Consider the following 121,509-nt stretch of genomic DNA (forward strand, 5'->3'; position numbering starts at 1 on the left):
AGAGAGATCTGGTGAGTGTGCTGTAGAACAGGAGAATCCCGTTTAGAGAGTGAATAATAGCGCCACTGCCCCCCTCTGGTCAAGACAGGTAGTGAATAGACTGCTGTTGCAGTGGTGGTCAAAGTACTCAGATGATGTGATTTACTTAAGTACCAATACAACAATGGAAAAATAATCCAATAAGTATATATTTCATGCATTTCAACTACTAAAGAAAAAAATGCATTCATAAAAAAAAAGATGTAAGCTATCAAAAGTAAAAGAATTCACGTGACTGATTTATCAATATGTATGACATCATTAGATGATTACTACTGATACATCAAAGTAGTATTTTACTAGTATTTAGTAGTTGGTGGTCAGCCAAACGGTCACGAAGTAAATCTGAGGGTTCATAAGGTGATTAATGAGAGTTTTGAGAATTTTTGGACTTCTAATTCAGAACTATTTAATCTTTAATTACTCTATAAGATGATACGTTTACTTCCTTGAAATGCCTTTTCATTTAAACTGACATCTGAAATGTGTATTTTTTTCTTATAAGAGATCACAAGCTGAGAATTTTGGGAATGAATGTTTAAATTATTGCTAATGTATCATATCTATACAATTATTTCATGTTTTTTAAGGTAAAATCTCACAAGTAGTCACAACATTGACTGTAGCAGCAGTTCAAAGTAAACAGTGCAACATTTCCATCTAAGATGTCGTGCAGCAGAAGTTTAAAGCAGAATGAAATGGAAATACTCAAACAAGTAAATGGAATTCTGCTTTTGAAAACGACACACTCCAACAATGTTTTTCAGATATGAAAACTGTTCCAGCTCAAACAGAATATCCGTCATAAAGTCTCTGACATTTTCCTTCTCAGGTCAAAGAAATTTAGACAGGCTGCTTTCATACACTGGGTGGAAGACAATCTTTCCATTCGCTGTATTTTTCAAGAAGCTATCGGGACGGCGGGCAGCAGCAAGGTGCATCCTGGACATGTTAGTTTACACCCAGACTGCAGCTGTGTCAACAACGTGGCCCACGCCTGATACTCTTAATCTGTCAGTGTATTACAGAGGGCAGAGATAAGACAAATAACAAGGTTTTAATATGTGCAAACTCTCTCAAACTTGAAAATCTGTGTTATAACATTTGCAAAATGTAGGCACAGTAGTACTTACAAATTACATATGTACGTATAACTGACAGTTAATATATACTGTGATCATCATCATCCTCATAAGGGTTGGTATGTTCCATCCAGACGTAGGCGGAGGTATCATTAAATTACTTTAAGTGGCTCCTCTCTTTAGACCATATGGAACTGATCTGCTGGTTATATTAAAGGGCCTGGGCTCAAGACAGAGGTCAGAGGTGTGCCAAGTGTTTACCTTCTAAACTAGCTTAGTGGCTGATGTGGCAAAGGTCAGGGGTTGATCCAATGAAGCAGACTCACAGGTCACACAGAGTATCCTCGGTTCTTCAGTTCCTTATTTAAACAAAGCCAGGGAAAAACGCAGTAATGCAAACAGAAAAAGTTGACATTTGCAAAAGTAGGTTGGTCAGAGACAAGTCCGGAAATAGCTCATCAAAATGCTATAATTAGTACTTTTATACAAAGAAAGGATATTTGTGACAAACCCACAGAGAATTATCACCAATAAACAGCATTTTAGCCCCTTTCAGCTCCCTGTTTTCATTTTACAGCCCATGACTCAACTGTTTTGGCTTCAGCCTTGTTTTTAAAAGTCACAGTATGCACTATACAGCAGCCGCTGTTGCTGGTCAACATTGTGTATCTGCAGCTAAAGTGCCAGATATTTCCCTCAGGAATTGGTGGAAACCAAAGCCGAGCTAAAAGCAGAGTGAATATTGGACTTACATTCATCAGTTTGCCAGAAACTTCACTCTAAATGAAGGATAATGTTGCTCCATGTCAGCTGGATGACTGCTATCTCGTTCCCCCTATCAGCTTGAAAGGTAATATCATGTTGATGTTGTGTTTTGATTGTCCAAAAAAATTGTCAAACCAAAAATAAAGATCATTAAAGAGTTAGTGAATTATTAAACAGTGACGTAATATTCTTAACACAATAAACGCTTAAGTTACAAACGTTGATTTTTACTTTTTTTTATGTTTATGATGAACAATCCCTCATGCTCAACTTAACTATTCATGAAACACCATTCATATTTTCAGGGAAAGAGTATCTCTATAGTTAAAATAAAAATCTGCATGTGAACAAAAAAACTAAACGAACAACTTTAACGTTAATTTTTTAATACGTTAAACACTATCAGCCTTTTTTTAATGTCGGTGCTGATATCACACTGGACCTTCCACTTCATTAAAAAGTCAGCACTCAGAGTTCAGTGTTTGACCCTATACTGCTAACCAGTGCAGTGCAGGGTGTGTGTGTGTGTGTGTGTGTGTGTGTGTGTGTGTGTGTGTGTGTGTGTGTGTGTGCGGTTATAGTGTACAATACAACACAATTGTCCTGGCTTTCTCCCACTACTGCCACATCCACTCTCCATTCTCCACTTCCTGGTGTTACGAGCAGACTGGAGTCAGTGTTTGTTTCTCTCCCAAACGTTCCAACTGCAACAAACACACGGACGGAGCCAGCGAGGGAAAACACACGGAGGGAAACACGCCACGCCAGAGCTCACATTCCTCCTGCAGAGCTGACTTGTTATCAGCAAGGGCTGGAAACAGAGTGGGAGATGGTTCAGTGAGGCACAGGAAGTAGATTTGGTGTTGGGGTGCGATTGTAGAAAAAAACCTGAGATAAGTCTGAGCAGAGTCAAATTCCAGATAAAAACAAAAAACTTATCCAAACTGTTCAACAGCTATAACTGTTTTGGGAATTAGGATTTTACATAGAAAATACACTATCTGACCAGAAGTATGCAGACACCCAAATATGGCAGCACCCAGTAACAATGATGTAATATAACCGTGTACATTTACTCAAGCACTGTACTCAAGTAAAATATTTAAGATAGTTGTACCTCATTTTATTTTCATGCCACTTTATATTGTGGGCTTCTAACCGTCTACACTCCAGTATGAAATACTTTACTCTTTGCCCTGCTACTTTCTTTTGAAAGCTTTAGTTTCTAGTTTCTTACAAATTAAAGAAAATGTTGTGCGTTGTTATAAATTAAACTAACAAAGGGTATAATAAATGTATGAATAGAACTGAAGAAAACTGCCCATCCATAGATGAGTTGTTTTGAATATAAAAATGTCCAAATGGGCCATTTTCCCTTCAATTATTTATTTATTTGTTTATATTATTTTGACGTTTTTCCATAGTTGAACAAAAGCAGTGTTGTGAAAGTGTCTCTGTGACATTGATATGATATGATATGATATGATATGATGTGATATGATATTGTCATGTTGAAACAGGAAACAGCTTTCCACAAACAGTTGCCACAAGGTTGGACTATTGGGCACGGTGGTGCAGTGGTTAGCACTGTCGCCTCACAGCAAAAAGGTTCCGGGTTCGAATCCGGTCCTGGGCCTTTCTGTGTGGAGTTTGCATGTTCTCCCTGTGCTTGCATGGGTTCTCTCCGGGTTCTCCGGCTTCCTCCCATCATCCAAAAACATGCACCTCAGGTCAGGTTACCTGGCGCCACGCTAGTGGCAGCCTGCTGCAGCAGAGCCCCCCTGCTGTAGTGAAGAAATTTCCCCTCGGGGATTAATAAAGTGAAAAAAAAAAATAATAATAAATAAATAAAACATCATTGTGCGCTCTGGCAATAAGATCCCTCATAACTGGAAGAAAGAAGTTGAGATAAGATTATGAAAAGTAACCCCAGATACAAAGCTGGCAAGCTTCTATGTTGGTTTTATTATGTGCGTAATAGAGGGTTTTGTATATTTTTTATTTTTATGTTTTATATATCTTATGTTCATGTCTGTTAGTGTTGGATGACAAAGGAAGCTAACGGACAGCCATGTGAACATAACATTGTATTACTTTATAATTATTATTTGTTAAAATATAAAATGATCAGTTGTAGGATAATTTCTGAAAATATACAATGTTATAGTTGTGACCTTGGAAATAGCAGACTCTAGTAAGTGTTCCTTGGTTTAAGATTTCTTTGTCAAATCAAACTGTTAGTCAGCTATATAATGAGATTGTTGCATGCCTTTACATGTTATTCCATCATTCATAATAATATTATTTTGTATAAATAGTATAATCAGGAAACTACATAAGTTATTTATTCTGTACTTTTACTTTGAAGGTAACTTTTTAATGCGTGACTTTTTCTTATAATGTAGAGCTTTCAAACAGTGTTCGTTTTACACCAGTAAAGAATCAAACTAGTACTTCTTCAATCACTGCTAAACTCTGTGCTTGTGCACATAAAGCTGTCCAGACGTAAACGGTAATCTCCTCTTTTACAACAAACAGAGAAGACGGTTGTCTGCATGTTTATTCCCATATGTGTTCATGATCCCTCTTGCAGTAATCTGGATGTGTTCTTACATGTGTACAAGCCTCCACTCAGCCTGCTGCTGGAGTGCCTGAGGCCTGTAACATGTGCCTGCTGTCTGTTGGCTGGAGATGCTATCGTGTGATTAGTGAACAGCATGTTTGTTGGCACATGTCCACTCTGTGTCTGATAGCAGTTACAGTCGTCACAGCTGTGAGCTGCCCTGAGGAGAAAACCCCTGCACCTGCCTCTGTTTCTGCCTAATGTAAACAGGTTGTGTGAGCAGGAGTACATGCAGTTATTTACACAGATGAGATCAAGTTGTCAGGGCATGCTGAGGCCATTACACCAGTGGACAAAAAAATACTTTTTCCTGATCAGCCAGTCACACGGGATCACTGATGCAAATGTGTGTGAAATGAGGCAGGAGATTGGTGTGGATTACACATGGCATGCTGGATCCAAACATCGTCTCTGGGGAGGATTCAGACGCTGTGACTTATGGTTTAAATGACAATGAGGTCGACAGGAAGTTTGTAATTAATGACCAAATACCTGAAAACTAAACCTACTCTAATCAGCCTCAGCATTGTTTAGAGTCAATTGGCAAATATGATCATGTTAACCAACTCAACTAACATGGTAAACATTATACCTGCATGTCATTCGAGCAAGTTAACAATGCTGACATTAGCATTTAGCTCAAAGCTGGCACGTGTTGACTCTCATCTGGTTATGCCTCTCATTTTCATATTATAAGTTTATGCTGTTTTTATGTTACTGTATCATTTATTATTTCATATTACAGACTGCACTACTGTTTGTCTAAATAAAAGCTTTAATGTCAAATTTAAACTTTACCTTGTAGGAAATGCTCCAGGTCTTTATATTTGAAACAGATACCGGAAGTCGTTCAGCATTCAGCCGACCAACGGTGTAATTTAATCACTCAGTTACACAAACTGTATCTGATTTCAGATACATGCACATGTAAACTGCATTTGTATAGTGCAGCGTTTGCAGCAACAGCAGCAGCTGCCATTTTTTATGATTTTTGAAATAGGTTGGTGGTCCCTCCCCTTTAGATATGGCAAATATGGCAACCGTTGAGGGTGGGAAGTGTCCAGTGATTCACACTAAAATTAGTTTTACCATAATGAGTACAGCATCCAGGTGCTCATACACTACATACATGCAATATTTAATAATTACGTGTGAAAAAGTACACACTCAAAATAGGAAGTGCAAGTATGGAAGTACACAAATTGAGACACAAAGGGCCTGAATTTACTAAGACCTCAAATAAAGGGTACTAAATTGGTGCTTGTTCAAAAAGTTTGCACATTTATTTTGTTCCTGTTTTGCGGGTGATTTACTATAAGAGTAATTGCGTCTTTGATATCAGGTGCAAATCGCTGTATTTAAATGAGAGGTTTGCTGTGTTAAAGTGATTCCACCCGTTCTAAGAGAACAACCAGGAAGAAAATCTGATCCATTTAAATTAATAAACATAAATAGGGCCTATAACAAGCACAAAACGCTATATCGGAGATTATCAGTGAGGAAGTCAATGGGAATAACAAAAAGATCCATAGATGAATTTATGAGAAGATGGCAAGATATTAGGAGGGAAAAAACGGCTTATGATAAAACGTCAGCAAATAAAAGAGGAGGATGAGCTCAAACTTCGATCAGCAGGTCCAGATCTTTCTGTGATGAGCACGTGACTTTTCATTCAGGGCCTCGCGAGTGCTCGTGAACCTCATGAAGACCTGTAAATTCTGCGGGACACATTCAGGACCTGTGACAGCACACTTTAATAACGGGACTGGGTGGGATATCCAAGCAGCGACACGCTGGAAGGACCCAGAGGAAAGTAAATGCAGCGTCGTAAGGAGTTTTTTTTTAATTGCTGGTATTGTGTGGCTCCTCCTCTTGTTGGCTGTCAGTCATGATTCAGTTAATCCAATCACTCAAAAATGTCATCTGTGGCCAGACGAAAAGTCTAAATAATTTTTCCGTCTTTTAATTTTTTTTTTCCACGAGTGTAAAACACGTTCTCCACGTATTCTTTAGTTTCTCTACGTCTCCTTCTCACCACAATAAGAGCAGCCGTGTCTCCTGATGTGGCCACCTGATTAATACGTTCCTTTCAGTCGTACTAAAATACATTCAATCACTTCTCCTGCTTCTACTTTCAGGTTTAGTAAATATCATTGCGGGTGCTAAATGTATATATTTGCATTTCCCCTCCCAGTATTTTACACCTTCAAGTAAAAACGCCCAATATTACATATGCATTCAGGCAAACATGCAAAATGGACAACGTGTGTTAAATTGCACATTTGAATGACGCTGTCCTCACTGCACGTGGTTAGTAAATCAGCTGGGAATTTTTTTTGCGGGTGGTGTGAAGTTTGCACGTGCTTTTACACACGCAAAGCTTTAGTAAATCAGGCCCTTTTACTCATTCAGTGACAGACATTTGCATTTCTAAGACCAAAGTGGTCACAGACAGACAGAACAAAATGACCCTGCTATGGTGGTTTAAAACAAGGGAAACATCAGGCCTCTTATTGCCTGAGTTTCTTTTACAAGTTTCTTTTACAAAACTACAAAGAGCCCTCATTTATTTTGCATCATCAAACATAAACTCCATTCCTCAGAACAAGAAAATGCCATCGGTGCATCATTGGAGAAAACATTTAGATTTTTTCATCTCAAGATTTGCGCTTGCTGTGTCAAGCGATTTTCTGAATCTCCGCAGGCCAGAATCAGGCAGGAAAAATGGAAACCTGCCAAACAGAGGCTCTGATTTTCTGAATTCTGCCTCAGGTTAAAAGACAATGAACTATAGCAGGCTTTGATCTGAGTTCATATCCAGGCAGAATAACGATGACTCCTTTGACCGCAGCTAATGATGTCTGTGGTGCGTTAGCCCACTGCAAAGGGGGATTTGTAACCACACGGGCACCTTTAATGAGTTTTATTTGTTTTGTTTTATCCCCCTCCACCTCCTACTCACCTCAATACACAGCGTAATGATGAGGGAGGGGTAGTGCTGGTTAAGAATCAGCCGTCTCCACACCTTCATGGGGCTAATTATACAACCCTCTGGAGGATCATCTCACAGTTTCACCTAAAGGAAAAGAGATTCCTCCTCTTCTCTAGGCTCATAATTCTGTATTAACCACCTTTGTTAGTCTAAATTGGAGTTTGTCTGTCTGCATGCATGTTGTTCATGTGGATGGGGCTAATTTTGCTTGGCATTTGGATGCTAACTATTCCCATCCACATGACTCACACCAGTGTGCTGCTTTATTGATGCACTGGTATGAACACAAGGTAGAAGCTCAAGACATGCAGCAGCCATGAATGTTGCACTCTGATGACACATTTGTTTAACATCAATAATGTTAAGTCCAGTTTTCATTGTTCATTTGGTTCTTCTGAATAACTTGTTGTCATCAGGCAGTCTCATTGAGATCAAGATCAAACCAACCAAAACACAAGATCAACACAGATGGAGCAGATGTGGCTTTATAGGGCAGTTTTGTTAACAAATTCTTTGGCTTCTCATCTACTTTGGCTTTTCTCAGCTTTGTTTTGGACAGGAAGTGGATGATCAACCTGTCTGAGCTCATGAGCTGGAAGAGGCTGCACATTGTTTTTTATTGGGTCTAGATGAGAGCTGGAGAGATGCAGGTTAACCACCACAGTTACCTGGACGCTGCTGACTGAGCTGTTGATTCTCAGTGGGATCAGCAGGATGAGCTACAGTTGACCCTCTGTACGAGGCTCATTTGATTCACATGGGATTCTGTTTAAACTGTAGTTTTTGTTGTGAGAACAAGTTTTAAAACATATTACATCCCTACAGTCCACCTGTACTGATATTTTCGACCTCTTCCCAAGGCTGCATGGCCATGTTTTTTTAAATTCTCATTAGCCTTGTTGCCCCAATTGAGACCTTTTATCTGTTCTTACAGTTTAGTGATATCCCGCACATCACTTTCAAAGCACTAAATGGACTCGCTGCAAATTACATTCAGGATTAATTGACCCGGTCGTGTATGTGGCACTTGCTAGGTCTCATTTGGCATCAATGGGATGAAGGCCGAGTCTATGCAGTGAGATGTCCTCCAAAGTCATTCTTAAGTTATTCTTTTATAGAAATGCGATTTACTAATCTTTCTTTTGAATGTTTCTTTGTATCCAGCCAATTTCATATTTGATCAAATTTCTAACTCTGTAGTGACCTTCAGATCATGTTCACATCATTTGCCCTTTTAATGTCTTATTTTAATTTGCCTTTTATTTATTTTTTTGTAAAATACTTTGGTACCTTGTTTAAAAAAATGCAATACAGATCGAGTTTATGATAGATATTAGATATAATGAGCCAATTTAATTAAAAACACCTTTGTAGTTGATGATTGTCATGGCCGATATTCTGGCGGTGGCTCAAAAGGTAGAGAAATGGGTTTATGACAAGGAGGTTTGATAGATTAATCCTTGGACAATTGAGGATATAAAATACAGCGTGCACTAAAGTACTTTTACAAAATATCCTTCGCAGTATGAGTATACTTTTTGAAACTTGAGTAAAACTTTTACAACTTTTGTGTTAATGCTGCACGAAACTAAAACACAGCTTCAGAAAGTCTCCAGGGCTCAGCATTAAACTTTAATCCATCTGTCCCACTTCAGAGTAATTTTCAAACACTCTCAGAAGTCATAATTACTGACACAGACGTTGCCTGGAAAGTGTGTCCTTAAATAGTATCGGTCAAAGCACTTTCTTCACACAATACTCTCCTTATCTCGCTGTCGGACGGCAGGTCCCAGTCCATCCCCTCCTCATTAAGCATATGTCTCATTTTCCATTTCAGACATGAGATAGCATAGAAGTGCACACAAAAGCACTATTTTCAGGCCCTTCTGCTCATCTCGTCTGAAAGTCTAATGAGAGCGGATCAAATATAACTGACACCGAGGGGAGACAAAGGGAGACGTAGCCCTGGGTGAGAGATGAGGCGAGGCAGAACAATGGACCTGAATGTGCCGCCACTGCGGCGGTACGGAGCAGGACTGGAGAATGCAGATGATTCTGTAATGAGGGATTAAGTGGTGGATTATGGGTCTTTATTAAGATGTTTCTGATCCTCATTAGGCTGAATCTTGTATCAGAGCATCGATTCCCTGCTCGCTCGCTGGATTGGCTGTTCTCTGGAGGAAGAGGAGAGAGGAAAGAGAAAACGAGTGAGAAAGAAGGATAGAGAGACATGTGCTTCCAATATGCTCCTCTGAGCCATGGAAACTATATATAAGAGATAGGCACTGATTTACAATTACATCTTCCGAATGTATGCGTAAACTGTCTGTATTGTGAAAAAATGTTTTGGGCTATTTTAAACCAGGACCCACACAGGTAAAGAAATGCAAAAAGAATGAACCAAAGTCTCCTGAATATATGAGTACGTCATTATACAACCTACAGCCAGGATTTATGCTCATAACTTCAACTACATTCATAGTCTACAGGCATACTGACATTTCGTTGACCCTGTATTCAAGCACAGTGGTGGTTGGAAGTCAGTGTTGAAAGATAATACTGTATTTGTACGAGGTTTCAGGTTAGACTGCAGGTCAGGATGAGTGATGTATGCAAATTATATGCAAATCATTTAGAATTTTTATTAAAAAAATATTAAAAAAATAACTTCTCCCCTTTAAGCCAAATTAGTATCATAGTTCAAACTGAAAACCACTGTCACTAAGTAGAAACAGCAGAAAAGCAGAATTGTAATATAATGAAATAATAAAATTGCAAGTTCACAGTCAACCAAAGATAAGTAAATAAAAAGTCAGAGGATCAATGTTGAGACATTGTGACTAGTTTTGAGCCAACTGTTCAAATTAAGGTTGGAATTTTTCACTGAATAAGTGAAATATATTTGCCTACTGATATCATTTATGAAATTTAATGGGAAACAAATACATGCACGAAATTTCATAGCGATACGCCACAGAGAACCATAAATGTTGAAATAATGACAGTGGAGGGAAACAAAGACATCAAAGTTAATAGGATTCATCGTCAAAGCAACATGAATGCCTGCACAAAGTTTGATTGTAACCCATCCGATCCCATTCAGCTACTGTGTTGGAACAGGCCAACTACGCTGCCAGGCCGCTTCCTGGTTGTTTTACTGCACCAACCGGTCAAGTTGCAGTTTACATCCACACCTGTCCATAATCATGTAGTGAAGACTTTGAAGAAATATTTTATACAGTATGAGTTCACATGCTTGATCAATATTGCTAATTGACAGAAGACAATACTTCATTCACCCAAGATTAATGTCGCTGCTTTAGTATCCAACCAGATGTGAAATATGGTCAAAATCTCCCCTTCTGTTCCTCAGTTATATTCAGTAATGGCTTTTGATGTCACAGTGAAGTTTACCTTTGACTTTTTGGAAATAAAATGTCATTACTCCATTATCTTATCCTGTTAGAAATTTGTGTAAATTATGTCATTATTAGCAAATTAATTCTTGAGGAAACAGGTTTTGTGTGGTCATGGTGACCTTTGGCCACCAAAATGGTATCAGTTCATTCTCGAGTTCATTTGCATTTTGGGAAGAAAAAAAAAACTTGTTTTGGGGGTGTGTCTGTTTGATTGACAGGCCTGTGGTGCAGTCAGGGATGTAATTTTGTCGGGCTTCCATTCAGATTGAGTCAGATTCACTGTTCACGCTGTCTCAATTATTCCAATATTTATGTGACAAGACTGGAGACACAACAGTTTGAATTCCACTCACATTTAGACTAAACTTCCTCCAGCTTAGAGCAACAACTATTACGTCTTATTATAACAAGAAGGCAGCAGTTGGAGCAGCATGTCGTTCCCAGCTACAAAACAAAAGGCTTCACACAACCAATGACCGACTTCTGATCACTGCGGCCAAGGAAAGCCAGGCTTCTCTAAATGTTATGTCAAGTGAATGTGTGGTGAATGTGTGGCGTTTGCTTTCCTTGGTAAATTTTTTTTTAAATGGTTAACCAATCGGAGTAACAACTTAAAATTAAATCTGACATTAGCTAACACCAAAACTAAGGCTTCACATAGTGAGGAAAAGAGAGATTTGGATTTTCAGCGTGGAAAATGATGTCCACGCGGCAGCAGAAGCAGGTTCATATTGTGGCAGCTGGGTGTGACATTTCTGGTAGCAACTCCAGCTGCCACATACCTAAAACCTTGTGCTCTCTGGGGCAACGCATCATCTTCTTACCTGCATCCATGTTTAACTGGGAAGGCCAGAAGGTTCAAGAAAGCTCGGTCCAGCAACATGAGCTGATCATTGATCCTTCGGACCTTCAGCAGCCTGACAAAGAAGAGGCACAGAGACAGAAATTAGGCTGGCATTAATTTCTAGCTGGACGGTAAAAACCACAACAAAATGTCTGTACATGAATGTGCGTACGTTTGTGGATCAGCCGCTCCAAATCATCAGCTGCTCGGCAGAAGCTGGCCAGTGCATGTTTGAGTGGTTCTGAAACAAGACACAGATCATTTCATCCTGTCTAGTTCACCACAAGGATCAGAAACAGATCCTGCTTCTGCTACATAAAGCATGTTGGTTAATATTCTAGACCAAGACAGTGTAACTATAAGTATAAGAGTATGTATTACTTGGCCCAAGATGGCACAATGCCTGGCACTAATACTGACAGTTTGACTTTGTTCTCGACATTTCTACTTTTATTCATAAAATGCAAGATGCCTCTAATTTATTTTCCACCATGTGGCCTTGATACGCAGTTATAGCCTCCAGCTATTCACCCTGTGATTTACAAAGGAAGTTGACACTGACCATCTTTGATTTGTGTAAACTGTGAATTGGAACAGAGCAAACAATGACTTCAACACAGCAGCAGTTCAGTTTATGACAGCTTTATTTAGTGCAGAGAGAGTCTAGTAGCAGGAGTCGGTGATGCGCCTCATGCTCATGAACCTCATGCCGCTCATGCCCATGTTCATGAAGTTCCTGTACTCGCCGGGCCTCATGTACATCATCCTGCCTCTGTAGTGGGCCTGCTCGTACATCAGCCAGTGACCGTCCATCACGTTGCAGGACATGCAGTTGGACATGCGGTAACGGTCCATGATGTTGTCGCAATCGTCCATCAGCTCATTCATCATGCCTCCGAAGTTCTCCCTCTCGTAGATCCTCATCCTGTAGGATCCCCTGTGCTGTGGAGCAGAAGACAGAGCGGGTTCAACACAGAACATTTCAGTGTCAGGTGTCATCTACAGTAAATCTAACCAGGCAGGAGATCTCACCATGGGGATCATACGGCAGGACCTGATGCAGTCGCTCATGCCCATCATGCTCATGTAGTCAGCGTACTCGCCCCTCCTCATGAAGTACTGGTTGCCCATGTAGTTGTTGCGGTCGTACACCATGAAGCAGCCTCTCTCCACCCTGCAGGAGTGGCACCTGCTCATGTAGGAGGACATGTCGGGGCAGTCGCTCATGCACTCATAGGAACGACCCTGGAAGTTCCTTTCCTCATAGAAGATGATCTGTGGGAGAGAGACTTTGGTTAGCAAATGGATTTGGTGTCAGTTACAGCACCAGGAGCCACAGCGCGCCGAGGTTTAGAAATGGAAAACGTACCTTGTTCATGCTGTTCATTCCAGTGGAAGTCATTTTGCTGGTAAATTGACTGTCGCTGCTGCGGCTGCTGCTGCTTGTGATGCTGCTTGTGATGCTGCTGTCCTTGCTCTTGCACCTCTCTGTACCTCTACCTGGTTTAACCCTTTGCTTTTATACCTGACCCACGGACAGGCCCTTTGTCCAAATTCCCGAAGCCAGCAACAATGACATCGAAATTCACAGAATATGGAGGGATTGTCCACATTTCCAGGGGCCAGTGAGGTCAGGGAAACTTTCAGTGGCTATTTCTCATACAATGAGGGGTCAGAGGGAGGGTGAAAGGGTTAACAATCAGAGGGCACACCTTGATAGGGTTCACTCAGTGCGACACACACTGGTGTGTCAGCAACAAAATTTGTTCCTGTTGTTTCTTTGTTCCTGACACAGTGTGTAGCATGATGGAGTGCCTGTGGAAAACGTCTATGGTTTAATTAAAACACGCAAGGAAACTTTTAAAATGAATGAGGTATTTATAGTGCAGGAGGGCAGGGTTGGTGAATTGATTGATTGAAGTGATGTTTGGATCCATTAAACAGATGTCATGCGAAAAATGTAAAAATATTTAAATTATGGCACATAAGTGTGTGTGTGTGTGTGTGTGTGTGTGTGTGTGTGTGTGTGTGTGTGTGTGTGTGTGTGTGTGTGTGTGTGTGTGTGTGTGTGTGTATTGCTATCATACGTAAAAAAAAAACATATTTATGAGGACAAACAGACTTTGTGAGGACATTTAGGCTTGTCCTCACTACTTCAAAGTGCAATTAGAGGGTTGTAACTTGGTTTTAGGGTTAGTGTTAAATTAGGTTAGGGTACGGGTTGAGGTTAGGCATTTAGTTGTGATGATTAAGGTTGGGGTAAGGGGCTAGGGAATGCATTATGTCAATGAGTGTCCTCACCAGTATAAAGAGACAAGCATGTGTGTGTGTGTGTGTGTGTGTGTGTGTGTGTGTGTGTGTGTGTGTGTGTGTGTGTGTGTGTGTGTGTGTGTGTGTTTGTAAGTGTCTGAAATTCATCATTTATTCTCTAACTTTTATCCTCAGACTTCTTTTTTTTCCTGTACATTAAAAGTAAATAATGTCATGGACGGTGAGGTTTCTTCTCATCCTGACAAATGTATGACTCCAAACACTGGAATTGAATTAAGAGAAGAAAAGACATAAAACAGTCACATTAGGAAGGTAAAGTGGTAACATATTTTATTGGGACGAAGGGGTAACCTATTAAAATGCAGCCTGTGATTTATTCCCTTATTTTGTTGTATGAATCCTATCAAATACTAGTTTAACTTTCATAATACAATTATGTACCAACAGGCGCCTTTAAGCGTTTTATTGCCATGAATCCATTTAGTCCATGACGGACGAAGTGTTCAACCTGTACGTATTCCGTTTTATTCCAGAGGTGGGCAATAAACGCGTTGGTGTAATTCCTCCTCTCGGCCGCGGGGGGCGCTGTGAAACCTCGCGGACTCTCATTCTGACTCTCTTGGTTACAAACTCTGTGTTGTCAAACGTTGCTAAGGAAATCAAAGAGCTACTGATTAATTAGCCACTCCGAAACCAACAGTTCACAGAAGGTAACGTGTCTTCAGGCTGATAAAGGTGTAAGACGTCGTTCGTACAGAGGAACAGGAACCACCGACATCACCTGTTTATTAATACGATTATTAAAACGCTCGCTTTACACGTTAGTTAGCGCGGCTAGCTTCTTTGGGTCTATTGCTACTGTTTTGATAGCATTTTAGCACCGCTAAGTTAAATCAGCGTGTTATAATGAAAACGTATTGTTTAAAGCAGATGATGAGTTAGTTAAGAACATGATTCAACTTGTGTTTTTGGTTTTTTTTTAGTTCTGCGTCTAAATGTATACGTCTAAAGTTCACAAGAATCCAGACAGCTCACCTTCAATGATGTTTGTTCGCGTCAGTATTCAGCTTCAATTAAGTTGTGATCTCATCACTCGTGTTTCATGTTTCATGTTTCATGATTCATGATTCATCGTCGCGGTGTTTGTCGTGTCTGATGATGAAAGAGGAAACACGAAGGCCTCCACGTTTCACTGAAACATATTCAACTCTGCAGGTGTTCAAGCCGCCGAGCGATGACAGCTTGGTCTGAGACATGAGGACATGAGGACAGGATGACGGAGAATGGAGAGGACTGCGCCCTCCTCCGCGTGTCCCGCGGGGCTCCTGGAGAAGGAGACTCCGTCGCCAATGACGTCAGGCCACCCGCGACCTCCCTGCTAGATGTCAAATCCCACAAGGAGCACGGCGATGACCTGACGCTCACTGCTCGAAACGCGGGGGGGGAGGTCAGTCCGTACCAGCCTCGGCCCCCCTCCGTACCCAGGCTGTCCAAGTCCGGCAGAAGTGTCTCCGTGGAGGAGACCGTGAGAGCCAGGAGGCTGAGGAGCAGCCAGGAGAGTCTCAGTGACCCAGCTGAGACCGGATCCTCCACAGACTCGCTGAGAGAGGACCAAGCGGTTCCGGCTCCAAGCGGGTTTGTTGTCAGCGGCGCCGCCGGCGTCAGGAAGGACTCCAACGCGAGACCCCGGTCTGCTGCTACCAGAGGATCCCCGGTCTTCAGAGACAGAGGGAGCAGTCTCTCGGAGTATGAAAGGAGGCCGCGCAGCCAGCAGAGTGACCCCACAGACCGTCGGGGGATATCCGGCCTGTCTCCCGTGCAGCCCTCGGGGCCGCTGCCTGCTTTGGAGAGGAGCTTTGCGTCAACCACTTTGAGGGCAGCTAATAGGATTGACAGGGATTGTTTGGATTATGGCGTGTCGGCCAGAGAGAAGCTCGGAAAAAGACTCCACAGGAACCTGAGCGACAGCCGGCTTCTGGAGAACATGGGTTCGGACAGTGTCTCTGTCAACTCCATGAGGTCCACCTACAGCGTGCTGAGCCCCATCAGTCCCCAGGATGTGAGGAAAAGGTACAGTAAGCATAGGAGACCCTGTAGATGATGTAATCCAGTTGGGTATGATGGCTTTTTTTTTTGTTAGGCTTACTCCCTCTGGTGTCTGAGGGCTATAAGATGCTGGTCTCTTTTAAAGGGTATCGACCGTAGGCCAGTGACGCCGTGAAACTAAATTTAGAAGTCAATCTCCATATTTGTATCCTTTGAAACTATAATACAGTCATGCAGTAGCACATATGTCTTAATTTGTGTGTCGGGATGAGGTCCGCCAGGCTTCTATTCTCTGCACATGTACGACATGAGAATCAGATATGATGTCTCATATCCACTACACTCCACTATATTACTGTTTTTTTTCCCTCTGGGTGGGGCCGAGTCACATCGCACATTTGGGTCAAAAGCAGTAGTTTGTGTTTGAGCTACGCCGACCGTTCATTTTTCCAGAATCATATCCTCCAGACAGTTTTCACTTTGAGCCTGTAGGTTGCTCACATCTTCAAGAGAAACAGGAACATAGCAGCGTGGAGGATGGTTTACGAGGAGATGCTCGATCAGCACAGGTTTTGACCAGACGGAGGACATAACTGGTTCTCTGTCTGTAGTTTTAGTACGATACATCTCTGGTCAGCCCCGAGTCACTAAGTCATATTTTTACTTTTAAGCAGCCTTGATGTCTTTCCTGCTGTTAATATTTGATACACACGTTCATGCTCCCCGCTGATATGAGGTTTTTTTTATGCATTGAGTTCATGCCTCAGATTATGGATGGAGGTTATGCAGTAGTTTATGCACAGAGTATACTTTGGTCTGCTTTACATTTATGAATTGAGTTCATGCACTGCGTTCATGCAGAGTTTATGTGCTGAATTTATACACTGAGCGTATTCACTGTGTTTATGTGCTGGTTTAATGCATCAGCTTGTTTTACTGTATTAGATGTATTCAGGTTCTTTCAGTTTGCCAAGGGTTATAAAATTACAACTATTTGAATACTCCAAATCTAATTAATGCTTCTCTCATATTCTGAGAGTCAAGAAACAGAGAGCGCTGAGTCCAGTTTGTGTCCTGTGTCATTTAAATTGCACCAGGCTACACATTTATTCATTTCATTCCTGCAGGAGCTTCCTGGAGGGCAGCGTGCTGGGAAGCGGTGCCTTGCTCGGGGCTGAGGAGCTGGACCGCTACTTCCCCAACAGGAGAGTGGGGATCTACATCGCCACTTGGAACATGCAGGGAGAAAAGGTGGGAGGAGATCGGGACTCTGCAGCGTCTCACAGACCAAGAACCATTTAAAGTCTAATCACTGTAAACACAAGCTCAGACTACAAGTTGTAACCAAGTTTCTGTGGTTTTCAGGGCCTTCCATCCAACTTAGATGATCTCCTCCTTCCAACAGACTCTGAATTTGTGCAAGACTTTTATATTATTGGGGTCCAGGAGGGCTGTCCTGACAGGTATGTTAGAATTAAAAGCTGGGTTGTTGTGATTGATTACTCTATCAGGGCTGTTAACTGGTATGCATGTGCCTGTGTGTGTGCAGGAGGGAGTGGGAGATCCGTCTTCAGGAGACTCTGGGACCTTACTACGTCATGCTATATGCAGCATCACATGGTGTTTTGTATCTCACTGTATTTGTCAGAAGAGACCTCATCTGGTTCTGCTCAGGTAAGTCGGGAATCAGTTTGGGATGAAATAAAGTCAGATGATATCACTCCATTGTTTATATTTGCTTGGGGTAGTGATTGTGATGTATCTAATCCTAATTAATGGAAAGGCAAGTTGTCATTTAGATTCCATAAAAAATACCTTAAAAACATTTTTACTGTAAAGATCTTTAATTTTTACGTGGATGATTATTTTCTCCGTTAATGAATTACTCATGGGCTCTGACAAATGTCAAAAAGAGTGAAAAGTGTTATCAAAACTATGAATGCTTTGTTTTTTCTGACCAAAAATCCATTTGAGAAGCTGAAACCTGAGAATGCATTAAATTTGCCACCATGTGAGACAAAAGCAACACATTCTCCCATTTGAAAGCTGCAATCATCAGATGTTCTCCTGAACTCCAAATAACTGCATATTAAAGTAGTTCAGATATTTAATTGTGGATTCATTGACTAATCATTGAAGCTCAGACTATAATATATAACTGGGAAGTACTCAAAAATACAAATTGCATAAATGTTAATAAATCCTTACATTTAGTAACTAACTCTTCTCTTACCAACTGCTGTTCATTGATTTATTTAATACTTTGGATGGAAACGGGTTAAATTGGATTTTTGTCGTATTAGTCTTAAATGTAATATGGTGAACCTGCAGAAACCCTGTTATTACGTACAAGGTGCGATCAAAAAGACGGTCCTGCTGTGCACGAATGGATGGAAGCCCAGCGATGTGAACAGAGCAGGTGGAAGCAATAACCTTCGTGAGCGAGTGTTTCAAGTTTTCCCTCCGACGCCTCATAAGGTCGCAGCAGAACTCGGTGTTGACAGACGAACCTGGGCGTTAAATTCACGGTGCCCAACCCTGCTGATGTCAAGGAAAACCCACCCAGTTTCATTCCTGACCTGATGCACTGTTCCGGTCTCGGGCAGGAACGTCCCGCCCCTCTTGAACTGCACATCACATCACACAGAAGAGCTCACCAGGCTCCTTTCTTTTATCGCCGCAGGTTATCTGAAGCATTTCAAGGATCTCTGATGCTGATTTCCGGAGTTGGACACACAACATTTGATGTGAGCTCTCTGCTCACGTTTTAAGCCCACGGTGAAATGTGCACGTACCACAGGTGTTCATGTCCATCAAGCGATTTCATTTGGAAGACTTTCTCCGTTCGCTCTCCTCGTTCACAACAAGATTGATTTCTGATCGCACCTTGTATGTTAGTAATCAGATGCTGGATCATCATCATCGGCTAAAGGAGTCCGACTCATCCTGTTGCTCTTCGTACTCTGCACATGTACATTTGTTCTGTCAATCACCCACCGCAACACACGTTTTGTTGACCCCCCCCACAGAGGTGGAGCACGCCACAGTCACAACCAGGATCATCTCTCAGATCAAGACTAAAGGGGCTGTGGGCATCGCCTTCACCTTTTTCGGCACCTCCTTCCTCTTCATCACATCCCATTTTACCTGTGAGTAGGAGGTTTCAACGGTCAGGGAGGCGTCACACTGAGGGAGTGATTTTTCAGGAAGGTTGTAGCGGTGGGGTCAAAACCTTTTCACACTGGTTTTGCAAAGACGCAACACAAACAGTCTCTCATGTTTCTGATGGGCTTTTCTCTTCTTCTCTCAGCTGGAGATGCCAAAGTTTACGAGAGAATACTGGACTACAACAAGATCGTCGAGGCTCTAGCTCTCCCGAAAGGACTCCCAGACACCAACCCGTACCGCTCCACACCAAGTAAGACTCCCTGGAGTTACGTTGTGGGAAAGAGGTGGAAAATGAAAACAATCAGGACGGTTGCTGCACCGAACATGCAGCATTCTGCCAGTGGGATGTATATTTTTAGCTTTATGTCAATGACCATCTTTGTCCCAGCAGTGATCCATGATTCACCGAGCTGTGATTAAAGCTTTGATGCCTGAAAGACTAATCTTTGATAATAAATGAACGATGGCTCTTTGAATCGTAGCTGACGTCACCACGAGATTCGACCAGGTCTTCTGGTTTGGAGATTTTAACTTCCGGCTGAGTAAAGACCGGGTTGATGTGGAGACCATCATGAACCGCACGGTCGGTAGCGACATGGACCCTCTGTTGGAGCACGACCAGCTCTCCAAGGAAATGAAAGACGGTACGCACGTAGGAGGCTACAGCTTTGACATGTAGAAACGTTTTTATAGAAGTAGGTCGTTGTGTGTGATTGATTCTCACCCTGCGGATTGTTTTCTTCCCTCCAGGTTCAATCTTCAAAGGCTTCCAAGAGGCACCGATCCACTTCTTCCCCACGTACAAGTTTGACATCGGCTGCGATATCTACGACACGACATCCAAACAGAGAACTCCTTCATACACAGTAAGAAGAAGCAGAACATCAAGCTGCACATGACTCAAGATAATCAGATGCTCTGTTATTCTAGCCACCAAAATAAGACATCCAGGTTTTTTTTTAATCATTTTTAGAGACGTTTCAGTTTCTCTTATTTAAGTGTAAACTTGACTGGTGACTCTGAGCAGGGTTGAACCTCTCTGTTTGTGTTCCCAGGACAGGATCCTGTTCAGGAACAGGCAGGCTGATGACATAAAAGTCTTCAAATACACCAGCTGCTCGAACATCAAGACTTCAGACCACCGGCCCGTCGTCGGTGTCTTTCAGGTCAAACTCAGGCCGGGAAGAGACAAGTGAGTCCCGCTGACACTCTAAAACATGCCTTAAAATATGTTGACGGATCGGAGGTCACACAGGCCCTGTTCATACCTGCTATTGTCATATACGTCCTGGGTGATCCGATCACAAGGGCTCTAAGTACGTCTGATCACAGCTGGTGTTAGAATGTGTCTCCATGTGTTCATCGAGTGACCGCTTGCGATCATGTTCCACTTCCTTGCTCTATATGCAAATGAACACCAACATCACGTAAATAAACAGGTGAACCTGTACAGAAATGCAAAGAGAGAAGAGTCAACGCAACAGGCAGTTAACACAGTGAGACATCTTTGCTCACTTGAGCCTCATCTTAATGCTCCGTCTGTTAGAAATGTGTGGCTTATTTTATGTTTGTACATGTCTGAACACTCAAGTTTGTAATTTACAACCTGAACCGTCAGGCTCGGCCGGATCATGTCGTTTAAGGCTCTGTGCTGCGATGGATAGATGAACTGTGCGAGTGTGCGGGGCTTTTCCACAGCAGTAGAAACAGAAATGAAAAATACTAAACCCAGAGGAGGCGTTGGTAAAACAAGCGTCAGGTGGACAGCCTCTGTTTTTATTCAGTAAACAGCTGTTTTATAGCCACCAGTTCAGTTTTGAAGGTAAATCTTTGACTTTTTGTCCAGTTCAGCTGCTCTTGGCAGAATCACTCAGGATATTTCTTCTGTTGGATATTATTTCTATTGCTGAGAGAATGACATTTGAGTAGGTGGTCCTTAGATGTGGCCCAGGACACACATTCGCGTTCACACTGCTAAAAGGTTGTGGTCACACGTTTCCCCGTCCACCTGCGGAGGTGGTCTGAACAGATCGGATCTCAATACGTTCTCAATGCATCCTGGGTACCTGGGTATGGTATCGCCAGCTGGGAACAGTGCCTGTAATGATAAACAATGCACAGTGGTATCACTTTCCTTTAGGTTGAGGTTGAGAAAGAGTAGAGACTTTCTACAAATTCCAGTGAACACGGCCGCTTTGCAGCTACAAATTACATTGTGTTTTAAACTCCTGCAAATGTGGTTTTTTGTTGTTGCTTTTCGTAATGGTCGTAATTTTTATGCATTTTCTTAAAATCCTAAAATCACAAATGACACTTTCTGCATTGTTGTGTACTATATTTCCCTCTGTGTGTGTGTGTGTGTGTGTGTGTGTGTGTGTGTGTGTGTGTGTGTGTGTGTGTGTGTGTGTGTGTGTGTGTGTGTGTGTGTGTGTGTGTGTGTGTGTCAGTATTCCTCTGGGAGCGGGACAGTTTGACCGAGGCTTGTACCTGGAGGGCATCAAGAGGAGGATCAGCAGGGAGCTGAAGAGGAGGGAGGCCATGAAGAACGAAAGCAGCAGCACCATCTGCACCATCTCCTAACACATTCAGACGAGCACTCCAGGCTAGACCACACCAGGCTGGGCCGGATCGAACTGTGCCAGAAACGGGGGAAAAGGACCAAAAGGAAACCAGAGTTGTCTTAACCACACTGAGCCCGGTGGTGGGCGTGGTCACTGAGCAGCACGGTGTCCTGGCCAAGCTGGCTGTACTTGAGGGCAGGGACCTTGAGGTCAGGCAGACAAGAGAGGTTTGCAGACACAGCAGTAGTCTGGCCTTTTATTTATTCAGCCCCCTTTACTCAAACATGACAGGGACAGGTTGGGAGGGGGGCCGCCGTTGTGGCTTACCGTTCAGTCACATGCTCAAGTGTGGACTGATTTAACCTTACAGACTCTGTAACTGCATCCATTTCCTCTTTATTTTGTAAAAGCATCATGTCTTGTAATGTCATGTTTTTATCAGTGTTCGAATGCCTTGTGGTTTTATCATCAGATAGCGCACTAAACATAAGTTCAGTAAACATTTAGGTGTCTGCAATTGACTTGAATTTTGCTGGGGTTTTTTAGAGTCTGAGCGGGTGTCACATTATTTCCATCATGAGTTCAAATATATTGTGTAGTTTCAAGAGCAAGACACTAATGAATGTGGTTACATCTTGTTAGGAGTTACTGTTAAAATTCAGGGAGATTCAATTTATTTAACGCTTTCATTACGTTTCTTTAAGGAAATCACACATTTTATTTATACTGTAAACACCTGTCACAAATATTTCTCCTCTTAGGCCAAGTGATCCTTCGCAACAGACTAACTCGATGCCTTACCGTCCAGCTCACTGTTGTCTAAGCTCATAAATCATCCATGTACTGTATGTAACACATTACTGAACTTGCATTCCCAGCATGAGGAGCGGTCTGCTCCAAAAAAAAAAAAAAGTGCCTGTAGGTCTTGTTTTCATCTCATCAGGACCTCTCATCTTTTATGTCACTTAAGAAGTAACAGCCCATAATAAACGTTTTAAAACATACCTGTCTGTTTTCTGAATTCTGCTCATGATGGTACAAAACAAGACCTTTAAAATATACTATTTTATTCATGTAATTACATTTATTTACCAGGTGGTATACAGATGCTGAGAGTTCACGTGTACATTTACTGCAGTCAGAAGCCGGAGACAAACCCTTCAGTGTGTATTACACGTTTTGAAATGTCCAGTATCAAACGACATCCTCCAAAGTCTTGTTTGTGTTGATGCTGCGTTCAGGTAACATTGTGAAAACCGTCATTGAAAGCGGAACAACCTGTTCTCAAATGCAACACAAAGCAGTTCCTCAAAAATAAACTCAAAACAAGTCGATTTAAACAATTGTACAGGACTTATTCACTGTTTATTTGTACAAACAAAACAAGCTCATTTAGGCTGTTTAACTGGGGGTGACTACCCGGTTAGCTATTTCGCGACCCACCCAGGACTAATGTACAAACACTCATCCAAGTGTGGGTGATTCCCCCCCCTCCTATTTCAACGAGGTTACGTGAATGCAGCACAACAACGCGCCGGCAGCTGCTAGTTAGTTTAGCACAAACAACCCCACGGAGACAGCTGGCCTGCTGGCGCCCTCTTATTAACACGTGATATCCTTTTGGATAAAAAACAACAAAACAAAAAAAACGACAACTTTACGCTTGATGAGGGTGATGAACCCTTATACTTAGAATTTTGCACAGAATAAACAAAAAGCTGTTTATTTGTGAGCTGTCCGGATGCGGGTGGACGGACAGGATCAGGCTGAAGTCTTCACTCCTTTTCCAGTCTTTACGCTAAGCTCATTGGGCTCGTGGCGGAAACGCCATATTAGTGCAGCGGTGGCTCCTCCCACTCCGGGGCTGTATAATTCAGGTCGCTTGCAAGAGCATCAACACGACCATAAAACACCGACACACCGACTTTCTCTTCAAACTTTACATTGAACAGGAAACTTTGTCACTGATCCAGAATTTTCTAAAGTCATTGCGATTCATCCGATATTTGGCTGCGCATCCCTGAGACGACATTATTAAACACCGTCATATAATTGTGACTACTTTTTTTTTTTTTTTGGCGTGGGTAAAAGAGAGGAATTTTTTCAGAGCTGACAAGTCTTTAAACTGAGGAAAGTAATGCAGCAGTGAAAAGTCTCTTACCTACTACAAAACATGTTTTACTTTGAGGATTTGCGGTGTAACACCATTCATTTATGCAGGAGAGGTTGGTATTGGGGTTTTGCAATGAGTGACTCGCATGACAATTGTGGCTTCGGGGTGAACTGTCCCTTTAAAAATCGACCTCTGCACACCAGCCTAGAAAATAATAATGTATGGCTTCCCGCTCATAAACAACAAATACAGATTGTCCATCTGTATGCAGACTAAGATTACCGTAGAGCACAATGTATAGTTTCTTTAAAATCCCCTCTGGCGGAGGTCCGGGTCAGAGCCCAGGTGTTAGTGCCCCCCCCCCCGAGTGAGCTGTGCCGAGTCCTGTGTTGGGAGGGAACACTAGTGTAATCTTCAAGTCCAGTTAATTTACAGTGATGTTAGCCGGTGGCGGCTGAATGGCGACGGGGTGTCTATCGGAAGAGGCGGTACATGCGGGGAAGACGTCCGTCCTTGCTAGACAGGGCGGCCTGGATGTGTTCGTACGACGGCAGCTCCGTCAGGTCTCCGAGAGCCGCGACCGCCGGCTTACTGCGCAGCATCTTGGTGGTCACTCTCTTGATGTCGCTGGCTGTCACTTTGCCTGGAAACGATTCGATGATTAATTAGTATCCCAACGACTTACGATAAATCACGAAGAAACACCACGAGCGTTCTGCGAGTTCTTACTTATTAGATCACACAGCTCGTGGGGCAGCTTCCTCTTTCCCGTGGAGAGAACCTGCCGACCAACATCTTCAAATATAACCGGCCGCGACTCCAGGTTCATCATCAGCATGGACTTGAGCTGAGTCTTGGCCCTCTCCAGCTCCATCTGGGGAAACAATATGTCATACACTGTACAAGTTGTTTCAGGTTGATTGTGCAGCAGCATTAAGAGCAGAGCTGTGGTGATCGTTACCTCTCCTGCGTTGACAGCCATCTGAATGAACTCTCTGGTTATAATTTCCACCATGTCCCGCACCTGGAGAGGAATGTATGAAAAATGTATGGACCAACCATTCAAAAATAACTGCTGACATCACTTCCTCTGCTTGTCTTTTTTGTTGTTGTTGTTGTTGTTGTCGTTAGTGAAAACCAGTCCGCTCCACCGTTTCAATCAGAGCTCAGTGAGTAAAGAACATAGAGCCCTCGTTTCTTTTTGCTGAATCAGCAATCGTTTTGAATTTGTGGTTCGCTGCTGTCCCGAGTCTACACCGACCTGTCTCGGGTCGGCGCTGGCGTGGATGCACAGCAGGCCGCTGTCCTCGTAGCTGTGGTGGTAGGAGGTGGCGTTGTACATCCAGTGATGCCTGCGACAAAAATGCAACAGTCAGTGAGCACTAAACAAACCGCTGTCCTGAATTACAGCGACGGAGGATTGAGGCTGAGACTCTCACCTGTTGAGCACGTTCAGGTAGAGGCGGGTGAACATGCCTTTCCCCGGCCCTCCGGCAGAGAACGAGCCGCCTCCACCCATCATCATGTTGAGAACTGCGAATGGGATGAAGTCGTCCTCCTGTGAACGGAAAACATGTTTTTTTCGTTTACTTAGCATGCGTCGGGCACCCGACCGGAGACTCTCCGAGACTCTCCAAACACCCACCAGGAAGGAGCAGCTCTCCAGGCCGATCATGATGTGGGTCAGCTCTGGGATCGGGGTGGGGCCGAGGCTCACGTCGGACATGTCCTTCTCCATCTAACGGATTAAAAACATCATCATTATTATCATTCGACCTTCAGGATGAGCTGCCGCAATGCTCGTATAGCTCCAAATACTTCCAATCGAAACGTTCGGACGAGGGATGCCCTGATGTCCCGAGGCGATGTCAAGGACCGGTATCGAGGTCGATCAAAACATTTTCAACTGATCGTTAGCAGCTGTACGGAGATATATTTAGACCCTTCTTTGGTTGTACATCAACTGTTGCAGGGTGTCATAAAGAAGAGCAGGATTTGTGGGAGGATGCAGAGCGTACGCTGGCGTGTGGCGTACATGCGGACCAAGATGTGTGCAGCGTGGAAATGTTTTAAAATCAAAAGTAGCACAACAGCCTGTAAAGTCAAAGCAATGTAGCATTTCGGAAGACGGTAGTAACAAAGCTGCATTCAATACTACAAATCGGATACAACGCCTAAAAAATAAACTGAAATTAAATACAGCGAGTTCACTCGGGGAACTGTGATGAAGTACAATTGTGATTTTTGTTTGTTGTGACTGTAAACATTAAAGCTAAAACACCAAATTGAAGTAGAATTGATTATAAGACAATCTTATGACAATCCTGCACTAAATGAAATTAATAAGAACTATTTATAAAGACATCTTTTAGTTTGTTTACATGGTTATTTAGTTAAAATAACATGAAAAATTGTACTGCACTAAGTGGAGGTCTGATAAAAATGTTGATGTTTGTTATTTTGAGTAAAAATATGAATAAAAATAATTGAAAAAAAAACATTAAGGAGCAGCTTGGATAGATATAATTTTTCTACATGCAATACAGACCTATTCAATTGTCAAGCATATACATTGGATTGATTTGTAATAATTTATCCTGACTTTGTTTCCCTAAAAAAAAAATTAAAAAAAAACCTTGTGTCACTCTTTCACGGATGTTAATTCAAGTATTTTTTGCCAACCGTGACTTCAGGTTAAATGCATTGAAATCACTTCTATAGTTCTTCTGCTGCTTCAGTGAAACCATAATTCTGTAATTATGAAAATGCAACATGGACTCTTTCACCATCTTCAATCCTGAAGAAACATTTCGGACCAAATCAGCAACGGAGACCAAACAGTTGTAAACATGAAGTGACCTTGATGATGCCGCCGGTGTACTGAGCCACAGAGAGGTCCACGTTGGGCTCCGTGCTCGTCCCCCACACTGGCTTCACATCCAGCAGGTATTTCCTGGCGCAGTCGACCAACTGCTCGTGCTCGATGCCCACTCCGGCCAGCACCATGCGCTCAGGACAGTAGTAGTTCCTCAGGTAGCCGTGAAGCACCTTCTGGTCGATCGTGTCTACGTTGTCTGCGGGACAAAAGCGAGGGAGTCCGACTGTGTTGCCTCGATATGCAGCCTAGAAACAAACACCGAACAGTCACGTACTGCATTCATTCATTCAGTCAGTGATAGAGAGGGACTCAAACACACATTTATTTGTAGGAAAACCTTGAAGATTATTAGTTTAAAGATTTAACTTGATATATTTCTTAGGATCACTTCAATTTGGTCAATTATCAAGCATTAATGTTAACATTAAGATGAAACCGAGTCCTGTCCAAATTTCTGACATTTTATTAGTCATCAAACTACCAAAGTTTTGTGTCCATTACCAATGTCTTGACTCTGATACTGATTCCCGAACAACACTTTTCTCGATAACAATTTAATGTGAAACATTTTTTTTCAATAAAAGAAAATTACATCACGCATTACGCTACACATCTTTAGTTTTCATGCAGTTTGGAGAGGGCAGTGTCTTCCGTGTCTTCTGTAGCTACAATTAACATATGTCCCCTAAACGCCTCACGTGCTATCAGTAGACACTGACTGGAGACAAACTTGAAATTACTGCAGCGCAAAACAACTCAGACAGGCATGTGATGAATAATGAGTTTGAAATAAGATGTTTTAACGTGAGATTTACTCCAGTTGAAACCGAAGGATTTTCTCTATGAAGGCGGGCCGACCAAGCAGAAGCTCCGTATGCTGGATGCTGTGGATGCTGTGGATGTTGTGGACGCTGTGGACGTTGTGGATGCTGTGGATGCTGTGGATGTTGTGGAAGTTGTGGACGCTGTGGACGTTGTGGATGCTGTGGATGCTGTGGATGTTGTGGAAGTTGTGGATGCTGTGGATGTTGTGGACGTTGTGGACGCTGTGGATGCTGTGGATATTGTGGATGCTGTGGATGCTGTGGATATTGTGGACGCTGTGGACGTTGTGGCTGACACGCTTGAGGTTAACTCCTGAGTAAACACAGCAAAAGCTATGCATTTTAAAACAAAAGCATGTTAATGGAGACAAAGGTTTCAAAATGTGGTACCGAATGACAAGGCACTTTCTGAAAGTAGATAGTAGAGAAGCAATTTAGTCGCTGCAATAAAAGTATTGCAGATTGGTACCCAGCTTTACAACAAACTAATCCCAAAAAGAAATGAGCACGGACATTTTTTTTGCTGCAGCAACCCGACATATCAATGCTCACCTGAGGCTAAAACACTTTGACACGGGTCACGGATTGTTTAATGTGAACTTAAGCTGATATCCGGCGTTTGCGGTGTTAAAACCAACGAGGTGTGACTCACAGCGTGGATCATCTCGGTGAGTAACGGCTCGGGGTCCGGCCTCATGTTTAGATCCTCTAACTCAAAGCGCAAGGCCATTCTGGTCATCTCGATCTCGTCATCTGCGTGTAAACGAACACAGTTCAGCTCACTGCTGGAGACGCCTCGCACCCACCTGAAGAGAGACGGACTTACCGAGCAGGCGAGGCTGTAGAACAGCGTCGGAGAGAAGACTGACCACCGTGTCCAGACCCTTCACTTCAGCAGACACGGCATACATGGTGGTGTCTCTGCACAGCAAAACCAAACAACGCGCCGCAAAAACAATCAACATACTGTTCCACAAACAATCCTTAACATTTTCTGAGACTGAGACAGGAGATGTGTTAAATACCTCGATGTTTGGCAGTCACATATCCCCCCGTGTTTTTCCAATGTGAGAAGTATTTCATCTTTACTACCGTACTGCGCTGTGGACTACAGATAGAAATGTTGTCAGCGTTACTTCACACACCGAAACCTTCCTGACGTTTCATTTTACAGCGTTTACCGTGTTGTACTTACAGAAAAGGCAAGTTTCTCTAAGAAGTGTGCGATTCCACTCGGGTACTTCGCTTCATGTCTTGATCCAGAATTTACTAAAACTAAAAAAGAAAGAAAGACACATTTCATCCAATTCAGACAGACAATAAAGGGAAGTCTAGATGATTATCATTTCCATATCAAAGCCACAACTTACCGCCAACAGTGCAGAATTGACCAAACTTGTTTTGGGAGGCAACTTTCAGGCCATTTTCTAGAGTAGTGATCCTGGTCTCGTATTTTTCTTGACCATCCACAGACGCAAACACCGGTTTGGGGATCCCAGGCAGCGGTGTGGAGAGCGAGATGTTTGGGTATCTGCCGCCGCTGCTGCTGTACTTTCTGTAAGCTGCGATCCCGAACCTTTGAGAACAGTGAAGCAACGTTGGTGGTGGCGGAGAATAATCTAAACAAACGTAATACTTCGTATGGCACCTGCTGAGCGAAATAGGGCTTTGCTCTGAGTCTGAGGTGCACAAGGGGGGGAAGAAACAAGTTTCCACAATGTCATAGTAGCTTACACGTGGACATTTTCAGTGTGTAGAAATATGACAGCACGTGAAGTCACCGTTCACAGGGACAACTGCTTTTTAAACCGCATGTCACTTTCCGTAGACATAAATACTGTAAAAACACACAGACAGAAATAAAACCTGTGAGTCTAAAAACATCAACTGACAGCACAAGGTCACACACACACACACACACACACACACACACACACACACACACACACACTCAGAGCTCATCCTGGTGGAAACGTCTGAATATATCAGACACTCAGTTTATACCCGACTCACGCAGAGCATCAGTCAAACCAGAGTTAATCCGTATTATTGATCAAGCAGAGACCTGATGGTTTTTTGTTTTTGTTTGTTTTTGGCTTGAAAGTGATCAAAATAACGTGATGGATGTTCAACCCTGAACTCTTTCTGCCGCCACCAATCCGGACTCACATTTAAAACACCAGTTATCTCAGCCACACCGCGATGATGAAATACATGTATTAATCTGTACCAAAAACATCCTCCGGTTTGAGCCCATACTTACTGAACTAAAGCAGAAACATTCACACCTTTTAATCCGAGTAATTATCAAACGATCTAAACTACAATCAAACATGCTTAGCTTGTAGCTGACGTCTACCACACGAGTTCACCAGCATTTCAAACTGTACCGTGTTGGTGTGTAACACTGAGCTGTCTGAGTAACACTGAAGCGTGAACCTCCATGACGGATCCCTGATGTAACATCTGCCGAGTCTCCCTCGCGGCTAACTCCTTAGCACCGTGCTAACTGACTTGAGGAAGACACACGTGACGACGCCACGTGGCGCGAAAGATCCCGGATGCGCTGCTCGCACTGTTCCTCCGTATCAAAGTCCGGCCCGCTGTCAATTTGTGAGCATTTATTTTAAACGCGTTACCTTTGAACGCGACTCCAGGTTCTGCACCTCGACATGTGAGTCGCCATCTTGACTTGCTCTGTGACTGGAAATCAACCCGGATGAAGAAGAAGGTTTCCTGAAGCAACTTCCGGCGCGGACACGCACACCTGCAACAGGGGGAGGTTTCCCACTCATTTTTTACTCCTGCTCGCAAACCTGAAAGCAAAAACTGTTGCACTGCTACTAATAACAGACATGACACCTTCACAAGCAATATTACACTTTGGAGAAAAAAAAAAAAAGGAGATCAAGATAAAAACCTATCATACAGCAATACTACATTTTATGTTCTTCTAACGAGCATAAGAGATCTTATTATACCTGAAGGGAACACATTAATATCTATAGTGATCATCTCTGTCATTCCCAAGTTGGGATATGACGTGAACTATAACTGACTCTGGATAAGCTGCTTGCAAGAAGCTCTCCTGAACTCATCTCTCTATCTTCTGAAACCGACTTTCTCTTTTGACTTCATAATGTCGCGCTTCCTGTTATGAAGCTATAGTTTCACCTAATAACTCACTTGTGAGGACGGGTTGGTATAGATACCCAATATGCCTGTATGCATTTTGTATGGCCTCTTTTAACAATTAACGACTTAATCAAAACTAAAACCACACATCCCTGTTTCTTCATTGCATCTCCAACAGCTATCATCATCAGCTATCATGAATTTACTGCTCTCTGATTTTCCAAGAGCTTTTTCCATATCTTTGCAATAACTGCTGAATAGGGCAAGATTCTTCTTTATACCACTATTTTGAATACATTTCAAAAATATCCTTTGTGGGTATGTTATTTTTAGACATCAGCTGTTAAAAGGAGAGTCAATGTCAATGTTGTATTAATATTCCTGCTTTAACCCAATTTTCCCCACATAGTTTTTTTGTTTTAATTTTTAATTCAGACTAAAATCACATGAAACCAAGTCTCAGGAAAACTACTTTTACTAACTATTTACTTACTAACTAATTGTTAACAACATTTCCTCTAACATTTCACTCAGGTTCGCAGGTGGTTTTTTTTTGTCTTAATTCTGTTTTGTGTCTTGTAAATGAGGACGTAAATGTATTAACTCTAAAGCAGCTCTATGTGTTTCTCTGAGATCCAAAACAGAACAATTGATCCTTTAAAGAGGGCCAGCAGGCCAAGAGCATTCATGCAGCCATCACTGAATCAATTCGGACACAGAAAGAGGCGGCTCTTGAATAAAGTTCACACTTTCACCTGACTTTGACGCAGTGTGGAGCTGCAGAGGGATTCAACAGGACTGCAGCAGCAGCAGACTCGACCACTTGACCAACATCGAGTCTCCAGTTGCTACTATACAATGTTCTCCATCTTGCGAGTCACAGCAGTGTTTTGGTTGATTTCACACTGCAGCTCAGCCTACGAGCTCCAGGAGACCATCCACACTCTGAAAGAAGAAAACCTCCACCTGCAGCAGCGGCTGGAGAACCTCGCTCGAGCTCTAAGAGATCTGAAGCACCTTCTGATTGAGCACTCCAAAGGTTCGAGCAAAGTTTCCTCATTAGAAATGAGTACATTTTCATAAAGGTGAACTTCTGAATAGCCATTTGTTTCACATTTAATGCAGCTTCTGGGGGGAAACATGACTCTGAATATCTGCACGCCTGGAGGGAGTGGTCCCAACAAGGTAAGATGTTAAAAGGAGGTTTTATGGCACAGATCCTCATGTAGCTCATAGACGTCTCTGTCTCAACAACAGCCTGTCTTATGTCTTCCAGGCATCAGCGCTGAGACTCACCAAATGTTGGAGCAGGCCTTCTGTTTAACCGAGCTCCATGGTGCTGCACACCCCATCTTCATCAGCCCGGGCTTCCTCCTCCTCCTCTCATCTCTCATGATTCCTGCACTGCTGTCATGATTTCGACCAACAACCTTCAGCTTAGAAATTAAAAAAGAAGTCAGATTTATTTATTTAACGTTTCCATTAGTCTCAGTAAATGTTTTCACCCCCAAATCTAATGTAAACGTGTTTAAAAACAAATGTTGTTTTTTTTAAAATCAGAATTAGGCTTAAAAACTCATCTTATATAATATTATAATAGACTAATATGATATTTTAATGTCATGTAACCCTCGAATTACCAGAAATATTTGAAAGTGTCTTCGCCGTTGGATTACAAATCTGTATGGAATTCATATTGTATTTCTGTCTGAGTGGATATTTTTACAGATGTACTGTGTTTCCTTTGTTTTAAACTGAAGAGAAGATATTGTTAAGTGCTATCACTGTCAATAATTTTAATAATAAACGACACAATATACTCTGTTGCTTCTGCGACATCTAAAAATTATTTGTTCATTTCAGCCTCATTTTCATGCAAGATGGAGATCCACGATGTACAATGATGACTGAACGTCTCATTCTGCAGCTGCAGAATCAGCTTGAGCTTGAACTGCTGGGAGAAAAATCAAACAACGAAGCAATGATGCCGAGGTGCCAAAAATAACGTTGAAAGCACTTTGAAACGTCCAAACCATCATCAAAACTGAACTAAATATTTATCAATATTAATTTACTTTCATTAATATGTTTAAATAGGCAGCATGTCACATTTATATTGTTTGATTACAATCCAGAAATTTACTTGAATATAACATGAAAATGTGTTTGTTTGTGACATTTCAATCAGTGTCAGAGAATATTTTCTCCATCGAAATCAATAATACACAGTCTGTCGTATATTTGCATTTAATAAATAATAATAATTAGAGAAAAGAAATCAAGTGGCAAAAAAATAATAAAGGTAAAACATATGTCCAAAGTGCAAATGTACAAAGTGCAAAGAGGAAATTCATCATCTTTCTGAGGGAAAAAAACAAACATACAATACTCACCTCAAGATATCAACAGTTAATTCTACATCACACAATTTCTCCGCGTTGAGAAAAGTCAGTGGGTCTTTTAGTATCTACATTAAACTGTACTCTCACACACATCTGTCGGGAGAACTGGGACTCTACGCCTCCTTTGGTGGATTTATGTGTTTGATGTTGTCCTGAATCCAACAATGTTACATTTCGCCTGCTATGTCTGCTTTGTCCGCTTAATTAAAGTGACCCTTCCTGCATAGATTATAAATCGGTGCATTTGTACTTTAATTTCCATTTGATTATGCTGAATGGATTGCCAATTTACATTTGCAAGGACTTCATCTGGCCCCAGTAGTCTGTTAGCTGTAGCCATGTCTGTGTGAATAAGTGAGACAGAAGCCACTGCATGGACAACGCTGTTTTTATGTTCTCCTCTCCCCATTTAACACTAAACAAGGTCATTTAATGCTGAGGAGAGATTCAGAGTCTTAGCAGCTCTGTGACACTCGTGGTCTGACCTTAATTGCTAATGTCAGCATGCTAATATTGTCTGTGTACCTTCTTAGTTTAGCCTGCAATTATGTTAATCAGCACCAAACACAAAGTATGCAGGTTTCGCTGAGGCTCCTAGGAATGTCACTAGTCTTTCAGGTAATGTTTGGCAATTCATCCAATATTTGCTATATATAACCAAAAATCTCATGGTGGTGCAAAAGGGAAAGTCAGGGGATCACACAAACAAATAGGAATCATTTGAGAAACCGTGAATGTCTCTATAAAATGCTGTTTAGACTTAAAACTTCCATCAGAAACTCAAGAATAAACAAACAGACAGCTGTGGTTGGATTATCTGCAGCTGAACTTAAAGAGGGACATGATCTCTCCTACTGGCAGGAATAAAAGTTGTAACACGACTCCTAGGATAGACAGTTTTACAGTAAAATCTTTACAGTTACTTTAAAGAGCCGCCTTCCTAAATGCTTTTTGCTCTAAGCGAATTGATTGAATGTTGGTACAGCAGCCATTGTTATCCCCCATTAACCTACATTTAAGAGGAAACCGTTCAACCAGCACTTAAATGTTCACTTTGGTAGATAAGCTATGAAGAGCACATCTTTAAAAACCCTAAAACATATGCAGAAATTACCTTTTTTTGCATAGTTACAAATTTATAGGCGTGTGCAACGATGTGCACATTAAAATAATAAAGCATCTTTACATTTATAGTGTAAAGATCCAGATTCATTCTTATTCCAGCATGAGATTCAACACGTCATCTCCCATAAAATGTGACTCTGTCCACATACTTTTGTGCACTTTTGCAATGTTGTTTTTCATCATTATTTGGTTCCAGTAAAAGTAAATCATTATACTTCTGCACACACATATTTCATACAATTCAGTGGAGCACGGGGGTATTGAGAATGACTTATCCAGTTTGGTGTGGAAGAACGTGGCTGGCCTGCACCTTTGGGATGAACAGGAAGCCTCGACTGCGTCACCTAACCAGGTGACCCAGATAGACTTCGTGTTCAGGTGGTTAAATGGGAGCAAATCCCTGCAGCCAAATTCGTTCAAAGCTTATTGAGATCCTTGGAATGACATGTTAGGTTAGGTTAGGTTAGGCAGTTATTTTATTAATCCCCAAGGGGACATTTTTTTTTCCGCTACAGCAGCATACAGAAGCAATAAGATAATAATAGAACAATAGAAAAGCAATAAAATAGCAGTAAAAAAAAATATATATAAATATAAAATGCACAGTACATACAGTACAGTATATATCTATATATCATATACAATCAACAATTACATGGGTATACATTTTGCGTGTCAATATACCCTTGCCCTTAAACAGTAGAATCATTCTGTGCATCAACGACTAGACACTCAGAGTATCGTACCATTTGCTAATCATATTAGACAAACTTCAATTTGTTTTCAAGTGACATAAAGTCCTTGAAATCCATTTATTTTACAATTAGTGGACACTTGGCAGCACATTGTAATTTACTGCTTTGTAAGGAGTTGTCATGTGTAGAGCATTTTTGCTTCTGTTTACCGTCTAAATAATGGACACACAATTAAGGGTTTTGTGCTTCATTACAGCTGTTGGCTTTGAATGAGAGTGTGTGTGTGTGTGTGTGTGTGTGTGTGTGTGTGTGTGTGTGTGTGTGTGTGTGTGTGTGTGTGTGTGTGTGTGTGTGTGTGTGTGTGTGTGTGTGTGTGTGTGTGTGTGTGTGTGTGTGTGTGTGTGTTTGTGTGTATGTTAAGGAGGGTGGAGGAGGTCCACTACATGTGAGCAGCTTTTGCTCGTTGTTCTCTCCCAGCTGGAGGCTGCATCAGGAGAGGAGAGAGCAGCCGACAGAGACACAGAAACTCATGAAGGGACTGAATGGGCTGATCGCTAAGCAGAGCAGAGACAATCCTTGGGCTCGTGTAGAGTGAGTACCAATACTCTCAATGATCTTTCAATGGCACCACATAATGGATAATACACAACCATGTGATATACATCTTCTGCTTGAGGTGCATTTATTTGTACCTTTAAATTTTACTGATCATTCATTTGTTCATATTGAAGCATATGAAAATGCATTGAAGTGTGTATGCGCTGAATTTAAATGGCTGCGGTATATTTACTGAATGCATGCGAGCAGTTTACAATGCTAAATGTTGGTCTTAAGCATAGAAATATAATTACAGACAAGGTGTACAATTAATGAAATACCTAATATTTAAAATTCAGTTCCATTAACAAGTATAAGTAACGCTATAAATTACCAAATAATTCTTAGCTCCAGTTTTAAATGCAGTGCAAACTATTTTTGTTTCATCTGTGATGCACCAAAAACAAGCAAAAATAGAAAGTGAAACCTTCTATAAAATGTCACTGAAAGAAAAACAGGAATGGAGATCTGCTTTTAAAGTATTATATGTTTTTTGATTTAAACATCAAAAAATGAAATATACTTCTCAGGTGCTGGATGTGTGGTTCAGATCATGTGAAGTCAAACATAAATTACAGCTGCGGCCCATCGCAGAACCATTTAAATACTTCCGCTGTGCTTGTCCATTTGATGTGGCATGAAGTCACCATTGTTTGGATGCTACAGCAACATTTGGAGAATATAAGCATTGAATTTGTTGCATGTGCAGGACCACACCATGCAATGCCAAAAAAAGCTGCTGGATTGCGTTTCAAAATGAGGGTCACTCAGATATAATTCAGCATCCCTGCTCTCTGTTTAATTTAATCTGGACACTGAAACCAGTGAATATTACAATGAGCATGGACTAAAAGCCTTAAAACATCTTAATGACATGCTAAACTGTGTAAACGATCTGTTGTGGGCCTTGTGAGTCAAACAAATACACACCCCCGGGCTCTTAGCATTATGTGAGTATAAACAGCCATTAGCCCTGCTGAACCCGAGTAGCAATTCATGGCTGCATTTAGTTCAAAAGTGGTGACTAATGTACTAATATCTTCTTTTTTTTCATTGGTTCAAGGGTGTCATCACCGGTGATTCCTATTATCTTCTGAAAGCATTTGAGTAGGACCAGGTGACCATTAGAAAATTAATTTTGACTTCAATATCAGTAATAGGATGCCATTTCTGGTGGGATTACTGGTAATATGAGAAAATTATATGATTCAGGTGTCACTGATCATGTGTAGGAACAAAGTGTAATGTCTGATTTTATTTAACCATTTAATATCAGGAAAAGACAACATTTAAGTTGTATGTCAAACACATTTCTCAAGTGTGTTTCCATCCACCTGTTTTTGTTCGCAATTACAGTAATATGAACAAAAAAAAGACAAAATATTGCAAACACACACAAGCAAAAATAAACACAAACCATTTCCCCCCCTCGTGTTTCCACATTGTACATGTTGTCCACCATTTGGTTTGGCTGACTCTTTTATTTCATCTTGTCTTATTCTTCTGTAATCCTATAATAGTACTGTGCGGGATAATTAGCACCATCAGGTGTTTTTTATCAATGTACAGAATTTCCAAATATTTGCATAACTGTAGGCACATTAATGTGCAATTTTCTTACATTGACTTTCTGGAAATTGTAGTGAAATAATGTCCAGTCTTCTTTTGATAATACATTGTCTAAAAAAATGCAAAAGTTTAACATGTTTTGTATCAGCTAAACTGATTATTTGATACAAAACCTTTTTCTATTTCTTTCTGTTCCCTGTGCGTCGGTCACATTGTTGACCTTTCACCTTTGTTACTACACATTCAGTTTGAACACTTTATCCATTCATAATTCCACTGAGATCAAAACAACATCTTTTGCACTTTTACTTGTGCAACTTCAGCAGTGCATAAGCAGCATAATGCATCACATTCATAAAATAAAGGATGACTCCTTACATGGCCATTCTGAGGATCATGAAAGCCTATATGATCAGACGGGTAGCTGTCCTCGCAGGGACCAATAACTGATCTTCACAGTACAAAGCTCCGCAGCCTCTTTTCATGTCACTTTCATTGAGTGGAGGGCCACAGTGTGAGCTCTATAAAGTGGCTGAGCCCATTCAAGGGACTAAAGAGGACAAAGCTGAGCTCGCTGCGGTGCCACAGACTCACAACCAAAATAGGAATGAAGCAAAGGGAAAACGGGGGAGGGGGGGGGGGGGGGGAGGAGGGGGAGGGGGCGAGAGAAAGAGAGGCAGAGAGGGAGAGATGTTAAATTCATCTGCTGAATATATTTGCTGGAAAGTGATCAAAAGTGGATATATGCAGAGGGCAGGTTCAGGGTTTGTGGTGGAGAAGTGACAGCTTGTGAAGGACAAAAGATGAAGTCAGATTATTGAAGAAGAACTCGAACACATGTTCACATCTTTTTACTGCACTTAAACTCAGAGTCACTGGGTTCAAATGAGGGTAAATGTTGTGAACATTAAATGCACGTGTCACTGTTACAGATTGATACTGTTAAGTGTTGATTTTATCATATGCACACAATAAATTTGAGACAATTTCAAAATAAAACTTGTTTCATCAAAAACTGGGTCACATTAACTAGTTTTTATTTTGGGTAAATAACATTAACATATTAAAAAAAACACGCATTTTGTGGTAATGTTAACCTGTTATTAATCTAAACTGGCTCAATTTAAGCCGATGATTTTCATTGTGTGATAAATTATTCTGACCTTAACATCTTTGATTGCTTCAGTAGAGCGTGTGGCACTAAATACAGCACTATCGAGCTAATGAAGAAAGAGTGCTCCATTAAAACAACACAACCATTTATAGTCATGCTTTGCTTCTGTCCCTCCTCTGAAAATTAACCCTATGCAGCAACATCACGTACAGCACTTTATTATAGACACGGTTTGCATGTCTCAGGGTTAATTTTTAGCGTCAGATTGACAAGTGTACTACAGAGATGTCAGAAAGCTCTCTGCATCAACACAAATGATAGTTAGTGAAGAGAAATAAGAGCCTAATGTGAAACTGAGCACATTTCTAACTCAAACCCGGCCTGTCTTGTGCACACTTTCCTCCAGCTGACACCATGGATGAAGCTGCATGTCGGTTTCCTGGCGCCTCTCAGGGAGGTCTGCAGTAGGATGCAAGTCTGTGTCTCCATCTGTCTGCTCCCACAGATGACTTCTCATCTCAGCCTACTCATCCTGTCCAGCTTGGCGGCTTCATCCCAACTGGGTGAGTCCATGTACTTCTTATTGTGTCACTGAACACCGTGCAACCAGAGGGATTCATGGTTGTTGAGAATGCAGGTAAATGCACCAAACGCTACACTGCAATGACTAAATGTCCAAGTCAGAGTCTGCTAAATTCAGAGGTGCTGTGCTTAAACATAAATTTAAAGTACTTGTACTTCACTTGAGTATTTTACTTTCATGCCGCTTTATACTTCTGCCTTTTCAAAGGAACATATTGTACTCCACTACATTAAAAGCAGTAAGATGGTGCCATTTTATTGTAACAGTGAGGACAATCTCTCACTGGTCTCTAAATTCAAACCAAACCAAACCAAACAATCGATCAAGGAAATAAACAACAGATTGATCCAGTAAGAAAATAATAATTTATTTATTACGTTCTCCTCAACCAGCTACAGCAGAAAAAAAGCTGCTTAAACACAAACGAATCAGCATTAATCAAACTAATAATACTGTATATAATTATATATCAATCAGAGTTTGGATGTTTCTGCATTGTGTACTTTACTTTTAACGTTTTAAATACATTTGAGTGAAAATGTATACATACCGTTTTTCTACTGTAAGGAAAATTGTTATACATAAACAATTTGGTAATTAAGGTTTTTACAGTACTTTTACAGTATATATTTCTTGTTTAATGCCACCATACCGATACTAAAATTACATATTAATTAAGTAGTGATGACAGAATGTATTATGCAATGTGACTGTATGTACCATCCATTAGATGTTCATACTATGTGTTCCAGGTTTGGAGGATGTTTTCTTCAGTCCTCAGGACCAGACAGTCAGAGAAGGACAGGGAGTTTTCTTCCAGTGCGTATCAGGGGAAAGTTCACCTCCTGCAAGCATCACCTGGCTCAAAGATGGAGAGGTGGTCAAAGGAGGCCGACAGATTCAGGTGAGCGCTGTTATAAAAAAACAGCTTTAGATCTTAATGTTTGTGACACACAAAAGATAGTCTTTCTGTTCTCATTGGATCATTCTGTATGAATAAAGGGTGAATGAATCTAGATGAGCCACTGTCATGGTATCACTAAAACACCTGTGCTGTCCTTGCCCTGACAAGTCAAAATGTTTCCTGTAAAAAAAGTCGATTAGACGTTCCATTTCCATGGCTTGTTTTAAATATTACCCAGCATTCACTGACACGGCAGGTTTTTAGTAGCTGAAAAGCCAAAGAAAATCTCGTGTGACTGCAGAGTGTGCACACGAATGAGGCAAATGTTGGTTCAAGTATTCACAAACTTCAAGGAGCCTCTAAAAATAATCCTCCGATGGAAACAGAGTAGTCATGCTCACTATTCATGGTCGCTAACATTCACTGAGCCATCCAATCCCTTTCTTCAATCAGAGCAAAACAAAGGGAGAAAATTGTGGTGCAGGATTTGACTCAAATATATATTCTATGTTTAATATGCTTTCAACTGTGTTTTCCTGTGCAGGGTGAGTTTGGAGGTGGTCACCAGAGGAAAACTTCAGGCACTCTGCATTTTGTCAACGTAACATTCGAGGATGATGGGATGTATGTTTGTGTCACACACAATCCTTCACTGAACATCAGCAAGAAGAGCAAATCAGCTAAACTAACTGTGCAGGGTGAGTGTGCATACATTTGATTTACTTTTACATTGTTAGAATCGACTTAAAATCAACTCTAATGCCACTGAAGAAAAGTGAAAACTTGCTTGTCTTTCAATAATTCCTCTTGTTTTAGTTTGAAGTGTTACAGTTTTTGTTATTACTGACGCTGCTTTCATTAAAAATATCACTCCAGTTCTTGTAATTAGAACCACAAGAACTTATCCATTCACCAGAGCAACGTTAAACCAGTATTCAATATTTCTATATATATACTGCATGTATATACCAGTATATGAAAAGAACATGTTGTTAATACCTCACAGTGTCCGTTTTTCTTGCAGGGGTCCTGAGGAGGCTGCAGTTCATCCAGGGCCCTGACAACATCACTGTTGCTGTGGGAACCGAGGTCTCCATGCACTGTGCTGTCCGCGGTTTCCCTGTTCCCATGGTGCACTGGTTCAAAGACGGCTGCCTCCTGATGAACTGCTCGGCCTCGTTCAGCCTCCAGAACAATGGACAGCTGCTCACATTCAGGTCCAACACCGCACGGGACGACAGGAATATTAATTCTTCATTTTGCCAACTGGGGTGGAAACATTTTATTAATACAGCCCAAGATGTACAGTGTGATTTCACTGTATGAATCAGTTACCAAACTATGAACAAAAAGGACATTTCTATACATAAAGTAATGTGCAACAGGTTGTGATCCACACTGTCTGGAGATTTTTATTTTTTTTAATGGATTTCACATGAAGAAGAATTTAAAGTCTCGTCTGTTCCCCAGAAATGTGACCAAGGAGGACGAGGGATTGTATCACTGCGAGGCATCCAACCAGAGAGAGATGATCAAGTCTCAGCCAGCCCTCTTACTTCCAGCTGGTACTGTATGCCAACATCGGCAGTGAACTACCTGACTCAAATTAATCAAAATGCTTCATTAAAACCCCAACAGACACCTCTCCTTCAATTTCTCTTTCCGTTGCTTTAATGTTGTTCAAATCTTCAGAAAGGCTCATAACACCAGATTTCGGAGCAGTGATGTGACTTACACCTTGTTTTTTTCAGATATGGACTGGAGTTTTGTGCAGCAGCCCACAAACCTGACGGTGAAGAGTGGAGAAAACGTCACAGTCATCTGCCGGCCTCCGTACAGCAGACCAGCAGCTCAGGTGTCCTGGTTCAAAAACAACCAGCTCCTCGCTCTCACAGCTCATGTGACTGTGCAGCCCAGTGGAGACCTCTTCTTCCGCAGGTGAGTAGTATTAGTATGGATGCATAGTGTGTGTTTTTGGATCATTTAACATTTAAAAAGTGAATTTCTTTGTGTATATGTGAAGTTATAACAACCAAGACTTATAATACTCTCCTGTTAATGACACTAGTGTCCTGTAAAATCATTTAATCATCACTGTTTTGTTAACCAGAATTCAGGCTTTCAAGCGTTTCGATATTTTTCTCTGTAGTGTCCAGGTGAATGACAGTGGCAGCTACTTCTGCAGGGCCTCAAACATTCACCTTCAAAGATTTCTCACTTCTCGAAGAGCAACACTGATCGTGCTGGGTATGACATTAGACCAACGGACACTAACACTGTTGTTTCATATAAGTGTATAATGATGACTCAGAATCGTAACAGTCTCTTCCTGGCAGCCCCTCCGTCAGTGAAACTGCGGCCCCAGGTGTTGACGGTGCCTGTGGGTGCTCGGGTGGTGCTGGAGTGTCAGGTGTCCGGTCACCCTTTACCCTCCATCAGCTGGGTGAAGAGGAGCCACTCCAAGCAGACTGGTGGCAAGATAACACTGGGGTAAGTTACTGTGTTGTGACTTTATTCAACATTTAGAACAACAGCAGCTGTCTCGTGATTGTTAACATCTTTCTCATTCAGACTGCGAAATGCCACCCTTTACATCCAGTCAGCCAGGAGCTACGATGAGGGGGTGTACGTGTGTGAGGCCTCCAACACACTGGGTCAGAGCCGCAGCACAGCACTGCTCAGGGTCGCTGGTAATTACTGTTGTGATACTCACCAAGCACAGATGAACTGACTTCTGCTTATATCTTTTTTTATTTTAACGTCTCTTCCTGCTGTAACTGTGGTGACTAAGAGAGCAGGGCAACTATGCTGGAAAAAACTAAAAATAATAAATAGATAGACTGTGCTAATTCTTAAACAAGTTTTGAAATAAATGTAAAGTGCACTTTAGACTTATTTTCTTGTGAAGTGTAACATAATTCAAATGTGTTACATTTCCCCAAATATAATTCAATACTGGGCCTCACAAAGACAATATGGCATTTTGTGAACAAAACAATGGTTACATAAAGTACAAAATGCTTTCAACGATTAATCTCTGAAGGAGCCCCGGGGTAAAAACGTGTTGTTTGGCCCCTTTTGATCTCCATGTTTGATCATTAATTGATACTGTTGATGGTTACATCATTTTTACAGGTAAAATGACAAAAATTCACTGATCCCAGTTTCTCAGATGGATATTTACATTTTTAAAGCACTTTTCTCTGATAGTAAACAGAAAGGCAATTTGAATATGTTCAGGCTTCATAAGGAAATTATGACATTTTTTCACTTTGGTAAACAGTCAATAAAATATTCAAGAAAACAATTTTCGACCTATTAATAACGAAAAGATATTTGATGGTGGCATCTTCTCTGTATTCCTAAAGCTTGCCTTGCAATATAAACAAAAAACTTTTGACACAGATTCCCTTTGTAGGAAGCTGTAGGATAGAAGAACCGGCATAGTTGATGTTCTGTTTTTGGTGCAAATGTCTTTAAAATTTGCAATCAAATTAACCAAATAATGTGGGTGTCCAACATAAAGTGGGACATGATGGTGCTTCTTTAGCCTTTTCCATTTTCCTCCTCATAGTGAGCCCCGTCATTGTGACCTTTGTGGCTCAGGTGAGCTGCAGGATCGGGGCTTCAGCGGTCTTGCCCTGCAGAGCTGTAGGGATTCTGCCCATCACATACACCTGGACCAGAGGCAGAGCAGAGACACAGTCTGACATCAGTCCCACTAAAGACAGACACCTTGATGGTGAGTCCAAGGTGTTTATTATTTATTTTCATCAGGTTTTTCACCATGTTCTCATTTGAAGTGGTTTTCAGCAGCAGAAGCAGAAGCACACATGACAACCTTCACCTAACAATACCTAAACTGGATGTGAACATTTTAGCAATCTGTGATTTATGACTTGTTATCTTATGGCCTGTGTAGAAGATGGAGCCTTGCATATTTCCAGTGTGCAGCATTCTGATGCAGGGGAGTATTACTGCACTGCTGAGAACAGAGCTGGACAACATCAGAGACGCACCGTCCTCATCGTCACAGGTATGTCGACATCTGTTCATCGTTGTACTGTTACTTCTTCTATAAGGCAGAGTAACACAGCCTGACATTACCTGAGCCAAATTCACTGGGTGAATATATGGGTCTGGACACGGTCCATTGAGGATAGTTTCCAGTCGTTGCATCCCGGTGGGTATAGATCTGACAGCTATATGATGTATGTTGTGCGCTGAAACTCACCAAGCTGTAAACAACAGAGACCCTTCCCTAAAGTGAATGCAACACAATGTTGGTAAATCACCACTGCACACTTCTTAAAAACATTTTTCAGCATTGCTCCTGCTCCAGCTTCAGATCATTGGTATTTGCAACAACCGTTTGGAATTACATTTAGAAACAAACGCTTGACTTCAGGGCAAACCGTGAAATTGACATGCCTGTCCATTACAGCAAAATGTGAGATAGCCACCCTTAGGGCTGTCTAGGCGTGACAGTTACGTGTTTTGTAAGCGTGAAACTTACACGCCCGTAAATGTCACCTGACGAGGGATCATGTGTCCAAGGTACCACAACAGACGTATAGAGACTAAGTACAAAATACATTTTTCTGCCATCTTTGGAGGCAGGAGTTGTGACTTGGTGGCATTAATCACAGACATACAGCATGTAGAGGTTCAAATCCACGAGGTGACAATGTGGTTCTTCAGTGGGGTTTTTTCCAAACCCGAACCATGTGGTCATTTCCAAACCACCAACCATGTTTTGCCTAATAGTTGTTTTCCCTGTAAATCACATGGTTCAAGGCATGCAGTAGGTTTCATTTTCGTCCACTACAGGAAAACGTGTAACTGTCTCGCCTAGACAGCCCTAAGTGTGACTATCTCATGTTTTTCTGTAGTGGACGGCCGGGTCTATTTCACGCTTTGCCTGGTTGCAGTCTTAGGCGCCCTACTAGTTGTGGATTGGTGCACCCTTCAGAGAGGCTATGCAAACCCTAATGTGAACTGAGTTTCCAGACTTTAATTAGAGCTGAAACTGAAGCTGGGAGCAACATATTCCCTTTCTTATTACCAAAAACCTACCTGCACTTACAGTAAGGTGAAGCTTGCCACAGTTCTTCTGTGGATTTCATTCCAGACTGACCCCGTGATGTTGAGATCTAAGCTCTGTGGGGGCCAAACCCGAGCTAAAGACAGGTCTATATGACTTGGGCTGTATTTCATCCTTCAGAAAGAATTTGGGACCAATTTTTGTGAAGTGCTGTGTATTGTCTTAGTATCACCATAAATGCAGTTTGTCTGTATATGTGGTATTTTGTTATTATACAGAGTATTTTACAGGTACTTTAAGTGATGCTTTTGTTCATGGAATCCAGAGTGAACTACAATCATAGTTATACAACCAGTTATAGTTATACAACAAAATACTTCCTTAACCCAACATGCACAAGTTTCCTTTTCTTGCTGATTGTCTTTCATGCTGCCTTTTGTCCTAAAATGAAGATCATCCAGCTGATAGAGGCAAGCAGACAAGACTGGTTTTGTCTGCTGTGAGTAATGACATTGTGAAAATCTCTGCTATGGCTTGTTTGGTGAAACTCTTCCAAATGAATGTGCCGTCTCTTTATTCCATTTTCATGTGCAGCTTCGGCACAATTATTCTAAGCTGCGTGCACTCATAACAACTTTAAATGTGGTGACTTTTCTTTGGCATTGGGTAATATTGCTGTTCTGATATTTGTGGCCTGTTACCTGCTTATAACTTGTTTTGTGGCTTACATCATTTCTGACAGTGTTAAATGTGTCTGTCCTGAAATTAAAAGTCTTTGTTTGGATATTTTCTAGAACACCAGTGTTCGTAAAGAGGTGCCAATTTCCTACTTGAGTGACTCTGCAGCTCAGCAAGACCTGAAGACAACACATCATCCACGTGTGCAGGCACAGCATAAGGAGACAAAATGTATGTACTTCAAGAAAACCTCACATTTTCATAGCTCCAGTCATCAGTTCTACATGTTATGATAACTTTCAGAGTCAATGCTGAGCTCTAGTGACAACATCAGTAAAAAGAGTGACGAGTCAATCATATAGGTTGAAACGAGGATGTACGACCTGCTATGTGAGAATCGTAGGATAAAGAGAAGCCAGCTAAAGGTATATGTTGGTTGGCCAAGCAAGCATCAATCTTACCAAACTGATATGCAAACAAAACTATTTTCTGTGAGCTATTACAACATTATCTTCTGGATTTAATTTGTCTTTTCAAAAAAAAAAAAAAAAATCCTACAGCACAAAGTGACCAAACTTAGCCCTCAGTTACTGTTGCTCCAGTGAGTATGTGACCCTTCCCTTGCAGGGTGTAATCTCCAAGTTAAACCTTGTACAAATTGATCACCTAGTTCAGCATTTACCAGCTGTACTGATCTCAGATGTGAACAGTCGTGGGTTTCTGGAGCACTGAGGGATTAATAGCAACATTTTAGGCACATTCACTTTAAAGATTTACATCCAAATAAAGAGATACCTAATCTGGCGTGATTGTCAGCTTGTTTTTTTTTAGATTTGGCCAGTGTCAAATAGAAGTAAATGCTAATAGTTAATATAAACATGAAATGTACAGTATCAATCTACACTGATAAAATCCATTTTAACATAATTGATTGTAAAAAAAAAAAAGGCTTAAATTATATTTTTTACTACATCATGAATAAGATACAAGCAATATGATTTTAAAGTATGACTTAAGCAACCATATATGAGTTTATTAATATGCAACTGAGCTTGAGAAATGGCCCATAGGCTTCACTTGGGTGATGTGCTAACTAATAGAATGGATGACTGAAGCTGCATAAGCTGAATAAGTACACATGATGAAACACTAGCTGTAATACAACATGTTTTTCTTTGTATTGGATATATGAAAGGAAACAATGATTTAACTACTTCATGCTCTATATTTCCAGACTCCAGCTCCACCAGTGCGACCACACTTCCTACATTTTCAAGGAAAGCTGTAGCTGAGCTGAGGATGCCATCGGGGTCACTCAGTCATGTTTTACAGTATTTGAATCAGCCATCAACCAATCCAACCCAGCCGTTCGTCACACAGATGCAGCCTCCCATGTTACCACCTCCTCCCCATCCTAACTTCCAGTCAGTAGATCTCCACACCCAGCTGCAAGCGACCAGCGATCCTCTTTTCATTTCAAATAGTCATCCACCAGTAACACACAGCCTGACATCAGCCACCAGTAAAGTTTTGGGTGCGACTCTACAATATCTACTCACTGAACGTCAATCCCGTTTGAGACTAACATCATCACATCCACGATTTCAGCATCAAGTCAGTGAGAAGTTGTTTGCAGAGCCCCATTCTTGGGGCTCTAACATCCAGGCTGTGTCTCCATTGAGTCAAATTACAGAGACGTCCGCATCTATACCATCATCAAAGCTTCCAGTGGGTGAACACTTTGGCTTCGTCAGGTTGGATTCATATTTGGCAACACCAACTCAGGGGCTACAAACCCAAACTGAAACAAGACACTCAGGTTCAGTAGCTTCACAAACTGAATCACACCTATCTCAAACTCAGAGGCCTTTTTCTCAATCCCACCATGAGACATTTTCTCAAACTAAGGAAACTCATTTGCAGGATTCATCAACCCAATACACACCTGCATCTCAAACTCAACCTCAGCAATCCTTTACACTAAGTTTTTTACCAAAGTTTCATCTTGAGCTTTCAACAATCCAGCTTCATCAGACTTCTTCAATCACAAAGCCTCAACCTTTCCAAGTTCATGATCAACCTTCACCAATAACTTCAGCTATTTCTAAACCTCCTCAAACTGAACCTGAATCATCTCCAACACAGCATCCACAGCTTTTATTCTCAACCGTCCGCCCTACTGATCAGACCTCCGACCCTTCAGTGTTGGATCTTGAGGTTGTCCATCAGGTCAACAGGTCTGATCACCTAAACGCTACTCAGGAAAGTCCTCCTGTTCAGTCAGGAAAATCAGGCAATGACACAAAGCTCACAGACTGGCTGAAGAGGAACACCTCCCAGTCACCTATGACCAGCAATGATCCCAGGTAGGTACGATAAAAAAGACCGCTACAGAGTTTGTGCTGTGTGTGTGTGTGTGTGTGTGTGTGTGTGTGTGTGTGTGTGTGTGTGTGTGGGGGGGGGGGGACGACGACATCCATGCAAAGCAGCAAGAGGTCACATGTATTCTTCACCATTCTTCCTCAGGGTGACGCAGCAGTCACCGTCATGGCTGCCTGTGCTGGAGAAACATGACATCCCCATCGTGTTGGGAGTGGGTGTCTCTTTGGCCTTCATCTTCATCACAGTTACTTTCTACTCAGTGGTCCAGAACAATGAAGCTGCACCAACTTGCCGAGCAGGTCAGAAATCCTCCATATGTCAAATGTCAGCAAACCTGTTTCAAATTCTGAGCATGTTAAACTTCTGAAAGTCAAAGCAAGGGTTTGACATTTTGGAAAATATGTCCCTTGAATAGTGAATTCTCAGTTTTACACTTCTGATATAAGATGATAAAAAAGTTTTACGGGTGCCATAAGGGAGCTTTTTGGTTGCACGGTGGTGCAGTGGTTAGCATTGTCACCTCACAGTAAAAAGTTTCCAGGTTCAAATCTGGGCCTGGGCATTTCTGTGCAGAGTTTGCATGTTCTGCCTGTACCTGTGTGGGTTCTCTCCTGGAGAGTGTGGATGGTCCTTGTTTGCATCTGTCGATGTGTTGGCCCTGTGATGGACTGGCAACCTGTCCAGTTCGTGAACCCTGCCTTTGCCCAATGTGAGCTGGGATAGGCTCACATTGGGCGTGACCCTGCTCAGGATAAAGCGGGTATAGATAATGGATGGATGGATGGATAAGGCTGGTTTTAACATCAGACAGAGTCCCGCTAGCTGTTTCCTCCTGTTTTGTTTTGTCAATTGAAGCTAGTTTAGCTTAGCTTGGCTGCCTTTCAACAGATGATCAATGTCCTTATCACTCTGTGCCAGAAAGGATATAAGTATGTTTACCAAAATCTCAAACTCTTGCTTTAAAGTCAAATGTCTTTAGCAGCTCAGAGGAATCTAGGTGTCCCCGTACGACATGGTGAACGTCGAGCTGCAGGGCGTACGTATGAAAACAGGTACGTACACTTCTACACAGATCATCAATCTGTTTGAGACAAGGCCCTCCAACTGATCTTTTTGCATCTCATACGATAGTGTTGTGTCTCTCGCACAGAGCTTTCGAAGACGATGACTGTGTTGCAGTGATCGAGCAGAGCCCCAACACGTCTGACACCCGAGCCCGACCTCCAGGACCCAGCCTGGTCACAGTGCAGATGGAGCCCACGTTTGAGGATCTTCAGGAGGACACACAACCTGTTCTGGACAACCACTCAGTCACTGTAGAGACTTATCCTGAGCCCATTGCTGACACAAAGGTCTGACAACACAAACACACATGAACATGACACAGTTATCCAAGGATTTTATGACTATGATTAGAAATCTTTGACATCTGTAGTCCTGCAAGTACAGTAGAAAACCAACACTCACTAATCAATTCATAGCAATATATGTACCTGATTTGATTACAGGGGAAACAGCCAGATGTTCCTGGTCTTTGGAAGTATGACTGCGTATGTGGAAAAAGTTGTATAAAGCCTCAGCTCCAGAGGGAGCTGCACGAAATCGATGAACTGCTTTAAGTAATGCCACTTGAGTCAGTGTTGGTTGTGGATGAAGACTACAAATTTGAAAAGGAAAAATTAAATCTGGGGTGTGAAGTTAGAAAGAAGTGAGTTTACCAAATCTGTTGACCCCACTTGTCATGTCTGGATAAGACCTGAGGCTCAAAGCAAATTTAGTCCAGCAGTGGTTTGTCTCAAAATCATGGAGACGCACAATCAGAGGAGAGGATGCTCACTGCAGAGCCAACGTGTGGAACGGGACCTTGTTCATTGCAAGGTTCAGCCCAGTAGATCTCTCTCCTCACATTCAAAAATACATGAAAGGGCAAACTGATAGATGGCACTTCATATAACTACAGTTATAATCAGTCATTGTACAGCCAGTGTTGCCTAAAGGAAGAATAACTGTCATCTAGTGGTGGGATTATTACAAGAGGTGACCAGGAATGAACAAATTATACAAAACAAAGAGATAACGTCAAGTTAGCTGGCTGACTGAGGTTAATTTTCCCTTTGACAATCACCTTAGCCTTCATTGCAACAACTGCTTCTCCTGAGAAATTTGCCAGGTGTAGACACTACAGCAGCCTCTACCAGCGTAACAAACCTAAATCTCTCACCAATCTTAAATTGAGTTGCATTTTGGGTAATGTAGGCACCAGAAAGGCTGGATTACCAAATAATTTAAGTTGAGACAATTTATTTATTCACACATTTGTTAGAAATTCACGCCACCTCTATCCTTAACCCCGTTTTGTGTAAAGACTCTGTCAAAGTCTACTTAAAATACCTTATAGACTAAATTGTGTTTTGTTAATTTGCTCACCTATAAAAGTTATTTCATTATCAATACATCTGATAATTATTCTTTAAGGTTAGTCTCGCCACTGTGCAAAGTTTTGACAAATAAGACAGTATCTCTTCATTTGCTGCAAACATTTCTGAAGCTCTTTTGTTTTAACTGCACCGTTTATGATTTTATCTTATGGATTTTGATTAAGTTACCATTAAGAGGTGCGCTCTTCTTTCAGATCGACCCCTCTCTGGAGGAGGAGAAGGGCTGTAGTTTGTCGCAGCCCAGCATCCAGCTGCAGTGTGCTGAGGATTGGACCAGTAACAGAGGAGACAACCACAGCCCATGCCAGGACGCCTTGCCTCCTCCGTCATCCTTACCCTCCCGTTCTCCTTCCCCGTCTCCACCATCCAGACGTGAGGAGGGGCTGCACTCCTCTTTAACCCTGCAAGGCGCTGAGCCCTGTGTAGCACCCATCCACCACAGCCTCAGCATCTCCCACGGCAACCCTCCGCTGCTGCTGTCTCACCACGTCTCTCTGGGCCTCACTACGGTTGCTGTCGACGTCCATTTCTACCCAGCGGCCACTTCTTCGATGGCAGTAGGCGCCAACACACACATCAATTCGGTCTCAAATTCCACGTCAGTGACTGCGCCTCTGTTTAGTCCCCCGTTAGTCAACAGCCAGGAGAGCGACCAGTCGACAGCAAGGTTTCATCAGTGTAAGTAGCTCCAGACAGACGCCGTCATATGACCAACCATCTCCACTGTTACAATCATGAGGAACGTGTGCCTCCTAAATTGGTGTGAGAAAGTATTTCAGGGAACAGTTCGATATTTTGGGTCCACACAAGACCTGCTTTGTTTGATGAGAAGGGAGGAATTCATAAATTAGATCCCAACCGCATTCCTGAGATATGTGAAAAGAATTTTGACCAATTGAAATACAAACACACCTCCTTCACGGACAGGAGAAACAGAGAGCTCATGTTAAAAGATGGCAAATCTTTGCCACATGATAGATAAACAATTAGCACAAGGACACAGGATTATAATGGAATCAGAGCCAGGAGGCAATTAGCTTAGCTTAGCATAAAGTCTGGAAGTTGGTCTCAAAGGGTCAAAAGAAATCAGTTTAAAGCCATTATCAAAATGTATTCAACTTTATTGAACCTGTATATCAATAGAAATGTGAACGCATTAATTTGTGGTTTTAAAGGCAGTTACAGTATAAATATATCTCAATCAAGCACCAATGTATCCCTTCACTGAGCCCATATTTGTGCAGAGTCTCTTATGTTCCCAGCTGTGGGGTAAAATTGTGGTTAACTCACTGTACACTTGTTGTTTTTGCATTTGTCTGTGTACAGATTTAATCAAAATAAGTTTCAGATGTGCTGGTATGGCAGATCTTTGAACATACAGGGCCAGGCTAGCTATGTCCCTCTGCTTCTACTCTTTATGCTAAGCTAGGCTAACTACCTTCAGGCTTCAGCAACAGGCTAAATGCAAAACTATGGTCTCAATCTTGTCATTTCAATCTCTGCAAGAAATATAAGAATATTTCTCCAAAATAAAACATTTAACCATGGGGCTAACTTTCTTCATTAGTATCCACATAGCATTTTTTTTTTTGTTACTGTGTATTTCATGGCTTTAGCGCAGCACTTTCTGTGTCACTCTGTTCTGGTTACATTGATTACTTTTTGTTTCCCTGTTTAACAGGCTAATGCAGCTTTAATAGTAAGGATTTCTTTTGTTTTCAATCTTTATTTTATTATTGAAACATGAAAGAGAATATATACATGTGTATAATTATGATGTAGGTTTCATTTGATTCACGTTATGTCGCTGTTTATAGGTTTGTTGTGTGTCTTCTTTAGTGAAACAGCCAAGGATACATTACTTTGCAATTTTTGTGATCGACTGTACACTATTTGTTTGAGCTCCATCTCTTATATCAAGGTACTTGACTGTTACACCTTTGTTGAAACTGTGGAATATTTTTCTTGAGTAGACTAGTCACAGATGAGGCTTGTCTCCAAGATGGATTCAGAAGACTTCTTTATTAGACATGCAGCACGGTGAGAAGTTCACAGCTTGCTGGGCTGCAAAGTTCTCCAACTTCTTGAGAAAAACGTAAAGCCTTTATACACTCCCGTTTTCATAGTAGTGTGGTGGGACGTGCTGTTCAGTCACGCCCCTATCTTAGGGACAATTGTTGTGCTCTGGGTGTCAGCTGACTAAACAGAGGTCCGTACATGGATGTCAGCTGGCCAGCCGTATGTATGTCCATACATTTAACAAACACCCATTGTTGTGATATCAATACATTACACAAAACAACTATCATTCACTCCCAGAATAGATAATAGTCCATAGATAAGAACAGAGCACCTGCACGCAGGCTGCTTTCAGTTCTGCTTTAAGCAACACACCATTCGTGTCATGTGATCAGAGTTCCTCTGTGAATGTGTATACATGGTCAGTTTTGCAATCACGTGTATAGTGTCGCAACAGAGTGTAAATATAAACTAATAAGTTTTGCTGAGACTGTTCATAGGCTCCTATAGTATTACATATAATGTTATCAATCCTAACATGTATATACAGGAGATATGAACTATCTCCACAAAACCAAAAGAAGGACCTTGATATGTCAATAAACACACTCAACATCCCTCCTAGACTGAATTCACAGTTTTTGGTAAAATGTCAGTCATTAAAAAGCTCTAACTGTCACCATCTGCTCCAGACCTACTGAGTCTCGATCGTGTGTCAGTGTTGACGTGGTACTCAAACAGGCTTCTGGTGTTTCACATCAGAAACAGCTCAGTGGGAATTAATGTCAACCAAAAATCTCCACTGGAAGACAATAAAGTTGGGCAGTTTTCATACCTTTCAGCAAGGCAAGGCAAATTTATTTATATATAGCAACATTGAGACACAATGAAATCCAAAGTGCTTCACAACGACAAAGAAATAGATTAAAAAGAATATATGAATGCCCTGCATTCAAAATTGTACCCAAATAAATTACAGATGCATCATCAGCAAAATATAATAAGTACTCATAATGATGTTACTGATCTTAGACTCTGAATAGTTGTTTTCTTGCCCAAAAGAATATACAATTTTGGATGCTTCAAGGTTATGGCAGTGCAACAAGTGGACAATCTGGATGCAGTGTTAAAAACACAAGTTGAAAATGTTGTTTTTGCTGCCATCTAGCAGCTGAAGTGTTCCCATCATACAGCAGTCTTCAAAATGTAGGCTAGACGTCAGTAAAACCAAACTTCTCTGCCATTACAACTATCAGTGTTTGACATTAAATTATTACTCAGTTCATTCACCAGTCTTCAGAGGACTGTTGGTGTACTGGATTGGTTCAATGAATGGTTTTATTTGTTGTGATATTATTAGAAGTGCACACTGTACTTCTAAATGCTATGGTCAGCATGATTTCCCTCTGTGACATGCAGCAGTTTTGGTTTCAGTGCACATGGCTGAAAGTTGCAACTGCTAAATTTACACGAGGCACAGAAGTAACGCCGGCTGTCTTTTAATATCTCCAGATAAAACCGCATGTCTCAACACAGGGTGTGTGAGTATTTTTCTCACAGGGTAACACACCACCTTCTGCATCCTGCCAGCCAGTCAGTGTGAACACTGCAGCCATTTAGTAATTAGATATTAAGATTATAGAAAAAATAAAAAGATGGAAAAAGTAACAACCTGTAATCACTGTGTAGAACAAAATACAATCATGCACTGTTTTTACATTATATATGTACACATGCAGTATGTTGTAATACAAAGTGCATTTCAAGGCTTTCAATAACACAGTATGACCCTGTTATGGACTGATTCCATTTATATCCTCATTTAGATTTACATTTATTTATATTGCATATTTTCTTTCTCAGACAAACCATTTAAATATTAAAAAATATATATTTGATATGAATATTTGCACCATAATACATAATGGATTATAGACTTGGAATTCTTCTGTAAAAATTATCTGTCAAAATATAAATTTAATTTGAGTTCTTATCTTTATAGATTAAATATAGATCATTATAATGAGTTACAGACATTATTAGTTATATACGGGGTAAGACAAATTTGAGTATTACCAGGAAATGAGCAGAAGACCACAGAAGGAAATACAATTTTTCACATCAGTATGCACAGACTTTCAATGTGATGTCAAACTGTGTTGACAATGCCTAAAATATTTTTCACTTGAAGAAAATGGACGGGGAAGAGTCATTAGCTTATGTGGAGTTGATAAATCATTCATCTCACCTGGTAATTGATGTTGTGAGTAAGGGGCAGGAAGGATAAGGTTTTCTTCTCCCCGGTTCTTTTCACTTAAACGAATGTGTGCGAATTAAATAGTAATAGTAATTGTTCACAAATCACTGTGCAGTGAAATTAAACTAAATAATAGAGATTAATCACACTAATTAATCACACTGATCAGTGTTTTCTTTTTTTATAACTAAATAACTAAATCCTTACAGAGAATAAGAATGCAATTAAAAGTGCTCTTTAAATGAATAAAACTCATTGATGTAAATCCAATGAAGAACGTGCACTACTGTGTCCTGTAAGACACTCCTCAGATGGCCATGGTATAAACTATTTAGGTTGACATTTGGGACAATAAAGCTCCCTTAAGAATACTTGTTGCACCTGACATGATTTCATTCAGTTGATCCTGGTTCTGTATTTCTCTTTTTGAGCTGTTTGCTCAGCCACACTGTCTTTAGACTGCTCTCCTGTCTTTAGTTCAAAGCAGCTGTAACCTGCAGTGAGGTCAGACAAAAAATAAATTGCAATTTGGATTAAATATTCTTGAGGATACTTTACTGACTGTATTAAGATGGTTATTATATGTAAAGACATGCTAAACAATATGCTAGATGGATCAGTAGTAGCCAACACAGTTTGGTATAAAATGGAAATCGTAGTGTTCTTCTGTCAACATGTTTTTAGGTTAAGTTGCACTTGCAGAGCCGGGGTGGGTTACCCTGTGATTAGAGAAGAGACAGAAAACTGCAAATGGTTCAAAGGTGATCTGCAAAATGAAGCTGCAAGCAGCTCTTCATTCATTGGTTGGATTCAAAGCTATAAAGGCAAGGCAGAAGATGCCAGAGATAAAAGTAGATTTACATTGTCAATCAGAGGGATGAGCAGTCAAACATCTGCCCAGGCATCTTGAAAAGTTTGTTATGAAAGCTGGAAAAGCTGGAAAGTAAATCACTTTTAATACACAGGTAGCCCTTTTATAAATATGCTTTGTTGTTGATGGGGACCTGCTGATGTATCAGGAGCCCTTGATACCCCTCAGACACTGGGGTCCACCACTGGGCAGAACGCCGGGGACCTGCTGCTGATAACTGTGAGCAGAAAGCACTCAAACACACAAGAATGGGTTTATACTGTCCACCTGCAGCTATACCAGTCAGAGAATCCGGTCCTGGTCAGCAAACTATAGACTCTGACTTATTATGACTATTGCTGGGATGTCTTTGAGCAAGGTACTAAACTGTCAGACTGCACCAGTAGAGCTGATCAGACTTTTTTCCCAGCAGACATTATGACAGATATGTAATAATAAAAAAAACAACATACACACACACATAAAAGTCACTGAAAGAAAATTATTTATTAATTTCCTCATAAGACAAAGTGATTTGTCAGCTGTATTTGTGGAGGTAGACCTGCTTACATGTACTGTGTCATATACTGCTGGCAGGATTAAACCCACTGAAGTACCACTTGCAGTATTAACATCACCTTTTCTCCCCTGAGAGCTATAAACCTGGTCTGAGTATAATATGGTATACATGTAATATAGTATCAGCAGGTGGTTATTCATCAAAGTTCAGTGGATAGTTTCCTCGGTTTTGCCTCCTCCTCATTTCGAGGAACATGGAAGTCCACGTATGGACACCACTTGGTGTTAAGACACACTAGCTTCTTCAGAGTGGACGTTTTGACAATACTGAAGCCGGTCTCTCCTCCGAAGGTGCTCGGCTTCCAGTACTCGGGGGAGCAGATGGGGTTTCCCAGCAGGCCTTTCAGGGAGAATGGAGCTCCCATCTCCACCATGCTCTCACCAAATATGCTGTTGGAACGAGCTCTCTCCAGCAAGACGCCGGGGTAAAACTCCAGAGCGTCGATATCTCCGTAGAGTTCCTCTAAACCTCGAGCCATATCTGCGTCATCTGTTTGGAAAAGAGGAAGAGCAGTAAATTAATGTCAAGGTTCTTGATGAAAATGATATCACTCATTAAATGTCCAACGAGCAGTGTTTTTCTGTTGCATCACCACTCTCACTCATTTTAAGTTCACCTGCAGTATGTTTTGATGCTAGTTGTGTCAGTCAACCACTCTGGTCTCAGTAACTGCTGGTTGTGTTGCTATGAAATGTTGTTCATGGTGCCCAGAGGATGAACCCCTCTAACTACTGTGATCCCCCTAATGCCACCATGAGGATATTTCTGGTTTAGAGTAAAATCTATTGAACAGATTGCTGTAACAATCTGTTGCAAATTTTCATCTCGCACCATCAGTTGAATGTGCAGCTCAGTGTCAGCAAAGCGTGGAGTACATCCACAAGGCCACTCGAGGGCAGCGTGTCTTTGTGAGGTAGCGTCGTCTTGGTGTGAGAAAAAGACGCTCACTCGACAGACATCAGGAGACGAGGACAAACACTGTGAAGAACTTAGAGGGAGGCTGGCAGGTCATTGGCCCCAATGCAGGAGGCCAGGGTCAAGTCCGGAACAAGACGAGATGTGTCATTTTTTGTGTTTTTGTGTGTTTGCATGTTGCTCATCCCTAACCTTTATGTCTTTTTTTTTTTTGCCTCAACCCCAACCATGTGTTTTTCCACTTGTTTTTGTTTTTTTAAACCACATGTTTTTTTTTAAACCTCCAAAGACAAAGCAGTGACACTGACACGGGACCCTCTAGTGGACATGCAGGTGTATTACATGCGTTGTCCTGAGACCGAGTTGTATGCTACATTGTTGAATGGCCCAAACATCTCAATACACTCCCACTAGCCTCAGCTGTACTTTGTTTTTATTGTTAAACAGCAAATGTTAACACACTAACATGCAAACTGAACCTGGTAAACAGGAAGTTGCTCATTTAAAGGACTTCTTCTTCAGCACTGCTGCCGTGACCTGGACAAAACATGGGTTGAGTGATGAGTGGTCTGGCAATCTGTTACAAAATAATGTATTTCCCTTTATGTGAGATACAAAATATTTCATTTCTTGGCTCAGTTATCACCACATTCAGCCAAGAGCAAAGTGAGCAGATGTTTCAAAGGGCGCCATGCATTTGTTAACAATAAACCATCAATTTACAGAATAAACGAGCCTGTTACCAGGGAAACAGCAAAAAAGTGACTTTATCTTTAAACTGGTGATAGTATATGTTAGTTCCTAAAGTTACTTCATTTCCCACTAAAATAAAAACATACACATGTTTACCAGTGAGCAATCTAATTATTTTTAGTCTTTTATTTTCCAATATATTTTGTGAGTCTCTTAACCTTTTTGTTAATTTGCTGGTTTTACAATCTGACAGTGAGACGCTGTGTGGCCCAAAAATTATGAGGATATTAACGAGCATATTTGAATCCTACTAAACACACATGAATTGTCTTTCCTGCCTTTAGGACAGTTTTTTTTTTGTGCCTTTTATCATTATACAGCATCGTTACTTTATTCAAAAAAATCTGTTTGGATATCTATGGTTATCTTTTCATGTATTCTTAACAATTCTTGTGCTGAAAGGTCATGAAATGTTAAAACATTTATGAAATTATACTTTGACCTTAAATACATTTGTATCAAAAAGGGAGGAGGCATATGATTATATCTAATCTGCTTACCAGTGAATTCATAAAAAGACGTGTAGGGCTTCAGGTTGAACTTCTTCCTATATTCATTGAAAGGCTGCATACGTGCAACTCGGGATTCTCTGATGACCATTTCTGCCACTTTCAGCACTATTTCATGGGAGTTGCGACCTCCACCGATCTGAAAGACACAAAAAAAAAGTGACTTCAATGATATGATGAACACTCAGCCAACAAAAATAACACTTTGCGAATATTTGTTAATATTTTCTCTCATTTAATTTAAGGAAGTGGTTATGAGGGGAAGTTCACTGTAATGTGGTTGGATTTGGAAACAGCAGGTTAGAAGTTGTGAAAATGTGTTATATCACGTTTCCCAATTGCTGCTGTCTGCATGATAGACTCTCCCATAGTAATTCCCTTTTTCATAAACCAGTGAATGCAAAAGTGTTTCATTTCATTTATATTAAAAAAAAAAAAAAAAGGCAACTTACAACACACCAATGGTACACCATCGGGAGCAATTTAGGGTTCAGTGTCTTGCTCAAAGACACTTAGGCATGTGGACAGGAGGAGCTGGGGATTGAACTACTGACCTTCTGATTAGTGTGCAACACGCTCTACTGACTGAGCCACAGCCTTCCCTGTTTCCTCCCATAGTTTACAGGATGCTTTGTCTATATACCCAAGTTTATGGTACAGTATAATCTCTAGTTCCTTGTTTATTATCCTTAAGGCTGCCAAATGGGCTACTTTGACATGTCCTCATTGGTTGTGTGAGAGGGAAAATACTTACTGAAGGATGTTTTATGAAAAAGGTTTGCATGCAGCGGGCTAAGCAAGTTAGCGATGAGGCTGCAGGCATCATATAACACTGTCACAACATATTTAAGGCAAAAGTTAAATACAGACGATAAAGAAAAAGCACAACTTTCTCTGTGACACTTCCTGTCATATATCTATGTGTCTATGTGAAAGATATTGGCTGAATGAGTAAAATTAACATTCTCAGCAGTCATTTTGCAGTTAGAGAACAAATACAATTCACCCACCTTAAAGTATTCAATTAAGACCACATTTTATTCAGTCATAACATTAAAATAAGATGTTTTTTTAATGTATTATATAGCTGCTAGACAGTTCAGAGGTAGAGCTTCCAAACCGGTGTTGTAACAAACTACTGTTTGAGATATTTGGTGGTGCGATTTAGTGCTGCAGCTGGTCAGCTAAAACAAGATGTGTGTTCATGCTTGTAAATTAGTTAAGAGGGAGACTTTAGCTGCACCTCATAGTCTGCACCTCTTGTGTTGCAGGCTGCGGTTTGTCAACAGGTGCATTTCTCCATCATCCTGTTTTTAATGCATATTTTCAATTTGAACGTAAAATAACCTGAATGGAAACACCAGGAATTCAAAGAAAGCTGGTTGAGGTGATTTATCCATGAAAGCATAATGTGACAAAGCAGATGGAAACACTTGCTTTGTGATGTAGGCTACATGAGACGCTGATTTAAATGAACACTAAAGCGTCAGCTCTACCAAAGGGACGAAAGATTGCAGCAAATAAAAGCATGAAATCTGTTTGGAGCAATGATGAGACTGAAACCTCCTTCCCTTTATTATAGGAAACTAACTGAAAAGCCATATTTTGATTATGTTTTCCATCATTGTTTTAATTTGTTTGACTGACACTCTTTTAATTTTGTTCTGGAGCATTAGAGCCACCAACTGTTTATGGTAGTGGATGCAAACGTGCAATTGCGGATTTTGTGGAAATGTATTTCAAATGTGAGTGAAGAAACTCTGCTTTTGTGACCATGTGCCTATGATATAAGGCTGATGTGGCTGCTTTTTGCAAATATGGTTCAAAAGTGATTTGGCTGCCATGGAGCCAAATGATATATATAAAAAAAGAAAACTTTCTCTTTATAGTTTCTCAGTTTTTTCTCAAAGGTGGAGATTTGTATGTTATTATAAACTCCTGCAGCTGCATTCTTGAACACAGCTACAGACTGTAATTCCTCTACCTGTCCAGCAGGCTGTCGAGAGAAAGCATCCACGAGTTTCTCCACGCCGTAATGCATGAGGAGGGAGGTGTTGTACAAAAACTGGGAGAAGGGGATTTCCTCTCCATCGATGAGAAAGCTGTCCGGCATCAGCGGGTGCCAGTGGTAGAGATGGCAGAACTCCAGGGCGATGCGGTTGCTGTACTGGAAACGTGCTTTGAAGAGCAGGGAGGGGTCGAACTTCAGCTTCAGCAGGTAGCCACTCAGGTGCTGCACGTACTCTTGTATTATGATGTTGATGATCTCACCTGGAGGCAAAAAATAATATCAGCTGATATCACTTACTGTATCATCTGATTTAAACAGATAATTCAGCTGGTTTGTACTTTTTTTTTTTTTAATTTTTTTTTTAATTTCACTTTATTAATCCCCGAGGGGAAATTTCTTCGCTACAGCAGGAGGGCTCTCAGGGGGGAGCTGCTGCAACAGGCTGCCACTAGCGTGGCGCCAGGTAACCTGACCTGAGGTGCATGTTTTTGGATAGATGTATCCAAAATTGGATAAATGGATAGATGGATAGTACTTGGTTAGATGGAAGAAATATTAGAAAACTGTGCACAATAAGGAAGAAATGGAAGGATTCCCTGAATACCTGCACATAAGTGTTGTATCAATGTTTACAATAAACAACTGGCAGATGTAGAGAACATTTTCTACAGTTAAATCTGAAACTTAAACAAAAATAATCAGGCTGCAGGACGTCACAGATGTCACTTGCAGCCTACATTAAAAAAAAAAAAAAAAGGTAATTTTTCACACTTGGATAACAACAGAATAGTGCATCCAAAGTTCTTAAACTATTTAAATTATTTTTATATAGGATTATTTCAGGAGGTAAATGTATCTTTTGAGTGTGTTTCACTCTGTCCAGCAGGTGGAGCTGCAGCCTCCATAGAAACACCTTGCAATGTAATAACAGAAGTGAGTCACTCCCTGTTTTGTTCTTAAAACATTCAACATTATGAACTTAAAAAAAAAAAATCAGTAGTTAATTCAGAGATGGGTGATTGGATTGGATTATATCGCAAAGGGTTCCTCTTACGTTGTCCACCCCCTTCATAGGTGGAGTTTAGGGATTCGAGGGATGTCTACAGCTGTTCCTTTCCTGTGTCATCAATGATTAGTCAGTTCAGAACAAAAGTTTTACTTTTTTTTTTTTTTTTAATTAAATTCAGAGTTCTTCTAAAAGTCTGCCATGTCAAGAACATACATACAGTAAAACAACCCTGGGGTGTTTTGGTGGTGTTAAATGTAATTTAAACTTGTGACACAACCACTTATCATCAGATAAGGACAATGAAACTGCTAAATTTAAATATTTCAACTGTTCTAGTTAGCTTTGAGGAACCACAATCAATTGGAAACATTGATCACAGTCAAAAGTCAGGAATCTCCTTTTTAGTCATGTTCAGGAGTACATAGCACTGAAACAATGAACACTAACAGGTTCAGGATTGGTTTGTTGGGGACTGGATGGACTAATATTGAATTTCTGGTGGTGATTCCTGCGGTCTCATGAAACACAGTTATCTGGCACAAAGCTTGTTTGGAAAGTAAAAGGTGAAGCACTGCAACGGCAAAACAACTGTACTTTGAAGCTTGAAGCATCAGGAAGAAAACCTGAAAATTACAACCTCAAACCATCAGCCCACAATTTAAAGTAGTACGCTGGTCAGAAATACAAATTAAAACTGCTTTTAGTATGACTAGATCTAATAATGTAATGGCCTGTAATAATATTCTGGAAGTATGTGGCCTTCACTCTGAAAGAAAAACAATAACAAAATGCTTTTCCAAAATATATCTCTGCAAACATACACAGAATAGGGTGTTTTATGTAACTGTAGGTTGCAGACAGACAATCACTTAACAACTGGTCTAAGTAACTGGTTGATTTGACTAGTATAAGAAGGCCATTTCTGAATGCAAACAAGTCTGCTTTTATTTTATTTGCTTGTTACTCATGTAAGCATTTCATACTGTTCAGCTGCTTTCGGTCTTTGCTCCTTTTACATGCTGTTGTTTAAATTTAGCACATTTATAGTGATGCTAATTATTGTGTGCTGTCCCTGAATAAACAAATGAAACAAAGTATTGGACAAGGTAGAATCTGACTTGCCAGGACATCGAGTCAATGTTGTAAAGTTTTACAAAATAAGTCACAATTTTGAATTGCGGTTGATGATAGAGGAAATCTGTACAAAAATTGCACCACAATCTGATCAGTAGATGGTGAAATATTTCAGTCTGGACCAAGTGGTGGATCAACCAACCAACTGACTTTGCACAAGAGCTCCAGGTATCTGCTATTAGCATCTTTAAATGGTTAATAAAGATTAACAGAAAGATAAGGGACATGCAACCAAATTGAAGGTGTTAGTTCTAGTCATGTCGAAAAAAAATTAATAAACAAATCATGGCTTTTTACTCACCAATGATGATGAGTCTGGTTGTCTGGAACAGCTGCTCATCGTCCCAGGTGGGATGTTCTGCCTTCAGGATGTCACAGACTCTGTTATGTTCCCTCAGCCATATGGTGGCGTACATGGAGAGACCCGGCAGCATACCAAATACCTCCTGACCGATGACCAGACGCTGCTCAGCGGGGAAGCCTTCAGGGTACACCATGTGCACAGGGACCTCAGACGCTGTGGGGGGGTACATCTCATCATTTACCACCTGCGGAAGATGAATCATGAATGTTATTAATTAATCCATATTATTTTTTTGTACTATATTTCAATAAAGTCCTTGCCAGAGTCTGCTTTATTGTGCCCCAGTGTAAGTAATAGCCTATGAATCTATGATCTAATGGGTTTTATTTAACAAGCAGTGTTCCCTCTTAAAGCCTGATCACATGAAACATGTCAAAGGCGAGATAATTTGTTGCCAGCTGTCAGCAATACACAACATGATGAGTGATTGTCTCACTTCTACCACTATCACCGTCATCAGGAAAGTGTATAAAGACATTTTCAGAAGTTAACGTGACACTGGAAGTCAAAACTATTTAAGGTTGGCCCTCCCTTGAGATGCACAAAACAGCTCATTGAGTGAGCGGAGTCATAACGTGAAAAAAAAATTAAATATAACATGGTACCTGAATTATATCCAAACCTTTTTTATTAGCATGCAATTTTGTTGAGAGCATTTGAAATAACAATTATTTTCACGTGTCACTTTTTTTTTTTTTTCAAAATGCATGATATTTAAATAAGTAAATGGAGCAAATGTCTTAATATGTTCAACTTCATGGGAAATATGTTTATCTGCTTTGTTTGATGACAAGATTAGATTGACACTCTTGTTTCTATTGTAAATAACTTAAGCTACAGCCGGCAATCTGTTATCTTAGCTCAGCTTTACAGAAACACTGGAAACAGGCGTAGTTAACCCTGCTCCCGCCAAAAGTTACTAACTCATCCTTCCAGCATCTCTACAGCTCACTAATTCAGACATAGTATATTTTTTTAAATACTTTTTGTAGGAATTTGAATGACCAATTGCTCCCTCTTTTCACATATTTACAGTACAAGTATGTGACATCGACCTTCTTATTTAACTCCTGCCAAAAAGCAAATTAGCATATTTTCAAAGTGTGTAGGTTTTTCTTTATTTCCTGATGTTTTAGCACTGGGGTTATAAGAAATAGTTTGGCATTTTAGGTAAAAGGGTTAAACCTCCAAAATAGTAATTTTACATCATTGCTTTTGGCCTGTATCAAACTTTTTACACTCTTTATGCTAAGCTAAGCTAACCACCAGTTGCCTCTATATATGTAGGCTCTTATATTAGAAGTTATAAGAGAAGGGCACTTAAGTTTATAAAGGAAGAGTTTGACATTATAAGATAAGCCTTAGCTTAGCTTCAACAAGAAATATGCTGCCTTTAAGTTGGGTTGTGTTTACCGTAATTGTGTTACATTCAAAGCCAACATGTTGTCTTAACTATAACTATAATTATCTTGATACAAACAAAGGTTGAATTCAATTTATGTTATTGCTATTTTAGACATTTAAATTTGAGAAAAAAAAACATCAATGAGAAAAAAAAAATAGAACCTGGCTTAAGTTGATCCAAAATGTCAATTTTTTTACCTGATATTTCAGCTTTCCATCTTTATGAAGCCGAAGATGAAGCTGTCTCACGAGGTTGTCTCCGTAGATGTTGCTTGCATCTACCTGGGTGAGCGAGACAAAAATACATATTTATTACTAAATTCAATGGGTCAAACACATCCACAATCAACACATGAAAGACACATAGTGTTAAAACACATGTTTTAACAGTTTTTTTTTTAATGATAATTACAAATTCTGTTTCTACCTGGCAACACAAAACATCAATGTGCATCTCACCCCGTGTCCCAAGGCCTTGGTGAAGCCCCCTCGAACTTCACGGTTTGTTTTGAAGAACTGGTGGGTGAAGTGTTGAGCCATGAAGGCAAACATCAGATTGGTTCCCTGAGGATCTGGCCTAAATTTCTGTCTCTTGAAAAACCTCTGAACCAACACTTTGGTATCAGGGAGAACAGGTTTACCTGCAGAGAAAAATACATTTGAAGCTTTCCTGCAGGAATGCAGCTGCCTGTTTATTGTGGAGGTCTCACCTTTAGTTCCCGTGGGCAACGGGCAGTCTTCAGGTACAGGAGGGAGGAGCCGGGTGTAGTAGGAGATGTTGTAGTAGGATTCCCAGGTGAGGTATCCATATTTAGTATTGTACGTCGGGGGGCTTGGAATCAGGTCACTTCTGACTTTGAGAGGAGGTGACAATAAGTCAATTCATTACTGTTTATTTGACATGGTTGCTGACTCAGAACGTTTCACTGAATAGTGTAGCTGGTGAGCCCAAAATAAGACTGCTGAGAGCCCAGAGGAGTGGATGGAAAGTTCAGCTATTCATTTGGTGAGTCAACTAATTCATATGCCAAATTCAGTAACCCATTAGTGACTTTGCTGTTCACTATTATCCCGTTGACCAGCATTACTCAACTACTCATTTGCGTCACTAAGAAACATGAAAGTCCACATTGATTAAACCCAAAAGCCTCATGTCTTTTCATCAAAATGACATTTTTTTTTAAGTTTTCTCCAAGATACAAACTCTAAATACCTTCAAGGTGTCTTTTTAATAATGTGTTGTTGGCATGAATTTAAAAATGAGCAGATATTTTTGAAAAAAAACCAACGTTTCTCAGCTTTAACATGGGATGTGTTGTTTTTGGTGAGAAAGAGTCTTATTTTCTCTGGTCTTTGAGTCTGCTGATTGAGTGAATTGTTTGGTGGTTTTAATCATTTCTCCTACCTGTCAGCACTAATCTCATGAAGATGTCTTGCAGGAAAGAGTTGTTGACGAGGTCCCAGAACCACTGGAAGTGAGTGAGGATGAAGTGAACCATTTCGGGGCAGGGCTTCAGCATGAGATAGAGTCTGGTCCAGAACTGCGCTACAGAAAAAGATCAAGAATAAATGTGTTTTTTGCTGTGTGGCAGATATCACCAATAGAGTCCACAAGGTTAGTGAAATGCAACGGTTCTCAAACGTGTGGTAAAATTAAACTTGCTATGAAACTTTGAGGAATTATTTTCATACAGGTACATGTCAGCTAATAGTACTGTATCTAAATGGCCTTATTATTTAATAGCCTTTTACAGACAATTTTTCTCAGTTTGTTTTTGTGTTTTTGGGTGCGTGTCTGCTTGATTGACAGCCCTGTGGTGCAGTTAGGTTACAGCTTTTGGAGGGAGGGACGTAGTATCGTCGGGTCCAAACCAGAAGGTTGAAAGCCTTTAGTGCAGTGTTTGGGTTACAGGTTAATTTGCCCTAAAGTTTTTCTTGTACTTACGATCAGTGCAGTTTTGTCCAAAGAATCCAGTACGAGTGCAGTCACATTCGTAGCGGTCGGTACCGAATCGCACACACACTCCTGAGTTCTGACAGGGGTAGTAACAACAGGGATTCACTGAAAATCAGGAGAAAGATTGTTGTAATTAAATAACTTGTAGAATGTAGCCCTTCTATATAAAGTCACTGTTAACATTAATTATAAAAAGTCAATAAACCGCAATAAAATGACCACGAACAGCTACAAAGGGACATGAAATAACTACAAGGATTTACAAAACAATTACCAAAAGATGCAAAACAGCTTCAGAGAGACACAAGACAAAAAAAAAACAGAGATGTAAAACCATCAAAACAAGATGCAAAGCAAGAAAATAAATATAAAATAACTTAAATGATATACAGATGACAACAGAGATACACAAAATGATGACAAAAGACACAACTGTGTAGTCTGGATTTCTGACAGCGTTTACAGTTGTTGAACCCGCTGATGAACCCCATGACTCAACAGATGATTTAATGATTGTGATACCGAAACACAAAACCAAAGACAAACACAGACAACCTGAGAGTTAAAATATGATTGTGTTTGTGCCGTTTAAATAGTTTCATGTCCCATTAAATACAAGCCATTAAAACTAGTGTAGTCTTGTGTTAACTCACCACCCCAAATATGTGATGTAAAGCTAAATAACCTCCACTGAGGAGAGCAAGACTCTGGTTAGGGAGTGTATTACTTATAGCTTTTGGCATCGAACACAGTCTTTTCACAGGAACTTGTGAACTATATTTTGACTTGACTTCTGGGCAATAAGTTGCTAATGTCTGTTCCAGCTAGCCCAACCACCTCCCCATATCTGTAACACTCTGTTATTCAGCTTCCTGTTTTTCCCTCATACTTGCAGATGTTCAATGAGATAATGTGACACTGCAGCTGTGAATGAAAGGGTGTATTATCATGTCCACCCTCCATGAACAACAAAAAGATGTAGGTTTGAGTTTCAAATAATATTCATGTGTTGATTTTATGAATGTCTAACAAAGAAGCCCAGGAAGCAGACGCGGACAGACCCAGTTCAAGTCAGACAGATATTTTAAAGCAGAACAGCATGAGTATTTTTAAAGTCAGTGTACTTCTGTCTGAATCTAATTCTTGCCTATAGTATGATCAGCAAAGTCCACTCAGTGGTGTCTTAAATTATTCCTATTTATTATTCCATCCATTCAGGGATAGAGCCAAAACCATCAAATATGGCTGAATATATAACAAAATATCTGATTTAACTTGAAGGAAATGACCTGAACTTAATCGTAACAGATTAAATAGTTGTTCCATTGACAGCCTCGCATCATATTGATCCTTATAATTAGAGTTTAATTACAAGTTAGACTGTTCTAGAGCCACTCCTTTCATCTGGGAAGATAAAAAGGTGTCAAGAAAGATCAGGTTCAACTTGAGTTCGACTTCAACATCTCTATTTGTCTAATAACAAGAGTGGGATGTAACTAAATATATTTATTCAAGTACGGCACTTGAGTATAATATTGATATGGCCTCCAACACTACTAATGAAGATGTGTTCCTCTACTTTAGAGACACTAATATATGCCCTTCTGTTATTCAACTTTAATCAATGAATCAGCTCAAACCACACGATGGCATTATTCTTTAGCTAACAGACAACGTTCACACTTGGATCTTTTAATTTCTTATAAGAACTCAACTGGAATTGATGAACAACAGAAACAGAAAATAACAGTTTATGACTGAAGATACATCTGTGCCTAAAACCAGGACACTGGAGCATGTACCTTTTAATGATGACAACACATCCGTTATTATCGAAGAACAAATGTTGCTTAGAAATGGAGAACTACTCTTTTCTTTTTCCTCTTTAGGGGTCGAAGAAAATCACTCATTACTCTTTATTTCAAACTTATGTGACAAACATTAAAAACGTTATCCTTAACGGTGATGTAATTGGCAAATACATACTGTATTTTGTGGTTTTGTTCTATAATAAGCTTTATTGTACTACAAAATTATCACATCTAAGTGCTGAATATTTGTCATGTTGTGATAAATAACATCTTCTTACCAACACTTGAGTCACCAGCACATGAAGCAGTCTCCAGCAGCAGCAGGTTGATAAACACCCCGATGGAGAAGCTAAACTCTATATATATAAAAAAAAAAAACATACATTAACATTAACATGCAAAAACATCAAATTCAGAAGGACTGTGTTTAGCAAAATTATTTTAGGACTCACCTTTCATGTTTATTTAAATTGAATTAAATTAATCTTAAAAAATGTTCTAGAAAGATATTTGAGAAACAGGGGTAGGCTGCTCTCTCCATAAAAACCTTTAGGCTTACTGATGGTATAACTGACCTTATAACATATCGCGAATGGGCGGGAGCAGTTTCCTCAACTTCCTCCATTTAACCTCAATAGATCTTTCAGAAAACATTTTGCAGCAAGCCTCAGAGTTTCTTAGTTTAATCCTTTTAACTGAAACTAGTGAGCAAATTATTCTCAAGAACATGTTTAAATGCATTTAGTATGCATTTTATTCAGTGTAAAAAAAAATTCTCAACCTTTTTTTTATTTTGAAAATACCATTCTAATCAATAGTGAGAGGAAAGAGCAGGTTGAGGCTGGAGGAAGATTTCGAAGGGCTTTATCTCCACCTACTGGCAAAATAATCTAACTTCACTTGCTGTAACAAACTTGCTGAATTAAAGGAAATGCATTCTGCAAAATCAACACAAATTAATACTAACATGTATCAATTAAACACCTCATTACCCTCCATTACAATTCTGTGTGTGCAATATAGGGACACTTAACGGCAGCTCATCCACTGATCTTGACTTAAACCAGAGGAATATTTGCATTTTCTCACTTGCATAAAAAATTTGAAATTTGATAAAACAACAGCGTAATTCCACGTAGAATACAGCAGTGAACAAAACATAAAATAAGTGACTATCATACCCACAAGTGCAATAATAATCCAAGTCTTACTGCAGCTGAAACAATGAGGACACAAAACTGCAGGAAATATTATAACCGAACCTCTTTCATGGTTTTGGTCTTGTGCCTCTCAGATATCCATTTGTTCCCTGTATCACTTTGTTCACCCACCAGGGGTCCCCGTTTTGTCTCGCTCTATATATTGGCCCACTCTCCGGCCTGCCACGCCCACCTCACCTGTTCCAGCTCCCCAATCTGCTCACTGGCCACTGTGCAATCAACCCACTCAGTATATCTATTCTCAGTCTGCCATGATTACGTTGCCGGTTTGTAAGTCTTTGTCTTCCTCAGTTTACTAACCTTGGGTTTCCTTGTGTCCTGTTCCTGTTCTTAGTTATGTTCTTGTCAGCCTGGAACCTGCTTGAACTTTCAAATCTGCAGTTCATCTGCGTGGTCTTTGGATTTCACCAATTCTTTCTGAGGGAACATCACCTTTTGAACATTTCTTTCAAAGCCAAACAATGCAGATTCTGATCTCTGATATACTTTCCCAGCGAGACGTCATCCGAACAAACTCTGTGAGATTTTTGGCTGTTAAAGTAACTCTGCAGCATAATTTCCTGCATACTGGAGCAATTTTAGGACTACAGTGTCCTTGCTCAGATGAGTTCAGTCTTGACCAAAGCGCTAATTCTTTTAAACTTTGTAGACCTCTCAGATTGTGGTTACGAACCATGCTGTTGAAGTTAAATTGAGTCTGTGTCAGAAAATAAGTCACAAGTAATTTGTTTCTAACTTCTGTAATTTCTAATATAAGCATTCTAAAGATATTTGTCCTGTCCAGACTATAAATTGAGTGTGGTCCAGACCTTTTTTTTTTTTTTTTTTTAAAGACATGATTTAATGGGGATGTTGATGTTTGTCACTGTCAATAATAATATTGCATGTTCCCCTGTTTATTTTTGTTTATCATGAGTACGTAACACATTTTAGAGGTTTAGATAAAGGTTTATTATCTGCTTTCTATAGAATTTCACCAAGTAAATGAGCACTGCAAGAGCATTGTCAAGAAAAATAACATCAGGCATATATGTGAAAAAATTGGGAGCACTTGAACACAGCATATGATCTTTACTCCTCCTACTACTTTAACAGAATGCTTTCTGGGAACTGTAGGCTTTAAATGCAGAGAACTTTTTTTTTTGTAAAACCTCATTGGAAATCAGAACACTTCCAGTCCACAACATGTAAGTTTCACTCTGAACAAACATGAGCAGAGTTACATTCTGTTTCCTGCACGATCAATATGAAGAAGAATGAGACGCATCAGGAACTAATTACCAAATCATCATTTCCCGCCTTACAAGTGCCTGAAAAGGACTCCTATCTGCACAGGGCTCGTAGACGTGTCGCTGGTTGCCATGGTGCTGTTGGCGCAGGCTGCATGCCGAGGCTCGCTGCTTCCTATAGCATTCCTGGTAATTGAGATCAGATGCTCCTCTGAGTGGAACCTGGACTTGGAGTAACCTGGAAGCATTTATTTTATGGAGAAGATGTTTAGTTAAGCCATGCTCCCACTCTAAATGAGCCTCGGTGCGGCTCTGGTGATGAATACGATTGGTGAAAGCACTGAAGGTCGGTTCCTGACTTCTTCCTTCCCGCGGTTCGGGTTACAGATTAGCAGATTTCCCGTCCAGTTGTGGAACAAGCCAATCCCACTGACGGAGCGGCAAGAGGCACACAGGCGAGGGCATCATGCTTTATCTCAAGGGGGTTTCTGACAGAGCCACACAGTGGTGGGTCCTTATAGTATCATTTGTTAAACCTGTTAGAAGAAGCAGCTGATTGTGATGGAGGACAGACCTCCTCTGGAGTCAGCTGGTGGTCTGTATGTACTTTATGGAGTCACTCAAGTAGTCCAAGTGTACCTAAAGCTGCACTAGTAATAGATTCAACGTGAAAGATGTCTCAGGAGTGACAAACCCTCTGCTGTCCCCTCAGCTTTTTAGCAACTGTTTGGTTCACTGTTTTGTCTGTTGTGAAAAAAAGACTAGCTACAAGCTACGCTGTGTCCAAAAAAAACCACTCTCCTTCACTCGCTAAATACTCCTGAGATAAATAGCGCTAAATATTTCACCCAAAAATTAACAGTAAATTAAAATTTCATACAACTAGGCTACTAAGCATCTTTATTTTGTATCAAAATTGACAGAAATTTCCATATATTTTCTTCCGCTTATCTGGGTTGGGTCGTGGTGGCAGCAGGTCAAGCAAGTTAGCCCAGACTTTCCTGTCCCCGGCAACATTTTCCAGCAAATCCTGAGGGATCCCAAGGCGTTCCCAGTTCCAGATGAGATGCATATAATCCCTACAGCGTGTTCTAACCATAGGTCTCTTCCAGGTTGGGCGTGCCTGGAAAACCTCCAGAGGGAACTGCCCAGGAGGCATCCTGATCAGACGCCTGAGCCACCTCAGCTAACTTCTTTCGACACAAAGAAGTAGCAGCTCTACTCCAAGCTCCCTACTGATGTCGGAGCTCGTTACCCATCTATAAGGCTGAGCCTCGGCGCACTGCGGGGGAAACTCAATTCCGCCATTTGTAACCAGAATGTCATTCAGTCACTACCCAGAGCTCGTGACCATAGGTGAGGATCGGAACGAAGATTAACCGGTAAATTGAAAGCTTTTGACTCTGCTCATTCTTCAGCGCCCACTTTACTGCTGACGCTGACTCAATCCATCCGTCAGTCTCCCCCTGCATCCTACCCTCACCTGTGAACAAGACCCCAAGATACTTAAACTCCTTCTGAGAGAAATTTGCTCAACTTTAAATTTGGCGCAGAAAGTAATGTATGAGGGGAAATCAATAACTTCTGGGATTGAATGTGAATGGAGCACAGCACCGTTAATGTGCATGGAGCAGCAGTAAACTATAACCTTTGTGAGTAAGTATTCCAAGATATGTTGCTTGATCATCATCAACACCTGAGTTACACACGTTGTGGTGAGCACGGGTACGTGCACATTTGCAATTTCACAATAGACTTGAGCAGGGAGCGCAAGTCAAACTCAGGAAACCAGCAAAAGAGATCCTTGAACTGCTTCAGAAAGTCTACAGCAAAGAGGTGGGTCTAACATTTTGAGGGACGTTACTGAGGGGGAGAACGTCACAGTCCAAGACTGAGGAAGCCATGTCAGGTCAGTAGCGCAACCAGGTGGGTTTTCTTTGACATTTGCAGGGTTGTGCACTGTGAATTCATCCCCAGGGTCAGACTGTCAACACTGAGTTTTACTGTGACTTTTTGGGACATCTGAGAGAAAATGTTTTACTTACAAAACATACCATCATGATGACTTAACAGTACATGAGGTAAACAATTATTCCCTTCTAAATTACCCTCATACGTTGCACTTTTGCAATTATTTTGAGTCTGTTATGATGTTGGCTAAGCATCCATTGTGTCCTGTGAGTAGAGTTAGGTTGGTCTCTGCTCGGGCCTTTACACTACATGCTGATCTAAGATCTGTGGGAGGAGCAAGAGTTGGAGTCATTCATCAGCTGTCAGGGAGCTGGCGGAGTTCACTGTAGAAAAGCAAAGTTCCTCTGCTTACAAACCACATTGTAAGCGCTCACGGTTTCGTATGGTCCTGCCCTCGAAAGTTAAGGGTGCATGAAACACAAACTCCCTGTGTGTGAATATTACACTTGACCAGAAACTACCCCAAAATTTGAAAATTTATAATGTGCCACCAGAGTTTTTGTTTGACAAAGCTCACCTCTTGCTCTCTGCTTTATCACCTGCTCCTGCTCAATATGGTGAATGAGTACTCCAATCAAAACCACACTGAGGGAGTCCTGCTTGTGCTCTCGGTTATAGATCTTTTCCAGTGCTCTTTACTAAAACACCTCTCTGTTTCCTGTTCCACCTTCAACACTTCCCCCGGTTGATCAGAGCGTGAGCGTGCCCGGCACTGGTCACCTCTCCTTGACACGGCTCGACACCGGAGCTGCTGCGATCAACAGAGCGACAGGATATTGCAGTCGGCATCAAACTAAACACACAATGCGACCTGCACAAGTAATCTCCACGTTGAGCCTATTTGAAGTGACAGTTTAAACGCTTGAACTCGGGGCTGGCCTGTGGGGGTGTGGGGTGTTGGAGGTGGTTGGGTGGGCCGTGCCGGAGTGTGCGCGTGCTGACCTGGAGGGTTCGTGGTGATTAGGAGCACCGTTCACCTCTGATTGCTCTGGGTCACTGCAGGTGAGTGGAAGTGGTTGGAAGGAAGTAATTTTCCTTCTGGAGCTGGTTACCTGATTGGGTAAGTGGCTGATCTCTGACACTGACCCAAGTCCTCCAACATATTTAGAGCTCCGGCAAAGAGCTGGACCCTGATCAGAGGCAAGATCAGAGCTAAATTAGATGTGTTCTGCTCATGAAATTGAACCTTCTGTGTGTAATTGTCACATTTTTGCTTTTACATGGAGAACTGTGAAATTAATGCGTCTGAAGGACCTATTCTACTTTTATCTTACTTCTCTCAAAGGCTTATTTTGCGTCACGACTAATTGTCAATGAAGAAAAGACAGTCTAAACTTTCTTCACACAGTTACAGTACATGTACATGCATAGATATATACAGCAGAGAAGAAAATAAACAAATAATCTGCTCAAAGGCACCCTCTTCTTGGAGGTGATGAGTCAAGTGGTACAAAGTAGAGGTTGCAAATTTCATAATCCGAGATCCTCAGTATCTGGGTCACTTTGAAAATTGGAAGCTGTAATTTTAATACCAATGAGGTTTTTTTTCAGGATTTATAAAGCTCCTCCAGAGCAATAGAAGTTCTCAAAGGCTGAATATTAACTCCTCATGACAAGTAAACAGGACTTGAGTGCCCCTTTACTGTACTGGTCACCCTCATACCGTTGTTAACCAGGCAGCGGTTCGCAGAGAAAAACACTCTACAAACCGCCAGTATACAACCTGCCCATTAGACAGATACTGTAATTAACTAGCTGGTGAACATAGTGGAGGGTTCAGCCACAATAGAGCCAAATATGTCCAAAATTAGACTGGCAGGCAGAACCTTTATCTTTCCAGCTCGTTTCTTCAATTGAACCAGCTACTAGTCTGGGCTCGGGAAGCAGACCCTCTCTTTACTTGTAAGATTATAATTAAATTCTCTTCTATTCGATAAATCTCATTGGCCTGTGTTGTTACTCTTTTAACATTGATGTCTTTAATGTGGTTTTTGGTATTTGGTTTCCTTGCTGTGTGTTCTTTCGTGACTTATGTGTTTCAAGACCATGTAGGATGATTTTACACTTAAATGAATTTAATTTCCATCAGAGGTTGGTAAAGTCCCAAAATAGAGCTAAAAGAGAGTGAATTCTGGAGTTACTATTCACCCGGTGCAATCAAACATATGAAAACATGAAGGACAATTTTGCTCCATAAATGCAGGATCTGTGAATAGAAACTGTGAAATGTGTAAATAGAAAAGCTGATATGTCAGAGTTATGTTCACAGCTGGTTTCTGCTGGCCAAAAAGTCAATGAGTGCAGGTTTACGTGCTACTTGTAGTTTGTAATTTAATTTATTAACAATGCAAGACGTGTTCTTTGTAAATGAAGTATGGGTTTTGGGATCATCTGTATCTCTGGAAAACAAGATGCGTTTGAGGATACTCCTAATTTTACAGTGCTCACTGGCCACTGGAGGGGTTCCTACTTTCACCTGGCAGACGAAAAACATCAGCTCCCTCCTCCTGTAGTGGGATTGATCAGCTGCTTCCTGTCTGTAAATAAAGAGGCATACTGTAATCCATTTGATAAATATCAAGGAGAATACGGCAATCAGCTGAAAGCAATTTGCATGTCTGTGCTCAAGCCAGCGGCTCGTGATTTTCTCTCCTGTCATCTATCATAGACCACACGCTCGGGCCAAAATACACAATACTCCCAAATTGCTGTCATATGGAGTGCAAGCCCTGAAAAAAGCCCTTCATTTTTCCTTGTCTGTACTTCAAATAAACTTGTATTTGTTAAATAACTGGAGAGGGTTTTTTTTCTCTCCAATGAAACTTTTCGGAGAGAGGGATGGTGTAATGTGCCATTTCCTTTGTTTGTTGAAAACTTGGCTGCAGGACTGTAATGTAGATGGGTTTGATCTCAGAGTGTATGCAGCCTGTTGAACATTTGACTCTGTTGGATGGTGAGTCTTCAAACATCAAATCGATCTGCAACAAGCTCACAGGCAAACATTCACTGGCTGCAGGCCAGAGTCTCCGTTTTTCTTGTATTATTTACACATCTTCAGATCCTCGTAGTTACTCCCTGTTGAAAGTCTTTTCTTGTCTTGCACTCATCGCAAAGAAGGATTTACACAAATACCTGACGGACACATTTTCCTCTCAGCAATTGTTCCCAGCTACTTTTAGATATTTGTTTGTGCTTTTTACCTTTTAGCTAGCTACTTCAGCTGTTTATTTCATACTTTCGTGAACTATTACAGCTATTCATTTCCTGCTTTTTGCTAGTGATTTAAATAGTTTATTCTTTACTTTAAGCTCCTTATTTTAGCTGTTTTTTTTCCATCTCTTTCAGTATTTTTTAAACGGTTTACTTTTATCTTTAACTTTTTATATTACTCTTAGATAAGTATTCTTTATAACTTTTTGGCTATAACTTAATTTCAGTTGTCTCTTTTTTTAACTTCTACTTATTCATTGCTTTTAGCTGTTTCATCTGTTTAATACAAATCTTTTTCTGTTGTCAATCTACTTTAAGATAACAGTTTAAACTTTCAAGAACAAGTAACTTTTTCAAAGATTATCACTATACCAGTTATTTTTTTGGTTGTTTCACTTTCTCCTTAACACAGTTATCATAATGTATGAATTTGTCAATTTGAATGACAACCGTGTTTAGTTTAGAAAGTTTCCACACATACTATGGGGTCTGCAGAAGTACTGTACCCTCAAGGTCCCCCTGCCAATCGATTTGAAAAGCAGGTTGACAACAACTGCAGCAAAGCCTATTTCAAGCCTTGCTCTCACACAGATTGACCTCAGGTCTTATCTCACACATGCAACAGTTTTCACATGGACTACAGTGGTCAGAAGTTCTATAGAAACAAGATAAGACCTTGTGTGTTGCATTTAGGGCCGCTCCACCCTTCTCCAAACATTTTCCTTCAGCCAATATGCCAAGCAGAGCATCAGTCATCCCTGTAGTGACTTTGTGCTGGCTTCACTGTAACGTGCAACCACTTTAAGAACGAGGTATGAATCATGTTCATTGCATTTTGACTGCACCTCGCCCAAAAGAAAAAGGCCCACAGAAAACAGAGTTGGTGAAAATCATTAGCAGAGGCAAAGGACTTCTACATAACACAAGACATTGTTCATGTGTAACTGTGTAATCCTGTGATCAAAAAATATATATATTTCTTCATACAACAAGGACAAGACATATAAACATTGTTAAATAGAACTTGTAATGCAAAGGGCCATTAGTGACTCTGTATTGTCTTTAAATTGAGTTTAAACATCTAAACAAGCTTACGAATAAAAGAGATCTGGGATAAAAACAACAGAACAGATGAAACAGACCAAATGATGATACATGTTTCTCCAGGATGTGTACTGTATGGACTGACCAGATGTATAGATGCAAAAGAGTGTGAATATTGAGTGGTTGTTCCACATCATTTTCACCATTATCATCCCACATTTCACTATTTCAAATTAGTTATCGTGTCATTTAAAATGATGGTTTTTTTTTCTGTATTTCTCAAGACCACGGCTGATCTCAAAGTGGCCACAAACTGTCTTACTGTGGTTGTACATCTGAAGTTCTGTAGAAGAAAGACAAGTTTGGTTTTAGGTGACAAATACGTGGTTTTTCCAGGTCTGTGTATGGCTGTGACCACTTCCTTTTGTTTTTTGGGCAGATTACAGACAAACTTTACTTGAGTTTAATCCATCACATTTTACGCTTGAAATATGCGCTACAAGCCTAAAATGGACTCCCATTAATTCCCTGTACATTTTGTCATAATGGTCATAACAAGTCTTAAAGCCCCTGAAAACTTTTGTTCAGATGTTGTGTATCTGTCTAATAAGGTTTTTGACCAAATATGCAACTAGTAAGAAGTTAAAGTTTTTGGATGGGAAACATTATGAGGTATTAAGAGTTTAAAAATTAAGATATAGTCTACATCATGTGGGTTTGATATCTAATGGACAACCTCAGAAAACTTGCCCACAACTGTCATCCGATAATTCAGTGTTGTTAAATTTTGATTGAAATTTAGTTTTTGTTTGTTTGTTTGTGTAATTTGGCAAAACGTCCAAAATCACCTTGAGCATATTGTAATTCTAGAGGTCTGGGGGTAAACCAGACCTCCTCTTTGCTCTGTATTTAGAAAATCTAGTTCATGACAGAATTTAGACCAAGCAAAGATAATTTCAGAGAAAGGGGCGTTCCTGTTGGCATTTCTACAAATGCAGATGTGCTTACTTCTGAGCAGCTGGGAAGGACCCGGTGTCATCAGATGTAGATGCCACGCCGGCCTCCTCCAGGTGAGCGGCTGCGGACGGGATTGACGTGAGGCCTCAGAAGAAGGTGTAGGCCGACATCTTGACAACCAATCATTGAAGGCGGACCAGGCGAGGTACCCCTCAATGATCCAGAGACAAAGGAGAGAATAGCTGCTTCCCCAAGGTCAAGTGGGCAGGCAGCTATTGTGTTGGCTGTGTCTGTGAAGTGCATACACCCATACTCGTCGAAGGCCTTAGGACAGGGAGGGCAAGAGGGAGAGCTACAGGAAGGCGGCTGTAAATCCTGGTGTGGTTTTTGTTTTTTTTGGGAGGGGGGTGGGTTCCCTTAGCATATTACAGAAAACTACCTGCCACAGTTTTAAGATTCATTTTTGTTGCGTTAGCACTAACAGCAAGAGAGGGTGGTTGTAATAAAAGATCAGAAAAAAATCGTACGATTGTTCGGCTACCAAGTGACCAAGAATTTTAAGTTTTCATCCTTCAATTCATAACCTTGGTGAGCGAAGGCCGGTATGTTACACAAGCATTGTTATTCAGCTATGACAAAAGGACCCGCCTTGATGACGGTTGCTTGCCAACGTTCAGCTCTGTAAACAATATTTTGCCCTCGTGATCCCCACTGCCCCTACAAAGCGAGCGGACGACACACGTCATACATTGTTGACATACTAGCCATCAAACAGCCCTCTGGGACCCATTGGATGAGTGTAATAGCTTTAGCATGTGCTTCTTGTTTTTATTGTGGCAGTAGTCCTGGTCGCTTATTGTTTGACTTGTAGCAGCGTTGTGACGTCCACACATCCACAGAGCTGCACAGGATGGAATAGGTGACCCATCCTCAGTTATTAGCATTGTCAAGAGGTTGCTGTGTATTTCATGGTGCCAGACCTACAAGGAGGAAATTCTGAAGGGGTGAGGTGCAGGAAAAATAAAATGAGAACTCACATGTAAAAAACTTGTTACATAATACATTTTTTCTGGGTAACCTTTAATATACGGGTTGACTTTAATTCTTGAACAGCAGCTGGCAAAAGGAAATCTCCACTAAAAGTCCACTTTATTGATTTTGATCACATCACACATCATGTTTACTGTCATGAAACTATCTATGCTCAAGATTTCCATTTAAAAAAAATGATAACAATTAATATAGGATAATGGAAAGTGTTGAAAATGTCATTTCTGAGTAAATGACAATCAGCGACCAAGGTTACAAGCTCCGGAACAAGTGAGTAGAGAGCAGCAGTGAACCTTACTCAATCTGTTTAGGTAACCAGATGACACTATGACCTAGTGGAAACCTGACTGTGCCACAGGACTGTCAATCAAACAGACACGCCCCCAAAAGGCCTCTTTTTGCGGCCTAACATCAAATTAATGATGCGATTATTTTCTGATGGACCGCAAGAAAACTAATAATAAGGAGCGAATTTAACTAGCAAAACCGAGATAATTCGTGGAGATATTTTATTGACTTGTCAGAATTTTATTAGACTATTTGAATGGGAGTCTATTGAGGAGGAGGCTTTTTGGAGCCAACCTTTGACGGTACTCGGTTGTGTTGCAGCTGATGGTACTTCTGCATTGACCTCATTTTTCAGACCCTGAAGCTATGTCCACTCTTTTATACAGTCAATGGTGCTGCTGCTGCCTTTGAAGTTAGACAATCAGAAGAAAGTGGGCTTTAAGGGAGGGGGACTTTAAAGAGACAGGACTGAGGGGGCTTATAAAAGGATCCTTTTCAACTGTGGATCATGCAAAGGTACTCTAATCATTAAAAAAAATAAAAGGAATTGTAAATTTGCATTATAGCTCTCCTTCAAGGTGTAAATAGTGATATAAATATAGTTTTAGAGGTGTTTAACAATCAAAAGCCTCATAAGGTGAAAATATTTACTACTCATAATTTGTTTTAATTGAAAGGGTCCTTTAAAATTCTTGGATAAGTTAATTTACCCTGAATCAACCACAGTCTCTGAAAAGGCCTTATAGTTTTTAATGTAAAAGAACCAAACCCCCTCTGTTCTGATCAAAAACTGGTGAAAACCAGTCAAAAACACAGTCAAAATGGTTGCTCCACATCATACCCAAAGAGCAGCAGTAATGGAGGTGAAATAACACTGTTCCCTCCTTTAAATCCTCCTGCCTTTTGACCAGTCCACTTCCAGCTGACCCTGCTCCTTCTGGTAATTACAGGTAATGCACAGAGCGGCTGGAGTGCATTACATTGATAATACAAAGAGACTGAGACAATGTAATCCTGCCAATAGAGATGTTTTTTAAGTGATCAATTAGAATTAAAGAGTCATTGATTTCATGGGAACCTTCACTTTTGGTCATTTTGTTCCCTCTCAGCAGCAGTTTGGAATGAAACCTTGTATACACAAGAAAATAATCTTCATATCAATTCTCTAAATTACTGAAACAGTTTACTTTGATACAGTATAAACCCACAATAACTGGAGTTCAGATGGTTGCATCATCTAAATTTAGGTTTAGCTCTGCTGTGTAAAGGCAAATACATTTCTTTCTAAAAAAAAAAAAAAAAAAAAAAAAGTCAGGTTTTTTATCATTCTCCAACCAGGAGATATAATCAGAAATTAACTTTACTTTATAGCAAAGCCAATAGAACATGGAAGGTTTCATCTTCAGTCTCACTTAAATCACACAACAAACAAAAAACGATTCTCTTTCTGTGTAAAGAGGTTATTGATAGGGTGATAAAACAGACTTAAAGTGGATAAATGTGATCTTTTTTCATTTAAAAATTCACTCACCAGAAAGATTCTGTGCTTTTTGCCATTTCAGCATAAAGGAATTTACTTTTAACTGAAATAAGTGAACTGAGACATAAATCATCGTAGAAATGGCCACGGTCAAACAAGAAAACCCCAAAAGTATTTCCACAGGGACGCTAGACTGCAAATAAAAGTGGACGTAGCTTCCAGGTCTGAAAAATTAGGCCAATGCGGAAGTGCCTTAAACTGCAATACCACCGAGGGCCACTAGAGGCCGGCTCCAAAAAGCCTCTGGCGCCATAGACTCCCATTCAACTTCTTTCAGGAAATACAAAGTCAATAATTTCCTTCCACAAGTTATTTGCTATTTGTTGTTAGCTAAAGTCACTCCTCGTTATTAGTTTCCGGGTGGTCCATCTGAAAATAATCCCATCATGAATTAGAAAATAAGCTTCAAAAAGCTGTGTTTTGGGGGGCGTTTTATGGACAGTATTGTCAGGTTTCCAATCAGATAGAGTCAGATCCACCACTCGCTCCCCCGAGCTCACCCAAATATGGTCACTTCTGGCTCTAAATCGCTCAGGACTAGCCGGCAAGACGGCTTCGGCCATTAACCGAACTAGAGGCTTTACAAACGGCCGTTCACAAACCAATGTCCTTCAACATCACTGTTGTTTGCCGCTCAGGTCATACAAGCGCGAGTGCTTTACTCGCCGAGGCGAGTCAAAACGTGAAAGTGATGAAGTATCCTCTAGTGGACTGCCGGGTGTATTGCATGCTTTGTCGTAACACTGGGCTGAAACTCGTGAAGTTCAGACGTGTAAAATAAAAAAATTATATTTCTTATATATTTCTATTTTTTTCCAGGTGAGGAATCAAACTGAAGCAGATTAGCAGGTTAAGTCCTTCGTATAAAAAGACAGATTTCCTTGAGTTGTATTCTTCCATTGAAGCAGCAATCAGATGACTCAGGTGATTTTATCGACTCACCCTAGGCTTGTTCAAGTAAATTTACTTGCAGCCATTGTTCAGCTGCAATAAATATGGCTGTGCCTCAGGCAGAATATTGACGGTGGGAAATATAGCATCAGAACTAAGAGACGAAGAGGGTTTTTTTCTGTTTTGTAATCTGGACTGAAAGTTATTAGGAGGCATGCATTGCACATTAAAATACTGGCACCGTAGAATCCAAAGCACGATCAGGCAGAGCGAAAGTGAGCACACCATCAGAGTATCAATACATTAAGGTCTGTTCACTGAGAGATAGGAAAGCAGCTTCATCCGAGTTGTCTAAATATAGAACACAAGTGTCCAATCAGCAAAAGTCCTGTAGTGGTCTCGAAGATGAGAAGTGGTCTCCAAACCACTTCTCAGGAGTGGAAACAAGGCCAAACACTTGGGGTGGAGTACAACATACTAACAGTGGATGTTGTTTTTTTAAAAGTGCTGTTTACTGATGAATCCAAGTAGGATTTTTTTTTTTATCAGTAACAAAATGGTGTGTGTGGGGAGACGAACAGGAGAGACAATAATACCACTGTGTATCAAACCCCCAGTGAAACATGGTTTTGGGAATGTTTAAATCTGGGTGTGTTTTGCTTCTCTTGAGTTGGACACCTGCACCGGATCGACTCCACCCTGACCGATAAGACGCAGCACTCCATCCTCCAGAGACCTGCCCCACCCTCTGGTTTGCATCTTTATTTGAAGAATTCATACTGCAGTAGGATAATGAGCCCAAACACACCTCAAAGCTTTGAAGCACTACTAGAGTAGACCAAGAAGAGCTGACTGTCATGGACTTTTCCTCTGCAGTCACCTGACCTCAGCCCCACTGAACATTTATGAGGCACTTGAAGAGTGAGAAAGCCAAACATTTCAGGCTCATTGAAAGTGCACAAGGAAAAGTGGAAGCGACTGCAGACATTTAAAAATGTTAAGAAGGTCTATATGATGGATAATTAGCACTGTATACAACACCCACCATCATCTAACACGTCTTACCGCCATCACTCTGCAATCAGCGCTGATACAAGGAAGTGATTTGAATAAAGTGGCCTAAAATCTGCAACCATCATTTCCAGAGAAAGAAGTTCAGAGTTAATTGGTGTCTGCTTACTTATTTATTAATCTTTTTTCTTTCTTTTTTTTTTAATTTTTTTTTTTTAAATCCATGCTCTAAATCTAAAATGTCCTGTGAGAGAGGAGGGTGAACCCGCGGGTCTGCGGGTCCAGCGTGCAGCATCACATCCTGTCTGAGGGTGTAAACTCCGAGTCGAGGCGGGGAGAGGAGCAGAACTGGGAGTGTGTCTGAGAGGGACGCTGGGGCCACCGGTTTGACTCCCCAGTCCCCACAAGGTTAATGAAGGTGGATTATTTTTGCGTTGAGGACAGAAAATCAGAAGGAGAGCCGTTTAAGAGCCATGTGCCACGGATTTATTTGGATATTTTTCCTGTGATGTTGTGGAGAAACCTTTACTGGACGATGTTTTCGCTGCTTTTGGGAGGCTTTCTATGTATGAAGTATATGTTTTTACATTCCTATAGGCTGTCTCGTTTCATTTCACTGCCTCCAATATTTATACCGTAGCTGCTAATTAACATAATCTTGCATTCCTGTTAATTTCGAGAAGTGAAGGACAACACGGAGTCCGGATTGCCACCCAAACGCAGATTTTTTTGGCTGTTTATGAATGCAGCTGTAATCACCCAGGGGAGCCTCAAGTGCTTAAATGGGTCCATCATGAGAAAGAGACAATCAGGCTCCTTTATGTCTCAAGATGAGCTGCAGTTTCTGCACATTGTCTGTTATGAATAGACCGATCTCCATTTGAGCCTCTTCACTTTGGAGATTTTTCGATTTTCGATTATACAGCTATTGAAATTAGGATGCGCCGCTTTTTTTTCTCTCTCTTAGCTTGGTGGCTCGGTTGCCTCTTTTTTTGATTGACACGTGAAATTGACACTTGGATTGCCTCTTATCAAGGGAAGCATTTCAATCCACCGCTAATTGCAGATATAGTGCCATCCTTTCCTTTCACGTGCATTTGATTGAATACAACCTCCTATTGGGCACAAGAGGAATGATCGATCATGTATAGTTTTTTTTTTCTAATTGCATCAAAATGTCTTTTGTTGCCAGGGTTTAAATGCAGGAGAAACTGTTATTCGTTGTTTTGGACCGGATATAGTGTGGGTTGGGGCAGAGATGCGTAATGCGCAGAGCAGGCTCCGTCTCCTCTCCAAATAGGCAGCGTTCAAGACCCGAAAATGGTGAGTCACAGACATCAGGACGAGTTTGGTTTGCAACCTTTTCATTTCTTTGTCTTTCGGTCGCTTTTCCTAAACTTTTTTTCTTTGCAAAACGGGACAACTTTTATTTGGCGGAAGTACAGGTTTAATCAGGAGGAGATTACCGACAGGCTGAGTGTGTGTCTGTGATCAGAGATGGAGCGTAAAAGCCATCGAATCTCCGTTTACCCACTTTTCATTGGCGGATTGGGGTTCACATAATGCAACAGTTATAGGCGGAGAAAAATCTATGATCAAATTTAAATTAATTATAAAAAAATTATAAACCACATGTGCTGTGAAATTGATGGTGAAAGCATGAATAAAAAAGAGAGCAATCATTGGAAATCAAATCCAATTCTTGTTTTGTTTGATATCAGTGGTTCTTCCAGGGCTGGATCTTAATATTTGCGGCACATCTCTGGTTAAAACCTAAATATTATACCTAAAGATTTTTTTTTTTCAGTATGCTAACTTTACTGTTAAAAATAATGACCAAAAAATGTAAAAGAGGTGATGAGATTAATTTACATATGGTATTAAAGTGCTTTTTTTTTTTTTTTAATGTATTTTCTTTTGGCACAGTCTAAATCGGAGGTGAAGAAGGAGTCCGGTGAGTCCAGCCCGTCGGAGGCCGCCTGTCTGTGCTCTCCTCCGGCGGCCAAGAACCAGTGCGCCAGCTGCGGGATGGAGATCCACGACCGCTACCTTCTCAAGGTGAGAAATAACCGAGACAAAATAAAAACCTAATATTTAACAGATTTGCCCTCCGTCCTGTAAATTAGGCACATTTTGCCAGAAAATAAAACATAATTTTCTCTTTTCAAATATGTCTCCATTTTTTTTTTCTTATCCTGATTTTAGAAGCATCTATTCAAATACACTGAAAACAAACTAAATCGAAATTGTTCGAATTTTTAAATCGCTGTTAAGCATCCTGATTGGTTGGTGTATTGGTCTCTGAGGTTGATTGTATTTATTATCTCCGCAGGTCAACAACCTGAACTGGCACTTGAGCTGTTTGGAGTGCTCGGTGTGCAGAACGTCTCTGCGCCAACACAACAGCTGCTACGTTAAAAACAAAGAAATCTACTGCAAAATGGATTATTTCAGGTAAGAGCCGCGGTGGTCTGCACTCACTGGAGTTTTAGAGAAGAATTAAACCGGTGACTGATTATTTTATAACGCGAGCGTTTCTATTAAAAAAAATTAAATAAATAGAATATTACATAGTATTAAATAAATGTGAAACTTGGTTGTTTTTTTTCTCTTAATAAGAACCATCACTGAAAATAAAATAAATATAGGCCTACCTACATACGCTAAGGCCCAGTTACTAATGAATTAACATATTTTGAATGGAGCTTTCCGTCACGTACGGAAATGAAATTAATTAATTAAGCATTCAAGTTTCATCAAACGGTTATCTATTTTGAAATTAAATTTTATTCATCTTTTTTTTTAAGTCGCTCAGTCAATGCACTTTATTCCCAAAAATATATTGCAATTTACGTCACTAAAATAATATAGCCTATTTTTTGGTTTTCTTTTCTACCAAACTGTGCCTGTGCATCTAAAAGAATGATAATGATTCGTTTTTTTCTATAACTGATGCTTTTGATCCAATATATTAGGAGTAACATTCCTTTTATATATATATATATATATATAATAAGCAATCACACAGACAGACTAAATGTGAATTTAAATATTCTTACATGTATTTTTTGAAAACTGAATAGAGGACGGGGTGCTTTTACTAACTATATAAATTTTGTCTTTAATTTAAAATGATAAATATCCACTGAGGTGGAACGATTACTTAATGGATGAAATATGATTTTGTCCATTTGATGAATTATTACACATCATTTATTTCTAGATGTTTTTAGAGCTCATTGAGTTTTGCTCTCCAAGATGACCTTTGGTCCCAACTTGATTTTGGCTTCAGAGTCATGCTTGCAAAAATATGTTTTTTTGTATTCTAATGCAGAATAAATCATCAAACTACTAGAAAAACTGTGTTTTTCATATAAATTCGCAAACTGTGTTTCTATTTGTTCACACTCCTCCGACCTAATGAGCACAAGCCTCCAGAGGAAACAGCTCAACGGCCAACCAGCTACCTGAAACGGCATTTCAGTTGGTTTTGATCTTTTGATCGATTGTAAATCTGAGACAATTAGTGCCACTAAATGTGCAGCATGAACAGCATTGGTAGATAATTGTGTTGCTCTTCCTCATAGAGCCAACCTGACTGTAATGTTGAGCTCACATGTTCCTTAATCAAGTAACTAACAGAAACATCGGGTGGATCACTTTTCACTGATTTACTGTCCAAAATCGACTTTCTTCTTCTTTTATCTTCTTTCTGCACCAACTAGCACACATGTTGATACACTCAACAAAGTTACCCTCCATTACTGCTCTGCCCTGGGTTTTACCTTCTAGGCTACATGCAGACCATGTGGTGAACCTCTGAATATGATTTAATGCACTATTGATTGACAGGAATTTGTAATTTCCCCAAAAAGAGACAATGGATCAATCAAAGATACCACAGCTAAGGACAGCATATGTTATTTTTCTTCTGTTGGTTCAAAAACTGCAGCTGAACTTTTTTTCAGTTGAATCTGGAGATGAAGGGAAGATATCTGACTGCCGATCAAATCAGCAACAACACAGATGTGATAGAAAAACAAACAGTTCTGATTCAAACTTTCCTTGTTTTTCAGTGTGTAAATGGAAAAAAAAATAAACACAAACAAACATTGTTAGGCTTTAGGACATCAGGACATCACTTCTGTATCCTGCATCAGCCTTCACCTGCACCTGTCCCTCTTCCTCACAGTAGGTTCGGCACTAAGTGCGCCCAGTGTGGCCGGCAGGTATACGCCAGCGACTGGGTGCGGCGGGCTCGCGGCAGCGTCTACCACCTGGCCTGCTTCGCTTGTTTCTCCTGCAAGAGGCAGCTGTCGACCGGGGAGGAGTTCGGCCTGGTGGAGGGCAGGGTGCTCTGCCGCAGCCACTACGACATCATGCTGGACAATCTGCGGAGGGCTGCCGAGAACGGTAACACACACACACACACACACACACACACACACACACACACACACACACACACACACACACACACACACACACACACACACACACACACACACACACACACACACACACATACACACATATACGCACACACTGAAAAATAATCTCTGATGAGGTTGGAGTACCAAGTTTAAATTCTGAGAGGAGAGATTTCTCCGTGACCCACATTGTGCATGTCAATATCAGACATCCAGAAATCTTCCAGTCCTCTTAGACAGAAAGTGGATTCATCAATTAGTTTACATTTTTAAAGGAAAACATTTCACAGATACCAGATTTTAAAATGTAAAGTTTTGTAGTTTTATAGAAAATTCAACATATCTGTATTCTTGACTGTTGGTCAGACACACTGAGACATGATGTGTTAAACAATCAATAACTCTTTTCTTTAACAAAACTTTACAACACCGGAAGGCACCAACATAGTTCATGTTCTGCATCAGTGGTGCAAATTTACAATTCAGTGAATGATCATATTAACCGAACGATGTGGCGTAAATCGAGGAGCCTTTGGGCCCCTGGTATTGCTTTGCCCGTCTGGTGGTCCAGTTGTAGTCAGAGCCTCAATAACAGAAGTGGCTTTAAAGTTTCCGATGCTTTCTCCTTTATCCTGTAGGAGCTCAGTTCAGCTCTTTGTTGCAGCTCTTAACGACTGAAATATTCAAATTCAAAGAGGGAATGTTTTGTCATTATTGATGCATCAGGCATAAACTTCCACACTTGTGCCTTATTTTCAACATTTAAATTGCCACATTTAATGTTTGTTAACTATGTGAGGGTTTGAACAGAGAAACAACTACTCCAACATCTGTAAGGTCAAAGGTCAACTGAACTTGGGAAAGAGGGAGGGTTTGAGGAGCGCTAACAAAAATAATCACAGTTAAGGGATAATGAGCTACATGGAGGGAGGTATTAAAAAACCTGGAGCGCGGCTGATATATCAGCTCGACGATTTTATGTGCTGATATTGTCCTATTGCAGATGTATCGGCATGTATGTTGGCCGAAATACAGCGATATGAAAAACGTTTTTGAAGAACATAATGCAGAAAAAGTTGGTTGTGGTAAATAAGAAATTGTTCTGTTTGTGTGCGTGTGTGTGTGTGTGTGTGTGTGTGTGTGTGTGTGTGTGTGTGTGTGTGTGTGTGTGTGTGTGTGTGTGTGTGTGTGTGTGTGTGTGTGTGTGTGTGTGTGTGTGTGTGTGTGTGTGTGTGTGTGTGTGTGTGTGTGTGTGTGTGTGTGTGTGTGTGCGCGCGTTGTGTGTGTGTGTGTGTGTGTGTGTGTGTGTGTGTGTGTGTGTGTGTGTGTGTGTGTGTGTGTGTGTGTGTGTGTGTCTGTCACAAGTGTCAGAATTGCTTGATAACACATTTTAGGGATCATTGCAAAAAAATTTAGTTTATAAAAAAAAAAATTATGATCTATATTTATAAAGAATATCGGCCCATGTATCGTTATCAGATTTTTGTTTTACTCCCTAATATCAGAATCAGCATTGGGCCCAAAAATCCAGTATTGCTCAAGCTCTGAATATTTCACACAGCTCAGGATTTCCAGCTCAAAAGAAATCTGTTTTCCTGCATTTGTCACATGCTGTGCCTTCAGTGAGAAAAATGTAACCCATAATGGTGTAAATACTTTGGACTGTGTGGTTGTTGGCAAGGAAACATTTTCATTATGTTACATGAGTTGTTTGGACAAATCTTCAGTTTCATGACACAGACTTTGTGGAGCTGCTTTTACTTTTAAGTTGTTTTGTGTAACCTCACGATCTGATGAGTGAACTTTCATTTGTGGATGAAGAAATGAAAGATGTGTTGTTTTGGTGTTTACCTTCAGGAACTGGACTGACTCTGGAAGGAGCGCTGCCCTCTGATCAGGACTGCCAACCCAAACCAGCCAAGAGGGCGCGGACATCGTTCACTGCTGAGCAACTGCAGGTAGAAGCTGCTCTGACGTGTGTGTGTCTGTGTGTCTGTGTGTGTGTGTGTGTGTGTGTGTGTGTGTGTGTGCGTGCGTGCGCGTGTGTGTGTGTGTGTGTGTGTGTGTGTGTGTGTGTGTGTGTGTGTGTGTGTGTGTGTGTGTGTGTGTGTGTGTGTGTGTGTGTGTGTGTGTGTGTGTGTGTGTGTGTGCAGGCACAGTGCAGTGTCAGCGTGTTGTTTCATGTGTGTGTGGCTTTGTGTCCTTGCAGGTGATGCAGACTCAGTTTGCTCAGGACAACAACCCCGACGCTCAGACGCTGCAGAAACTGGCAGAAATGACGGGACTGAGCAGACGAGTCATACAGGTAGGCCATGAAAAAACATCACATTAAGGCTATAGTACGAGTTTAGACTGTAAAAAAAAAAAAAACAACAACAATAAAAAACAACAACACTTTAATACCATATGTAAATTAATCTCATCTCTGACATTTTTTGGTCATTATTTTTAGCAGTAAAGTTAGCATACTGAAAAAAAAAAAATCCAAGAATACAAAAGAGGTTGTGAGATAATTAACATGATCGCACATTTTTTCTGTTGTTGCTCCACCAAGCTACATTTATTTTGGACTTCTACAATCTTCTTTTTTGTAAAATACCTTTTATTGTTTTATCCTTTCAGGCTTCTGGAAATTGGTTGAATTGATCACAGTTTGTAGAGACATTTAACTTGTGATAATTATTTGACACTGCTTTGTTTTTAAGTGGTTATAAAACAGCAGCTTTGTATCTGTTTATATAGTATACAAAGCCTTTTTAAAAGCCAACACTGATCTCATTATTTTAGGATAAATATTGGCTGGAATAATCTCTAAAAGCTCATTTAGACTAGTAATTCCCACTATTATGGCTTGTATGATCAATGATCAAATAATGTGTGATGCCTAAGATTTGGACCCCTCAGATGTTAAGTAGCTACTGATTTAGTCCATGTCAAACACAAATGAAAATCGTTTTGAAAAACAGTTACCAGTGTTGTTGTACTTCCAAGTACGGCGAGTTTTACATAGTGACACCATAAAGCTGTTGGATAAAATCCTCCCGCACCACTGGAACCATCTCCTGGCTCAGACAAACAAACTGATGAACAAATGGGGTCTGTTGGGAGGATCGACAGTCAAACCTGGGCCTTGGTCTGCTTAGTGTTGTTGTAGCCTACCCTCCCCACCTGCTGCGTGTTCGCATCACCTGTACTGTTTCCCAGGTTTGGTTTCAGAACTGCCGTGCACGACACAAAAAGCTGCCGCATCAGAGCAGCTTCTCTCAGAGCGCTCCGCTGTCCAGGATGCCGCCGTCGCTGCCAGACGATATCCACTACTCACCGTTCAGCAGCCCGGACCGACCTCACCTGCTGGCCCTGCACGGATACCTGGACAGTAAGTGTCAGCTCTTTACTTCTTTACTTATCAGCTTGAAATGCTTCCATTACAGTTTATATAATCATCTATTTCCCAATATTTAACCCCCTAAAATCACCTCCTTTTGTTTTTATATAAATTCAAGACTCAAAGGTTTTATCATACAATTTGCAGTAGTGGAAGTACAGTACATTAACGCATTTCTGTACAAGTTTGTGGTACTTAAGTGGGCTAATTCTAGTCTACTATTTAATGCAAATTGCTCAACATTGAAAAAGATATTGCACTTTTTATTAAACTACCTTCTGCACGTCAGTGATTGTAATCTAATAATATAATAGGGAACAGGAAGTCACTGTTATTCACCATCAAGTACTTTCACTTGAATACTTTCTTATGTATTATGTTTTGATGATCAAAGTTTATTTTGATTATAATTCATAGTTTTACTTCAAAGAAATTTGCAATTGCGTGTGTTTATAATGTTAATTTTATTTCCTGTATCACCAGCTATATGTGTAGTGAAATACAGGGTTATGTTAAAAGGACAAACAAATACAGTAATAATGATAAGTACAAAAAAGTCTCCAAAAAGGATCAAAATTCAACCATAAAAAAATTATAAAAGTTAGCAATATGATTATTAAAATGTATCGTGAAATGTGTTTTGGTCCGGTGTACAGGGCAGAAAACACACACCGTTGTGTTACAGCTGTGAAGCTTTACTGTAAAATTATAAGTGCAAATATGAAAATGTGAAGGCTGGTGCAAAGGATTGTGAGAGAAGGATCCTTTGGTGCTCTTTCTCAGTTTTTTTTTTCCTTGTCACAGAGTTTTGTTTTATTTTGGGGCGAAATTTAGGTGTATGAGTCAAACAGCAATAATGTTTTTATGAGTTCCTACATAAATGTACACAGTACAATTACAGCTTGCTCACTCTGCTTAAAAGTTTATTGGAAACAATTTGCACACAAAAATTTAACTCAGTCCAGAACAGTCACCTTACAGAATTGAGGGCTCCTGACGCAAATGAACTGTCACATGATCTTCATCTCACTCAAAATTTCTGTTAATACAACAGAACGTTTTAATCGCACAATAAATGAATTACTTTGTACATTGTAAAATTCTATATAGCTTCTTAATGTTTATTAAATTATATGTACTAAAAAATAAATTGTGGCAGTATCATGTTCAACATAAAACTGAAAATCTTGCCATAATGTTATTCAGTTGAAAGGGATATTAAAGTTACTATGTAAAAACATTCATTTAGTTAGTAAATATATAACTTGAACAAATAAGGCTATAATAGCATTATAAATCTTGGTGCAATAAACTCAAAAATCTAAATTGTTTCTCAACATAAATAACGATGTCAAGCTAACATGGGATGTGTGTTTGTGTCAAGTATACGGTCTAACTATGTTCTGAACTTTTGTGTAGTATACATACGGTGTAGGTAGGAAAGAAAACAGGGACAGCTGAGGAAAAAGTAAAAACAAATCATAGCCAATATGAGTTTTTTCTAAATCCTATAAAGTGCACTTAAAGTGTGAAACAAAACCTTAGTCTGTTTCATATACCTTTACAGTGATTTTTCTGTACCCATGCAAATTGGTGGGGTGCAAGATACTGAAAGGGGCTTTTGAAAAAATATTTTATATAACTTACATTTATTAAAGAACCCATAAGACATTTGGTCACCAAACAACAGCAAGAGTCTCAGCAGTTGCTGGAGGACAGCAGTGGAGACATTTAAATCTGAGTATAATGAGGGACTTGTCAAACACTTATGTGGGACTTGACAGGTTTAACACCAGCCTCATCATATCCAACCAGCTAATGTTCTCCGGATTGATTTGATTACAGCACAATAAAAATAGATTGTTTTTCTTTTTGCTCATGGCAGGTATATATTATTTTTTTTACAAGTTGTACAGAAATGACTGTTGAAAACACTGTAAAACCTCAGTTTTGTTTCCAAGTGCTGTTTCGTTCTCCATTTAAAATGACAAGTTGTTATTTTTGAAAAGTAACAAGCTGTTACTTTTTCCCACTGTATAGGTATCAGAAAGTATTTCGTGATTTGGACAGTAAAATTATACTGGAAATGATTAGCTGTATTATAAAGTAGTTTTTCTCCTCTGAATCATCAGTCTAAGTCATATGTTACACAGACTATAAAATCCTTTGAGGAAAAATGTTGTATTTGTTCTTTTGGACTCTAGAAATATAAATAGCTTGGCTAAAGTTTAAACAAGTTTTGAATCTGCATCTCTGTGGTTTAACTCGTAATGCTTTAGGAGTTTTCTATCACTCATCAGTAGTATTGTCTTCAATTAAACTACAGTATCATGCTCATCGCTTTCCAAACTCCTGTTGTCTCTCCTCGCTCTGCAGCTCATCCCTTCTCCGTCCTCGCTGCCCCGGGCCACTTGACCCATCCGTCCATGTCTTTACCACAACTTCACATCAGCCGCTGACCTGCTGCGTCTGCTTTTTCCATCATCACCACTGTGATGATATTGTGAAGAAAAAAGAAAATCCCCTGGGACGTCCTGTCAGCGGTCTGCTCCGTTTGGGAGTCGAGTGCTCAGGCGGCAGCGGGACTTCTGTTTTCAATCAGTCGGATTCTTCGTTGTGAGGCTGCTGAGCTAAACTGTGGTGATGCCTTCAGGCTAACACAGGAGTTACTTTTTCATTTTGTCTTGTTTCTTTCTTTCTTTTTTAAGATGCTGAGAAGAAGACCACTTTTATTTTCCTTTTTCATGGGGCACAAAACATTTCATCAGGTCGGGATGTGTTTCCTTCTGTTTTCCATTTCATAGAAGGTATTTTAATTGCTGCAACATGAGCTTTTTAAAAGAAGAAAAGAGGAGTGTCGTAGCAGTCTTACAGTAAAACCTCAAAAAAACAAATTATTTTCTATTGGCAATGAGCACATTTGCAGCTTTACTGTTGTTTGTTGTTGTATTGTTGTCAGAAAATGGAAACTCTTATTTATTCAGAGCAAAACTTTCACTTTTAAAAAGCACTTTTAAATGTGTCTTGAAATTGAATTATTCAGTGATTGTACATTGTAAATACTGCTATGGTTTAATAAAATGTATCAGATCTGTTATGAAGATTTTAGTGTTTTAATAATATGGGATTTGGCTATTTTAAAGAGCCTAAGGGAGAGTGTTTTTGTGTGGGGGAGGGAGCTAAAAAAAGAAAGAAAATGTGAATCACTTTATATCAGGAGACTATTTTTCTAAATCCAAAGGTCACCTGTCAGGGGCCAAAGTACCTGCTGTAACCTATTATTGAGAGCAATATCCTGCGAGAAACCTGCACATCATCTCCAATTTACATGCTGTACTTAACAGGAAACCTGATCAATCTTACTGTGAAAACGATTCTAGACTTTTCCACTCAAAGCGTGGCCATCGAACAGGCAGTTTGCTGCCTTTTATGAGCCCTTTTAACGCAGATTATCTACAGTTGTCGCATTGATTGACAGCACTTAAGATGCTATGACGGCAGGAATAAATGGGTTACTTTGAGTTAAAGGATATCGTTAGAGCTGGATTTTCCAAACTGGATCAATGTCCAGGTTTTTTTAATAGAGCAAGTTCTCCCAGTGTGGCACGCCTGTGTATTTTCACAGTCCTGTTCAAGAGTTTCAGAGAGCTGGGCCAAAACTGAAGCTTTACTGACACAAGATTTCTGCAGCTGAATATGAAGACTTGAGAGTTCAAAAGCATCAACACAAAGACTTTTGATAAGGAAAATTTTGCTTTTTGTGTGACCAGGATATGTGCTTAGTTTACAGTTGGAAAATAACTCTGGTGCACTTACTGGTGACAATTCTTCTTGACATTTTCCACATATCAGGCCCAAGTTTTCATATGAGTCATGAGTGGCATTTAAAGTTTCTGCTAAATAATGGTTTGTAAATGAGGAAACAACTCTTTTAAGTCAGGAGTCATCAGCACTTTTCCAGCCCTGACTCTAATTAATTAATAAACTTTAAAGACACCTTTGTTACCTAAAGATGGAGCCTTGCTAGCTGCTTCTTGTCTCTGGCCTTTATGCCATGCTAACTGTCTGAGCTTGACTTTTAACTGAGAGAATTGACAATGGCTCCAATTTCATCTTCTAGTTCTCATCAGGAAAGTGGATGTGCTTATTTCCCTCCAAAAAGATTGATTCCTTTAAAGGATTTAAGGGAGAAATTGAAGATGATTTAGGTTGCTGGTGATGTGCTCTGCGTTTTGTTGGTTTTACTCAGGGAATTAAACATCTAATTTGCACAAAAATGCCAAATCAGTGGGGTCACATCTGCATTAACACAGTTTCAAGTGACAGCAGTGTTACTCCTGTTGCTGAAGAACAGGGAAGTGAGTTGGAGCCACACAGACAGCAGAACTACAGCAGATAAAAACACAATGGTTTCTTTATACCACTCAGAGATTTAATTAAAGATTCCCAAACACTGACTGGACCAGGTGTGTGTAAGGGTCTGATTTTTAGGTACATGTCTGCAAGACTTTATTAGGCAGTGAACTGCATATCTTTAAACTACCTTTAAATCAAACTTTCTTCTAATCAATCGCTTTCAATCAATTCAATCCGGGAGGAAACCTGTTCAGGAAAGCGACGCTGCTCCTTGTGAAATCTTAGAACAAAAGCTGTCTTCATGCTGAGCAGAGATGATTATCAGGCTGACACAGTTTGGGCCACCTGCCAGCGCTGCACTGCAAAAACGCACATTTCTTTATTCTCTCAGATACGAGCGCTTAAGGCAGCGTTTAGGCATGTCTCCCTCCGTGCACAAGCATCCCCGAGCGTTGAAGCCGCCCCGTTTTGTCATGCTGTCATGCGTCCGCCTCGGTGATTGGCAGCTTCAAGTGGTTGCAGATGAAAGCGGGCCCCCCATGCTAATGAATAGGCGCCTGATTGCAGAGCTGCTCGCTTGCTGAATTACAGCGTCGGCCGCCTAATGAGCAGATACACTGCAGTGCCCCTCGTCTCCACGTATTCACATTTCTCCCCTTCACGCTGATGAGCTCTCCCCTGCACAACAGTCAACAAAACCTCTGAGGAAGATTGCAACATGAGCCATCTTCATCAGCCCCCCCCTCCTCCTCCTCCTCCTCCTCAAGTTTATTTCAGATGCTGCCATATGCTGGCAGGGTCTTCTCATTTTTTTGTTAGTTTTTTTTTTCCCCCAGCTTCAACTGAGGATATTATTTGACTGAACTGATGATGCTATATTATGCAAAGTATCTGAATGGTTGATGAGTGTGACAATGTCTCAGTTTTAACACTTAAATAAAGAAAGCTGGATAATAATTTCATTCAAAGATGCTCCAAAAATATCTCTATGAAATAAAACAGACTATGAAGAGGAAGATAACGGCACAGAAAAGTTCTGTTGACGTACTGTGGACATGTTTAAGAAGCAAGATCTGAACAAAATCTGGCTGTATGCGAACGACACACAATTTTACATTTCGATTTAAGATTTACTGTTACAGACAACACAGATTGCTGGAGTGGGTCTGAGCCTTGTGTTTTCTTTGATAAAACACCACGACCCTGAAGGTTTACCTGTTTTCTCCTCCCTCCCGTCGGCCTAGAAAAAAATGGAGACAGAATATTTTTGGTACAACATCATGTATCCCAAATTAAACAAATAACTTAATGGATATATCTCAATAATTTTGTTTTGTTTTTTTTGTCATTATTAACTAGTCATGTAAATATTTGTCAAAAGAAGGCTGAAGTAAGTTTTCATTCGTTCCATCTGTGAAGTGCGGTTGAGCTGGGTTTTTTTTGTGCCAATAACGACTCCAAAAGGGAAAATCAGACAATCTCAGTGGAAGTTTTCCTGCGGCTGCAGACAGACACCTCCAGGATGCTGCAGCACGAGGCGTCATGAACTGGAGCTCCAGTGCCAACACGTGTCCAGCAACCCTTCAGCCGGCAGCTCGGCAAACTTCAACGTCTGGTTCTTTAAAGTTTGCATGAAAACTCTGTCACGTTTTCTGTTTCTCAAAGTGTCCAGTGGTTTAGGTGTCTCAGAAAATCACTTTACATTTGACCAATATCTTACAAGTGTTATCTGAGCAGCCTTCAGGCTTCACTTGTCTTGACTGTTTGTTTGGAGTCGGACTCTGTATTTTTAAAGGGTTTTGCAGCTAATGCAGCTACCTACCTGCAGGTAAGAATTGAGAAATATAAAGCTGTATTTCCTTCTTTCATTATTTATTTTCTCATTAGTCCTTTATTTTCTCTCTATTGAGTTTTGAAATTTAATTTATATACTTTTAGAACTTTTTATTCAATTTCTTGTCAATGAAATTGGGCGGAAAACACGCTAGCGTGCTAGCTACATTGTGATGTCGGTGCAGTCGTTCGCCTGCAGACAACAAATTGACGATTGAAGGCGGGAAATGAAAATATTACTTTTGTCCAACGTTATCAAAAATCAAGGACAAAAACAGCTATAAATTTAAAATCTGCCACTAATCCTTGTAAACTGCTGTGTGATAACAGAAAGCTCACCTGTAGAAATAGGGAGGGTTGGAAGCCATAGTAACAGTAACTAGGGGGGTTGCAAGCCATAGTAACAGTAACTAGGGGAGGTTGGAAGCCTTAGTAACAGTAACTAGGGGAGTTTGGAAGCCATAGTAACAGTAACGAGGGGGGGGGGGTGGAAGCCATAGTAACAGTAACTTAGGGGGGTTGGAAGCCATAGTAACAGTAACTAAGGGAGGCTTGGAAGCCATGGTAACAGTAACTAAGGGAGGCTTGGAAGCCATTGTAACAGTAACCAAGTGAGGGTAGGAAGCCATAGTTACAGTAACTAAGGGAGGCTTGGAAGCCATGGTAACAGTAACTAAGGGAGGCTTGGAAGCCATTGTAACAGTAACCAAGTGAGGGTAGGAAGCCATAGTTACAGTAACTAAGGGAGGCTTGGAAGCCATGGTAACAGTAACTAAGGGAGGCTTGGAAGCAATTGTAACAGTGGGACAAAAGGTAAAAGATAATTCAAAATGTGGTGACAGCACTTCTATGTTCTTCTAAGAATTAACTCACGATACTTCAGATGATGTTTAGTTAGCTTCTAGTCAGCTGTAACCTTTTGTTTTGGACACGAGTATGATTTCATCTTTTTTTCTTTGATTTTCAGGCTCGTCTCAACCGACAGAAATAAATGTTCCATCCAGCTTCAACACACATGGTGAGTTTTCCTCCAACTAAAGCTGCTTATTTCTGAAAGTATCATATTTAAACATCTTGTCATCCAGCTGCTTGGTGTCACGTGTCTGACTGAGGGTGAATAAGTTTGTCGCTCAAAACATGACCAGCCTGTCCGAGGCTTCAGAGCTGGACCACGTCAACAAACAACAGTGCGACGGTTAACACTATATGAGTGAACATTTTTAGGTGAAACGTCCTTTCTTTAGGCAAACTGGACCACAGTGAATTTACTTTGTGGCTTCTGGTGTTTTGTTTAAATGTGGATATTGCACAGGCCTACTATTTAACCCCGGCTATAAAAGTTCTGCACAACTGGATTCAGTATCAAGTTTCCAAACAAAGCCAAAACGAAGCAAAATGAATATATTTGACTCCAGACTTTGGGCCAGAAGAGTCTTGGTGTGCAATCGAAATTCGCAAAAATAAACAAAGAGCCTTTTTTCATGAGTAAACTATGACTCTTACAGTAGCACATGAGAGCAGGGCTGACGAAAAGCAAGGAAATAGCTGAAACTTATGATTCACTTCACCCAGGCTGACGGCCAACCGTGCACCATGCAAAAATAAACATGGAACTCCACGGCAGGTTCCCAGAATATGTTTATTTTGGGGGGGACGACAACGGCTTTTGAAATATCACAGAACTTCAGTTTGATTTATAAGAAGCTGGAGCAGGATCTAAATCGCTCTCCTGAGGCATGTTGGAGACAGAAAAGGCTACATGTCAGGAACAGATGGTGGCGCTACAGTACATCTGAAGGCTGACAGTTTCTTCTCTGAGCAATAAACCCTCTAAAATTGGGTTCAAATCAAGAAATCAAATTGTCCTGTACTGACAGAAAAATTGTAAAAGCAACCACGATACTGCCAATTTCCAGGATGGGTTTGGCATTTATATTAAAAAAAAAAAATTACAAAATTAAAATAAAGTCAATTTAGTATTCATCTGTGTTACAGATATGATCTAAATAGACTGTCCTCTGCACTGAAACATTTTAGTGTGAGACACACTAGGCTATCCACTTGGGTGGGGAATGGAGCAATTAGCTGCTGATTGCTTGTTAAATATCATTACTGATGGATTATCAAACTGCGGTCTCCATTTTAGACACGTACATTTTCAGAAAGTAGTGAGTATGTTTTCTTCCATGTCTTTTGAAGTAGTATTCTTAGATTTTTCAGGAGTTATTGGAAACCAAAGCTACAGAAAAAAAACTATGAAATATGGGGCTTTTGCACTCCTGAAAACAAAATGTCAATTTTGAAATTAGAGGTCATGATTGCTTTTCTACCCATGACATGTCTAATTGAATCTCCAGGTTGTTTTAAAATGTGTAATTATTAACATGCACTGTGTGGAAAAGTAAGAAATAAGTGCCAAAGTTACAAAAAACCTATTTAACACTTACAGTTTAATTTAAGGGTCTTTTGATAACTGGTGGACTTTTGATTAGTGGAGCAAGTGAAGATTTACTGACAGTGCATGTACACAGTTTAAGATCATATGCCAAACACATGGGCATATGTCATGTGTAATGCTATAATGAGTGTATGTTAAAATATTCACTGCAACCTTATAATACAGTGTAATTTTGCTGTATGAATCTAGAACATACTACTTACACATAGTAGTACATAATACTTACAGTACTGAGTGAAGTGTGTGAAAAATGATAACAGCATAATTCTTTTGCGTAATTTACATGGAAAAAGGCACCAGATTGCACATCAGCCCATGTATCTTGTGTGACATTAAAATAATGAGAACATGGTTTAATGTTTGAAAACTTTGCTAGCTGTCCACATGACAAAGATCCTCTTGTTATTCAGCACTGTAGGAATAAATACACCAAAATAATCTGTAAATCATGGCCTGTATTACAAAAAGTTATAAGCTGTGGTGTAAACGTCTTGTTTCTGAATATTTTAACTTGATCATTAAACAGGTTGTTGAAGGTTCTCGGATGTAGTATGTTTTTTACCCACAAGGTGGCGGTGTATCCATGCTACAGCCTGTGGTAGCGGCTCATAAGAGTCAGTGTTACAAACTGCTTCTTTTGTCCTCATCAAACTGTAACACAGATGCAAGGAAGATATGAGGAAGGAACATCTGCAGAAATTTATTTTATATCCATTTCCAAGAGGCATCTCCATGTATGCCATGTTTCCTATAATATGTGTATGTATTCAGTTGTATTACATTAATATCAGTAATACAAACGCAGCAGTGCTGCAATAATACCACCATTAAGACTGCAAATGCAATTTTCCTTTCGTTGTTGATTCAGCCTCATTGTGTGCTGAGCAGGTTAAAGTTAAAGTATTAATGTTATTGTGTCCTCCCCCTGCAGAAGCAGAAAGGTGATCACTTTTATATCCAGATTACAAACAGCACAAAAGATGCTTTGCACGCCGAACAGTCCAAAATGTAATCGACCGGTACGGAGCAGGGCTGGGTGGAGTTGGGTGGTGAGATGTAAGGCACTAAACCAGGTCAGTGTCACTGAGCGATCTGATCCTCTCAGGAGAATAAAGCCAACAGGGATCAAGAATCATACATGTTTTGAACACATTACAGTAGCAGGGGATTACATACTGTATGGTATCAGGGCTCAGAGATAGTCATTACATGTGTGTGTCAGTCAGGTTTCCAGTTCAGCCAAACCTACGCCCTGCATTTCTCTCTGCATTTCTCAGGGGTCTTTACTTTCTTTTCATTCTGTCCTTCCATTGTTCCTGCTTCCTCCCGTTTCTCCCCAACCTGCCAGGCGTCCTCAGGTGAAGCTCACATCGCTCCGAATGCATTGTGTCCACCCTTAATACAATCACCGAGGAGACAGGCAGGTCCCTTTTTCCACCCGCACCGGTTTCACCAATCAGGTCAAACGGAGACCTGAGGAGGTTGTTGTCATTGTCTGGAAGGATAAGGCCAAATATAGCTCTTAACGTCTGCACAGTGCTGCTCAGGAGTGATGGGGATAACATCGTTTTTATTATAACATAAGAGTTATGCTTTTTTTTTTCCAGTTAAGCTTTTTTCCAGCAATATGTTTTACTTTTTTTCTAATTTTAGTATATCTAATATTTGCAGGAACTTTATTAGTATCTCCACATTTGGTAAAACTGACAAGGAAGGTTGAACTTTACTGACAGTAATAATACACACAATAAATTATTTTTAGTCACAAACAGAATGAACATATAGCAAAAAAGTCCAAATATGTGTTGTTGTTTTTTTAAATTCTGACCAGCTTTTTTTCCTTCTTGGAATTAACATTTCAATAAAAGGATATGCTGATTCATTTTTACTCACGTGCACTTGAGTCATTTTAGTCCGTCTTTATGTGAGTACAAGGTGTCATGTTGCATCCTCTGGCTCCTCCCAAACTAGGATAGTCATGCCTCTGCAGCCGGACTTACCTGTGAAATCTGGTCCAGCAACAACTGCCACTTGCACCATCAGGGGCAAAAACCTAAGCCAGCAGACCGACTGAAGACCTGACCTCCATGTAAGTATTTTTTGGATTTTTCTCCTCTGTTCTTATTACTCAGATAACGCGGTAAAATCATTGAATGAATGAATTCAGACAAGAAAGCAGATTTGAAACTCAGCTTTTCTGTCAGACACAGATGGAGGGATGCCTTGGAGTTTTCTTGATCCTCCTTTTTGCTGTTTTTAAATAACTCGCCGACAAGCAAAGAGTCATAATGTTTAGTATCCACCACTGTCATCAGTAAAGATGACAAATCATCTCACTACATGGTTCATTTCAGCCCAGAAGGTCAGGGGGCTCCTGTTTGAATGGTAATATTTCTTGTTGGAAAGCCAATAAAACACCTACAGACACAAAATGACCACAAAGGGATGCAAAACAAATACAAAAAGATTACAGAGTGAAAGAGACAAAACTGCAGATGCAAAATACCCGCAAAGATCTGCAGAACAACTTTAAAAAATAGGCAAAATGAGTGCCAAAAACAGCAAAGTAATCTTAAAGAAACTTAAAAATTGTCTTAGAAGTTTAATTGTTTCATGCCTGCCTAGAGGGCTGTGATGTCGTCTGTCTCTTTGACTCAAAGGAGGACACATGTAGCTTAATGAGAACAAATGAGACTAATATTAATCTGACTCTTCTGCAGTGGACACCATGGCCTCCACCCTCTCCACGCGCAGCTACTCGGTGCGTCAGCCCTCCTTCTCCACTATGTCTGTGAGGGACAGTGGACGCAGCCTGCGCCCCAAGCCCTCCGTCTCCCCTCTGTCCGCCATCAGCACGCTGTCCCTGTCCCGCTCCCTCTCTGTGGGCAACGGCCTCCACGTGCTGGGCTCCAACCTTTCCTTCAACAGCCTCGGCCTCGGCGCCAGCGAGAAGGAGACCATGCAGTGCCTGAACGACCGGCTGGGCAACTACCTGGACAAGGTTCGGTCGCTGGAGAGGTCCAACGCTGAGCTGGAGCTGAAGATCAAGCAAATCATGTTGGACCAAACTCCAAAAGGGCATGACATCGAGGGGATGATGGCTCAGGCGCATGTCATCGGGCAGGAGGTCAGTGTCCAGTGGTTCTGACTTCAGAGTTCAATTTAACTGAGCCTTTGCTGCAGGGAGCATTCGGATACTCTGATTTCTGTGTTGACATGATCCTGTGATGAAGACATGATGCTGAAACATCATAACTGTACTTAATTAATCATCTTTTTTGGGAGCATTTGTTTAGTGTTTGGGCTCCTTTTTCTTGCAAATCTGTCTTTGACTTTTCATCTGCACGCCTGATATCATGTTGGGATGTGGGTACTTCCTTTGAAGAGTGCTTCCACACAAAATGATATTTGGGCACGAACACAAGAGATAAAGACAAACTAAACATTACAAAAAACATCTACTGAAAGATCTGATTTAACTTTGCGCCACGTTTCCGTCCTCAGATGAGAAAGAAGACGCTGGAGAACGCACGGATCATGCTGGAGATTGATAATGCCAAGCTGGCAGCCGATGATTTTAGGGTCAAGTGAGTGTCACACAGAGGTTCCTTTCTTTTACTTGCTTGCGAGTGTTCACATGGGAGCGCCAGACTGCAAAGCAATGTGAATAAATGAGCTTTCTGTCAGGCTGCGAAATAAGAGCTCCCTTCCCACGGTGCTCAGGCACCAAACAAGCGAGCCATCCGCGAGCGCGGGAAGTGTGATGGATCGTGCAGGTCAGAGATACATCAGCCGCAGTTGGCAAGGTGAAGCTGAGGGAGAGCTGGTAGAGTCAGGAAACATGCACTGCTGATGGTTTTCACAATGTGTTGATGGTTCTGTAGCCTGATGCGAAGGAGTGATCCATCAATTGACAGTGATTTATGGTATTGGCAGCAAAGTGCATGTGGACCTTACATGCAGATCTCTGCATGGTATTTTGCACGTGCTTTAATTCTGGGATTTCTTGATTGGTTTCTACCAGAGTTTGTGCCTCTAATTATCTAAATAACTCAGTACATTTACTCTAGGATTTAATTTAACTACAACTTTAAATGCCACTTTCTTTATATATTTCTGGGAAAATATGCACATCTGTAAATTAATTTGGCTGTTGTGGTGACTCGTTACTTCATAGATTAAAAACAATTATGTTTTGTTATTGATGAGAATACCAAACAATATATCGAGTGCATTTGTTGGTGCATCGTACAGATCGAGCAGAACATTTTGGATTAAGATGAATGGCATTTTTGGAAAGCATGTTAATTGTGCAACAGATTGAATTTTAAATTCTGTATTGAAATACCCTTTGGCTCTTTGTAAAATATGCCATAATAATACTGTATGCGAGAGGGACAAACTGGGACTATTGTTGCACGTGTTTGCTGATTACTTCTGTTCCTCTCATTTAAATCCTCCGCTGTGGTTTTCCTGCAGATGGGAAGCGGAGGCCACCTTGTGCCAGTCGGTGGAAAGGGACTGTCAGGCTCTGAGGAGAGCAAAGTCAGAGCACGACCAGATCATCGCCACACTGCGAGGGGACCTGGACAGCCTGAAGGAGGAGCTCTATTTCCTAAAGAAGAATCACGACGAGGTGAGGTCCCTGCCGAGGCGAAGGTCGGGTCAGAAATGATCAATTAGTGTTTCCTTATCAATAGAATCACTATTAGAAGATGTCAAGTGTTGAAATGTCTTTGAAGCACAAAGTGTTGAAAGCCAGTTTCCTGCACTTTGAGAATTCAGCATCACAACTGAAGTGAGCTGACATGAACCAGCTCTGTGCCAGTGTTTTCTCACTCAGTGAGGCCACCAGGTTTCACAGTGTTCAGTACCTGAAACATGATCACGCTAACAGTACAGACACACCCTTCGTCTTTGGAAGCAACTTTAAGATAACACCCATGCACACAACGCAGGAGCCTTTGAGCCCATCCAACCACAGGGACTGTGCGTGTTTATACAGACAGGTGTGGTGTCCAGGATGTAGACTGACCACAATCAAAAGTTATAATATGTATCTTCCACATACCAAGGTTATTAAAACGTAGTACGTTTGTAGTTGATCAGGAACCTTTTCAGTCTTTACTGCAAGTAGAACAGAAAATTATTATAGTGTTACAATAACTAAGGTCTTTATTCTGAATAAAGAAATATACATGTAAAATAAAGACTAAATAAAGATAAAATAAAAGAACGAAGAAAACCTGAGGTGTGATTTGATGAAGTCAAGATGAAATCTAGTCTATAAATCTGTTAGTCAGAGCTGCTCTTTGGCCAAGAAGGGCTTAGCAAAGGGTCTATTTAACAGAAATCATCTCAAAAACAGTATAGCCCCCTTGAAATCCCTGTGGACTCACCTCCTTGTATGTTTAGACTAAAAGTAACTCAAGAAGACAAGTCAGATCAGATTAAATCAGATGTCACTCCGGCCAAAGATTCATGGCTTCCCATCAAAAGAGCTCTACCTTAACCAAGACTACCGCAACTACAAGTTAGATGTCATACAAATAAATTGTGCTTGTTCTTTCCCCTCTTTGAATTATTGCAGGAGATGAGCTCTGTGAAGGCGCGTCTGGCCAACGAGCAGGTGAACGTTGAGGTGGATGCAGCTCAGGGTCCTGATCTGGGGGCCATCATGGCTGAGCTGAGGGTCCAGTATGAGGGCATCGCCCGCAAGAACAAGGAGGAGGCTGAGGCCTGGTACCTCAGGAAGGTCAGTCACTGCATGGATCAGCTCGTATAGATTAGATACGTTACATGTAACACAGCTGATTGTTTTGATGTGTGTCTACAGTTAGAGGCCATACAGTCGGAGGTCAAAGAAAGCAACGAGTCTTTGCGTTGTGCCCAAAGTGAGCTCAGTGAGAGGCGACGTTTCCTGCAGGCTCTGGAGGTCGAGCTCGACAATCTCCGCAAACAGGTACAGTACAGTTTATACATGTAAACCACTGTCTCCAGGAATAACTTAATCAAACAGACAGTCAAAGAGCTTTCAGCGACAAGGTTTCAGAGATAAAAGGTGCTGAGAAAGCTCGTAAGATGGCACATAAAGGACCAGTCCTTGACTTCGCTGGAGTTCAACCATGTCCTCACCTCCTCTCCTGCGCTGCAGACATGTCGGGGACTATCTATAGATAACAGCTGCTTGCTCTTTGTCAGCAAAGAGCTACTACTGTATGGAGCAGCAAGGTATTATGCTCCTATAATCAATCAGTGTGACAAGACATACACTGAAACAAGCCAATGTTTTGTCTGTGTCTGTGAACTCAGATCAAGCAGCATGCAGAGGCGTTCAGTGGAGGCAAATATAGCTCTCAGGTGTTTGCTCAACCTGATAGTCAGTAAACAGTATTGACGGCGGGGATATTATCACGCTGACAGTCTGGCGTATCTCTGGTCGAATGGTGAGGGTGTGAATGGATGAGCTCAACAGGTGAGCTTACAAAGCAACACTTGCTGGTAAAAATGGTGGACTGATGATGGTGACACCTTTTAAACAGTCTGAGTTAATCCAAAAGCTTTAACCTTTCTTCTTCATCAACCTTTATTGTTTATAGATTAGTGTAAAAAGTGAATGTTGGTCAGACTTTCATTAGATGGTCAGAAAGACAACTCCACGTGAACGTTAATGTCGATTAATTTCTGCTGGGTCACATGTTCACCATAACAACTACAAGGTGATATTATGGTGTGGTTCACAACTTCTTTTGCTACAAATATCTACTATGCAGCTTTAAACACCAAAATATGATTGCAAATGCTCTGTAATTAGACAGACATGAAAAACTCTTTTTTTAGGGAATGAGGCCTTGATCGTTTTATAACGTCACACACGTCAGCTGCACACATTGTTACTTCTGTTTCTCAAGATGAAAACATCTGGCCTTTCAGCTCTATTCTTGATAATGTACTCTGCATTCTTATCGTAAATTGAAATTATGCCTATAATATTTAGCAAGTAGAATAAAGTTGAGAATTAAAGTATCACCTGTAGAGATTATTTAAAGGTGACAAACAAAAATGTTTAATGGTATTGTCTTGTAAATGTTGTGGAAGGGATTTATTCAGGATGCACCTTTAACACATGAAGGTCTGAAATGCTGTTTGGTGATGACATTTCAGAATCACTGTGCCTGCTTCACTACATTGTTTTGTAATGTAGAGGACAACATGTTATCTCATAACCTGTATGCTGTGTTGACAGGTTGCCGTGTTGGAGGGAAACCTGGGAGAAACGGGGTGCAAGTACTCTGTGGAGATGGACCATCTTCAGGCCACTCTGACGCAGCTGGAGGACGAGCTGTCTCAGCTGCGTTTGGACATGCAACGCAACAAGACCGACTACGAGCAGCTGCTCCGCATCAAGCAGAACCTGGAGATGGAGATCGCCACCTACAGGAGGCTGCTGGAAGGAGAGGAAATGTAAGTGAGGGCTGGACCGTCGTTACCAAAACTACATAGCTACGGTTGTGTAACAACTTCTCAGTGACTTTCTGTCTTAATGTATTTCTACAATGTTTTTTCTTTGAGTTGCACCAAAACACAGATGAGTTCTTGAGGGAAAGTTCCTGTTGTTGTTCCTACTTCCTGCTACTCAGGGGTACTTTGTGCATGTTCCTGCAAATTAAAGGAAGAGTTCCACATTTTGGAAAATATATGCATCCGTGTTCTTGCTGCAACTCTACCGGGAAACACCACTGTCATGGCTGTCCAGTAGATTAAAAGTCTACAATTTGCAGTTGATTAGCTTAGCTCAGGAGAAAGACCGAAAACAAGGGGAAACAGCTGGCCTGGCACTGTCCAGTGGTAACAAAAGCCGCCTCCTAGCAACACTAATGCTTTTGATAAACCCTTATATCTCAATATTTTAATACATTTTGACACATTTTGTCAAATGCGGACATGCATTAGCTTCATATTCATCATAAACAGGAGGGTGGCATCAATCATCTCAATTAACTCTCAACAAGAGGCATCAGGCTCCCCTTTCTCATTTAGCTCAAAACCCAAATATCCCCACTGCAGGGGGCGTTTGGCTTTGTAACTAAATCATTGATGTTTATGTGGATAGATGCTCACAGTCGGTCTTAAGTGCCCCGAGATATACAGTGGATGGCACTAATGCTTTATTCATGTGCCATTAAACGAAATGACATCATCCAAAGAGGGCCAACCACACATCAAAACGTGGAAAATGATGTGGAAATAGTGATGGACATATATTTCTGTTCCTCTGGCTGTCTTTGTACAGATGAATAGAAACAATTTTAACAAAGATGCTAAATGATTGTGATCAGCTCAAATCATCACAATCAGCATATGATGTAATAATTGTGAAAGGTCTACAGCAAGAAAGAGAATGAGCCTATTACCCAAAATGCCAAACAGTTTTTTCAGTGTGCAGCTGCTTGCATCAAATATTGAGTGAACATTGTTTCTGCTTTGCTCATGTTATCATATCCTTTTGTCCTACAGGGTAAAGGAAACACCTCCACCTCCTAAAAGTAAGTTCAGATTATTTTTATTACTTTTCAGTGATGGTCCAACAGACGTGAAATATCAGTGTTACAAATCTTGTTTTACTAATGTGTTACAGAAGACCCCGAAGTAAGGACCAGGAAGATTGTAAAAGTCGTCACTCAGACAATGATCAACGGAAAGGTGGTCAATGAGTCCAGTGAGGTGGAGCAGATTGAGGAGCGCAAAAAATGAGCCAAAGTGAGCCGAGATGCAGCAGAAATGTCTCTTAAATCCAAAGTGCCGGCTGACTTAGATCAAACTGTCTTTATGTTTTAATGCCTCAAGCTTGTCAAAGTATACTGAAATGGAACTAGAGATTAAATTACAACGTGGTCTAACAATTATTCATTCTAAATGCATACTCTCCACGGTACTTCACGACAATTTTGAGTACTTTACTACACTGTTTCATTGATAGTTTCTACTGCAGGTCACGATTCAACATGATTTGTTTACATAATATGATGCTCTGCTCTGTTCTTTGTTCTGCTTTTCAAATAGTCCTTAAATGAGTCCTTAAAGTCAAGTTTCCTAAAAACTATTTGAAAAATCTGTCCTTCTTTGGTGACTTCCATCCTCTTTTCAATGCAAATCAACTTAATTCTTTGAAATATCTTCTAAAGTAAAGTTTAATCATTCACATTCGTCTTGTTAAACAGCATGACACATTTTCACTTCCTTTAAGAAAATGTGTAAACACTATTCATATACATTTTCAGAATAACGAGTGCTTTTGCTTTTGATGCTAATATTATGTCTACTTTAAGTAATTTTACTTGTATTAGAGCATTTCTATAGTGTGCTATGACCTTTTACTAAAGGAAAGGTTTTAAAAACGTCTTCCACTACTGATGAATGCTCACACAGAAGAAGAAACTCATAATCAGCCTATGAAATGATTTAATGTTCTGTTATAGTAAAAGTCAGAAGAAATATCTGTGATATGACTCAGTTAAATGTCACTGTTATTTGATTCGACAAGGTCTCACTCTTCTCTGCAGATGGAGTTTGTTCAATTGTTCTCAAAATGTGAAGCATCCACAAAAAAATGTCTTCACCGTATGCAAAGAAATGTTGGTTTTTGACTCTATGTGTCTGATAGTTTCAATGTAAAAAGCTGAGAGTATTGTTGTGTTGTTTCATTATAGAAATAAAATAATATCAAAGCACATAAAACAGTGTTTATCATCTGTTTCCTGGTCAGATTTGAGTTGAAACAGAAACTCTGACTGATACTCGGGGAACAAAGCGGGAGGCAGAAACAAGGAAACCTGAGATTCCACACTAAGAGGGCAGAAACTAAGACTAAACCTGTAACTAGCGGTGTCGGGTAACAGCCTGCTGTGTGTTTTGTGTTTGTATCTGTCAAATAATTGGCACATGTATTAGTATAGGAATTCAAATAAACAAAAAATTTAGAAAAATTAGATGGAAACAACCAAAAACTAAACCAATAAAATTCTGCAGTGCTGCAAATCAGAGCTGGCAATGTGGGTCACTGTGATGCAGGAAAAGCAGGTCAGATGACAACACAGACAAAGAGCTCGCAGTCAAACAACAATACTCAAATATCGTGTCAGAGGTTTTTGTTTTGGGGCAAAAGATTTACAGGCAGCAACTTGGATTGTTCAGATTATTGTTATTGTGAAACTTCTTTTCCTTCAAAAGCATGTCCCATGAAACTTGATAGTTTTGGGTAACAAAGTGCTCAGTGTGCAAAAATGCGGTCATTTGGGGATTTTAGCCACTTTGAGTTTTTTACCTGATCACTGAAGTGTTTTGTCAGCGAGACGTTTCTCAGAGTGGTCTGTGTTTGTGTGGTAGGGGTGTACACAGTATCACCGAAATTTGTAATAATTGAAAAATCCATCATTTTACAAAAACGGTATTACTTTTAAGTACAACGTAGAATAGGATAAAGCAAACAGGTTAGACAATGAAAGATGACATGCTCAAAACCAACAAAAAGTGATCCTTCATTCGTAAAATTTCATTATCCTATTTTTAAATCTTTTGTATGTCTGTCTTTATTTCTTAATGACGGCTTTGATGGTATGGATGATACTATGAAGAGATATTCTGCTGTTTTTCACATTACTATTTCCACCAGGTTTATACTGGAGAGTTTGTTCAACATGATTCAAGTCAGGGGAAAGTTGTGTCATTGTTGCCGTGTGTTTGGCGTCATCGTTTCGTTGGAAAATTCCTCTCCTGCCATGCCTCTTGAGTGATCTTTTCATTCAGTATTTGGGTGCATTTAAATATAGTGCGATCAGTAAATGTCATCTCCCCTGCATCATGTTGGACTCCTCGTGTTTCATCTGACCAAAGGATGTCCTGCCAATATTCATCAGGCAGAGTTTAGACTCGCAATTTTGTGAGCAGTGCATTCAGTATATTTTGTGAATCCTCTGGTAACTTAGTTTGCAAGGTGCTAATTACGGAACGAGAAAGAAAACTCCTCACATTTAATGCAGTTACATGTCAGTGTGAACTTTCTGTATCTTGTCACTCCAGTGTGAAAACACATTGCCAGAGTCAGCTGTTACTGCTGATGTCTTAAACTGCAGCCTGTGAATGATATTGTTTTGTCACCTTGATGAGAAACTAGTAAAGTCCAGACATAGATCTTTATGACTCTTTTAATTGCCAGATCATCCAATCAGGTCACACACATCATCTACAAGCTCAGAGCTGTTTACGGAAAGAAAGACAGAACTGTCCACACCCAGTTTTTTTTAGAAATAGGACCACAAAACCTCTTTTTTCTTCCATTTACAGAAATGTCTGCTATTCCTTTTTCTGTCAAGTCGGATGCAGAATGAAGGGATTTAGTCACTTCAAACTTTAAAACTTTGTCTTGCTGGTTTGAATTCATCTCATCATCCATTGTAGATTTTATAACTTACACTTGATGCATTGACAGACCTGCTCACATTCTCTGTAGCAGAATTTATTTGAATAGTGTGGTGAATGGTGCCTCCCGGTGGTGAAAAGCACTCTGTGTCCCTGCAACAAAAAACAAAAAACAAAAAACAACAAAAAAAAGCAGTAAGTTTGCCATTCACTGCCCTCTGAGAAGCCTTCAGTCTGTCCATGATTCATGATGAGAAAGCCCATCACACTACTGACCCCTTCACTTTATTCGGATGCCTAATTTCCCTGATATCACAATGCTTTTTAGTCACCAATGTTCTGCTGGAAACTTGAGGCACAACCATGTTTCTAACAAGTGAACAGTGGCTTCATGTTGATTCACTTGATCAAATCTCTGATGAGTCAAATCCGAGTGTCACCTGAACCCTGCTTCAATGGAAGGATTTAACTCGTGGGAATCAGAACCTTTTGTACAGACAAGTTAACATGGTTGATAACACAGATTTGTTTCAATTTGATTGCTAATCGTGAAATAGTGCAAAAATTTCCTTATTCACTTTCTATGGCAGAAATGGTTTTTATTTTTAAAGTTTCTAAATCGTCAAACCTGCTGATTAATTCCAGGTTTGGATGAAAATATTACACCGTTTTGATGTTATTTCTGACTGTTGCAGCCCTCTCTGCTGTACATATGGCTCAGATGCCTGATGTCTCCAAACTTGTCTTTACTTCAAAGACCACACAACAATAGGTTTGTTACAGAAGTCCTAAGTTATGTCGCTACTGAATCCTAGTAATCTACGTAGGAGTACAAAAAGTTTAGTGTATCCATGACCTGCAAACTCTTAAATTGGTAATTGGGCCATATTGTTTCTTCTTTTGTTCAAGGATCTGACAGTGTCTCATCAAAAATCTCTACACTGATTGTTGACCACTTGTTCCTCCACCTTTTTTATTTTTACATGCTTTCTTTTGCATTATCAGAGCAATTAGTAAGTTTGTGTTGTTGTTGTTGTTGTTGTTGTCCTGTTTTGTTCATTTCAGGTTTTCAGTTTCTAATTTGATTTACAAGGAAATAAATATGTCGTTTTTTTTAAACAACAAAAATTAAAAAAAAAAAAAAATTTTAAACGAATGTCACTCTAGTCTAATGTATATTGTATAAACATATTTATTTAAAAAAAATGTATGTATTATATATTCGAAACTATATCATATTATATAAATATGTCGGTTTTTGGTATTTTTAAAGCGTAACAATAAATTGCATTCAAAAGAGCGCAACCTTTGTTTGGGGAACTAAAGTGTCAAACAGCGCATGCGTGACTATTAAAACGTGTGTTGGCGGCGCAGAAAATAAACTATGACGTCATCCTGAACTGACGACCTTTGACCTGAACTCTCAGTCACAGCAGCTCCTGATTAAAAACAAAATAAAGCTCCTATCATAATGTAAGTGTGATGTGAAGCGACACAGCGCCGTCATTGAAGTGTTATTTGTTAACTCTGTCTTGTTAAAGGCTGTAAACAACTATTATATTATATTATATTATATTATGTTATATTATATTATATTATATTATATTATATTATAACTGAGCTAGCGTACTGACGACATTAGCTCGATGACCAAGCTAACGTCGTAGTAAAGATTTGTGATTGTGACACGTGTGTTTATGTTGTTAACTTGTTGTTGTTTACAGGTGTGAAAAGGACCGCTGTGCTCCGACGGAAGTCTTCTCCGCCGTCAGATATAAAGCCCTCGACTACGTCTTTGAGGTGAGCGTGTTTTTGTGCTGTGAAATGAGAGAGTCTCGTTGTTGTTGTTGTTGTTGTTGTTGTTGTTGTCGTCGTCGTCGTCGTCGTCCTGCCTCGTGCTGACGTGTCTGTGTTGATCTCAGACCAGCACCGGTGTGAAGGTGATGATGAACCTGCTGGCCCTGCCGACACCGTACCTCGCCGGTACCAGTGACCTGTACCCGCACAGCGGGAGGCCGCCCGAGGTCACCTACAGGACACCGTGGCTCCGAGGTAGGACACGTGTCCACAGAGGACACCTAAAAAAAAACAACCTCAGCGTCAACACTGAGCTTCCTACGTCGGTTTTCACTGGTGTGCTTTATCTTTCTCACTCTGGTTCACCTGCACGTTTCCTCTGCGGGTTTCTGCACATGACGGATGATTTAAACCTCTTCCTGCTCGATCCTTCACAGCTTCACAGCAGTCAGTCGTTTGTGTTGCTGCAAATCAGCAAAATGCATCCACGCAAAATGTCCGAAAGGGACTGAGCAGTTCATTTATTTTATCACAAAATGTGAATCATAATGTATATGTACACGTTATACTGCTATACCACTACACCCAGCTCTCTTAATGCTGAGACCGTCAGGTTTTTGAGACTTTCCCATCAATCATTATGATGTTTTAGTGGCTCAAGAAGAATCCTCTCATTAGAGGCTGTAGATTACAGCGACAGACTTGTGCTGTCTGATGTACAAAACACATCTACTTTAAAGTCTTTCGTGTGGTAAACTGTGATTCAAGAATACGATGCACACTTTAAGTAAACGGCACGATGAGATCACTTATTGAGTGAGCCGAGACTATTCTTGTTCTCAGGGTGTCAAATCATGTTGTTGTTGACGTCGGAGAGATGTGCACAAGGTGCCTAAAGTCTCATCCGCTGTGAACAGCCAGGTCGAGGAAGGTGGTGATGAAGTACGGCGGGTGGAGGTCAGGGTCCATGACAAAGCAAAAGTCAATGTGGATTTCTTAACATAAGTAAAAGTACTTAATTGAACCCAAACCTTTTCTGAACACGAACTAACCACGAATGTGTTGTTGTTAATACAAAAGGCAACCTGTGCGTCGTTGTGGAAATGATGTATTTCCATGTGAGAAATGAACAGATAAACAAAGATACAATGAACTATCTTTTGTCAAGTTAATAAAAAGGAGAGAATCAGTGAATCATCAGTGAATCACAGAGTCAATCTATTTTCAGCTGAAAAGGACGGGCTCGTCCACACAGAGCATGATGAGTCTTTTACAGGGAAATCTGTTGTCAAAACAGCACAAGGACATCTTCCACCAAGAGATTGGACTGTTTGCCTCTTCACTAGACAAAGCTAAGGGGCTCCTCATACACCGATACATGTGTTGGAGGTGAGCTGGAAAGTTACAGAGAATAATAATAGCATGTAGGTTATTACATACATATGGTAACAATTCATTTTGCCCCGACATGCGTCAAGAGGGGATGTGAACGGCTTTGATAAACACCAGTGTTTGACTCCCTCACTCTTCCTATCCACTCACTCCGCAAGTCTACCGTCAGCCTTCAGCCTTCAGCCTCCACACTGAAACTAAAACAGTAGTCGTGCCTGAAACTGTCCAAAAGGTGACATCCTCGCTCTGCAACACAACCGTTGACAAAACCTTCTGTCCTTAAGTTACGGTTACCAACACAAGTGTCTTTACTCTGTCCTACCCTCCCACCGACGGCTCAGCGGGCAGCTGCTGCCTGTCAAACATGCATTCACACTGACCAGCTGCCTGTCTGTGTCCTAAACCCGACTGCTCTGCCCAGCGGTGTTTTCAAATTGACGCATGACACTAAAATGACTGCTCGCCCAGACCTGCTAAATGTCGGGAGTAGCAGTGAAACCAATGAAAATGTTCAGTCGCACTCTGGAGCTCTGGATATAACCACTGAACAAACCTGAGGTCACCTGCTCACCTCGTATCTACCGGCTCAATGAGTTTTGGCACATAAACACAGTTTCTAAAATAAACATCGTGTCTGGTCGCTTTATCTAGATATTGTTCAACATTTTATTACCACAGGTTTTTCAACTGAAACAGACGCTACTCCTCCTCTTCAAACTGTTCTACGCTGCCGTATAAAACTTCGTGTTCAATTTTTACTTAGGATTTGTTTATGTGAACTTCCTTGACAGGAAAGGTGATTTCTACCTGCAAACTCTTCGTCGGTGGTTCTGTGCTCGACGATCTGGGAAGAAAAACACAGCCAGTTAATTCACCTGAAAGGTTCTGTGACTGTGAAACACAATAAGTTCATCACTTTAGTATTCGTGGGGGGGAGCATTGATTAAAAAATATGTTTTGTTATGCTTCAGATTTAACGTGAAAGAGGACATGGAGGTGATACCGAGCTCTAATCCTGACTCACTGAAGGATTTACACCAGGATCTGTATGTCTGCCTTTTAAAAGAGCCACATATCAATGATCCATGTCAGGAATCGTTTTTTAAGTGGACAGGTGACCAGATGAAAACTGGAGATATGAGCAATGGTAACTTATTTCATTTCAGAGTTCCCTCTTACACTATATTGAAACAAATATTTGACTCAGGGAAACCAGTCCTGCCTAATAAAACATGTTTACATTTGTCCAAGATCTGCTCCTGCCAGAAGAGCTCATAGCTGTTGATCCGCTGCCACAGTTTAAGAGACATTTACCCACACTGAAAGCCAAACTGTCCCGACTGAAGACGCTTCCTGTGGCCGACCCTCTGCTGAGCTCAGCAGGAGACGCCATCTCTGAGGACACCGTGTTCAGGTGTTTGTGTTCATACTTTTGTGATCGAGTAAACCATCACTGTCTTTATTGTCCCGTGTAAACATGATGTTAAAACCTGTTGGATTACAGCTGCTTCAGGTGCTGTGCGTCTTATGAAAAACCTCCAGATGTGGACTCCAGTGACTCTCGGATGTGTGCAGATGTTCATGAGGAGTTTGTCAAAGAGTCGCCTGTGAAAGAAGAGGTAAATAAAACTAAACTGTCTGATTATTGGGTTACTTTTTTGCTGATCGTTTTTCCTGTGTAGTCGCTGCTGTTGCCTGTCGTCGTGGAAACACTTCAGCTGACCACAGAAAGCTGCACCACCTTTTCAAGCATCTGTGCTCGCATGAATGTTTCTCCTGAACTGCTGGACGAAGAGTGTTCAGTCCTAGATGTGCTGCAGGAAGGTGAGGACAAGATAAAAGCGGTTTTAGATGCAGTAAAAATGCAGAAAAATAAACTGATATATTTTCCTTTTATTTAGCTTCCCTTTCAAAGGCAGCAGTGGATATTTCCCAGTATGATACACCGGAGGAAGTCGGCAAAGAATGCAAGATGAATAGAGGTCTGGCAGAGTCCAATTTAGCAGGTCCAGATTATGGAGAGATGTGTGACCTGTTAGTTTATTATTTTCTCCAGAGGCTGCTTTAAAAATCAAAGTCTATGTCACTCACACTGTTTCAGTACCCAGTTGTTTTTATCAAATAGAAACTCTTCCAGTACCAGCCAGATACAGGACAGTGTAGATACAGTTTGTGGGCTTAAATTCAATGTTTCTCTCAGGACGTCTGGTGCTTCCACCTGAAATGGAGCTGGACGTGACTCTGAGCCCGACTACCAAGACGAGTCCAACCCACATCTGTCTGTCCACCTCTGCACTCCAGCAGGAAGAGTCGTCTCCTCCAGGCAGACTGTGAGTCATGACATCAGGTCACGCTATAGTCCGACTGCTAATTAAACACTAACCCTGATGAAGTTTTGTTTATTTTCACACGTCAGTGCATCGGAACGTGAAAGTGAAGTGGTAACCATGGCGATAGCACGTTTTAGTGGAGGTGAAAGTGTGTTGCTATTTTTACGACCGCATTGATGAACACAATCCAAAGTCAGCCCACCAAATTTAAAAGTCACGCAGAGGATGAATCCTCACCTGCGGCTGCGTGATGAGAGGATATGACTGATGTGAAGTGTTAGTGTATGTGGAAGCTCTTGCAACATTCATAATCGTCACGCAGGTCTTTGGTGTCGGCGAGAGCTCAGACAGAAATGACGACGGGACTTTGGAAGGCAGAGAAGCATCCGACCTTCGTGGTTCGCTTCCTGTTAACAGGTAACGGCATGTTGAGCTTCACTGCTTTGTTATCAAAGGGACACGCCACCAATTTTACACAGTTTACTTGCAATTAGTGAACGATGCGCAGGTCAAAGCCGTCGCTGGTGCTTCAGGAAGTGCTTCATTCATGTAATAACGAAGGAGAGTAATTAAAAGATCCAGTCATGTTTATGGGAACATTTCCACCTGATACCAAGTACTCCTGAGTACAAATAACACGAGTCCACAGAGGAAACTGGACGCAGACATGCAGACTTTTAGGAGAATGTATTAAGCAGTTTGCAAAACAATGTGTGCATCATTTACTGTAACACTTTCTGAACAAGAGGCTTTATTGCAAACATACAAGACTGTGACTAAACTCAGTGAGGCGCTGCAGTGCTTTGGCCTCAGTGTTGAAGAGCTGCTGTGAGCTTCGCAGACCACCAGATGTCATCGTACATCCTGAGTTTAAAGCCTCAGAGCTTCACTCATTGTCGTCCAGCCAGCGTTACTGAAAAACAGTTCTGATGTTCTCTGCAGCTCCAGAGGAACATTTCCAAAGTCTACTTTACAAACCGGAGGCAGGGGTTTGAAAAATGTGAGCATATACCAGACAGAGAGGATCTAACAAATGATGCAATCGTGTTGCATTGTGGGAACTGTAGGATACAGTGTTTTTTTGGAAGTCAGGATGTCTGTGGTTCTGCTGCACTGGTTTTTACTGTTTGACAACATGATGAAGACAATCAGTAATTATTATAAAGATGTATGTTGACATTCATCTATTTCAGCTCATTATTGATGCGTGTCAGAAAGAGTCTGCTGGTGCAATAATGATGTTATTTTTAGAGCACTTTATTGTAAATTCTGGACATTGAATGGTGAGAAAATATCAGTGTTAAATCTTCAAGCTACTGTATTCAGTGATGTACAAAGCATGTTACTCCACTCTGCTGTATTTTCTTACAGAGCCTGAAATATATGAAGCAGCTGTTGACTTCCAGCCTCTGTGTGAAGCCTCAAAAGTCATTCAATTAGAGAAACAAAGTTTCAGCAGCGCCGCTGACGAACTGCAGTCACAGAAGACAGCGGGAGTCCCACAGGTGTTTTTGAGCAGCCGCGACTCCACAGAGAGCATGAGGTCTGAATCTCCCTCCACCAGGGAGGAGGAGATGGAAGACTTCAGGAAGCTGCCGCCCGAGCACGTGGAGGGTGAGAGTCCGCTTGTAGTCGCGGCATCAATCCCGTGTTGTATATTAAGAGGGTGAATTTGGGGGTTACACTTCAACAATAAAAATGTTTTGTTTTCATACGAAGTGGAGGTGATACAATTAGACGATTAATTTACATATAATTTAACACACGAAAAAATAATAATCGGCTACTTGTTTTGGTCATTTTTAAGCCTACGGGCCAAAAATATACAAGTTACAGCTTCACAAATGTAACTTCTAGCTGCTTTTAGTTCTCTTGGAGTGAAGTGAACATATTTGGGTTTTAAACTGATGGTTAGACGACATAAAGCAGTTTTAACATGTAAACAGTTTGGCTTTGATCCGTTTTGGTGGACATTTTGTAATATTTTCTAACATTTTATACATGTAAACATTAGTTCATTAATAGGAAAACCATCTTTTTGCCGCCCAAACAGTGTGTAGCCTGTCTCTTTTCATGTGTTGCTTTAAGTCAGTTTGAAACTTTTAATGCATTCAAATTGAAGATTGTTCAATTGTTGAGATTGTTGCTGCAGATATCTGGTATGATCATCTGTTCTTTTCTTCTAGTTTCAGTCGGATCCGTCTTGCTGAATCCAGCAAACAAAATGAGCGTCGAAAAGGAAACCCCTGTTGATTCTTCTCAGAGCTCCTTACTGATGCACGCTGTCAGCACAAATAAGGAAGTTCAACCTGCTGCTGCCACCAGCACCAAAGATGACATATCAGACGAGAGATGTTCAGAAGTTACATCCAGGTTTCATAAGAACATCAACACAAGTAATGATGACTGTGAGACCGAGCCGAGCGCCCGCATCTCTGAGCAGACCGTCTCCTCCGGACCGAACATCAGAGACGGTCGCAGAGGTCCGCTGTTTACGAGACGTCCACCGGAGAAGGACCTGGATCCTCTGTCCACCTTCATGATGTTGAGATCCCAGCAGGCCGCTCCGGTCACCGCAACACCTCAGAGCTCAGCAGGTTCATATTATCTGAGGAGTTTCAGCACCTACTTTATGTTTTTGCTCCATTTTACACCTTTTTCTTCCAATGACTTTGATGGGTTTGTTTGTAACCACAATAATGTTACTGATGAGTTTTACTTTACACATTGTTTCTTATTTTAACCAAGCAGAAGAACAAAACTCTAGCCCATGTTATGTACAGATTAGTCCAGATTATGACGTGAATTTATTAGTAATAATAATAATAATAACTCGTGCTGATCCACACTGTCCTCTCACACGGTTTTTAATGCAGGTGGTACAAACCACAAGCAGAAGCATCCGATACAAATTCAGATGTAAATTAGTTTTTATCAACATCTATCCAGCTATGAAATATATATTGTATCTGAAACCTGTTTGTATGAAGCAGCTTTACACATAAATTAAAACCATTCCTTAACAATAGACCAGGTGGAGGATTTACAGTGGCTTAAAGTTATTCTGCAGCCAGTAATCACAGCTCTCTGAGGACATTTTAATGCAGTTTGGTACCAACTTTTTCACTCAAAAACAAACCTTTCCACATGTTTTCATCTTTTTCTGAGTAATCTAATAGATACACAAAGTCTTTAAAAGACTTCACTACATCTAGATGGAGACCACTAACCTCGATTGATAAACTCATTACGTGGTAGCTGAGATTGTGTTTCATGTATATAGATGTGATGTAAACAGTCATCTTGCAGTAGATTCTTCTGCTAATATCCATTGCCCAAATATTTTTTTTACAATGTGTGCCCGTTATATTCAGAAAATTTTGACAACGTATTCAAACATATTGTTTTCAATCAAAAAGATATCAATTATTTTATTTTAACATCTCGTTAATTCTCCAACTAATAATTTGTACACGGCAATAAAATGCATGAATTATATAGTAGTGGCAAATAGTGTAGGTTTACTAGACTGGATACCATCACAGTATTTCCTGGTCACCTGGGTATATTAATGTAAAATCACATTATTCAAATAGGTTGGGGTTTTTTTCAAATAAAGTTTTTGGGCTATTTATTATTATCATGATAATGCATTTTTTTCCCCTCCTTTAATCAGCACCAGAGATGAACCAACAAACACCGGAGTCAGAGCTGCAGCTTCCTCCAGAGGAGACACAAACACCGGAAACGCAGGACGGAAGGCCGGCGTACACGAGCGTTGGCGTGTCAGGAAACGCGAGCAGAGAGCAGAAACCAGCTGCTGAGTGGACGCATCAACACAACGGTCGTCCTGTCAGTCAGTCAAACCCTCAGAGGAGACGTGACAGCAGAGTGGTGCAGGTCCAAGCTACAGGTGCGACACACTCGGCACACCTCCAGTTCAACTCTCCACTGTCAGGGTGGAAACCACGGAAACACATTGGTACAATTCTGCTTTTCACTTAATCAACTAATTTTACACTTTTTCACAATAGACGTATCAAACACATCTTAAGCTGTAATTACACATTATAAGGAGTAACTAAGGAACCAAAAAGGTTTTTATTCTTGTTCACTTTGCTGCTAATAATAACTGTGAACTAATGCAGCGCTACCGCAGCACTTCTCCCACTGACCAAACTGAAGTGTAGTCCAGTGTCCCTGCTAGAGAAACGGATGGTGGTCGAGCGCGTTTGTTTTTCAGCCCTCTGTTCTCCCGTGCAGACAGCCAGCGGCGAGCCTACTGTGAGCTGCTGGCCTTCGCCCAGCCCTGTTTGAGCTCTGCCAGACAGCTGGGCCTCAACTTCCCTGTGTGGGGGGACTTCAGCTGCCTGGGTCCGGACCAAACTCACTTCCTCCTCAAGCAGCAGGAGAGGGCGCTGTGCCGGGCTCCTGCACCGAGCGCGGAGCTGGTCAGAGGTATGAAATGTCCTTTTAAAGACAGTTTTATTCATAGTTTAATCTGATTATTGTCATATTAATGCATTAAACCTACATATTAAGGCTGTAAATAAACTCCTACGCTTGCTCCTGCTGTGTTACATTCAGATCAGGAGCTGCTCTTCAACCAGGCAGCTCTTATTCATGTGCTGGTGATGTTCAAGGAGCTGCTGCTGAAGTGTGACCTCAGTACAGCGCTGGGTCAGTATGAACCGCCTTCAGTCCTCAAACTTGACTTCTAAAAACTTTGTTTAAAATATCAAGTGGGTAGAAATACAGTTAGTATGTGTTCAGGGAGGATTTGATCACATTTGACTGAAAATGATGAAAACATAAGCAAACAGATACTTTTTTACTTAAATGTTGTTGAGCAAAATCCACTTTGAACCAATGAGAAACATCTCATAATAAACCAACGCTGTTTTAACTGAGGCACAAACGTCATCATGTAGGATCTCATCATCAAAGGAAGTTGAAGGAGTTTTAAGGGCTTTAACTTTAATTTCAACAGTTCCACAGTTGCTGTGACCTAACATTGATCATACCGTGATATTTACGGCCTTTTTCTTAATGCACTAAAGAGTACCTAACCAAGGCAGCTGAGGCGTGTGCAGAGCAGAGTCTGAAGCAGCTGCTGAAGAGGCTGCAGATCATCCTCTACCTCAGTCACACCAACCAGGAGACCAACCTCAAACTGCTGGAGCTGCAGCAGCTGCTGGCTGAATGGCTGCAGAACCGGAAAGAACAGAGCTCCGAGGAGAAAGTTAGTGTTCACAACAGACTCAAAACACACGTTTATGGTTTATGTGATTAAAGATCCTGGTGGATTTGTCTTCCTGTAGATCCTCGTCATAATATCAGTCGACTCTGACGACAGCAGATCAACAGTCATCAGCAGCTTGATCCAAGTGACTGGTGAGCAGCTTCTGGTCTCTTTCAGCCTTAATCAGCAGCAGGACTAGTAAACTTGACACGACTGTAGAACCAAGTGTTGTGGCTAAATTAGAATATTCATCCAAACTGGGACACGAACCCACCAATCACAAGCCGAAGCAAAAGTTTGCTGCGATCCCTTTAACAGTAAAACAAACACATGATGGATGGCGTGTCCTACAGTTCAGTATGTTTGTGTTTTTGTTGTTTGAGGTGCTGCTGTGACTGCAGTTTGTCCTGAGGACGGGAAAAAGCTGAATGGTGCCAGTGTGGTGAGCAGGTAAAAATTTATTGTTTCATCATTCACACATACATGTTATTCCTCTTTAGTCACTTCCATGATTTTCTTCTTGGCACCAATAAAAATGTATCGAACAAATAATAGTTAATAGTACTCTTAGTTTATGAGCGTCAAGTTAAAAC

At 40.6% G+C, this 121,509-nt stretch overlaps 8 protein-coding genes across 12 annotated transcripts in view; 5 read left to right on the forward strand and 3 right to left on the reverse strand.

Annotated features, from left to right (window-relative positions):
* Positions 1 to 12,427: 12,427 nt before the first annotated feature.
* On the reverse strand, positions 12,428 to 14,507 carry LOC138625529 (gamma-crystallin M2-like). Of its 2 annotated transcripts, none has more exons than XM_069706511.1 (3): positions 14,481 to 14,507; positions 12,797 to 13,039; positions 12,428 to 12,706 (listed from the first exon to the last, which is right to left on the reverse strand). In XM_069706511.1, the coding sequence occupies exons 1-3, from the start codon at positions 14,505 to 14,507 to the stop codon at positions 12,428 to 12,430; spliced, it is 549 nt and encodes a 182-aa protein (XP_069562612.1). The 2 variants fall into 2 exon arrangements, with proteins under 2 accessions (XP_069562612.1, XP_069562611.1); XM_069706510.1 differs by lacking the exon at positions 14,481 to 14,507 and adding an exon at positions 13,134 to 13,166.
* Positions 14,508 to 14,662: 155 nt separating this feature from the next.
* inpp5e (inositol polyphosphate-5-phosphatase E) lies at positions 14,663 to 22,812 on the forward strand. 2 transcript variants are annotated; one of them, XM_069706507.1, is made up of 11 exons: positions 14,663 to 14,745; positions 15,251 to 16,105; positions 17,209 to 17,332; positions 17,447 to 17,544; positions 17,631 to 17,755; positions 19,111 to 19,230; positions 19,392 to 19,499; positions 19,732 to 19,893; positions 20,000 to 20,115; positions 20,305 to 20,441; positions 21,697 to 22,812. In XM_069706507.1, the coding sequence occupies exons 2-11, from the start codon at positions 15,309 to 15,311 to the stop codon at positions 21,827 to 21,829; spliced, it is 1,920 nt and encodes a 639-aa protein (XP_069562608.1). In that variant the 5' UTR covers positions 14,663 to 14,745; positions 15,251 to 15,308; the 3' UTR covers positions 21,830 to 22,812. The 2 variants fall into 2 exon arrangements, with proteins under 2 accessions (XP_069562608.1, XP_069562609.1); XM_069706508.1 differs by lacking the exon at positions 19,111 to 19,230.
* A 48-nt stretch (positions 22,813 to 22,860) lies between these two features.
* pmpca (peptidase, mitochondrial processing subunit alpha) lies at positions 22,861 to 30,343 on the reverse strand. The gene is made up of 13 exons (XM_069706509.1): positions 30,265 to 30,343; positions 28,996 to 29,201; positions 28,821 to 28,900; positions 28,651 to 28,733; positions 28,452 to 28,546; positions 28,278 to 28,378; positions 26,783 to 27,046; positions 25,569 to 25,661; positions 25,363 to 25,481; positions 25,185 to 25,275; positions 24,885 to 24,947; positions 24,653 to 24,797; positions 22,861 to 24,566 (listed from the first exon to the last, which is right to left on the reverse strand). Exons 1-13 carry the CDS (start codon positions 30,309 to 30,311, stop codon positions 24,397 to 24,399), a joined length of 1,557 nt encoding a protein of 518 aa, XP_069562610.1. The 5' UTR covers positions 30,312 to 30,343; the 3' UTR covers positions 22,861 to 24,396.
* A 5,143-nt stretch (positions 30,344 to 35,486) lies between these two features.
* Positions 35,487 to 51,977, forward strand: LOC138625577 (uncharacterized). The gene is made up of 19 exons (XM_069706582.1): positions 35,487 to 35,573; positions 38,669 to 38,825; positions 39,598 to 39,749; positions 40,294 to 40,447; positions 40,774 to 40,966; positions 41,220 to 41,314; positions 41,501 to 41,687; positions 41,899 to 41,996; positions 42,086 to 42,239; positions 42,321 to 42,439; positions 43,324 to 43,491; positions 43,672 to 43,785; positions 45,246 to 45,292; positions 45,588 to 45,702; positions 46,706 to 47,837; positions 47,998 to 48,152; positions 48,833 to 48,905; positions 49,004 to 49,205; positions 50,486 to 51,977. Exons 2-19 carry the CDS (start codon positions 38,681 to 38,683, stop codon positions 50,975 to 50,977), a joined length of 3,795 nt encoding a protein of 1,264 aa, XP_069562683.1. The 5' UTR covers positions 35,487 to 35,573; positions 38,669 to 38,680; the 3' UTR covers positions 50,978 to 51,977.
* A 3,952-nt stretch (positions 51,978 to 55,929) lies between these two features.
* Positions 55,930 to 68,409, reverse strand: ptgs1 (prostaglandin-endoperoxide synthase 1). Of its 2 annotated transcripts, XM_069706512.1 has the most exons (11): positions 68,317 to 68,409; positions 68,143 to 68,220; positions 66,042 to 66,158; positions 65,502 to 65,642; positions 64,807 to 64,950; positions 64,556 to 64,737; positions 64,295 to 64,378; positions 62,630 to 62,876; positions 60,159 to 60,445; positions 58,166 to 58,313; positions 55,930 to 56,486 (listed from the first exon to the last, which is right to left on the reverse strand). In XM_069706512.1, exons 1-11 carry the CDS (start codon positions 68,321 to 68,323, stop codon positions 56,137 to 56,139), a joined length of 1,785 nt encoding a protein of 594 aa, XP_069562613.1. In that variant the 5' UTR covers positions 68,324 to 68,409; the 3' UTR covers positions 55,930 to 56,136. The 2 variants fall into 2 exon arrangements, with proteins under 2 accessions (XP_069562613.1, XP_069562614.1); XM_069706513.1 differs by lacking the exons at positions 68,143 to 68,220; positions 68,317 to 68,409 and having other exon boundaries at positions 65,502 to 65,637; positions 66,042 to 66,083.
* Positions 68,410 to 82,664: 14,255 nt separating this feature from the next.
* On the forward strand, positions 82,665 to 92,649 carry lhx6b (LIM homeobox 6b). Of its 2 annotated transcripts, none has more exons than XM_069706584.1 (9): positions 82,665 to 82,841; positions 83,468 to 83,598; positions 84,202 to 84,333; positions 84,608 to 84,729; positions 86,471 to 86,688; positions 88,563 to 88,663; positions 88,915 to 89,010; positions 89,910 to 90,081; positions 92,467 to 92,649. In XM_069706584.1, the coding sequence occupies exons 2-9, from the start codon at positions 83,596 to 83,598 to the stop codon at positions 92,547 to 92,549; spliced, it is 927 nt and encodes a 308-aa protein (XP_069562685.1). In that variant the 5' UTR covers positions 82,665 to 82,841; positions 83,468 to 83,595; the 3' UTR covers positions 92,550 to 92,649. The 2 variants fall into 2 exon arrangements, with proteins under 2 accessions (XP_069562685.1, XP_069562684.1); XM_069706583.1 differs by having other exon boundaries at positions 82,666 to 82,841; positions 86,468 to 86,688.
* Positions 92,650 to 100,754: 8,105 nt separating this feature from the next.
* Positions 100,755 to 108,425, forward strand: krt1-c5 (keratin, type 1, gene c5). The gene is made up of 9 exons (XM_069706585.1): positions 100,755 to 100,826; positions 101,458 to 101,864; positions 102,242 to 102,324; positions 103,217 to 103,373; positions 104,328 to 104,492; positions 104,574 to 104,699; positions 105,984 to 106,201; positions 107,255 to 107,283; positions 107,376 to 108,425. The coding sequence occupies exons 2-9, from the start codon at positions 101,466 to 101,468 to the stop codon at positions 107,489 to 107,491; spliced, it is 1,293 nt and encodes a 430-aa protein (XP_069562686.1). The 5' UTR covers positions 100,755 to 100,826; positions 101,458 to 101,465; the 3' UTR covers positions 107,492 to 108,425.
* Positions 108,426 to 108,787: 362 nt separating this feature from the next.
* The window catches only part of LOC138625568 (protein shortage in chiasmata 1 ortholog), a 19,143-nt gene continuing 6,421 nt past the window's right edge, over positions 108,788 to 121,509 (forward strand). The window contains exons 1-20 of the mRNA XM_069706574.1: positions 108,788 to 108,817; positions 109,817 to 109,836; positions 111,880 to 111,955; positions 112,078 to 112,207; positions 114,136 to 114,226; positions 114,316 to 114,491; positions 114,596 to 114,758; positions 114,849 to 114,963; positions 115,027 to 115,168; positions 115,246 to 115,326; positions 115,545 to 115,674; positions 115,997 to 116,091; positions 117,046 to 117,288; positions 117,861 to 118,271; positions 119,351 to 119,587; positions 119,938 to 120,132; positions 120,262 to 120,354; positions 120,735 to 120,916; positions 120,996 to 121,068; positions 121,300 to 121,366. Coding sequence (XP_069562675.1) covers positions 108,788 to 108,817; positions 109,817 to 109,836; positions 111,880 to 111,955; positions 112,078 to 112,207; positions 114,136 to 114,226; positions 114,316 to 114,491; positions 114,596 to 114,758; positions 114,849 to 114,963; positions 115,027 to 115,168; positions 115,246 to 115,326; positions 115,545 to 115,674; positions 115,997 to 116,091; positions 117,046 to 117,288; positions 117,861 to 118,271; positions 119,351 to 119,587; positions 119,938 to 120,132; positions 120,262 to 120,354; positions 120,735 to 120,916; positions 120,996 to 121,068; positions 121,300 to 121,366 — 2,750 coding nt within the window. The remainder of the gene's footprint in view (positions 108,818 to 109,816; positions 109,837 to 111,879; positions 111,956 to 112,077; positions 112,208 to 114,135; positions 114,227 to 114,315; positions 114,492 to 114,595; positions 114,759 to 114,848; positions 114,964 to 115,026; positions 115,169 to 115,245; positions 115,327 to 115,544; positions 115,675 to 115,996; positions 116,092 to 117,045; positions 117,289 to 117,860; positions 118,272 to 119,350; positions 119,588 to 119,937; positions 120,133 to 120,261; positions 120,355 to 120,734; positions 120,917 to 120,995; positions 121,069 to 121,299; positions 121,367 to 121,509) is intronic.

The sequence above is a fragment of the Brachyistius frenatus genome, unplaced genomic scaffold (assembly GCF_029030835.1).
Source record: "Brachyistius frenatus isolate BFR_SWC_R1_liver_20210118 unplaced genomic scaffold, ASM2903083v1 Contig_63, whole genome shotgun sequence".
Classification (NCBI taxonomy): Eukaryota; Metazoa; Chordata; class Actinopteri; family Embiotocidae; genus Brachyistius; species Brachyistius frenatus.

Bases quoted from the DNA above. Each gene is read 5' to 3' on its own strand.
- LOC138625529 (XM_069706510.1), bottom strand. From the start codon at position 13,166: ATGACTTCCACTGGAATGAACAGCATGAACAAG. The intron at 13,040-13,133 runs GTACGTTTTCCA...TCTCTCCCACAG, and splicing joins GAATGAACAGCATGAACAAG to ATCATCTTCTATGAGGAAAG. The intron at 12,707-12,796 runs GTGAGATCTCCT...TCTGCTCCACAG, and splicing joins CCTGCCGTATGATCCCCATG to CACAGGGGATCCTACAGGAT.
- inpp5e (XM_069706507.1), top strand. From the start codon at position 15,309: ATGACGGAGAATGGAGAGGACTGCGCCCTCCTCCGCGTGTCCCGCGGG. The intron at 16,106-17,208 runs GTACAGTAAGCA...TCATTCCTGCAG, and splicing joins CCCCAGGATGTGAGGAAAAG to GAGCTTCCTGGAGGGCAGCG. The intron at 19,894-19,999 runs GTACGCACGTAG...TCTTCCCTCCAG, and splicing joins CTCCAAGGAAATGAAAGACG to GTTCAATCTTCAAAGGCTTC.
- pmpca (XM_069706509.1), bottom strand. From the start codon at position 30,311: ATGGCGACTCACATGTCGAGGTGCAGAACCTGGAGTCGCGTTCAAAG. The intron at 28,901-28,995 runs GTAAGTTGTGGC...TTTCTTTTTTAG, and splicing joins TCAATTCTGCACTGTTGGCG to TTTTAGTAAATTCTGGATCA. The intron at 28,734-28,820 runs GTAAGTACAACA...TTCTATCTGTAG, and splicing joins TAGAGAAACTTGCCTTTTCT to TCCACAGCGCAGTACGGTAG.
- LOC138625577 (XM_069706582.1), top strand. From the start codon at position 38,681: ATGAAGCTGCATGTCGGTTTCCTGGCGCCTCTCAGGGAGGTCTGCAGT. The intron at 42,240-42,320 runs GTAAGTTACTGT...TTTCTCATTCAG, and splicing joins GGTGGCAAGATAACACTGGG to ACTGCGAAATGCCACCCTTT. The intron at 47,838-47,997 runs GTAGGTACGATA...ATTCTTCCTCAG, and splicing joins ATGACCAGCAATGATCCCAG to GGTGACGCAGCAGTCACCGT.
- ptgs1 (XM_069706512.1), bottom strand. The intron at 64,951-65,501 runs GTAGGAGAAATG...CTCCTCTCAAAG, and splicing joins CATGAGATTAGTGCTGACAG to TCAGAAGTGACCTGATTCCA. The intron at 58,314-60,158 runs GTAGAGGAATTA...TGTGTCTTTCAG, and splicing joins CTCGACAGCCTGCTGGACAG to ATCGGTGGAGGTCGCAACTC.
- lhx6b (XM_069706583.1), top strand. The intron at 86,689-88,562 runs GTAACACACACA...GTTTACCTTCAG, and splicing joins GCGGAGGGCTGCCGAGAACG to GAACTGGACTGACTCTGGAA. The intron at 88,664-88,914 runs GTAGAAGCTGCT...GTGTCCTTGCAG, and splicing joins TCACTGCTGAGCAACTGCAG to GTGATGCAGACTCAGTTTGC.
- krt1-c5 (XM_069706585.1), top strand. From the start codon at position 101,466: ATGGCCTCCACCCTCTCCACGCGCAGCTACTCGGTGCGTCAGCCCTCC. The intron at 106,202-107,254 runs GTAAGTGAGGGC...TTTGTCCTACAG, and splicing joins CTGCTGGAAGGAGAGGAAAT to GGTAAAGGAAACACCTCCAC. The intron at 107,284-107,375 runs GTAAGTTCAGAT...AATGTGTTACAG, and splicing joins AACACCTCCACCTCCTAAAA to AAGACCCCGAAGTAAGGACC.